This window comes from Setaria italica, chromosome VII, assembly GCF_000263155.2.
Source record: "Setaria italica strain Yugu1 chromosome VII, Setaria_italica_v2.0, whole genome shotgun sequence".
NCBI lineage: Eukaryota > Viridiplantae > Streptophyta > Magnoliopsida > Poales > Poaceae > Setaria > Setaria italica.
Window position 1 is genome coordinate 29,651,423 of NC_028456.1, and position 117,243 is coordinate 29,768,665.

At 46.5% G+C, this 117,243-nt stretch overlaps 18 protein-coding genes and 1 pseudogene across 21 annotated transcripts; 11 read left to right on the forward strand and 8 right to left on the reverse strand.

The window, feature by feature from the left end:
- The first annotated feature begins 3,488 nt into the window (after positions 1 to 3,488).
- LOC101769960 (protein ECERIFERUM 26-like) lies at positions 3,489 to 6,714 on the forward strand. Its single transcript, XM_004976715.3, has 2 exons — positions 3,489 to 4,061; positions 5,633 to 6,714. The coding sequence occupies exons 1-2, from the start codon at positions 3,609 to 3,611 to the stop codon at positions 6,461 to 6,463; spliced, it is 1,284 nt and encodes a 427-aa protein (XP_004976772.1). The 5' UTR covers positions 3,489 to 3,608; the 3' UTR covers positions 6,464 to 6,714.
- Positions 6,715 to 8,229: 1,515 nt separating this feature from the next.
- On the forward strand, positions 8,230 to 9,653 carry LOC101770368. The gene is made up of 2 exons (XM_004976716.3): positions 8,230 to 8,505; positions 9,312 to 9,653. Exons 1-2 carry the CDS (start codon positions 8,301 to 8,303, stop codon positions 9,461 to 9,463), a joined length of 357 nt encoding a protein of 118 aa, XP_004976773.1. The 5' UTR covers positions 8,230 to 8,300; the 3' UTR covers positions 9,464 to 9,653.
- A 1,075-nt stretch (positions 9,654 to 10,728) lies between these two features.
- On the forward strand, positions 10,729 to 14,272 carry LOC101771164 (vacuolar-sorting receptor 7). Its single transcript, XM_004976718.3, has 12 exons — positions 10,729 to 11,879; positions 11,954 to 12,042; positions 12,173 to 12,242; positions 12,334 to 12,417; positions 12,510 to 12,586; positions 12,673 to 12,754; positions 12,857 to 12,939; positions 13,050 to 13,113; positions 13,194 to 13,322; positions 13,434 to 13,537; positions 13,665 to 13,776; positions 13,932 to 14,272. Exons 1-11 carry the CDS (start codon positions 10,766 to 10,768, stop codon positions 13,770 to 13,772), a joined length of 2,004 nt encoding a protein of 667 aa, XP_004976775.2. The 5' UTR covers positions 10,729 to 10,765; the 3' UTR covers positions 13,773 to 13,776; positions 13,932 to 14,272.
- Positions 14,273 to 14,384: 112 nt separating this feature from the next.
- Positions 14,385 to 19,987, reverse strand: LOC101770780 (multiple RNA-binding domain-containing protein 1). Its single transcript, XM_004976717.4, has 14 exons — positions 19,668 to 19,987; positions 19,180 to 19,294; positions 18,187 to 19,028; positions 17,935 to 18,066; positions 17,412 to 17,498; positions 17,200 to 17,323; positions 16,507 to 16,830; positions 16,259 to 16,323; positions 15,833 to 16,004; positions 15,524 to 15,628; positions 15,344 to 15,445; positions 15,071 to 15,244; positions 14,755 to 14,886; positions 14,385 to 14,667 (listed from the first exon to the last, which is right to left on the reverse strand). Exons 1-14 carry the CDS (start codon positions 19,778 to 19,780, stop codon positions 14,503 to 14,505), a joined length of 2,652 nt encoding a protein of 883 aa, XP_004976774.1. The 5' UTR covers positions 19,781 to 19,987; the 3' UTR covers positions 14,385 to 14,502.
- A 3,841-nt stretch (positions 19,988 to 23,828) lies between these two features.
- LOC101771563 (acyclic sesquiterpene synthase) lies at positions 23,829 to 28,176 on the forward strand. Of its 3 annotated transcripts, none has more exons than XM_004976719.4 (12): positions 23,829 to 24,112; positions 24,516 to 24,869; positions 25,125 to 25,184; positions 25,282 to 25,435; positions 25,531 to 25,628; positions 25,982 to 26,196; positions 26,278 to 26,390; positions 26,492 to 26,587; positions 26,686 to 26,901; positions 27,001 to 27,142; positions 27,235 to 27,480; positions 27,562 to 28,176. In XM_004976719.4, the coding sequence occupies exons 1-12, from the start codon at positions 23,956 to 23,958 to the stop codon at positions 27,895 to 27,897; spliced, it is 2,187 nt and encodes a 728-aa protein (XP_004976776.1). In that variant the 5' UTR covers positions 23,829 to 23,955; the 3' UTR covers positions 27,898 to 28,176. The 3 variants fall into 3 exon arrangements, with proteins under 3 accessions (XP_004976776.1, XP_004976777.1, XP_022684393.1); XM_022828658.1 differs by having other exon boundaries at positions 23,974 to 24,112; positions 24,509 to 24,869; XM_004976720.4 differs by lacking the exon at positions 24,516 to 24,869 and having other exon boundaries at positions 23,830 to 24,112.
- Positions 28,177 to 30,212: 2,036 nt separating this feature from the next.
- Positions 30,213 to 35,249, forward strand: LOC101772220 (ent-kaur-16-ene synthase, chloroplastic). 2 transcript variants are annotated; one of them, XM_004976721.3, is made up of 15 exons: positions 30,213 to 30,476; positions 30,570 to 30,766; positions 31,060 to 31,109; positions 31,187 to 31,472; positions 31,566 to 31,746; positions 32,077 to 32,294; positions 32,380 to 32,500; positions 32,572 to 32,669; positions 32,763 to 32,977; positions 33,054 to 33,166; positions 33,255 to 33,350; positions 33,429 to 33,644; positions 33,749 to 33,890; positions 33,965 to 34,210; positions 34,527 to 35,249. In XM_004976721.3, the coding sequence occupies exons 2-15, from the start codon at positions 30,676 to 30,678 to the stop codon at positions 34,857 to 34,859; spliced, it is 2,406 nt and encodes an 801-aa protein (XP_004976778.1). In that variant the 5' UTR covers positions 30,213 to 30,476; positions 30,570 to 30,675; the 3' UTR covers positions 34,860 to 35,249. The 2 variants fall into 2 exon arrangements, with proteins under 2 accessions (XP_004976778.1, XP_004976779.1); XM_004976722.3 differs by having other exon boundaries at positions 30,213 to 30,450.
- A 200-nt stretch (positions 35,250 to 35,449) lies between these two features.
- Positions 35,450 to 38,297, reverse strand: LOC101772905 (basic proline-rich protein). The gene is made up of 3 exons (XM_004976723.3): positions 37,728 to 38,297; positions 36,651 to 37,577; positions 35,450 to 35,698 (listed from the first exon to the last, which is right to left on the reverse strand). The coding sequence occupies exons 1-3, from the start codon at positions 37,813 to 37,815 to the stop codon at positions 35,667 to 35,669; spliced, it is 1,047 nt and encodes a 348-aa protein (XP_004976780.1). The 5' UTR covers positions 37,816 to 38,297; the 3' UTR covers positions 35,450 to 35,666.
- Positions 38,298 to 49,821: 11,524 nt separating this feature from the next.
- LOC101773321 (36.4 kDa proline-rich protein) lies at positions 49,822 to 50,648 on the forward strand. Its single transcript, XM_004976724.4, has one exon. It carries the CDS (start codon positions 49,889 to 49,891, stop codon positions 50,318 to 50,320), a length of 432 nt encoding a protein of 143 aa, XP_004976781.1. The 5' UTR covers positions 49,822 to 49,888; the 3' UTR covers positions 50,321 to 50,648.
- A 1,190-nt stretch (positions 50,649 to 51,838) lies between these two features.
- On the reverse strand, positions 51,839 to 56,429 carry LOC101773733 (coatomer subunit epsilon-1). Its single transcript, XM_004976725.4, has 7 exons — positions 56,126 to 56,429; positions 55,947 to 56,030; positions 54,697 to 54,848; positions 53,682 to 53,817; positions 53,425 to 53,580; positions 53,206 to 53,285; positions 51,839 to 52,218 (listed from the first exon to the last, which is right to left on the reverse strand). Exons 1-7 carry the CDS (start codon positions 56,285 to 56,287, stop codon positions 52,125 to 52,127), a joined length of 864 nt encoding a protein of 287 aa, XP_004976782.1. The 5' UTR covers positions 56,288 to 56,429; the 3' UTR covers positions 51,839 to 52,124.
- Positions 56,430 to 56,655: 226 nt separating this feature from the next.
- LOC101774546 (cinnamyl alcohol dehydrogenase 7) lies at positions 56,656 to 60,327 on the forward strand. Its single transcript, XM_004976726.2, has 5 exons — positions 56,656 to 56,892; positions 58,518 to 58,631; positions 58,852 to 59,365; positions 59,497 to 59,650; positions 59,816 to 60,327. The coding sequence occupies exons 1-5, from the start codon at positions 56,795 to 56,797 to the stop codon at positions 60,016 to 60,018; spliced, it is 1,083 nt and encodes a 360-aa protein (XP_004976783.2). The 5' UTR covers positions 56,656 to 56,794; the 3' UTR covers positions 60,019 to 60,327.
- Positions 60,328 to 60,347: 20 nt separating this feature from the next.
- Positions 60,348 to 63,386, reverse strand: LOC101774140 (pentatricopeptide repeat-containing protein At1g79490, mitochondrial). The gene is made up of 2 exons (XM_012847917.2): positions 63,365 to 63,386; positions 60,348 to 62,913 (listed from the first exon to the last, which is right to left on the reverse strand). Exons 1-2 carry the CDS (start codon positions 63,384 to 63,386, stop codon positions 60,425 to 60,427), a joined length of 2,511 nt encoding a protein of 836 aa, XP_012703371.2. The 3' UTR covers positions 60,348 to 60,424.
- Positions 63,031 to 64,318, forward strand: LOC101774936. The gene is made up of 3 exons (XM_004976727.3): positions 63,031 to 63,274; positions 63,500 to 63,616; positions 63,726 to 64,318. The coding sequence occupies exons 2-3, from the start codon at positions 63,520 to 63,522 to the stop codon at positions 63,950 to 63,952; spliced, it is 324 nt and encodes a 107-aa protein (XP_004976784.1). The 5' UTR covers positions 63,031 to 63,274; positions 63,500 to 63,519; the 3' UTR covers positions 63,953 to 64,318.
- A 505-nt stretch (positions 64,319 to 64,823) lies between these two features.
- On the reverse strand, positions 64,824 to 67,337 carry LOC101775340 (zinc transporter 3). Its single transcript, XM_004976728.3, has 3 exons — positions 66,374 to 67,337; positions 65,775 to 65,924; positions 64,824 to 65,261 (listed from the first exon to the last, which is right to left on the reverse strand). The coding sequence occupies exons 1-3, from the start codon at positions 67,019 to 67,021 to the stop codon at positions 64,956 to 64,958; spliced, it is 1,104 nt and encodes a 367-aa protein (XP_004976785.1). The 5' UTR covers positions 67,022 to 67,337; the 3' UTR covers positions 64,824 to 64,955.
- A 10,442-nt stretch (positions 67,338 to 77,779) lies between these two features.
- On the forward strand, positions 77,780 to 81,069 carry LOC101775748 (polygalacturonase QRT3). Its single transcript, XM_004976729.3, has 3 exons — positions 77,780 to 78,028; positions 78,101 to 78,557; positions 79,585 to 81,069. The coding sequence occupies exons 2-3, from the start codon at positions 78,327 to 78,329 to the stop codon at positions 80,809 to 80,811; spliced, it is 1,458 nt and encodes a 485-aa protein (XP_004976786.1). The 5' UTR covers positions 77,780 to 78,028; positions 78,101 to 78,326; the 3' UTR covers positions 80,812 to 81,069.
- A 9,763-nt stretch (positions 81,070 to 90,832) lies between these two features.
- On the reverse strand, positions 90,833 to 92,599 carry LOC101776147. Its single transcript, XM_004976730.4, has 2 exons — positions 92,090 to 92,599; positions 90,833 to 91,590 (listed from the first exon to the last, which is right to left on the reverse strand). The coding sequence occupies exons 1-2, from the start codon at positions 92,440 to 92,442 to the stop codon at positions 91,092 to 91,094; spliced, it is 852 nt and encodes a 283-aa protein (XP_004976787.1). The 5' UTR covers positions 92,443 to 92,599; the 3' UTR covers positions 90,833 to 91,091.
- Positions 92,600 to 93,595: 996 nt separating this feature from the next.
- On the reverse strand, positions 93,596 to 98,867 carry LOC101776971 (CCR4-NOT transcription complex subunit 9). Its single transcript, XM_004976732.3, has 10 exons — positions 98,573 to 98,867; positions 98,262 to 98,475; positions 96,732 to 96,803; positions 96,455 to 96,544; positions 96,280 to 96,322; positions 96,013 to 96,119; positions 95,502 to 95,597; positions 94,570 to 94,760; positions 94,415 to 94,484; positions 93,596 to 94,298 (listed from the first exon to the last, which is right to left on the reverse strand). Exons 2-10 carry the CDS (start codon positions 98,463 to 98,465, stop codon positions 94,188 to 94,190), a joined length of 984 nt encoding a protein of 327 aa, XP_004976789.1. The 5' UTR covers positions 98,466 to 98,475; positions 98,573 to 98,867; the 3' UTR covers positions 93,596 to 94,187.
- A 251-nt stretch (positions 98,868 to 99,118) lies between these two features.
- LOC101776552 (40S ribosomal protein S11) lies at positions 99,119 to 101,597 on the forward strand. Its single transcript, XM_004976731.4, has 6 exons — positions 99,119 to 99,273; positions 100,085 to 100,125; positions 100,210 to 100,310; positions 100,830 to 100,974; positions 101,069 to 101,158; positions 101,314 to 101,597. The coding sequence occupies exons 1-6, from the start codon at positions 99,262 to 99,264 to the stop codon at positions 101,408 to 101,410; spliced, it is 486 nt and encodes a 161-aa protein (XP_004976788.1). The 5' UTR covers positions 99,119 to 99,261; the 3' UTR covers positions 101,411 to 101,597.
- A 2,359-nt stretch (positions 101,598 to 103,956) lies between these two features.
- Positions 103,957 to 107,011, forward strand: LOC111257965 (annotated as a pseudogene).
- A 6,729-nt stretch (positions 107,012 to 113,740) lies between these two features.
- Positions 113,741 to 116,274, reverse strand: LOC101777380 (UDP-N-acetylglucosamine diphosphorylase 1). The gene is made up of 11 exons (XM_004976733.2): positions 116,120 to 116,274; positions 115,922 to 116,034; positions 115,723 to 115,797; positions 115,489 to 115,528; positions 115,318 to 115,400; positions 115,164 to 115,241; positions 114,928 to 115,071; positions 114,768 to 114,835; positions 114,371 to 114,485; positions 114,124 to 114,280; positions 113,741 to 114,014 (listed from the first exon to the last, which is right to left on the reverse strand). Exons 1-11 carry the CDS (start codon positions 116,247 to 116,249, stop codon positions 113,917 to 113,919), a joined length of 1,101 nt encoding a protein of 366 aa, XP_004976790.1. The 5' UTR covers positions 116,250 to 116,274; the 3' UTR covers positions 113,741 to 113,916.
- Between the last annotated feature and the right edge of the window lie 969 nt (positions 116,275 to 117,243).

Sequence of the window (117,243 nt, forward strand, 5' to 3'; positions counted from 1 at the left end):
TCCGATCAACGAACCCGTCGTCACCGAGCTTCGGATTGAAGCTGTCACGACGCCGGCCTGTGAACGATCGGGGAGCACATTTTGTTTTGGTATGAAGACACGCGGTTTGATCACCTGATCAGCAGTGGTACGTCAGCCTCCCCAACTCCCAACCGTGCCACCCCCCGCTAGCTGCTGCGCGTTCTGTCCGTCCTGCCCTCTTGCGCCGCTGTGCGTGGTTCGTGCGCCTCCGGTACGGTGGTGTCCGGATGGATGGTCGCACCAGCCTTCCACCCGCTCGTCGTACGAATTAGGTCATGTTTGTTACATGGACTACAGTTTAATTCATGGACTAAACTTTAATCCATCAATGTTTGATTCCATGAACTAAAGTGGACTAAAGTCGGTTGAACAAAGACTCTTTTACCCTTCTTCCCAACCGCTGGTACCCTGCACCTACTCCTCCTAACGCCAAGCACCCCTCCTGGCGGCAAAATTTCTGGCTGCTCCTCCATGGTGGCCTCGTCGGAGTCCCCAACCGTGTGGGGCTCCAAGATGCAGTTGCCGAAGATGTGCTTCCTCCATCTCCTTCCTCCAACCCCGCGCCTCTCGCCACCACCGTCGTGATGCAGTCACCGAAGATGTGCAGTCCTTCCTCCATCTCCTTCTCCTCCGTCTCCAGGCCCAACCCGAATCCCACCAACCCCGCGCCCCTCACCACCACTGTCGTCACCGTCCTCCGTGTCCGCCGCCTCGGCCCGTACCAAATCTGCCGCGTCGAGGCCCTCCCCGACGCCGTCGCTGCCTCCGAGGCGGAGGTCGCCTCGTCCGTGCAGGAGCGCGCAGAGGACATCCTCGTGCAGGAGAGCTGCCTGGATCCGCGGCAGCGGGAGTGGGCCAGCCGGAGACACCGCAACGGAGGTCTTCCGGCTTGCCGGCGCCGTCAGGTTCGGGGGTAGGGGCCGGGCGGTGGCAGGTGGGAGGGCGGCGGGCGGCAACAACGGCGGGTGGGAGGGAGGGCAGTAAATAAGGGGAAGGGGTGTCCCTAACACCCTTTAGTTCACTTAGTCCAATTTTGTGGATTAGAGGATTAAAACTTTAGTCCAAATTTTAAGTCCACCTGTTTGGATGTTTAGGTACTAAAAGTAATACTTTAATCCATGGTGGGAAACCAAACACCCCCTAATCTGTTGCTGATGAACAACTGATGATGCTGATGCGAATTGAATTGTTTCTTCGCGGCCTCTTGCCAAGTGTCTAGCTCACTTCACTAGCTGGCTGAATTGAAGCGAGTGAGCGAGACATCAGTTGATGTGCTACTACTGTACTAGTAGGTCTGGTAGCTTGCAGCCTCAATCATATACAGAATCCAAGTCATATTGTCCTCTTGGGGAGAACAAAAAATAATATACGTAGGGGTGTTTGTTCCCTTTACTTATTTTTAGCACCTGTCACATCGAATGTTTAGATAGTATTAAATGTAGACCATTTATAAATCCTATTACACAGATGGAGGCTAAACGGCGAGATGAATCTATTAAACCTAATTAGTCCATAATTTGACAATGTGCTGCTACATCTGTGCAATTAGTTTTATAATTAACTCATGTTTAGTTCTCCTAATTAGCCTCCGAATATTCGATGTGACATGGACTAAACTTTAGCTCAAGAAACCCCCTAGTGTGACGATGGAAACGGAGGCTAGATTCAGAGATCCAGCCAGCTACTTCGTGGAATTAATACTTGCCTTCGTCGTGTTGTCGAGAACATGTTGCTGTTCAGTTCTTGACTTCTTGGTAGCGGCAAGACCATTCTGTCTTTCCTAACCTCTTATTCTTCTTCTTCAGATCGACGACCAGCGGCCTGTTCGCTTCAGCTTATTCAGCTGGCTTATCAGCCACCAAACAGTATTTTCCTCTCACAACAAATCAGCCGTTTCAACTTTTCAGCCGGCTTATAAGCTAAAGCGAACAGGCCCCAGGGTCGCCGTCGTCATCTTCAGGCAACAGCCGCTGACGACTGCCGGCAAATCCAGCAGTGAGAAACTATTGCGCGCCGCTAGCTAATCATGGCTGCATCGATAGATCGATACATATAGCAATTTCCTGCAGGGCGGTGAACCACCATATCTGGCGCTTAACGTCACCTGATCTTACTCGCGGCGCGCGGCCTACTCCTAATAACTTTACAGCGATCTCGCAAGGACCAGCCGGCGGCGGCCAGGACGCCGGACGTGACGTTGCCGCAGGAGATCCAGTGCACGTAGCTGGCTGCTGCTCGCTCGCGGCTGTCAGCAGAATGAATGGCAACTTGGAAGGGCCTGCAGATCGATCGGCCGACGCTGACTCGCTGGGGACTGGATGCGATCGATCCACGGGCGGGAGCACCCCATTGAAGAGCCTGCATGCTCCGGGTGGCACGCGCACCAGTTTTTTCTGGCCTAGTTATGGCGCGCAAGGCCCTCCTCTCGCCGGACCACCGGCTAGCTGCCCCCGGGCGCTGCCGCTGCCGGACCCTGCTGCTAGCTAGATCCGATCGAGCCATGCGTGTTAACGGATTGTCGCGGCGGCCGGGTCCGGTCGGAGCGCGGTAGGTCTACCTGAGAAGCATGCCAACGGCGGCGACGTGGGCCGCGCCACCAGCCCGGCCAACAGGCAAAACGAAACCAGAGTACCACTAGGAGTTAAGAGTTACACTGCTCCATTAAAATGTAGACCCACTGATGATGGACAATCTGAATATCTCATCAGTTGCAATGTGCGTTTGGAGCTTGCACATTCGAGAACGTTTAATTTAACCCCGATGTGTCCGGTGTGGCGTGTGGGGACAGTAATGGTTGGCTCGCAGCAGATCTCAGCCACCGAAAATGTACCGTCCACTCACTGTTAATCAACTTTTGCGGTGCAGAGGCGTGCATTAGAGTGGAACCACGGTAGCTGTTCTCAAGGCTCGAAACGTACCAGGTAAACTTACAGAATCACCCCCAGTTCCTGACCAATGAGCGAACCAACGGGCCTCTCGGTGGGCCGGGCTACAAAATGGCCAGTACTGAAGCGGCGTACGTTGTCACATTAGTAGTAAGAGGATAAACATCACTGTTTCTGACAAAGCACACGCACTGTTCGCGCATCGAGAAAAGCATGCCCCGCCACCACTCCGGCCAACCGTGAACGGTGAACCCGTCGACCGTCGTACAATCCCGGGGCCGCGATGGCGCGCGGGGGCAGTTCCGGCGCGCGGGGGCCATGCCGATCGGCCCAAAATCTCAAGGGAACCGCAAGGTTTTGCGTGCGTCTCCTCGCCGTCTCCAACCGAAAGGGTCAAGTCCGCCGGAGCCGTCGTCATCTACTCGTCTCGCGTCGCGTCCGCCCGCCTCTCCCCGTCAGCCATCCGCGCTGTTGGGTGCTCAGCTCCCAACCAACTCGCTCCCGAAATTAAAACCGCCACCCGTGCCCGTGCCCCACCGCCACCCCAACCGCGGCCCGGCACCTCCAACACCCCTCGTCGCGCTATATATCATCCACGGCCGTGCACCGCCGCTAGCCAGTAGCAAGCCCAGCTCGCTCCCAGACCACCCCCAACTCACCCGGCAAGGCAACCCGCTTCATCCCCGCCACCCAAGTAACGACATGGTGTTCGAGCAGGAGGAGGAGGTGGCGCCGGGCGCGGTGCACGGGCACCGGCTGTCGACGGTGGTGCCGAGCTCGGTGACGGGGGAGGTGGACTACGCGCTGGCGGACGCCGACCTCGCCTTCAAGCTGCACTACCTGCGCGGGGTGTACTACTACCCGGCCGGGGACGTGGCGCGCGGCATCACCACCAAGGTGCTCAAGGACCCCATGTTCCCCTGGCTCGACGACTACTTCCCCGTCGCCGGCCGCGTCCGCCGCGCCGACGACGACGCCGCGGGTCGCCGCCCCTACATCAAGTGCAATGACTGCGGCGTCCGCATCGTGGAGGCCAAGTGTGACCGCGACATGGCCGACTGGCTCCGCGACGACGCGCCCGACCGCCTCAGGCAGCTCTGCTACGACAAGGTCCTCGGCCCGGAGCTCTTCTTCTCGCCGCTGCTCTACGTCCAGGTACTTAATACCTCCTCTCTTCTCTCGTGCCATCCTTCGATCCTTCTCTCTCGTTACCATGGTCCGTAGTTGCTTCTTGCTAGTAAATCATGAAATCAGCGACCCAACTACCGGAGTAGTTCGTAGGGAGCGTGAAAAATGTTCTAAATTTGAGCAATCAGTGAGGCAACTGTCGGAACCGGAGATTTGGTCGGATTTTGGGTATGACTGGTCCCTGGCAACGCCTGTTCATGCATGTAGCTTTCAGCATGGTCGCTTGCAGTTGAGCAAGCTTTTAATTGTGTGCGGCCGTACCTGTTAACCATCAAACATTTATACTCCTAGTGGCCACGTCTAGCTGGTGACTGCGACCCCACATCATGCTATTGTATCGAACGACGAACGGTTTGTTGGCCCGGCTGTCACCACTAAATTCAGGCGAGACTGTTTCTCTGAATCTGTTCAATTACTAGCAAAGAATCAAATAAGAAATGGAACAGGACAGAAAAGAAACCCTGACTTAATGCTGCTTCGTGTCAATTGGCCAAACATGGGAACCCTTTCCGTCCCATCGATCGGCAGGTGCGCGGTGGCGCCCGTGAGATTGCCGGAGCCGCACGAGTAATTGCTGCGCGGGGGCGGTGGACGTACGGACCGCCGGTGCCATTCATCTGCCGCTGGTGTGGTTGAAACGGCCGCTTGGCCAGGGCGTTCTTGGGTTCCGGTAGACGGCGGCTCACGCCAAGCAGGTGGCGGCGGTTTTAAGGGCGCCTATTCATCACGAGTTTTGGAAGGAAGATTGGAAGAAAGACTTCTGTTCTTGAAGAACAGGCTAGTTAAGCGCCGAACTGTCAATCTGTCATACGCCAAACTTGTTCTTGCAAATACTACTCCATAAATTCGATCAGGAGATGGCAATAGATCAGTACTATTAACTGCACCTTGTCTAACTCTGCTGAAGCAAAGAACAGTAACTTGTCAGGCTCAGCATTTCCTCCTGTAGCAGCCCTGCTGAGTAGTCAGTTCTCATAACACCATAGATCCCAGCCCTGCCATCAATCCGCCGTAGATTCACTGTACAACATCTGAAATAAAATAAACTTGAAGCCCATCGACTGAAATATCGAGAGTTCAATCAGGTTGATCGTGCATGTACTTCATCAGTGAAAGTCCTTCACCACTCGACAGCAAACCTAAGCGTGCATGGATGCACCAGCACTAAACAGCCTGCATAATGATCATTAAAGAGTTTTGATTTTATGCAATCAAAATGGATCCCCGTCCAGGCCGGTGGCGCATTATGAACCGCCAAATGATTAGGACCACTGCTTTGCATGATCGTCTCGCTTGCTTAGCCAGATACACCTAATAACATATGTATGAACTCACAAGTGCAAACTATTTTCAAATTAATAGTACTATTTTACTGCCCTCATTCTCTGTTTCGAAATCTTTTTTCTGTAAATTTTAGAAACTTGCTGATGACTTGGCCCTGTTTTACAAGTTGCTCTGTTGTTGCGCAAACGTTAATCTTTGTCGGCTCCCAAATAGTAGGTGGTAAAATGGAGTAACAATGGTTGCTTGGCTCGCAGATCACAAACTTCAAATGCGGCGGGCTGGCGCTCGGCTTCAGCTGGGCGCACCTCATCGGCGACGTGCAATCGGCCGCGACCTGCTTCAACAAGTGGGCGCAGATCCTGAGCGGCAAGAAGCCGGAAGCCACCGTCCTCACCCCGGAGAACAAGCCGCTGCAGGGCCAGTCCCCCGCCGGCGCCGCCGCGCCGCGCTCCGTCAAGCAGGTCGGGCCCATCGAGGACCATTGGCTGGTCCCCGCGGGGCGCGACATGGCGTGCTACTCCTTCCACGTCACGGAGGCAACGCTCAAGAAGCTCGAGCAGCAGCAGGGGCGCCACGCCGCGGCGGCGGGCACCTTCGAGCTCGTCTCGGCGCTGCTGTGGCAGGCGGTGGCGAGGATCAGGGGCGGCACGCAGACCGTGACCGTGGTCAAGACCGACGCGGCCGCCCGGAGCGGCAGAGCCCTGGCGAACGAGATGAAGGTCGGGTACGTGGAGGCGTCCGGGTCGTCGCCGGCGAAGACGGACGTGGCCGAGCTGGCGGCGCTGCTGGCCAAGGGCGTGGTCGACGAGACCGCCGCGGTGGCGGCGTTCCCGGGGGACGTCCTCGTGTACGGCGGCGCCCACCTGACGCTCGTGGACATGGAGCGGGTGGACGTGTACGGGCTGGAGATCAAGGGGCAGCGGCCGGTCCACGTGGAGTACGGCATGGACGGCGTCGGCGAGGAGGGCGCGGTGCTGGTGCAGCCCGACGCCGACGGCCGCGGCCGCCTCGTCACCGCGGTGCTGCCCAAGGACGAGATCGAGAGCCTCCGCGCCGCGATCGGGAGCGCGCTGCAGGTCGCCTGAAAGCTCTAGTGTGGTGATGGCTACGTACTCGTACGGTTTGGTGAGCTTAGTAGCCTAATTTGGCGCATGTTTCTTTATTGGTGATCAGGTGATGTGGTGTATGATGATGCGCCATACTGTGATCAGTTTGAGAAGTTTTCTGTATTGGATGATGCTCACGTAATAAGTTGTTCCGATTAGCTTATGCAAGAATGTACCAAGATTTACACAGGATACTTTGAAAAATAATAGTTTGAGAGTTGAGACAGCATGATCTTGAGTGTTCCCCATCTCTCGGTGTCGCAAACTTGTTTGTGTGGGTCAGCCAGTACAGGTTTTCAGAAGCATTTTGTGTTACTTTTGGCAACTCGTCCGTTTTCACTGAAAAGATTGTTAGGGGGTGTTTGGCAACTCCTCCGTCCACATGTTTAGCAATAAGCCGGATCTAGTGATCTACTAGTTCTGAAAACAGGAGGCCTTGTTGTGAAAGTCTGTTATGCCCTTACAAATTGGGCCCGCATGTCAGTGTCACTTTATTTCTCCTCATCTCTCTCCGTTGCCGGCATGGGAAGGAACAGCTGGAGCAGGCGCACGGCAGGGAAGGAGGAGCGGCCAGCGGAGGTGCATCCTGGGCCCTGGGGACTGGCAGCAGGGGCGGCGCGTGGCCGTCGATCCCGCGGCCAGCTGCAGCGGCGTGGCGGCGCGCGGCCCCGTGGCCGTCGATCCCGCGGCCAGCGGCGCGGCGCCCCTGTGGCCGGCGACCCCGCAGCCAGCTGCGCCGTTGCAGGAGCGGGGGCGGCGCTCCCCGGCACCGCAGGGGGCAGGGCGGCGCCGTCGCAGGGGGCAGGGGCGGCGCAAACTCGGCGGGCTGTGTCGATTTTGGGGGTGGCGGCCCGACGGAGGTCCTCCGGCGCCGTCCATGGCCGACGGCGGCGCCCTCCCTGTAGCTGGTTGGAGTGCGGCGCGACGAGGAAGAGGAGGTCGGAGCGGGGTTCGGGAGAATAGAAGCGAACTTGTGTAATCGGCGGTAATGGTACGTGAAGGTTTACGTGGAGGTTTCCGGTGTTTTCGGAACATCTCCTGAGATATTTCGGAAAAATATGGATGGAAAAATATGCATGGAAAAATACGGATACGATTCCAGCTTCACGTTTTTTAGCGGGAGGTTGTGGAGATGAACGTGTTTGGTAGTAAATTTTATGAAGTTAGTGTAGTAAAGCTATTTCTTTTTTAGAGTGGACTGCTGCGAAATATCCCTTACTCATCCGATTCAATTAGTTTGTTGCTTCGGGACTTCAGAATCATTTCTTCAATTGCTTACCCGTGGTTTTACTTCCAGCATATAACTCATCGACTGCAAATTCTTATATATCCGGTTTTCACAATTTCACCTGCTGAATCAAGGAGTATCTCTGCAGTGCATTATGTCACTTGCTGTCCTGGCAGACTGCAATCTGAGATTGAAATGACGAACACATGCTTGACCGGATGCTGTGGCCATCTGCAAACTGATTACTGTTACTGGTCACTGGCAGCTGGTGCACTCCTACAGGCCAAATTCAATGCCTTTTCCAGGCACTCAATGTATAAATTGTAGGCCATAATCTAAACCGAAAATTTGTGCTGGGTCTAACTTGACATGATCAACTCCCATTAAGCCCAACCCATTCTCTCTCTCAAAAAAAAAAACATAAGACCAGCCCATGCGTTCAAATCTAAAAGCCCGGCCCATGTTCAGAGGACAACCCCTTCGGCCCTTGCCATACAAAACCCAAGCAAGGCCAGCTTCCTCCCCCTCTTCCTTCGCTTCGCCGACTCCCACAAACCCTAGCCTCGCTCTGTTGCGGCGGCGGGAGAGATGGCGAAGTCGCTGCGATCCAAGCGGGAGAAGCGGCTGCGGACGCTGCGGCGGGAGATTGCCGAGCCCTTCTACGACAAGAAGGAGGCCGCCAAGCTCGCCGCGCAGGCCGCTGCCCTTGAAGCTCCCCCGCTCCCAGTCCGCGGCCCCCCGCCGTCCCAGGATGCCGGCAGCTCCCGCGCCGACAACTCGGCCTCGGCCATGGGTGAGCCCTTTATAACTTCTCTGGTTTATCAGGCGTGAATTGCTTCGTGTTATTTCTGGGGCAAAGTGGAATTTCTATACGCCTTTGTCTGCTACTAGAATACTGTATCTTTATACTGCTCGGATGTAGATGCCCACTGGGGTTTGCAGAAATTATCAATAAGGTGTGTTCTGCAGATTTTGTTGTCCAGTGCTGCTTTTATACTAGTTTCTATTTTCTGAGTGTAGGAACCGTTGATTTGATCCCAAGTTATAGTGAGTTAAGCTACCCGGATTAGCATGGAGTAACAATGAGAAGTCATTTAGGTGGGAGAGAAATGAGTTGATAATTGCTTCCTAGAATCAAAATTTATTATACATTTGTGAATTGCGTGCCCGCATGCACAAATTCTGTCCTTACTGTACATATGTTTGAAATTATATTACACCACTTACCAGTATCCTCACTGTATATCCATTTGATTAGCATCATCTGGGTTTGGAAACTTTGGATTGGGTGGAGTTGGTCTAAATGTGAAGAACTGTGGCTAAGCTGTCATAAGTTTATGTATATCATGAGGTTGGTGATAAAAAAACACCAATCGTTATAAAATGGGTGAAGCAGCTTCTTAAAAGTCTGTTACCGAGTATGAGTGCTTGCCAATGTATCTTTGGTCAACTTAGGCGCACCTAATCTAACAGACATTTAGTAGATGTACCCCCTTGTACATCCTGTTATTTCTTCCTGTACAATTTCTAATTTCACTTGCTCCTAATTTTGTACTTCTTTAGCTGACGCTCGTTTTGTTTCTCTTCTCTTAAATAAAGATGTGGAGATGTCTGATGGAGGAAACAGCAGGTCGAAATCCTTGTTGAAGCCGCTTGGCAGCATTAGCAAGAAGAAGGTACAGCTTCATTTGAAGATCAAGAAAGACAAGAGAAAAGCTAGGAAGAAGGGCAAGTTTTCTTTTAAGAAGTAGGGCCGTAAAAGCCTTTTATCTTGTGAACCATGCAGTTTTGTTGTCAGTTCGAACAACGCTTGTAGTGGTAGTGACGAGCACCTAAAGTGCTAACCATCCATCCTTGGGTGGCTACTTATATGTTGAAATGAGTATACCTTGTGGCTATGAATTCCAAGTAATCAAATTGCGCAGGTTGTGTTTGATTTCACATGGCTTTGTGCTAAGGCTCATTGCCAAAAGCTGGTAGAATTGATCATGGTTGAACAAGTGAACATCTAGACTGATAACGTTTTTGAAGAGAAGATGGTCCTGTGATTCTAATGTCTACTGTTGTCTTTCATCTTTTAGTACAGTTTCACCTGCTTGCCTTGCACCTCATGTTTACTGTCAGTAACTTCGCACAAGCTATTGAGCCCATTTTCCAAGTCTATTGCCCAAGAACCTACTAAAATGTTAAAGAATCAGGTTTGATCGCCCATTTTATGATATTTCGAACAAAATGTTCAGCGGTTGGGATACACATGAACTGTCTTGTGCAATCATTCATATGACTTAGTTTGCATAAGGAACGGATCAAAATAATCTATCCACTGGCGCTCACGTACTCATGTGGGCATCTTGTTCGTGAAACAAAATAGTAGTAGTTGACTTCCCCTTCGCTAACATCATGGAACGGTGGACGAATTTTGGACAGAATTTTGTGTAGCATGTTTCAAGAATTGATGTTCACTGTTCTCTGCATATATTCCCTTATGTTCTTGGAGCTGTGGTCTGGCATATGAGTAAGCTTTTTGCGCCGGTCTTCATTTGAAACTGTCTCTGCGCATCTAGTTTAGCCTACACGCCCAGTTGCCATCATTATCCCCACCCGCTGACTGACCCCAACCAGGAGGTTTTTCTGGTTTGTTTAGTTGCAACTCTCCGATGTCAGTGTGACCACGAATGGAGCACCAAAGAACTGTCCAAACAAACCGGAAAATGGATCAGCAAGGCATGATTATCGTAGCATGCTGTGCAATGCAAGCGATGCCATTCCTTACGCCCTTTTTCTTGTGTTATTGCGAGAGGAAACCCTTTTTTTGTGTGCGAGAAAAAAAATTCGGAAGACTTGACAAGCCTTTAGAGGTCAACGCAAGGCAATGTACAGCGACAGCATAGAATGTTTCAACCTTTTACGAGTCCAGGTTTTAGATTACGACTTTATGCGCAAATTGCCAAATAATTTGTTATTTCATGAAGAAAAAAATATATATCTCAAATATTCCAATAGGAACCAGAATTTTCAGTTGGTCTCCTCCCTCTCTTCCTCCTCTACCTTCCATGTCGTCTCCACCAAGTCTCCGCCTTCAACGAACTGCTACAAAACCTGCCAAACCAACACGTAATACGGTGAGGGCCCAAAGAGACGCGGCAATGGCGCTCCAGGTCCACGGCCACGAGAGGACGAGGCTCGCCGCCGCGGCGTGGGCATGGCTGGCAGTGTCCATGGCGAGCCTGGCGTCGGCGCGGTTCATCGTCGAGAAGAACAGCGTCACGGTGCTGTCCCCTCGCTCGCTGCGCGGGCACCACGAGGCCGCGATCGCCAACTACGGCGTCCCGGAGTACGGCGGCACGCTGACCGGCGTGGTGATGTACCCGGAGGACCCGAAGCTCGCCACGGGCTGCGGCCCGTTCGGCGACAAGAAGTTCCGGTCCCCGTCGGGCCGCCCCGTGGTCCTCCTCGTGGACCGCGGCGGCTGCTACTTCGCGCTCAAGACGTGGAACGCGCAGCTGGCCGGCGCGGCGGCGGTCCTGGTGGCGGACGCCGCCGATGAGCCGCTGCTGACCATGGACTCCCCCGAGGACGAGACCCCCGACATGGCGTTCCTCGCCAACATCACCGTGCCCTCCGCGCTCGTCACCAAGCGCTTTGGCGTCGCCCTCCGCCGCGCCGCCGCCGCCGCCAAGTCCGAGGAGGTGGTGGTGCGGCTGGACTGGCGCGAGTCGATGCCGCACCCCGACGAGCGCGTGGAGTACGAGTTCTGGACCAACAGCAACGACGAGTGCGGGCCCCGGTGCGACGAGCAGGCGGCGTTCGTGCGCGCGTTCCGGGGCCACGCGCAGCTGCTGGAGAAGGGCGGCTACGCGGCCTTCACCCCGCACTACATCACCTGGTTCTGCCCGGAGGCTTTCTTGGACACGCCGCAATGCAAGGCGCAGTGCGTGAACCGGGGCCGGTACTGCGCGCCGGACCCGGAGGGGGACCTCGGCGCCGGCTACGACGGGAAGGACGTGGTGGTGGAGAACCTGAGGCAGCTCTGCGTGCACCGCGCCGCCAACGCCACCGGCCGGCCGTGGGTGTGGTGGGACTACGTCGCCGACTACCACCTCCGGTGCTCCATGAAGGAGAACAAGTACTCCAAGACCTGCGCCGAGGGCGTCGTCCGGTCGCTCGGTGCGCGCCCGGCTTTTGGTTTCTGCAATGGTGTGCTCTGCTCCCCTCGTGCTAACTTTGGTTTGGGTTTGCAGGGTTGCCGGTGGACATGATCGACAAGTGCATGGGGGATCCTGAGGCCGACGCCGAGAACGAAGTGCTCAAGACGGAGCAGATTGTTCAGGTTGTCTGTCTGACATGCTGATTCTGATTTCTGACAGACAAGAGTCCATTTCGGGAATGGCGTGTTCTTGGTTGCAATTTACTCAATTATTTTGCAAGAACCCAGTTTGCTTAGATTCCGATTCTTGTAGGTCGGGCATGGAACTCGAGGGGACGTGACCATCTTGCCGACGCTGGTGATCAACAATGTGCAGTATCGAGGTATCGACTATCGGCAAGTCTTCCAATGCCAGCAAAACTTGGAATTTCAAAGAGATGTAGTTGCTTTTCTCTGAACAATTTGGCATTCCAGGCAAATTGGAGAGCACTGCGGTTCTCAAAGCGATCTGTGCTGGGTTCAAGGAGTCCACCGAGCCTCACGTCTGCCTGACACCAGGTTCGCAGCCTCCACGGATGAAATCATTCATGCCTGATCAATCGCTTCAGTTCAATGCTAATCGGGGAATTCACCTCTGCAATTTCCTTCAGACATGGAGACCGACGAGTGCCTCGACAACAATGGCGGCTGCTGGCGCGACGAGAAGACCAACATCACGGCCTGCAAGGTACCCATCCATCTCCAACAAGTTCTTTCAAGTGCACAACGCTTCAGGTGCCAACTGCCTACTGACCGATCGGGTGCCGGAAGCAGGACACCTACAGAGGGAGGATTTGCGAGTGCCCTGTAGTGGATGGAATTCAGTACCAAGGAGACGGGTACACCGACTGCAAAGGTACCATCAGTGGCAATGGTTCCCCTTCTCTCGTCGTGCAAGCGTTTCGCTCTGGCACTGAATTTGAATGGATTTCTGACCTGACATCCACTGCATCACCAGCCGTCGGGCCGGCCCGGTGCGCCATGGACAACGGCGGGTGCTGGACGGAGACGAGAGATGGCAAGACCTTCTCTGCTTGCTCGGTAATCCGATGACGAAATAGCACACTGCTTTCATATATACTGCTTCGGATGTGATGTGATCTTCAGGCCTGAAGCATTGGTCACTGAAGTTTCTGGCGTTGCGTCTGCAGGGTTCAGATTTGAGCGGATGCAGGTGCCCGCCAGGGTTCAAGGGCGACGGCTTCCATTGCCAAGGTATTTACTTCACCTTGCTCTGTTTCCTCCATTGCTGGGCCTGAGCCTTCCTTGCTGACTCATTTCTGATGCCGTTCCAGACGTCGACGAGTGCAGCGAGAAGCTGGCGTGCTCCTGCCCGCACTGCTCGTGCAAGAACAACTGGGGAGGATTCGACTGCAAGTGCAACGGCGGCCAGATGTACATCAAGAGTGAAGACACCTGCATTGGTGAGTCCCCAAGTACCTTTCAAAGTTTCAATTCTTGCCATAGCTTCTCCTCTGCTCCTCCTCGTGGTGTTGTTGCTTAAGATTCAGCCCCTTTGCCGTCGAAACGTGCAGCCAAGAACATGTCTTCGTTCGGGTGGCTCGTCACCGCCCTGGTCGTGTCGTGCCTCGCCGGCGCCGGCGTCGCCGGATACGTGTTCTACAAGTACAGGCTCAGGGTATGAATTCAGCAATCTCTTTAGGCAATCAAATCAGGCAGAACACAGAGGTTCTTTGTTTCTGGTGGACGCACTGAAACAACCTTTGGTTCCTGACCGTGGATGCCCTTTGTGTCTCGTGCTGCAGCGGTACATGGACTCGGAGATCATGGCGATCATGGCGCAGTACATGCCCCTGGACAGCCAGCACAACGAGAACCAGCCGCTGAGGACGCAGGAGACCCAGCAAGCGTAGCCAGGTACCATGTCATAACATCTTCAGCTTCACACTTCTATCCAGCAGAAGAAGGAAAAATATGCAGCATAGCGAGCTCTGGCCACTAAGTACTTGGCAGGTTTCATCAATTCATCCACCTCCGACACTTGGTTTTTGATCTTCTCTCAACACTCGCAGTTGCACAAGCCGGATCTCAGAAATGCCCCAAAAAGCAAAGGTTTTGAGATTTGAAGATGTTACCAGACGAGGAGATAAAGATGCTACTATGTACATGACAGCGGTTTACACAGATATTGGACATTCTGCTATGGTTTCAGAGAGTGATACACGTGTACTGATAGAAACCTAGACGAGATACCATGTGCTGGATCTGTTCAGTGATGTCTAAGATTTGAGATTGTACCTGCCAGCAAAATTTACTGGAGACCGACAGGCTGTACAAATGTGCTGGTGATCCATATGATAAGCTAGCATATCTATATCAGGTAGTTTCAAAATTGATTTTGACTTCCCTTGTATTTCTGGTTTACAGGCATCTTTTAACGGTAAGTTGCATTCATCGTGTTTCTCTTATAGTGTAATTTTGATCATTTTCAGGCTGTAGGATCTTTAACTAGTGATTCCCCCCTCGAATATTCAACAGTGCACTAACTTTGAGCAACCTAAGCAAGAGAACATGAGATTTTCCGTAACTAATTGATAACATCGCACAAAGCAGTCAAAATTTTCAGCATATTTCCTCAAAACGTTACTCCAATATCCTTGAAATTTTAACAGAGCCTTCATCCACAAGGCTGCTCTGTTTCCTCTTTTTGGACATCCTCTGGAAACCACTGTGTTCGTCCACGAACTGCGCCGCAGTCCTTGCTCGCAGTTCTTCAAGAGTCTCTCCTTCCTTTGCCCGTTCAATCACCTGAAATGAGCACGGAAAGTTCGAATTAAAAGTTTTTACATAATTAAATTATGTTGCAAGACTTAAGGAGACATGTTGATCAATTACCAGGTGTCGACCATAGAGATGAGTGCTTGCGAGGGCTTGCAGAGCATTCTGTGCCTCTTGCTTTGTGACGTATTCAACAAAAGCGAAACCTCTGTGACTTCCAAACTTCATCGGCAACCTGAGGCTTTTGATCTGTAAATTTAATGAATTTAAATCAGGTGGTTTCAGAAAAGAAAATTAAAGCCAATCACTTATTGACTTGCAACTACCAATTATTTTCTGTTCATATAACAGAAACTAATCTCACTCCCACGAAACTATCGTTGGTATTAACTATGAAGCATTTCAGCTAAATTCAAACAAGAGAGAAGCTCACCTGGCCAAACGGACTAAATAACTGCCTCAAGTCCTTTTCAGTTGCTTCAAATGCTACATTACGCACAAGAAGTTTTGTTGAACTTTGATCTTTGCCATTCTTCTTTGCGGCTTGACCATCTTTCTTCCCATGACACAGTTGCAAGATCAAAGCATGTCCATCCAGAACCGTTCCCTATGAACACATGGAACATTTAGCATGCTGCAAATCTATATGAGCATATATTTGAGTGAAACAAGGGGTAAAAAAAAGAGAGGGAGGGATGGGCGCTACCTGTAGATCCTTGCACACACTGGTTGCAGTTTCAACCGAGTCAAATTCAACGAATCCAAATCCCATCGAAACTATCTTGCCATTCTTAACATGCTTCTTCACCTAAAGACAGACAAAAAAAAAAGCTTAAAACAGTAAGCTGCAAGATTGCATATGTTGTCTATAAGCACACATCCATACCTTTACACTTTTAAGACTGCCACTCTTTATCTTTGTACTGAAATGCTGGCTCAACGACTCATCTGTTGTCTTGAAATTTAAATTCTTGACAAACACAGACCGTGACTGCAAAAAATGGTAGTATCTTTTAAGCATGTCCAACCATAAGAAAATAAATAGTTTTAAGTAGCCATGGAATGCAGCAACTCATATGCAAAAACAGGCGCAGGCTTAGGTTGCTATAGAAAACTCCAGCACTGCATGGTTAAGGGTTAAGAGGCCCAGGCATAAAATTATCCTCATGAAAAGAAGTTAGAGAAAGGTTCAAACCTCCACCCTGTCAGGATCAATCTCTTCAGCGCTTACTCCTTCCACACTTTGCTCTATAATAGCTTTAGTAACAATACGCTCACCAATCACATTTTTTTCATCATCATCTACTGGTGCTGAGCTAGGAGATAAAATGTTCTCAGGTGCCCACTCCAAATACAGAGGAGTATCCCTTCATCACAAAAGGCGACATAAACATAAGAAAGAATCATAAACATAAACATAAGAAAGAATCATTAATAACAATGATTTATCATAAGATTAATTAAGTAGTCAACAAAGTAAATGCTACATTCACTCTAGATAAACCAAATGCTAAAATAATTAGAGCTAGTGCATCTTCATAGAGGAAAAAAGGAATCAAGCTTACAGTTTGTAAGCTGGAACACATCCACTGAAATCAATGAACTAAACCGAGAAACTTACTTGTATCTTGTATATAGTAACTTCTTGAATGCATGTCGGGCCTCTGTTGCTTCCACAAAGATTACCTGACGCACCGAAGATTTAAATCAAGATAAATAAATGAACTCAACAGGCCATATTGTGTGCACATAGCCACTCATGGTGGCATTTGAAAAGTGACAAAAGTTAACAAATGCATGTATGGTAAAAACATAATATGTTGTGATAGATTACAACCAGCTGGATAGCGTAAGAATGTATTGACATACCAAGGCCAATACTCTGGTAGGAGGTAGAATGATTTTATCCAAACTACCATGTTTCTGGAACATTGCTGCAAGTTCTTCCTCAGAAGTACTAAATGGCAAGTTCTTAACTAGTATCACATGGTTGCTTCTTTTAGACTTCTCGTTTTTGTTGGAAGCAAATTCTTCCAATGCAGCAACATTAACTCCAGACCTAGATAGATATTTCTTCGTCTCTCCAATGACATATGCCTCACCAAGAGCAAGACGAGTGGCAAGATCATCCGCTTCTCTATCAAGTAATTGACTCTTACTGATACCATTCTTCCTTGCAATGTTTTCAGCAACCTAAGCAAGTAAGAAATGAGCTCAATCAGTTAGACATACTTCGACAACAACATCATGTGATTCAATATCTATCAACTACATGTCTACATCCAATCTAAAATATGAATCCATTTTGACCTAAGTAACATTTTTTTAGCTTTGACAATCACTAGCCAAAAACTCGTCGAGATTGACAACACAAGGTTGACATCATAAAAAATATTTCATAATATATATTTTTTCTATTTGTTATACATATTATTAGTCACAGTCTCCTATGAGAGACCTAGTCAATGTTATATTTGGGATCAGAGGAAGCACGCAATCTTTAGCACGAATTGAGACAAAAAAAAACAGTAAAGCAATACAAAAGCTGGGATAGAACCATACAGTATCTTGACGCATATAAAAGATGTTCCAAGCTCTCGTATCTCCACTGATTTCAGAAGCTTTCTTTTGTTCTAACTTTTGCTGCTTGAGATTCATTTTCACCTCAACAGTTGCATGAGTAGACCTTGACAATTCAATAGCAAATGAGTAAAAACTATGGGCGCAACTAATCTGACAAAAGAAACAGCACAATTGGAAACTTCTTTTCTTACTCCAACTTCTTATTATTTAGTGGTTTAGCAGCCTTAACACGTAACAGTCGGCCCTGAAAACTTGAGTTATCTAGTTCATCAAGTGCCCTGCCAAAAATAAAACTTAATTATTAGACAGGTATAGCATACAACAGTCAGCGTAGGAAAAAAGACATGTCTCAGTATTAAAACAATGTCTTACAGTTAAACTATGCACTGATCCTCACAAAAGTGTATTAGTCTGATTGTCAGTGTCTCTCACCTTCCGACTACAACAATCACCATCAAATTTGATATATGCAACTAGTGAGCGAGAAATGTGAGACATCATTCAGTTTTTGCCGTCTAATCAAATGTCTTCCTTAGAATTATTTAGAAGCAAGTATTAATTACGTGTAGGATAATAAAATTACAAAAAATAGGACAAGTAATGTAAATCACAATGAATATCCCAAAGCAGATGATACAATAATTGCCTGTAAGCTAAACTGTCACAAAGTCAGAAAAAGTTGATTATTTTACACTGGAGATATTAAATTTGTACCTCACTGCTGAATCTGGAAGGTTAAAAAGCACATAACCTCTGCCGGTTGAGAACCTAGTGGTTTTATCGACAACAATATGGGCCTGTTCAACATCACCATACTGGCTGCACAGCTCCACCAAATCATCTTCACTGAAACAAGCAATAATATTGTTTCTTTTAAAAATAAAACATGCAATTTTATCATGTATATAAGCATATAATGCACAAAACGCCAATCCAAGGTAACATGACCAAGCAACAAGTACATACGTGGTTGCATATGGAAGATTGCAGATATATAGACGGCCAGTCTCCAGGGCCAACTTCTTTTCATCAGTAATTAAAGAAGCATCTTCATCTTCATTGTATTTATCTTCACGAATTTTAGTTTCCTTTTGTCTGCCGTCAAGATCCTCACTCTCTTTGTTGTCAGGGTCTTCCATCTCTTGTAAGTCAGTATGCTGCACAGGGGTGTCCTTATCCACATTGATTTTCTTGTTCAGATTGCCCTTCAGATCCACAAGCTGCTTATCTGCATCTTGTGATTCATCAGATGAGTTTTCATCATCAGTGCTGCTGTTTGAGTGGTCACCAGAATCTTCATCATCTGATTCAGAATCTGACCAATTTTTCTTGATTTTACTCTTAAAGAAATCAGCATCTGTCATATCATTGTCTTGTTTACTCCCTGTTTGTTGCTCTTCCAAAGCATCTTCAGAAGACGGATCATTTGTCATTTCCTCATCAGACGAATCTTCAGAAGATGCATCATTCTCAGAAGCCGGAACATCCTTTTGAGGTCTCTTAGAATCTTTAGTAGCTACCACACTATCTGTTGCCGCAGCATCAAGAGTACCAGTTGTATCATTTGCCCACATCTTTGCTTTAGAACGGGGCTGCATAATTTCAAGGAACTCTTGTAACTTGGGATCATTGCCTACACTGCCTTTAGAACCTCTAACATCAGTGGATGTTCCTTGGACCTTGGAACTTTTCGGCAGTGCATCTATAGCCCCTGCAGCAGTGTTGTCTTTACTACCGTATTCAGGCTTCTTTAAAGAATGGCGGCTCCAAGGGCGAGGAGCATCAGGGTCACCGATCTTGCGGGCAACCTGCCAAATAACATTATAGCTGTAAGGTATGTCTCTGAAGTCTGAACTCACTACTGCCGCCATTCAATCTCATATGTACAATTCACCAAACAGATACCACCACACCAAGGAGTAAAAAAGTTGGAAAAAACAATGAAAAAGTTTAAAGCACCTCGCAGGTGATCTTGCAAGTGTCGATGTATGTATTGTTGAAATACTTAAGGGCCTCCTCTGCATCTTCATTGGTTCTGAAACCAATAAATGCAAACTGCCTACTCTTACCATCCCTGTCCAAAAGAAAAGAGCTTCAGTTTAATGCAAATTCTTTGGATTAGGAACATAATAACTCCAAGCAGCATCACATGGCTATGGTGCGAATCAGGTTTAGCTTCTTAACAGTGCAGACCTAACAAAAACTAAGAACCTACGCGGCTACGCTAGAAGTAACAAACTGGAACTATCGTTTGGTAATGTTATAAAAGCCAGATCAGTGCTGGGCATTTCAAGAAGCGTGTAAGCAGCTGTTAAAATTGGCATCCTTTTGTGCAAAAACGATACCATTTGATTCACTTTTTCGTAGGAAAAGTGGCAGAGCCAATCTTAGCAGGTAAGGCGGAGGGAATAAGGTTGCGAAACAAAATCGGTGCTCGGGTTGCTTACTTTGTTCGGATGACCTTGGCGTCGGTGACCTCGCCCTTCCGCGAGAACACCTCCCGCAGGCGCCTCTCGTCGGCGCCCTTGGGCAGGTTCTTCACGCACAGCCGCGACGACATGCGCGCTAGGGTTACTCCAAACGACGAGGTAGACGGGCCTCCGCTCCACGAGTCTCAGCTTCGGCCCAAGCAGGAAAGCTGGATGGCTGGTTGGCTGGCTTGCCGTGCCCCGTCGCCGGCAACAGGTCGCCGAAGCTGAGGCGCAAACCAGTTGTGGCGGCGCCGCGGCGGTGGACAGGGGGATAGCGATGGAGAGCGTGGCGCCGAGTTCTCTCTGGTCACTGATCCGCGGGCCCGCAGCAGCGTGCTTCTGTGATGGGCTGGGCAGCGCTAGCCGTGGTTGTTGGCGCGCGGGTGCGTTCATTTGGGCTTGGGCTGTGTGAACCGAGGAAAAAAGTGGGGGATTCTGGGCTCTCATTGTATTGGGCCTAGGAGGTTTTAGCTCGAGCGAGCCCTCGTAGCGAGGAATCTGGGCACCCAAAACGGATTGGATAACGTTGGCCGCTGATGATATACTGTCATGGAGCCCCCCGACACAGGTCACACTCAAGCACGAGGTCATTCTGAATGGAAGTTTCGTTCACCCAAAATAGGGTGTCATGTCAGGATCTTTGATGATGTGACAAAAAATTAATAGAGAAAAAGATAAATAAATTTTATGGTGATGAAATCATAAGTACACTGCTTCTAACAGAGTTTGTATCTTGTATGTAGCCTAGAAAACAATAATTAATGAAATAATGTACTACAAATTAAATGTTCTCATACTTATATAACATTTTGGAAACATAAATACAAATTAAATGTTCTCATACTACTAACATTTTGGAAACATAAATATGAAATCGCTCGTTGAGAATGGCACGAGGAACACGTGGTGAAGATTTCGTACACCAGTCTATCGGAGCGCAAGGAACAGGAGCGCTTTCTCCATACAGCAATACAAACACAGTACAATGCTGCGCACATGCTCGGAGAGGGAACACACGGACAGCAGCAGGCCACGTGCATTAGGGGACACGAGACAAAAAGGGAACACGATAAAGACATACGCTTACAAGAGGAACAGGAGGCAGACTGACAAATGCAAAATTAACACACGGGCAGCAGCATAACCAGACGCCACTAGCATTAAGGACACAACAGCAACAGAAAGTGTTACAATTTACAACTCATGTTGAAACCAGAGACGATTAAATATTTCAGTGTTTTGTTGGTGCAAGGAATGGTAAAAGGAAAAATCCCTGTAACAAATCTAATTAAAGTTTAGAATCAGAGAGAATATGGAAATACAAAGGGCAATGAAATTAGAGAGGAAGAACTAACCATGAGTACAATAAAGAAATTTAAGACTAAAACAAATATGGACTAAAGTCCCTTTATTTCAGCTCATAAACCATCAGTTGAGAGAACAAAGCAACCTAGCACACCAAGCAACTTATCTCATCAAAACACAACTCACATAATACTTTCTCCTATCCCAATCGTGTTACATCATGAAAATAAATTTGTATATCATACAAAATGACTGATTTTCTATGACGGAAAGAACATTATAGCAGTTTGAGTGATGATGACATGGGAAAACAAGGAAATTAAGAGAGGTAGAAGGAATCAGGGCGGTAGCGTTGCTTAAGTGGTGGCAGAGGGAGCTAGAGTGGCGTAGGGAAAGTTGATGGCTGTGGGGGTTTTCGACGCTGTTGGAGTTTCACCACCTTCGCTTTGAGCTAGGTAGGGTGAGGCAAAAACTCTTAAATGGTAGACCTTCGCCTTGAGTTTTGTAACTGGCTAGTAGGTTCTGCCACAAGAATAAACCAAATGGCCAGCTGAGAGTTTTGTGTTGTTCATCCAGATTACTTGGCCAAAATCTACAAAAGACCACCCACGGAATAGAAAATAGCGAAATATCTTGGACACGGTAATTCGTTAATCTTGTGGGTGTTTTAAATATTTTTCAACTAATTGAATATTTACATCTAGAAACGTTGATGCCATTAAAAATATATAATCGATACTATATCTTCGTGTGCACATGTTTAAATATTGGGAGGAGGCGGTGTGCACATGTTTAGTATCGAGAGGGGTGTGATGTCCATCACGCCATGCCGCCACTTGTGTGGCCAATCACACATAGCGTGGGCGCATCAAGGAGGGTCGCCTCACAACGACCGCTTTGAAAAGTATGCATTCATGTGAGTGGATCGGATCGCTTTGAAAATGCATGCGAGCACACACATGCGTTATCACGAGGCTACGGATCCCGTCCGATGAGGTACACGCAGCACGCGTACACCTCGCCGGCGTCCCGACGATCAGAGCGCTGTCACGATCGCGCGTATGTTCCTCTTATCCAAGAACTTCTACTTCGTGACATGTGGCGCCCAACCAGATGCAACTCGTGTGTGCAGTCCCACGTTATTTTTGTTGTAAAACAACTGCACTTTAGAATCCTAGACGGAAAGGAAGACTAGAAGTTCTAGTTATGTCCGGTTGCTTGTGAGCTCTTACCAAAACTCTAGGCATAGTTCAGAGTACATATACTAGGGAGATCTTCATCGTAAATCATCAATATTCAAAGAATAAAGAATAGTCCCTCATACTTGTGTCTTGTCTATTTTCTACCGTTCTTGTGCTGTTACAAGAGACGCGAGAGGGAGAAGATCCAACCGTTGATGATGTTACTGCTGGGAAAGCGCCTTCGGTACCGGTTCCTAACCCCCCTTTAGTACCGGCTGTGCAATAGGTATTGCTACTTCGGTACTAAGGGGACCTTTAGTATCGGGTTAAATAACCGGTACTAAAGGGGTATTAACAATAAAAAAATGAAATCCGGCTGGGCGCCCGGGTCCACATCCTACCGGTCGTGCCCGGTTGCCCCACCCCACCGCCGTCGTCGCCCCGCTGGCCGCCGACATCCGCGGCCCCGCCGAAGAGGGAGAGGGAGGGAGGGGGAGAGGGAGAGGGAGAGGGAGAGGGAGGGAAAGATAATACCTGTGCCCCGCGCGCCACCGCGTCCGGCCCGCCACCGCACCCCTGCGCCCCGTCGCCTCCAGCTGGCCGCCGCTCCCCTGCGCGCCCAAGCACTGCCCTGCACCTTGCCCCGCTGCCGCTCCTCACTGCCAGTGAGATGCGAGCAGAGGGGGAAGGGGAGGGGCAGTAGAGGGGAGGGGGTGGGAGGGGGAGGGGGAGGGGGCGGTGGGCAGATAAGGTTGAGAGAGAAATGTGAGTAAAGAGAAGAGATAAGGTTGAGAGAGAAAAGATAAGGGGGACGGGAGCGGGTTGAGAGCAGGTCACTCATTAGTATCGGGTAGAGCCTCCACCCGGTATTAATGTGCCTAAGGGCCTTTAGTACCGGGTGGAGGATCTACTCTGTACTAATGGGTGAATTTTATACCGATTGAAGCCCCCAACCAGTACTAAAGGGGGTCACAGAGGGCTCCTGGGGAACTAGCCGTTAGATCCGGTATTAATGCTCACATTAGTACCGAGTCAAAAATCAACGGTACTTAAAGGCTAGTCAATGCTCAGTTTTCCAATAGAGCGTGTTTCATATACCATCGCGTGGTGGCGCAATCGGAACGAGTAGCCGTGACCCTGCGGCTGTTGGCAGGTCGACGTCGAGCAGACATGGCGCGCGCGCGCGATTGCGAGTGCACGCTCGCCGCCGGGGTCACCTCCCGGCGAGGAACGCCGCGTGGCGTCGACCGCGTGCATCTCAATGACGCCACGTGTAACATGTGATCTTCGGGCATTACTGGATCTCGACCCGGATCGACCGGTTGGCCGGTCGTGTGCGGTGCCCGTCGTCGTCGTCGGCCTTGACGGCGACGGCGAGCGAGTGCACGCGCCGGGACGCTCGCCCGGCCGGCGGTCACCCTCACGGCGCCGCGCCGGCGATCGCCGCCAATCGCGTCGCCGTCGCGCGCTCCAAATCGAGCGCTGAAACGGGACGCGATGGAACCTCGTGATGTGACGACGCGCGCGCGAGATACCCTCGTATTCCATATACCCAGCTCCAGTCCACGTAGCAACAACACACACATACCCTGCCACTTGCTTGCCAGCGCCCGGGCCACACCGTCGCACTACAAATAAGGCCCGTGGGCACGGCAACACTTGCAACACGGGACCTCTCTCCCACCACTGTTTGATTCTCCCGTCGTCCCCGGCCGGCCTCCGTCGCCTCCGGTTCCATCATCCCTAGCCAATAATAAGGTAGCTGGGAACGTAACGATATGGCCAAGCCCGTGAAGCTGACTGCTGCTGGTTCCCTCCCGCTGATGAAGGCCTGCCTCAGCTCCGGCGGGCGGCACTTGGGCTCGTTACCCTGCGGGATGGCGACGATGATGCTCACGCAACGGGGCATAGCTTCACGCCCTTGGGTGAACAGAGGTACACTGCTTCTTTTGTTTTTTTTTAAATACAAAGTACAGGTACAGACGCTCTTACAGACAACAGTAGTATATAAGTAGGGCCACGTGCTCCGACGACACAATAACCAAATATCGAGAATTAAGATGCTAAACCTCCTCCTGATGCAATAACGCGAATGGATCCCACTTGCATTGAACTCCAAAAAAAAGGAAATAAAATGCAACCAAACGTAATTGGCCCGTGGAGTACTTCACATGTATACAAAGGGCAAATCACATGTGCATGCATGCACATATCTATCACGTGTCGTTGCGCTACCATTCCTCGCAAAAGGTCCCATTAACAGATTTGGAGTTCCTTTGTGAGAGAAGGTTGCGAGATTCGGAGGCTTCAATTGATTCCCTCTGTCTGTAGCACACAGATCGACAGCAACACCCCTCGATATCATCGTCCTCAGTCTACTACTCACCGCCGGCCACCGCCCTCGGTTCGTCGTCGTCCTCGTCTCTAGCTCCGGCCCTGCTTCTCGCTGTGGCCGTTCGACGGCGGCGCGCGCCCTCTAGTCTTCTTTCCGGCAGGCAGCCTAAATTCCCAAGACTAATGGCCAACACCAACGCCGCCGCTAATAAGCTCTGTGGTGGTCGTTCCATGCCACCGGCGGCTTGCTGCCGCCACTCGGGCGGCCAACGCTTCCTCAGCTCGTTGCCTTGCTGGATGATGCCGTCGACGCAACTGGCCGGAGATTTGCGCCGCCGCCCTGCTAAGGTCACGAGAGGTAGGCATTCGATCACATTGCCATGCATGCTCTCTTGGTCGTCGCGCGCCCCATTTGTAGCTCACCTGTTTATCCACAAACTTGCTCGTAGTCCACCCAAACTGCAAGTCACGAACTCACGATCGATGTGCTATAGACTGCTAGTGCAAACCTCTACCTCTTCTTTCTTTATTTATTCGCGTTTTCAGAAAAACGAAAGAAAGAAAGAAAGGCTGACACGCTTACACGCATCTCTCGTTCTCTCTCTTCTTCAAGTGGCACAAGTTCACAAGACGTTGGAGGTGGAAGAACCTGCAAACAGTTCCGCCAAAAACTGTAAGAGACCAAACTTAACCTCTTTTTGCGTCGAATTAAACTTGATCTGATTGTTCAAAATTTCAAACTCATATATGCAACGACGTTCTTGCTTCAGTTAGCGGTGGCATAATAAGCACGCAGCATAACAAGGGCACGTCGTCAGAGAGTACGATAAGGAAGCAGCTTCAGCAAGTCGATGTGCTTCAGAATATGGGGATTTCAAGGCATTTCGCTGCTGAGATCAAGTGTATCCTGGACATGACATACAGGTATGAAACTTGACTAGTATAAATATTAGCCGTCGCTTATTATTCTCTCTAACAACTCATGTACTTAATTAATTGACTGCAAAACAAATTTACAGCTGCTGGTTACAGAGAGATGAGGAGATTACGCTAGACGTGGAGACTTGTGCTATGGCATTTCGGATTCTTCGGATGAACGGATACAATGTTTCTGCTGGTAAGTCTTATTGTTGGAAATTTCTACCTTGGTCACACAAATATTTGACGATTTTTTTTATCAAGGTTTGCTCAAACTTTTTGAAAATTTGATCATCTTCAAAACATTTAGTCTGGAAACACAAAAATCATATGTGTAGATTTATAGGTCTTGAATACTTTCATAATCTCACATAATTATTAGATGCTAATTGTCATAATAATATTACAGTAAAAAACTACTGGGCAAAGTTGCACCATGAAGACTAAAAAAATTCAACAACGTAAACTATTTTCTTAGTGGAGTTTTTTTTTTAATTTTTCTTAGCTGTTTTCAGGTTTCAACACACTAAACCACATGAAAATGTTATGCAGATGAGCTGTATGATGTTGCTCAAGCGTCCTGGTTCCATCCTTCACTTGAAGGATATTTGAGTGATACAAGATCCCTATTGGAGTTACACAAGGCTTCGAAAGTCAGTATCTCAGAAGATGAGTCTATCCTGGACACCATAGGCTCATGGTCAGGCTGGTTGCTGAAGGAACAGCTGAGATCTGGTGCGCTGCAGAGCACTCCACTCTTCAGAGAGGTAACAACTTAGTGAACGTCTATTGCTACCACGGATGGGATTTGGCAATTCAGAAAGCTTTAATGAGATGTGTATTTTCAGGTGGAACATGCACTGGAATGCCCTTTCTACACCACATTGGATCGTCTTGACCACAGGAGGAACATCGAAAATTTTGATGCCACAGGACACCAAATGCTAAAAACATCATACTTGTAAGTTCCTAATTTCTTATTGTTCCACAAAGCACACGGTTCCTTCAAACCATTGCTATGTATATACTCAACGCCAACTGTGTATATATTTGTTGAAACAGGTCTTGTTATAACAACAATGATATTCTAGCATTGGGCGTCAGAGATTTCAGTGCCTCTCAGTTTACTTACCAGGAAGAACTTCGTCATATCGACAGGTAACAAATCTGAATGTCAGGCCTAGCGTCCTATGCAAAACAACCTTCAGCAGCTCAGCTTACTTAATTTGTGGTGCAAAATTTGTTGTCGCATGCAGCTGGGTGAAAGAGAGCAGGCTGGACCAGTTACCATTCGCACGGCAGAAGTTGGCGTACTTCTACCTCTCTGCTGCTGGCACCATATTCACTCCTGAACTGTCGGATGCTCGCATTCTATGGGCCAAAAATGGCGTGCTCACAACCGTTGTCGATGACTTTTTTGATGTTGGAGGATCAACAGAAGAACTGGAAAACCTAGTCACATTGGTCGAGATGTATGGTCCTCATCCTCCTTTACCCCCCATGAGTTAAGCACACGTGATGGTTTCTTGTTCTAATTCTTTTTATTTTTTATTTTTCAATGATTTTTGCAGGTGGGACGAGCATCACAAAATTGAGTTCTACTCTGAACATGTCGAGATTGTCTTTTCTGCAATTTACACTTCAGTAAACGAGCTTGGAGAAAAGGCTTCTTTGCTGCAGGACCGTGATGTCACAAAACACCTAGTAGAAATAGTAAGTCTCGTGTACAGTTTCATCTGCCAATCTTTTTATATTTATATTTTTTTTCTGATTTCGAAATTGACAAGTTTCAATGACCTATGTAGTGGCTGGATTTGCTGAGGTCCATGATGACCGAGGTAGAGTGGCGGACGAGCAGCTATGTTCCAACAGCAGAAGAATACATTACAAATGCGGCTTTGACATTTGCACTAGGCCCCATTGTGCTTCCAGCATTGTATTTTGTTGGGCCAAAGATCCCAGAACCTGTTGTCGAAGACCCAGAGTACAACGAGTTGTTCAGGCTAATGAGCACATGTGGCCGTCTTTTGAACGATGCTCAGACTTACGAGGTATGCTGCACTTCAAATTTGAAACTTATGTAAAACAAACAAAGGATTTAACAATTGACACGCACTGATGTTGTAATGCAGAGGGAGTACAAGGAGGGCAAGGTGAACATCGTTTCTATCCTCGTTCATCAGAGTGGCGGCTCCATGTCCATAGCGGATGCCAGAAGGGAGATTCAGAAGCCCATCGACACCTGCAGGAGAGACCTGCTAAGGCTGGTTCTTAGCAAGGAAGGTGCCATCCCTAGGCCCTGCAAGGAGCTGTTCTGGAAGATGTGCAAGGTGTGCTACTTCTTCTACTCCCAGGGTGACGCGTTCAGCTCGCCGGAGGCGAAGGCCAGAGAAGTGGACGCGGTGGTCAACCTGCCCCTACAGCTCAAAGGAAGCAATGCAAATAAACTGCCTGTTTTGTGGGAGTGATCATCAAACCTTGATCTGATCCCTGCTTGTTTGGTTAACCGATCCGGTAGCAGGTTTCTGTTCAAGGCAGTTCAGTAGCCTGTAGCTGATGATATTAGGTGGTGTAAGTTGATGTCATGTAGGAAGTATAGGAGGGAAGTAGGGAATGTTAGGTACTCGCAAGGACGAAATGATAGAAAGCTCAGTGTTTACAGCAGAGCTCGTGTTGTTCGACCCAAAAATACGTCCTGCTACCTCGAACTCGAAGTCCTGATGAGATTCTGGACCTATGGGACCTCACTCTGTGTTCATTCTGTTGCAGTTGCACAGCAGGCTCACCAAATTGCAGAACTCTGACGCTTCATTACAGCCGCCGCCGCCGGCGGTGGCCGGAATGGAGCCGTTGTATCACGCGGACGAGTTGACCACCAACAGCCGGCCGGCTGATCCTACGTTTTGGACTGTGCTAGGCCCGCCGCCGCCGGTCGTCTCGCTCGCCCCGTTTGGCACGGCAAGCAGGAAAAAATTCAGCTGAAACGCCAGGCTACTATTCGCCGGCGGAGGAGACGACTGACTCTGACAGAGCGCGCGTGTTGGATCTTGACCCTTGGCTGAGCGCAGAGCGCGTGCATGGGAACAGTTTCGGTCCGTGCCGGCGGCGTGCAGCTGACCCGTCTGTCTGTTCCCGTCGACTGTCCCATACAGGACAAGTGTCAACTGGGACGGATCTTGCTCCCAAAGGTCTAAAGAGTGGTGTCGTATATTCCATATCTTTGACCACGTGAATTAGAGGTAGCCGTCCGTGCTCTCCTTATTCTAGCGTTTCCCTTTTACTTCGGATGAACTGATTGGTGGAGCAATTCGGGGGTGCTTGATACACCTCCTAAAATTTAGTACCCATCATATCGGATGTTTGGATACTAATTAGGAGTATTAAATATAGACTATTTACAAAACCCATTGCATAGATGGAGTTTAATTTGCGAGAAGAATCTATTAAGCCTAATTAGTCCATGATTTGACAATGTGCTGCTATAGTAAATATGTGCTAATCATGGATTAATTAGGTTCAATAGATTCGTCTCGTGAATTAGTATAGGGGTTCTGCAATTAGTTTTATAATTAACTCATGTTTAGTCCTTCTAATTAGCATCCGAACATCCGATGTGACACTTCTAAAGTTTAGCACCTCGTATTCAAACACTCCCGAAGAGTCTTTTAGCAGCAACACTCAGCCCGATCATTACAATGGGGGAGTGACAGTGTGAGTGCATGCATTCTGGGGTAAGAAAAAAGAGTAAAATGCAGGACCTGTTCTTAAACTTGTCCGGCTGCGTCACTTAGGTTACCATTCTCTCAGAATACATATTTACCTTCCTAAATTTGGGCTCGGGTGTTATTTAGGTTCCTATACTCTTAAATTGCAGATCTCCCCCCGTAAACTTGGTTTCGGGTGTCCCTAAACTCCTGAAATGTTATGTCATCCTACTAATAAAACATGATAAGATCAAATTTCATGCTTTCAAGCAAGCCATTATTTTTATTGGCATATTTCTAACTTGTTTTATTGCCCCTTTAGCTTCTTCCAATATTCATCCAATAATTATCTTATAATTCCCTAATTTTAGTTTTGTAAGTGCAACTTCAAAGAATATTATGAGCACCTAGCAAGTTAAGATATTGCCTCCAAAGTAAAAGATCATCAACCCTTGAATCCTTGGATTCAACACATTAATATTCTCCACTCACATTGAGCTGGAATTCAATTTATTTGACTATAATTAAATTACATCTCTGTAAAAAAGTTTATATTAATTTAATGAAGATGACAATACTTTTAGAGAGAACATGGAACTAAATAGCAGTATTTTGAAAGTACGGAACCTTAAGTGATATAGTTGGACGAGTTTGATAGATGACCGAGTTTGATAACTGACCATGCACTTTCCTTAAAAAAAAAATTTGACCACCTGCACTCAGACTTCTTCGTACTACCAGGAACTGGGAGAGCGAGAGCCTTGGCCTCGTTGAGCACCCTTTTCCTAACTTTATCACTACGTAAAAAGAAGATTTCTCATCATATCAAATTTGTAGTACATGCATGAAGTACTAAATGTAGACGAAATTAAAAACTAATTGCACAGTTTTGTTGTACTTTGCGAGACGAATCTTTTGAGCCTAATTAGTCAATGTTTGGACAATAATTCACAAATACAAACGAAATGCTACAGTTACGTATTTATGACAAAATGCAAACTTTGCACTCCCAATTTAGAAACTAAACAATGCCTCTTTGTGGTGGCCGATCCTCTGACTAGGACTTAACAGCGCAAAGTTAAAAAGGCAGACGTATGTCTTTCCTCCCCAACCCGATTCGCTTCCGCCAACGCCTCCGCTCGCCTTCACCCTGCTTCTTGTGCTTGTTCTTCGATTTCTCCCCCAAAGATTCCTTCCGCGTGCGGCTGATTGCTTGCTGCGCTTCCTCGTCATTGGTGTCGGCGATCTCACCGCCGGCCGCCGGAGACAGCGAGCCGGACCCTCATCCCACCGAGGCCGCATCTCCCCGTGCGTGAGGTGATTGGATTCTTCCTCTCCTGGCAGTGAGTGAACTCTCTTTCGGTTGTTTCAAATTCAAATCCTCGGATTTTGTTTGCTGCGTGCGCCGTGCTAATGCAAATCCATTCCTCTTTCAGGTTGCTCCTCTTCAGCGTGCAAATTCAGTCCCGGTTGACGCCACAGGAATTGGCACCCGAGATTCTTTTTTCTTCCTTTGCCTTTGTGAGGTTTCACTGAATCCCGATGCCCAACATTACGGCCGCCGCCCCAGCCAGCTGCTCGCCATGCGGGGCGATTCTGGCGAGCAGAGCTCCTCGCCGCGGGGTCGTTAAAGGTACATCCACGTCTTCTTCTCTGCTCCATTCGTTGTCAGTGAATAAACATAACTCGAAGAGCGGCGACGTTGCATATCATTAGTACGGACAAAAGGGGAGTAATTTGTTGTAATTTCTGTCCCACGTCATGCACGGCTGCATTTGATTCAAGGCAGAAAGGAGGATTCTTTTTTTTTCTTGTATGCTCTATAGCACGCACTTGCAAAGTCAAGTTTTTTACTTGACTTTTTATTCGTATGCCTGGAAGTAATGTACAACGACAGATGTCTGATTGATTCCTTTCTTCGAGCAGCATATCCTGAGAAGAGGTTGGTAGCAGAAAATGTGAGGGTGCAAAACATGGTATGAGTCTCATTGCCGATTATATTTGTGCAACTTGTCATGTTGTTTTCAACTAAACAACATACTACAAAATGCAGCATAGGAAGGAACTAGAGACTAGAATAAGGAATCAGCTGCAGAGACCTGAATTGCCACCTTCTTCATACGACACTGCATGGGTTTCGATGGTGCCCTTGCGGGGTTCTCATCAGTCTCCATGCTTCCCACAATGTGTTGAGTGGATATTGCAGAACCAAGAGGATGATGGATCTTGGGGTGTCAATCAATTTGACTCATCAGTCAACAAGGATGTTCTTTTATCCACGTTGGCATGTGTTATTGCATTAAAGAGATGGAATGTTGGCAGGGAGAACATCAGGAGAGGTATAAATTAAGGTTCCTCAAGATTTGAAGGTCTTATTGGTTCAGAGAAAATGATGCTGACAGGTCACCTTTTTCCTGTTTTGTTCTGAACAGGACTGCATTTCATTGGGAGAAATTTCTCAGTCGCTATGGATGAGCAGACCACTGCTCCTATAGGTTTCAACATCACTTTTGCCGGTATGCTTAGACTCGCCATTGATATGGGTTTGGAATTTCCTATAAGACAAACCGATGTCCATGGTATTCTTCACCTCCGGGAGATGGAATTGAAAAGGTTTGACAATGAATTATGCTGGCATAAAAATTGGTGTTGTACTTTCTGTGTGTTTGCAAATCATGGACAGCTTGTTTCGTTAAGTTAGTATTGATGGATTTATCATATGAATGGAAATTTAGTCTCAGCTTAGTTTTCTTTTCCTTGTTTTTGAAGAACAAAAGTCAGTTTTATATTTTAAGCATGTTGGATAACCATAATTTTGCTGTAAAGGGGGCACATGATTCTGTTCATATTCTCTTTTGATTAGATCGGAATTTGGCTGGTACCCATGGATAAAGTACTGAAAGCCCTGATAGTTGATTTAAGAGTACTCTTGATTTAATTTAGACAGGCTGTGGACAGTTCTTATGGAAGAAAAGCATATATGGCTTATATCGCGGAGGGGTTAGGAAACATGCTGGATTGGGATGAAATTATGAAGTTTCAGAGGAAGAATGGATCATTGTTCAGTTGCCCTTCCACAACAGCTGCTGCATTAATCCACAAATACAATGATCAAGCCCTTCAATACCTAAATTTGCTTGTCAGTGAATTTGGCAGTGCAGGTGTGTTGCCGTAATTTTCCCCTCATCAAAATCTTGCTAGTATTTAGACTGTTGATCAATACCTAATGTCATTAGGCTTTTGCAGTACCAGCAGTGTATCCTTCTAAAATACATTGGCAGCTTCTAATGGTGGATGCGCTTGAAAAAATGGGAATCTCTCAGCGCTTTGTCAGCGAAATAAAAAGCATCCTGGACATGACATTCAGGTAATGGTCTTGTTTGAAAATTTTATATCTTCTTTTAGTAACTTATGTACTTGACTATATCCAGCTTGCAGTCGCTGGTTACAGAAAGATGAAGAAATCATGATGGACATAGCGACATGTGCAATGGCATTTCGCCTTTTAAGGATGAATGGTTACGATGTTTCCTCAGGTTCTTCACAACTCACAAATCTGGAATTCCCTACTGCATTAGTTTTATCTTTGTTTTTGACCTAACTAATGCACTAATTTACATCTGGAGCAGATGAGCTGTCTCATGTTGCTGAAGCTTCCACTTTCTGTGATTCACTTCAAGGATATTTAAATGATACAAAATCCCTACTGGAATTGTACAAGGCTTCAAAAGTCAGCTTATCAGAAAATGATTTGATCTTAGATAGCATAGGATCCTGGTCAGGCAACTTATTGAATGATAAGCTGTACTCTAATAGGGCACAAAAAACCCCGATTTTTGGAGAGGTGCTGTATAAAATTTGAGATTCTCATTTTCACCTAGGAGGTTCAATTTATGTTTATTTTTATGTTTTGATTTCAGATGGAGTATGTTGTTAAGTTTCCCTTCTATGCCACACTAGAGCGTTTAGAACACAAGAGAAACATCGAACATTTTGATGCTTGGGGTTCTCTGATGGTATCGACAAAATGCTCGTAAGATTCTAATTTTGCAGAAGAGCATCCCATCAAATATGATCAGTGTAGATGCTGGGTATCAATATTATGCATGTTGCTGTATCAGGTCTTTTCGTGTCAATCAAGAATTTCTAGCTTTGGCTGTTGAAGATTTCAGTTTCTCTCAATCTGTTTACCAGGATGAACTTCAGCATCTTGATAGGTAATCTTAAAGTTATGTTCCCTTGTCTTTTTTTTTAATTTTTTCACTTAGGTAAATTGCTTAAATTTGTTGCAACAGTTGGGTGAAGGAGAACAAGCTGGACCAACTACAATTTGCTCGGCAGAAATTGACATATTGCTATCTGTCTGCTGCTGCTACCATATTCCCTTCTGAATTGTCTGATGCTCGCATTTCATGGGCCAAAAATGGTGTTCTCACAACTGTGGTTGATGACTTCTTTGATGTTGGGGGATCAAAAGAAGAATTAGAAAACCTGATAGCATTAGTTGAGAAGTACTATCCTTCAACTTGATGTCTTTGTTTACTCTTTATTAAGTAATGCTGATCTTTTATTCATGACTAATTGATCTCCCATGTTTGGCTAATGGTTTCCATAGATGGCATGAGCACCATGCAGATAAGTTCTACTCAGAGCAAGTAAAGATAGTGTTTTCTGCTATTTATGCAACAACAAACCAGCTTGGAGCAAAGGCTTCAGCAGCACAAGGCCGCGACGTTACAAAACACCTAGCAAAAATTGTAAGTCTGATGTGTGTCCCAATGATCTTGCATTCCGTTCTGTTCAGTACTGACAACTTGAAACTCATATGCAGTGGCTAGATCTGTTGAGGTCTATGATGACGGAAGCAGAATGGCAGAGAAGCCAGCATGTAACAACAGTTGAAGAATATATGACAAATGCTGTTGTCTCGTTTGCACTGGGCCCCATTGTACTCCCAGCATTGTATTTTGTTGGGGAAGAGCTCTCAGAGCACGCTGTCAAAGATCAAGAGTACAATAAATTATTTAGGCTAATGAGCACTTGTGGCCGGCTCCTTAATGACATCCAAGGTTTTGAGGTATTTGGACCCCTTTTGCACATAAAGAATCATTCCTTGCAAGTTGCACACATATCTGCCTACTAGATTACCATATCTGCTTGACGACATCCAAAAATAATAATCTCTCTTTTTTAATGTCTACCATTTGTGAGAATAGAAGCACTGCTGAAGTCCTGAAATGCTAAATTTTTTCACAAAAATCAAGGTTTATAACCATGCTATTTTTCTGTTTATAGCTATTATTTTTTGACAAGAGTCCTTCTCAACCACGATTTATATTCATGATAAACTTGTAACTGGATGGTTTTTACAAACCATTGGTCCATGGGTGCAGAGGGAAGGCAGCGAAGGGAAGCTGAATAGCGTTTCACTACTTGTTCACAGTGGCAGTTCTGTGTCCATAGAAGCGGCTAAGAAGGTGATACAGAAGTCCATAGACACGTCTAGGAGAGACTTGCTAAGATTAGTTCTCAGGAAAGAAAGCATTGTTCCTAGGCCATGCAAGGAGCTCTTCTGGAAGATGTGCAAGATTCTTCACCTGTTCTACTTTCAAACCGATGGATTTAGCTCTCCGAAGGAAATGGTCAGTGCAGTTAACGCAGTCATCAATGAGCCACTCAAAATCCAACTGGATGATTCATCCTTGAACATTTTATCAGAAAAATGAGGACCTCCTGCATTCTATATATCAAGTTCATATGAATCAGAGGCAGCAGCAGGCCAACAGCTAGTATCATACATTATAATTTGGTTGGTGTAGCGATGTGCAACATAGGTTTTTCCGGCTGCTACCTTGTTGTACATGTATCTTGTGCATAGATCATGGTCTTATGAAGACCTTTTGATTCTTTGATAGTGAGAGTTCGTTGTTCTCTTTCGCAAAATTTTGTCAAAAACTTAGGGTATTCTGGGAGTTTCTGACCAAAATCCCAAACCTATTCGCAGCTCCTTTCCCCTTAACATCAGTAGTAAGATGTGTTATTGGGCTGTTATCCCATTACGATAAGGACCATGTTGTGTCACAGTCTCACAGATGAGGTTTCCTTTGCAATCCCAATCCTTGCTAGTCGCACTTTCAGCTACAGATGCTTTGATCTCTTTCTCGACTTGTTCAGTGACATTCAGACAACAGATATCCTACTTTGCGACAGCTTAACCACAAGAGGGTAGAGATGCTCCGAGTTAGCGTGAGCACGAAGTTAGCATATTTGATTTAAACAATTGGCAAAGAAAGTTGAAAGTGAAGAGGGCAATGAGTAGCATTTCTAAGAGCTTGTGTACCAAATATGTCAAGGAATCACCTTTCAGCTTTGCACAGTATTACTCTTACAAAATTCAAAACAATACTAGTGAAGAGGAGCTAGTTACAAAATCTGCAAGTGGTGTGGCCTAGAAGCAAAAGGAATAATAACCCCCAATGAACTTGGGGAAAATTTGCACATCTGCAGTCTGTTCTCCTGCTATTTGAGTGCCCTTATAGAAGGTCAAACTTGCACTTCTCATAGCCTGCAGATCATGAAATGGATAATATGATTAGAATCCATCTAAAAAGAATAGGGAGGAAAATGCAGCACGTTTCAGTTCTGTAGTGCTGAAGTCACACCTACACAAAAAGAATCCGAAGAAATCTCAAAGAAAATAGCTTGATCCCCCTGAAAAAAAAATCCTCCTACGTTCTAGATACCCCCCCCCCCCCATCTTCTTTATGTAAGGTGTTTTAGGATTTGGAAATATCTAGTAAACGCTGACCATTAATTTCTCTAAGAATGCACTATCACTTGTTACTGAGGCGTTTGGGCACGAGGTGCTAAATTTTAGTAGGATCACATCGGATATTCGGATGCTAATTAGGAGGACTAAACATGAGCTAATTATAAAACTAATTGCACAAATGGAGTCTAATTCGCGAGATGAATCTATTAAGGCTAATTAATCCATCATTAGCAAATGGTTACTGTAGCAACACATTGTCAAATCATGGACTAATTAGGCTTAATAGATTCGTCTCACAAATTAGACTCCATCTGTGCAATTAGTTTTATAATTAGACTATGTTTAATACTCCTAATTAGTATTCAAACATCTGATGCGGCCCCTAAGTAGGGAATAAACCAGTCGGTTGGTAAGAGTGTAGGAGAAGTTCGGTCAGAGTCAGAGGCTCAGAGCACTGCACTAGTCTTAGACACATACTAATAGCACACTCTAGTTTATCCAAAGCTAGAGGCATATTTCTTGTTTACTACTGTACAGAATACATCATCCCATGATAACACCATTGAGCAAAATTGACAGTGATCAGTAAAAGGCTAAACAACAACCTAGAGCAACATTTGGCATGGGTAATCAAAACTGGGCAAAGTTACCATGACATGCACACATTGGAGCTAGGTGAGTTGTTGGTGCCTTTTTGAGGTGTTCTGCTTTAAGGTTAAGGGTAAAATAAGTTGCCGATGCTTACTTGGGTCTCTGGTGACAATGGTGGCGGTGCCGCCGAAGTCGCAGGTGCCGCCGGCCGCCTTGCTCTGCTGCCAGTAGCTGTTGAAGGCGAAGGAGGCGTGCGCGAGCACGGTGTTGGGGTGGTAGCACGCGCCGGTGGGTTGGATGGAGTCGCACTCGGCGCCGGAGCCGCACGCGTAGTCCATGGCCTCCTGGATGATGGGGTCCGGCACCGTCGGCTTCGCCACGCACCACAGCGTCTGCCCGGCCCCCGGCGGCAGCGGCGGCGCCAGCGGAGGCGGGTAAATGATCGGCGGCTGGAACGGGCCGCCGCCGCCACCACCACCACCGCCGGAGCCGGGGACGCCGCCGCCGCCGGGGCCGAATTCGGGCGGGCTTGGCACCACGACGATGGGGCTCGGCGGCGCCGACCCGAATGGCGCGCCCGGGCCGGTCTGCGGCGGCGTGCTCGGCGTCGTGGATGCCGGTGGGCCTTCCTGGCCTTGACCTCCTCCCTGGCCGCCCTGGCCTTGACCTCCACCCTGGCCTTGACCTCCTCCCTGGCCGCCCTGGCCTTGACCTCCACCTTGGCCTTGACCGCCCTGGCCCCCGCCACCCGGGGCGCCGCTGTCCGGCGGGCTGGGCTCGAAGGACGGCGGCACGGGGGTGATCGGCGGCAGCGGCGGGGCCTGGTCCGGGACGGACGGGGTGAAGGGCGTGGAGGTGAACGGCGGCGCCATCGTGGACGCCGGCGGCGCGTCCGGCGGGTTGACGCAGAACGGCGCGTTGGTGTCGCCGGCGGCGAGGCTCTCGGCGTCCGCGCCGGCGGCCGGAGGTGGCAGTAGGGGGCGCGCCGGCTCCACCGTCCGGATGAAGTTGAGCTTGTACAGCGCGTTCAGCAGCGGGTTGCTGCTCCGGCTCTGCAGCCGCCTGCTAATGGCTCTTGCTTCTGCTCCATTATTCATGCACCAAACAAACACAACCCTTGCCGCTTAATCATACGAGCACAGCATTATGAATTTATGATGTGCATAGTCACATTGATCATTGGCCTAATGATAATCATGCGTTTGAGTGAGAGAGATTGAAGTGCGCTTACCACAGTGAGTGGCGCAGAGCAGGAGGAGGAGCAGAAGCGACGGCACCAACAACCGGCTACTGATCATCACTCTGTCCTTGCGTGCCATTGCTCTGCCGCCGTGCCCTCTTCTTTGATAATGGCGCCAGCGCCCGTTGCCGCGGCTGGATGCTTATATCCGCGAGGCTAATAAAGGAGTGGCAGCAGCAGCGGCGGCAGTGTGGATCGGCCATGGATGATGGCGGATCTCCAAAGCGGCGGGGAAGGTAACCAATGCAAAAGCCGGCCGGCGCAGCGGGAAAGAGGAAAAAGGGGACGGATCGGCCGCGGTGGCGGTGGTGGATGAGATGATCCTGCACTATGCTCTCTCCGTCTCCGCTTTTCGCTTTACCAAGAAAACTGAACAAGTCCTGGCTCCGGTCCGGCGTTGCAAACGGTAGTTGCAGTGGCTGGCCATGGCTACGGACTGTGGAGTGGGCAATGGTGGCTGCCGCCTTTCTTGTAGTTTAGTTTTGGTATCTATGCTTGCTTGCCAATAGGGAAAGGAAAATGCTAGTACGTCGCTCAAGGGCGCTGAACGTGCGACGTGTCTGCGTTATTTCCGGCCGATTGCTTTGTGCTCAAGGTAGGGGACGATGCTCCTCGTACTCGCACCCTTATTGCCGTGGTGTGTGACTGGTTACTACTAGTGGCTGCCTTGTGGTCCTGTTGAGAAGCTGCAGTGGACGCAGGCAGCAATCATCAGCAACCGAAAGCCCTGTGAAAGATGGGCGACGGCAACGTGCCATGGTGATGTAACCTATTGGCTTGCCGGATCAGATTCGCGCGGTGCTTTTCTGTCTTCGTCGGCCGATGATGAGCTGAGGTTGACCGGAATCGGGGAGAGGGGTTGAATGGTTGATGCGTTTCTTGTCTTTCCTGGACTGTACGTACGGGAGAGATCTCTTCTCTCTGAAGAACAAAAATACTTTCAGATTTCGGGCCGGGACACAGACCAGAGCCCACAGGAGGAACAGGAAGAAATGCAAAGAGCTCGGCATCCAGGACTGACCGTCGGCATCGATCGATTCGGGGCCGGCCCTGCCTCCTCCGTGCGTGGGCCGTGCGGCAGCGTGGGCTAGTGGGAAAAATAGTGCCGCGAGCCCGACCAGATGGGGGGGGGGAAACGAGCGGAACGGCTGGGGAGCGCGTGTCGGTGTCCTCCTTCCCTGCTCCTCGCCTCCTCGGACGACGGTGCTCGTCTATTCTGCCGGTTGGGTGGACTGCAGCCGCGGTCGCCGTCGCGTGTCGGCCGACGCGTGGCTACTGTACATGCCCCTGGTCCGTGGGCACAGCTACCCTCATCGTTACGGACAACCTAGCCAGATGACCCGCCGCCAATAGCGCGGCTATCGCTCCATACTAATGTATTGTTTAAGAATTGTAGATTTTAAATTACCTTCACAAATAGATATTTGAGTAGTAATGCGATAGTTACTCTAAAATTTAAATTGAATTATTACCGGGAGTTATCATTGTTCTTTATTTTTCTTTTTAAGCAGGTCAGGTCAGTACTACGCGCGCGGCCAGCCGTGGCGGCCGCACCCACCACCGTCGCCGACGCCCTCGTCGAGTCGGCACGACGACGCGCCGCGGAATGCTCAACAATTGGCACGGCTAGGTGCAAGGACCGTTGTTGCGTGGACGACAGATAACACATGGTACGGCGGATTACTTGGGGTGTGTTTGGTTGGTTGTATCATTTGATTCATGTATGAAATGATTCAAAATAATAATGATCCTTTTGTTTGGTTGGGTGAATTGTACCAGCTCATCCAGGATGAGACCATCCCACTTAATACATTATTCTACTAATTAGAGTGAACCATATGGTACAAGCAAATTGGTCGAACCACTTCATCCAGATCATCCATGCATGCATCATGTGGTGCACGTAACCAAACACACCCTTTGATGCGTGCGAGTGAGGGAGCGTGACGCTGCGCGTGTTCTGTGCGCGGGTCGTACCAGTGTTCCCTCGTCCACAGGGCAGGCATGTAGGCCGCAATCTCTAACACTGCAGTGGAGATTGTGAAAGTCCGCCTGTGAACAACCTGCGACTACCAAGAGTGGAGCTGGAGAAGAATAAAGGAGGTGCCTCCATAGTATCCATAGACATTCAAGCCCCTGTTTGGCAGGGAGGGGCTAAATTTTAGCCCCTGTCACATCGGATGTTTGGACACTAATTAGGAGTATTAAACATAGTCTAATTACAAAACTAATTGCACACCCCTAGGCTAAATCGCGAGACGAATCTATTAAGCCTAATTAGTCCATGATTTGACAATGTGGTGCTACAGTAACCATTCGCTAATGATGGATTAATTAGGCTTAATAGATTCGTCTCGCGATTTAGCCTATGGGTTCTGCTATTAGTTTTTTAATTAGCTCATATTTAGTCCTCCTAATTAGCATCTGAACGTGTGATGTGACAGGGCTAAAGTTTAGCCCCTGACATCCAAACGCCCCCTTAATATGGTGAAAATTTAGATGTGATAAGGGACTAAATTTTTGCTGGTTGCGGCCGCATCCAGCACCTATAGCTCCGCCCCCGGCGACTGCCATTTGTACGTGCCACTGGTTAGGAAATGATGTAGCTTTGACGTGGAGAAAACGTCGGTGGATCAAATTTCAAAAAAAAAACAAAAGAAAAGAAAACCTGGATGGATAAAAGCTAGGGAAATTTGTCCGTGGGACATTGTCAGAGTGCGGTTTCGGATAGAACACATCGTGAAAGTTAATTTTGTATCCAGCATACCGCAAAAATAAGGTTTGGTCTACATCACGCCAAATCATATAAAATAATCATTACCATCTGAGAGGACCGGTAAAAAGACCATTTACCCTCGACCGGAGCCCCCCTGCCATCTCCTCCCTTCCTTCTCTTCATTCTCTCTTCCCCTCCGGTGGTATTTCTTCCTGCTGCTCTGCTCCCGTCCATCTCCCCGTCGCCGACCGTCGCGTGCTGCGCCGCTCGAGCTTCCCCCGCCGCTGTCCGCACATGCCACGCCGTGAGCCGCGCCGCGCCGACGCCACTTGCACGAGCCCCGTCGTAGCTGCCGCGGGAGATTTGTCGTGCGCTGCCTGCCATAGCTCGCGGGCGAGCTCACCGTTGCTGCCCGCACGGACTCAATGCTAGCTGCAGCTGCGGTTACTCCGGCGGCGCAACAGGCGGACGGAGCTGGGAACGTGGACGGGGAGCATGACATCGGTCGCCCAGCCCAGATCGCGTCCAGAGTTGAAATCTTTCTTCCCCTTCGCTTGACATCGCTCCACCGGCCACGCTTCGAAGAGCAAAGGTACAGGATTGGACTGTGCTGGACTCGATTTTGCAGTGAGGGAGATGTGGGTTGGTAGGTGGTTGTGCTTTTGAGATTTGGGCAAAAGAAACGAGATGAACGGGCACATGGGCATGGGCGCATGGCTACTCGACGTTGACATCCCACACGCGCAAAGGAAGAGCACCAAGGACACAAGCGTCCATTTACTACCATCTCTCGCCAGTAAAGATTAAAATAGTGGGTGCGGTGTGCTGTGAACAAATCTATATTTTCGCAGTGTCCATGCGACTAAATCATCGAATGCGGTGTGATCGGCACAAAACCATGTCTATAGGATATCTTGGGACAAAATTCCTATATTGGTGTGGTCTAATATGCAGTCTCATGCATTGACACGTAAGCTTAAGATGACTTAACAAAAAATCTGTACAATAGATTATCTTTTTAAGTTCTCTCATAGTAATTCTATTTTCTTAATTTGTGCATAGAAAAAAGAAATAAATGAGTGGCATGGCAATCACAACTCGTACAATTATGGAGTAGTCGTTCCATAGTCCTAAACTCTAGTCTATCATGCGGTTGTTTCACGAAACAACGACCTCTTTCTTTCTCCTCGCCCTCTCTCCTTCACATTAGCAAGAATCCTACGTGGCATTGCATGAGACGACCTATAAAATTGCTGAGGTGTAACAATGTACTTGCTCTAAGAACTGCAGCAGTGATCGATCGAAGAACCTGCAATTTTATCCTTGCCTAAACCCGCATTTCAAGCTAGCTATTTCTTTTTTTAAACAAACTATGCAGCAGTGTGTCTCATAGCAAGAAGAAATACAAAACTTTAATCATATATAGGAGGCCATAATAAGATAAAAAAGGTACTTATTAAGAACTTGACCGATTGGACATTCACTCCACATGTTGTGCGGCCGGGATAGAACCAAGCATTGAGCTAACCGCACCTATGTGTGACCGATCATCGTCATACATAGGGATAATGAAGTCACAAACGCACTATCTACCGCTAACATCTAGGCAGCACACATCGCACAACACATGGCCTCTAGCCCGTCGCCTCGGCTTAGGCCTGAGGGCGTGGAGGGAGTCCACAGAAAGGAGAAGGATCTACTCTCATCACTCTAAAAAAGACTCACGGCCATCATGACCACCAAGAGCAACGCTGCAGCCGAACACATACAACCAAAAGGCAAGAAAAACGGGCAGAAACAAGACCTCCAACAAGAGCGTTGCATCAAGGAGGATGCGACACTCTAAGCTTCGTTGCCACCCGTTCAATGAACCCGGACATGGTTTTTAATTTACTCGAAGAGTCCCAACGCCATTAAGGAGAATTACGGCATCCACAAGCGTTGTCAAGCCAGCCCACCCCCACCACCCACACACAGAGCTATACTTTCAAGCTTATTCAACTAGGGACGTGGAATGAAACCCAGCTAATACCATAGCTTCGGATGGTTTCATAGGTAAGTGGTAAGGCAGGTAAAGGGTGGGACGCGTGACTGCAAGAGCGGTCGGGTGGTTATAACCCGATCCGAAGCTAGTTCTAGTCACGCTCAAGGATGGATCCAACATGGGGAAGGGGGCTCGTGCCCCCCTACATACCGGCATTGGGATTATGGGGTTCCTCCTGTTAGAATTAGTTTAGATCTTCTTGTAATAGAGTCATACTTGTGTAGATCACAATGTGCAGGTTGTTGCGCATTGGATAGAGATAGAGATAGAATAGATTGCTTGCTTAAAGATCAAGTTGTAATCAAAACAAATTCTCATGGAAGTCTCTTAGGCACTTGCCTCTATATACCATGAAGTTGTGGATGTGCTGAGATAAGCAATCCATGTTCCACCAAATTCTCACATGGTAATCAGAGTTACTTCTTTCTAAACACATCTACTACCTTCCTTCCATGGCGTCCTGCTACTTCCCTTCATCGATCCAACTTGGGTCTGGTGTTTCGAAGAAACTCACGAGAGAGAACTACCGCCTATGGAAAGCCCAGTTTCTGCTCATGGAGATCCTAGAGGGATCTTACCCTGAGCCATCAAAGATCATTGAGGATGACAAGAAGCAGAAGGTTCCTAACCCCGAGTACCACTCGTGGATGGTCAAAGACCATACTCTACTTAGCTACCTAATGAACTCCATCACCAAAGATGTGCTAGGGTAGGTGGCGACGGAGACCTCCTTGGCTGAAACATGGAAGGCGCTGGAACGCATGTTCTCAACGCGATCGAGTGCATGCATGATAAATCTACGCATGCAACTCACCCATCTGAAGAAGGGTGGCATGTCCACCACGGCGACTTCGACAAGGTGCAGGCCATCACCGATGAGCTCGCTGCTGCCAGCAAGACCGTCAATGATGAAGAGGTTGTGGCTAATTTACTTAATGGTCTTGGTTATGACTACAACCCCTTTGTATCAGCTATCCTCAGCAGGACAGATCCAATCTCCTTGGGAGATCTCTACTCTTAGATGATGTCTTATGACTTTCACCTGGAGGCGTACCAGGATGGTGGCAATCACTACCAGAAGTCTGCAAACTCTGTTGGTCGTGGACGCGGTGCACCTCGTGGTCGTGGTAATAACCGCGGCAAAGGAGGAGGTGGTCGTGGGAGTGGAGGACGTACAAGCAATGTTGGTGCAGGCGCCCCCAAGCAAAGTGGATAGTCCTCTAGACATCTGCAAGAAGATAGGTCATGAAGCTCCCAACTGTTGGTACCGCTATGATGAGGATGATGAAGAGGAGAACACCAAGGTTGCAGGCGCCACAACAACTGGGTATGGCTATAACACCAACTAGTATGCAGACAGCGGTGCCACAGACCATATCACCTGTGAACTTGAGAAGATGACTATTCGTGACAAGTACACCGGATGGGATCAAGTGCATACGGCTAGCGGATTAGGCATGAACATTAGTAATATTGGTCATACAACCTTACACACCCCTAGTAAAGATTTGCATCTAAATAATATTCTTCATGTCCATAGTACCAACAAAAATCTTGTTTTTGTCACAAACTAGCTCGAGATAATGATGCCTTTCTTGAATTCCATCCTAATTTTTTTCCTTGTTAAAGATCAGGCAATGAAGGCAATTCTCCATCGAGGTAGATGTCGTGGTGGCCTTTATCCTTTAGGGTCGCCATCCTCAAGTGGAAGTCCAAGGAAGCAAGTTTATGGTGTCAATAAACCATCTACCTCTAGATGGCATAGTCGTTTGGGTCATCTAGTTTTTCCCATTGTTAATCGAGTCCTTAGCAATAATAAGCTTCTTTATATTAGTGATCAAAATCTTGAGTCAATTTGTGATGCTTGTCAAATGGCCAAGAGCCATCAATTACCCTATTTGCAATCAGATAAAATTTCTAATACTCTACTTGATCTTATCACCTCTGATGTTTGGGGACCAGCGCCTACTTCTATTGAGCATCACTCATATTATGTGAGTTTTATCGATGATTTCAGTAGATACACTTGGATCTATCTTCTTAAGAAAAAATCTGACTCTTTTCAAGTCTTTAGGGACTTCCAAAGCTTAGTTGAGCATAAATTCAACAAAAAGATTGTATCTATGCAAACGGATTTGGGGGGGGGGGTGAATGTGAGAAGCTTAATTCCTTCTTCCAACACATAGGCATTGCTCATCGGATGTCATACCCTCATGCTCATCAACAAAATGGTCTAGCAAAAAGAAAGCATCACCATATTGTTGAGGTTGGGTTAGCTCTTCTAGCCAACGCTAGTATGCCCCTTAAATTTTGGGATCAAGCCTTTCTAACAGCCACATATCTCATCAACCTTCTTCCTAGTAAAGTTCTTGATTATGCAACTCCAGTTGAGCGTCTTTTCAAGGAAACACCAGACTATACCTCGCTGTGTACCTTTGGTTGTGTGTGTTGGTTCAATTTGCGACCATACAACACACGCAAACTTGCTTTTCGTTCCTCCACTATGCTTTCCTTGGGTACAACTCCATACGTAAGGGGTTCAAATGTCTGGATGTCTCCTCTGGCAGGATATACATATCACGGGATGTGGTGTTTGATGAAACATATTTTCCTTTTGCTCACTTACATCCAAATGCCGGTGCTCTCGTTAGGAAGGAAATACTTATTTTACCAGATTATCTTTTAAATTCAAAGGGTGTAGGATGTAATGATCCCAAATTCCCAATATTACTAATGCTAACCCTGCTGCAGAACAACATATGTGTTTTCAGGAGCAACCTAATGAAAGTTCTACATCAAATGATGATGCCACGGTGCAAAACGGAGATCCACCAGTGCCCACAGATGATCCAGGCACCCGATCCCACACAGATTCGGTCCAGCCAGGTAGATCGGTTACCAGATGTGAGGCAGATGCGCCTCGGGATGCCGATCCCAGCTCCGGTTCTGCGCGCAGGGGTGGGGGGCAGAGGCCTGTCGGGCGCAACGACGCCCTCTCCTGGCGCGCCGCGTGCCCCTCTGTTGCCCGCACCGCGGCAACAAGCTACACAGGCGCCGTCGGCATCCCCATCTCCACCACCTGCATCGACAGACTCTGGATCCTCTACGCCCAGTCCTGGATCCAGTGTGGAGGCAGCAGCTGTACCTGATCAGATTCCAGCGCCATCTCCTCCAAGGCGCACCAGATTGCAAAGTGGTATTGTAAAACCTAAAAAATTCTTTGATGGGATCATAAGGTATGGAAATTTCTGTGCCACAGATGAACTTGAGTCTGTACAGGAGGCGCTTGATGATCCCAAGTGGAGAAGAGCAATGGAGGATGAATACAATGCACTCCTGAAGAATCAGAGTTGGCATCTAGTTAAGGAAAAACAAGGCATAAATGTGATTGTCTGTAAATGGGTATACAAAGTGAAAAAGAAATCTGATGGCATAATAGACAGATACAAAGCTATGTTAGTAGCCAAAGGGTTCGAGTAATGGTATGGTATTGATTACGAGGATACCTTTAGTCCAGTTGTGAAAATTACCACTGTTAGGCTTGTTCTGTCAATTGCAGTTTCCAGAGGATGGTGCTTAAGGCAACTAGATGTGCAGAACGCGTTTCTACATGGTGTTCTGAAAGAAGAGGTATATATGAAACAAACACCTGGTTTTGAAAGTGCTGAAGGACCACATATGGTATGTAGACTTGACAAAGCTATTTATAGTATAAAACAAGCACCTAGGGCGTGGTATGCTAGGTTGAGTTCTAAGTTACTTGATCTTGGATTTAATACTTTGAAATCAGGCACCTCTCTATTTATCTATCATAAGGCTGGAATAATGGAATAACAATTTATATGCTCATATATGTGGATGATATAATTGTTACAAGTTCTTCTAGTGAAGCCGTATAAGCTTTGATGATTGATCTAAAGAAAGATTTTTCCTTGAAATACTTGGGAGATTTGCATTATTTCTTGGGCATCGAAGTACAAAGAGATAAGGAAAGCATGCTTCTGTCACAAGAAAAATATGCAATGGAAATACTAGAGAGAGTAGGGATGACTAAATGTAAGCCTTCACCGACTCCTCTGTCAACATCAGAAAAGCTCTCAAGATATGAAGGCAAACCACCGAATGCAGAAGATAGTACTCGTTACAGGAGTATAGTTGGGGCTCTTCAATATCTTACTCTCACTAGACCTGACATAGCATTCTCGGTAAATAAGGTATGTCAATTTTTACATGCACCCACCACTGATCATTGGACAGCTGTTAAAAGAATTCTCAAATATATCAAACTTACTGCTACTATCGGGTTGAACATTCAAAGGTCCAACTCATTGTTGCCAAGTGTGTTCTCAGATGCTGATTCGGCATGAAGTATTGATGTAGAAAATCTACAGGTGGGTTTGCAATATTTTTGGGACCTAACCTTATTTCTTGGAGTGTCAGGAAACAAGCTATTGTCTCATTCAAGTACAGAAGCGGAATACAAGTCTATGGCTAATGCAACTGCAAAAGCAATATGGATGGAGTCATTACTCTAGGAGCTTGGTGTTAAACTTCATAGACCACCGTGTCTCTGGTGTGATAACTTGGGAGCAACATACTTGTTAGCAAATCCAGTCTTTCATACTAGAGCCAAACACATTGAAATTGATGATTTCCATTTTGTCAAAGAACGTGTAGCTAACAAGAAACTGCAGGTTCAGCTTATTTCTACCAAGGAACAGATCGCTGATGGCTTCACAAAGGCTTTACCAGTTGGGAAGCTCGAAGATTTCAGAAACAATCTAAATCTCAAGGCTAAGAAGAGTTTAGATTGAGGGAGGATGTTAAAATTAATTTAGATCTTCTTGTAACCGAATCATACTCGTGTAGATTACAATGTGCAGGTTATTGCGCGTTGGATAGAGATAGAGATAGAATAGATTGCTTGCTTGAAGATCAAGTTATAATCAAAACAAACTCTCATGTAAATCTCTTAAGCAGTTGCTTCTATATAACACGAAGGCGTGGATGTGCTGAGATAAGCAATTCATGTCCCACAAAAAGAAACCATGGATGCACTTGAGTGAAGAGTTAGAAGTTGAAGAATGTGAGCTCAGCCCCTCCCCGCGCCCGGTACTCATGTTTAATTAATTAGGTACGAATAATGTCACACGATATTTCAGGCAAAATGATGCCAAATGGCTAGCTATGTGCTGGCTGGTGAGGGATCACATCCATCCCTAGCTGGGGCCCTGGAGATGGAGATATTTCGCATGCATGCAAGCCAAGCCAACAAGCCCCTACTGCAGATATACAGTGGAGACGTGACACAAACTGCTGTAATGTGCGTTCCGCCAACGAAAGATCGAGGTGAAGGCCTCCATGCATGTATGCATTCTCCAGATAGGTGTACAACTGGAGCAAATTATCTTCCATTCCACAGATGTGTTCTGGGCAATACTACACGTACGTGTTTAGATTTTTTTTTGTGCGTGGTGGAACCTGTTTATTCAAAACACTATCGGCACCACTATTGGTTTCTACTCTTCTCAACAATTATGGAAAGTTTTTCAAAATAGATGTATCTCTAAGTGACCAACGATCTAACAAAAAGTCAAATTCAACTTCAGGTCTGGAGTATCTGTGGCGAGAATTGTCGCATCCGACAAAGTCTGTGGCAAAAACTTCACCATATCCTTTGGTTTCAAAACACACTCAGTATCACTTGATTGGTTTCTACTCTTCTCAACAACATACTATTCAAGTTTTTCAAAATAGATGTAGCTCTGAGTCAGTTAGGTAGCGTACCATTCAGGAGAGCTAAGCTTCTACTAGCAGTTTGGAACTAACCAAGATCACGCTCTGATGGATGGCATCATCGCCAACAACTACAGCCGCAACTACAACTACAGCATCAGTTAGAGAGAGAATGCATGCATGGCTGGATGAAAGGTACGTGGAGGTCGGCACGGGAAGGCGCCAAAGCCGTGCTGCCCACGCCCTTCCAACGGGCAGCCAATGCTTGATGTCGCCACGTCCTCTTGGTCTCTTGGATCATTGGACGGGGGACGCCGTCGCCTCCCTATCAATCCGTCTCGGGCCCGGCCCCTGCTGTAATCCCTGCGCTGTGTTCTTACGCGGAATTGTTTGCGTAGGGAGTAGCGTAGTACGTGAGCCCTGCTCGTACGGATGGTAGGAGCGAGGTATCCGTCCACGGATCATCCACTTGCAGGTCGTTGCAGCTGAACAAAGTCCAAGAAATGTGGCCCGATGGATGTGATCCACCGGTCGAGATCTTGTGCACCCCTTGGCACACGGTATCTAAATTCTAAAGATGATGGTAGACCTAGCTGATCTCTCTCTCGTTTATTCGTTCTTAAGAGTTTGAGTTTAATACTCCCTCCGTCCGAAATTGTAGATCGTTTTGACACTTCTAAATTCATCATTGACACTTCTAGATTATGAATTTAGAAGTGTCAAAACGACCTACAATTTCAGACAAGAGGGAGTATACAATAACCGTGGTTGAAACAAATGGAATCGATCTACTCCTCTCTGAAAAAAAATCTGATGATAATGCCAAACTGCCAATGGAGTAGGGCCCATTTCTGCCATGCAAGCAGATTGCAAGCATACACATGGTGCCTGTGTGTTGGAAAGAACAAACAACACACGCACACACACAGAGTACCCACCCGCTACTCCACACAAGTCGTTCTTGCACTGTTGCACAGTTCTAAATTAAATTTGCGGATCTTTTTTTAAAAAAAAAACTTGAGAGCTCGAGACTGTATAACAGTTCTCTCTCCGTGTAGATTTGTAAGATGTGTACTAGGCATGCATATGTAGCCAACTAGTAGCTGCAATAGGTGAGGTAGTAAGGTTTCTTTCAATTCACCCATCCGTGTGTGCATGCACCAACAACAGGGGTCGATTTTTTGGAGCTTGTGTTGACGTGCTTACGGCGAAGTTCACGCATCAAGGAAAACGCAGGCACTCCAAAACTACAAGTCCACAACGAAACAACCGCGTGAGTGTACGGGACGAGCCACAGTCAAAAACCGGCTGTATTATGGCCAGTAGGCTGCTGTCGATTCAACCGCGACCTCACAACTCGATCACATGCGCGCGCGTTCCAAGAACGAGAGGACAATGCAAATCGCCAAGTCGCCATGACTTCGAGCGTCGAAGCGACGACGATCCAGTAGCTCGCTCCATCTCCACGCCAGCCACAAACATTGGCTGCCGGGAGCCCGAGACGACAGTGAGACATGGCACCAGCTCGGCCATTGCCGTTGCCACTTCGTCCACAGCCTCACGTACGCCTATATAAGCGGCGCCCCCAGCTCGCCCTGCTTCACTCGCACCACCACTCGAGCTGAGCTCAGAGCTAGCTACTAGCCTTCGCGCGCCATGGCGAAGAACCACCGCATTGTGGCCCTCCTGCTCGTCGCGGCGACGCTGGTCGCGCAGGCCGCGGCCTGCCCGTCCTGCCCGACGCCGAAGCCGCCACCGCCGCCGCCGACGCCCGTGCCGTGCCCGCCGCCGCCGTCGTCGACGCCGCCGACGCCGTCGACGCCGACGGGCAAGTGCCCCCTGAACACGCTGAAGCTGCTGGCGTGCGTGGACGCGCTCAACGGGCTCGTGCACGCCGTGGTCGGCGCCAAGGCCAGCGAGAAGTGCTGCCCGCTGCTGTCCGGCGTGGCCGACCTCGACGCCGCGCTCTGCCTCTGCACCACCATCAAGGCCAAGGTGCTCAACGTCAACCTCGTGCTCCCCATCGCCATCGAGGTGCTCGTCAACGAGTGCCACAAGAACGTGCCCGCCAGCTTCCAGTGCCCGTGATCAAGCTCACTGTTAATCACTACTGCCGCGTATATATGTGTCATCAATTATAATATACATCAGCATGCATGCATCCATGCATGGGTTAATTAAGGTTATATAACTATAGTGTTCCATATCAGAGATACATATAGCTTAAGCATAGCTTTATACATGAGCTCTTTGGCTTGTGATAAGTATGGAGCTGCGTATATGCATTTATTTTGTAATTTTGTACCAATACAATATCATGAACCAGATATATGTATGAATAAAGTGTGCGTCATATATATGAAGTTGACAAAAATCTGTCCCATTTTCGTGCTAAACTAAAGATGCCATTTGTTTCCATGAAATGTAATGTAAGGTGCTTCCTTTTGTTAAATGTTCATTAATCCGCTGATGAAAGTTTTGTGGATTGGTTCTGGGGGAACATTGGGCATTTTCAGTCTTGATTGGAGTCTCTGTTCATTTTTCGTCTTGTTCCTGGGAGGTTTTTTGCCCATGAAAAGCGTTTCTGGAACGATCAAGATTTTATTCTATACAGTAAAAGACAATAATTTTGGCTCGGCAGGGAGAAAAAAAAAAGTCACCCGGTTACTGTCACTAGCCCAACGTTGGAACCGGTTGAAATTTTTTAATGTTGGAAAACTACTGCTACACACATCATAACATAGGGAGTTTCAGCCTTTCAGGTTAAACCTATAATGCAACTTTTTCGATTGCCGTTTTCCTATTAAAAAATTCAAGCAACTGTTACGGCACTGTTCAGTTGTTTTTAAAGAAAAGACACAACACCTATCCTTTTGTAAAGAAATGCACTGGACTCACTGCAAGAACAATTCACGGCAGGATCTGTACGGAATTGGAACTCAATGTAAGCAGCAGCGCCGCCAAATCATCGGCATGTTTGCATAAATCAAAACACATTAACAGGCAGAAGGCAAGTATTTGCCCAAATTCTCGCTCCCATTCTCGATCTCCGCTTAGTCGGTTTCTCCAGCAACAAAGGGTACGTCGGTTTCTCTAGCAACAAGGGTACGGCAGGTTAAAGCGGACTAAAACTAAAGTTTAGCACTGACTGACGTCTTAACTTTAGTTGACTAAAATTAGTCCCGTCTTGTTTGGAGCTAGTGCTAATTTTTAACCTAATTATTGGTAAAAGTCTATTCTATCCTAAACTTATTTATTGATAAAAGTCTATTCTATCCTTAGGGGGTAGAGGAGGATGGAGGAGAAAACATGGTAAGATTTTACAGGAGGGTAGTTTTAATCTTTTGCCATTCGTATCTAAAATTAACCCGTTAGCTGGGTTTGAAGGACTAATGAAAAAGTTTAGCTAAGAAGTTAGTTAACTTTTAGACCACTTTTAACCCCACTGTTACTTTTAACCCCACTGTTTAGATTATCAGAGGCTTAGATCATCAGGGACGTTTAGCCCAGATCCAGGGCGACAAGTATAAGCACACGGCACACCACCGCCACGAAAAACGTCAGAATTCAAGCATAACAGCACGGGAGATCAGCGAGAGGTCCAGAAAGACGCACAAGCAAGTTGTTCATATCGCCGCCTACAAGGGTTGACAGTTTTGCTAATCTGGAAGAACATAACAAAATGCTGATGTTGACGACAAAATGTAACATATCGATATTCTACATATCCGTTTATACGGCGTTGTTCCGGTACAGGTACAAGATTGGCCAAGTAGCTTTACCATTACTATCGAGGAAATTAGACAAACAGAACCACCACACTCCACTGTTCAAATGGAAAACGGGATCGATGTGCTGCTGCTTTCAGTAATCTGGATGGGGTTTGTCATGCTCAAGCAACTGCTTGGAGGGCCCTCTCGAAGTTTGCTTCTGACGATGCCGCGTTTTTAACTAGCACATGATCAGGATGTGATAGCTTCAGCTGGCTACAAAGAGTAATAAGAAAGTTAGAACTTAGAAGAAAACTACACTTGTTTCGGCTATCAAAAGTCCGTGTTTATCAATGAGCAGGTTTCTGAACACCAAAACGAAGCAAGGAAAATTCTATTTATAACATCCATGGTGCACCAGGAAATGGTGAAAATGAATCTATCCATAATGCCTATGGTCTAGATTTTTCCCTCAGCCTTTCAACATATCAATCTTCTGTGTCTTGAATATTTTATAAATCACTAAGTGAATTAAATTTGATGAAGAGTGTCCATAAGTGATCTATAACACCCCTCTAAGGCAATAGAGGATCCTAGCATGATACCCAACCACTTATTTTTGTACTATATAGGTGGCATGTAAAGCAAGTGGAATAGTCTTCTTGAATGCGCGTAGACCAAAAATTGGACTGGTAAACACAGCCAACATAGGTCAGTTTCAAGTTGCTGTGGGGACCTTGTCAGGATACATGAGATCAGGAACAAGTGGCTGTAAGATGTTAATCCCAGATATGCAAAATCAGGATCAGAGGCCAAAAGCCACAGCTGTGCTGCATGAGACTAGAACAGATGAATTCATCAAATGGAAAAATATCTCACGACAACGTCCCTGTGGTCCTACTCCCAGCACGTTGCAACACCCTGAAGCCCAAACCCCAGGTCACAGCTTTTTGTGTAACAGAATATAATATTGCACTAGAATGCTAGCCTCTAAATACAATGCTTAATACAAAATTGACAGAACCATTAATCCTACAATCTTGTTTTTCTTGCAGCTTTGCTAGTCATTTATATTAAAGAGAAACATTGTTTGCTAATAATGGCTCAAGATATGATATGCACGATCCGCGTACAATCATCAGATCGTATATTTCAAAGACTATTAGATCTGTTTAATGTGAATTTACTGGATTAGTTCAAATTCACAAGAGAAGGCATACACAATCACGTAATGAGTCAATGAAAAAGCATACACAATCATACCTGAGGAATCGTGATGATGGTTTGCCAAGGTGGAGATTACATACAATGAGATTGGCAAGAGTTTCAGGGTCTTTTGCATCCTACAATAACAGAAAAGAGGGTTAAACAATATTGATGATCATTAAACTACACCCATACACATTTCCAAATAAAATAAAAAATTAAGTGCCGCATGTTTTGGAGTTTCCATTGGTGGAAAGGTGGGCAATCATTGCAAACCTTGTTCAATGCTTCAAGCAATAGAGTCTCGGCCTCCTCAAAGCTTCCCATGTGCATACAGCAAACTGCTTTCCCATTCAGAACCATCCCCGTCATTGGGTACTTTTCAGCGAAGTCTTGGAATATGAGATAAGCTTCACGGATCTTAGAGCCACCCTGCACCATTGATTAAAATGATGTTAAGCACATTGTCCCCGGTAAAAGATGCAGAGATGAAACTTCAGTATTTAATAACACTGGACTGTGAAATTACTTACAACAGCAATGTCCAACCATGCGTTTGCTAGTTGTGTCAGTGTATGGTCTTCATCAATTTGTTGCATGATCTTCAGTTGCTTCTCAGCATAGTCTGAACGATGCATCTTAATGAAGATCTGGACATTCAATGCATGCCTGTAACCAAACGAGTGTCCCATCAACTATCAGCATTAAGTTTGATGGATGCCAGACGCAAATGAGGTTCAAAGCTTCACAGTAAATTTTACCAAAAAAATAACAATGTCAAAATAAAAATCAGTAAGGCCCCGTTTGGATCCCTTCATTTTGAAGGAATTGGAATCTACTTAATGAAGTAGCCTAATTTATCTTGGAATGTGGCATTCCACAACTTTCCAAAGTTCATATATAAGCCTATCTTAAATTCATGGGGGTGGGAGATGGAAATTGATTCTATAGATTATGATTATTAGAATGGAATTCAATTTTTATAGCACGCTCTTCGACTTGCTTCCCTATAGCAGAAGTGCAGCACATAAGTATCTCTCCCATATGACCAACAATAATATACAAATATATTCCACATACAATTATATTAGCTTAATTAATTTGTGTCTAAATTATGATTACTAGAATGGAATTCAATTCTAAGGATCCAAACGGGGCCTAAGTGATATCCTATATAACTTCCAATCATAGCACACCAAAAAAAGAATAGAATCTATCAATGATCCTACAAAAAATGAACATCTAAATGGCCCAATGCTAAACCATCGCATTTTCAACAAGACAACCATAAAGAACATCTAGTCATGGAAGGCTAGAAGCAGTCAAGCAGGAGCAACTAAGCACAGGAAAAACTTCCAACCACAGGAATGAGGTAACAAACACTGTGAAAGAAACAGTAGTATTTTAAGTTACCTTTTCAAAGTAAGATTTTCAGTTTTATACCACACACAAAATAAACCTTTGCATCGCCTATGGCAATCAAAAGTCGGAGAAGTTCAATACTGAAAGACTAAACCATCAAAGGATGGAGGAAATAGGTAAACATACAAATCCAAGGTTCCTCCAGAGTGCGTGTGCTTGAGAGCCTCATTGTAGTCCTGCTCATGCATAAATATAATTCCAGCAATCAATCGCAGAACAGGATTGCTCCCAATTGCTGAATCACTCAACCATTCTTTGAGGCTGGAGATTGCACCTTCCTTCAGAATTGGACAGGAAAAAAAATAAAAGGCATTTAGACCATCTGGATGGAAAGGAAAAATACAAGACTTAAACATTAGCGCCATTAAACTGCGAAACACATACACGTACATGCACAGAAATTACACATGCCACCTGAATTACTATCTCATTACTATAAGTAACATTAAGAAAGCCAAATAATTGCACAAAGTACTGATGCAAGCAAACAGGCCATCATCAGTTGTCAATCGACCATGTGCAATGCTTTTTGTGTGGTGAAAATAATTATTCTATGGTAATAACTGCCTCAAGAAATATCACATGATCTAATCTATAATTTACATTATATGGTAACATTATAGGTTTTGCAAAGAAGTAATGCTTCCAGATTTTTCTTTGGTAGCATTGCATCATCTTTTGAAACTTTATTGTCAAGATCACGAGCTAAATGTGTCTTAATTTCCCAAAAATTATACAAAAAAGAGGTCTGCAATTTGTAACTAAATGTTCCATTTATATTTCCCCCCTAAGAATACGATTAGGTGGACTACAAACAGTCGAAGCCATATGCAACGCATATCATCGGAGGAGAGCTCATATGCAGGCACAGGTTGCACGAACAATTTGAAATGCCCAGTGCATGTCCCACACTAACAAACCTGAAAGGCTGATAGTGTTGAGGAAGTTTTAACTGAATCTTATTTTCAATGCTATATTGTAACCAGTAACAACATGATCAACCCTACCCCATAGCGGGAAGGGGAGGTAGGAGAGGGCAGTCTGTACCAGTAGTGTACAAATGATATAAACTACTGAAATGAAAACCACTTTCAGAACGCAAACCGAACAGAGGGCCAAAATACCCATTGCGCAAACCTGTTCATGCTTTCAATAGAAATGGCGCTAGCAATCAATCAACGAACTCATCAGTCATTAGCCCCTAGCAGTGCACATGATGCATAAGATCTAACCCCAGATCATACTACTCACTGTAGCAGCGACGGATCTAACCCAACTATATACAACGATCCCCAAATCGACGACCCAGATCCAGACCAGCAGAGCACAATCAGGAACAGATCAGAGGCGATATAGGTCAGATCCAGCGCGCTAACCTTGTCCCCGGTAAGGTACAGCGCGAGCAGCTTCACGGCCTGCAGCGACGTCGCGGCGGACGAGTCGATCTCGCTGATCACCAGCTGCACGAAACACAGGAGAGGCACGCGCGATCAGAGCCAGAGCAAACCGCGGCGAGCTAGGGGTTGGACCAGACACCCAATCAATTCGCTCGCACCTGGTAGGAGCCGAGGGCGATGTAGGAGCGGAAGACGATGGCGTCGCGCTCGGCGGCGGCGTCGGCGTCGAGGCCCGGGACGTCGCTGTTGTTGATGGCCGCCTGGTAGGCGCCCAGGTAGAAGAGGTTCCGCAGGTTGAAGAGCAGGTCCGGGGTGGCCATCGTTGCGGCGGTCGGCGGCGGCGACGCGGCGCGGCGGAGGCGGTTCTGCGGCGAGTGGGAAGAGATCCGGGGAGGTGAGGGTGCTCGTCGACTCCGCCTGTTTGATCTCTCCGGTTTGGTGATTCGAGTTGCTGAGGGAGAAGAGGAGAATGAGTTATATTTATAAATGGGCTCTGGCTGGGCCTCCAATGGAAGAAATTGGGCCTGAGGTGGCTGGGTCTCTCCTCTGTGGGCTCGGACTGTTTACCGGACCATGAGTTCTAGACGGGCCCAAAGCCTGACACTGGCGTCGTGCTCCCGCCGTCGTGGCGCGAACGCCAACGCGACCAGGACGGAGTTGCTGGCGCTATAAAGAAGAGAGCGGCAACTCTAGTCAGAGGAACCACCCGATTCCGCCGCCACTCGCAGCACTGCAGCTGAGCTACCGCTCCAGCTCCCTCTGTTTCTCCGGTCCAGGCAGCCCACCACCACCTCCTCCGGGAACCGTCAAGTCACCGGGGCGGAGCAATGGCACCGACGGAGGCGGAGCAGCACCCGCGGAGGGCGCTGGCGCTCGCGGCGCACGACGCCTCCGGCCGCGTCACCCCCATCCGCATCTCGCGAAGGTACGCTTGCGTTGCGCGCTCTCGTGGGTGGTGAACTGCTGGTGGCCGTAGCTGGGCGCTTCCTGCCTTCCTGGTCGATCCCTCTGATTCACTAGTGCTAGTGCCAGTGCCTCCTCCAATTTGCGGTTGCTGGATCCTTTTCCGATCTCCGGTTGATAGAGCCCAGCAGGCATGGAACCGGGTGTAATTAATCTCGCCGTTGGTGGATGTTGCCGTGCATTCCCTTGCGGTTAAATCTAGCTTGGCTTGCAGCTGAGGTGCAACGGCAGCAACGCAGGATTAACATAGCGATGGGGCGAGTAGAGCCTCGCGGAGTTATTACACGTACCTGAGGTTTTGGATTGTTGTTAGCTTAGTGTCGATCTGCACCGTACCTGAATTTCAAGTTCTGGGGCCTGTTCTAGTAGTGGTTGGGCCCCCTGTTCATGGGTAGGGTAGATTTTGAAGCTAAAATATCAAAATTCTTATTTTGATTTTCACTTTTTTTCAAGTTAAATGTGGGTGAGCATCGGAATACAGTTTTATGCTGAAATGCATGCCAACATGACCTTGTATGTGCTCATGTGCAAAAAATCACAATCAATAGCAGCAGCTGTTTGTTCCCAAGGATTATGCGCGCTTACAGTTCCAGATACGTGTTTCAGTTCAGCTTGAACCCTTCTTTCGCAGATAAACCACGCACAGTAAAATCCTTCAGTCCAGAATGCATGATTCCAGTAAAACAACACAATCACCCCTGATTTGTAGTCGAACGTGTTGTGGTCAGTGGTAAACTGGTGATGGCTCGGAAGATCGAGCTGACGAGTTGCATGCTCTACCTCCATCATCCACAACTGCATGCCACTTAAAGCGGTCACCAGATCTGGTCAGATCTCCACGGCCTGTACCCTCTCATAAAATCCTTGGCTGGCGCATCAATACAATACATGGTGACAACGCCACTCCTGCTCCGATCCTGCAGGAATTTATGGAGCCTGCTGCTTGCAGCTACCCTCCCCCTCTCTTCATTGTGCAGCCCTTTCTGGTTTCTGGTTGCTACCATCGCAGTCACCACGTCCTCTCAGCTCCGAGCTTGCCTTCTGGAGACCTCCTCCTATAGTAAGTAAATAAATAAATGTTCATCACAAGCGCTGGTCCGTGCATGGAAGGATATGCTGGATCATGTCATTCAACCCGTAGGGCCTGATGCACATGGAGAGTTTTATGTGGGCCGTATGTTGATATTCATATAGAATGATGCCTTCTTTTCTTTTCTTTTTTACACTATGAAATGGCTGCCTGCCTCCTTTATGCCAGCTGGGCTCCTGCTAGGCTGCTATTACTGTAACGATGCATTTGCATTTTCTGTTTGGGTTTATTTGGAGTTGAGTTTTTTGCTTCATTGTTGCCCACTTTTCAGTCTAGAAACATAGCCATGGAAGATTTTCAGTTGAACATGGTTAAATAGTCTCCCTTTCTGTGAGGAAATTTCAACTCTGAAGGCTGAAGTATACCATAATAATGTTCCATGCAGCACGTGATAAACATGTGTTTTCTGACTTAAGCCTTCGAATAGATCAGGCAGATAAGCAGAGTGGGCTTTATTTGTTACATGAGAAGATGTTTAACACCTTTCCATTTTGCAGGGAAACTGGAGATGACGATGTCGCTATACAGATACTGTTCTGCGGGATATGCCACTCTGACCTGCACACTGTCAAGAATGAGTGGAGGACCGCCATCTTCCCAGTTGTCCCTGGGTAACTGTGTTGTCACGTCTTAACAAAAAAAAAACTTATTCAATCATTTCATCACAGCACTGCATCCTTGCATGATATCCACTCTGAATCTCTGAACCTGATAATGGCAATTGGTACCAACCTGGCATGAGTCCATCTAAAATTGACTGCTCTCATTTTCAACAGGCGATTCCGATTAGTTGCTCCGAGCACGACAAGTAATGCGTGTTCATGGATGCAGGCATGAGATCGCCGGACTGGTCACCGAGGTCGGCAAGAACGTGCAGAGGTTCAACGTCGGCGACAAGGTCGGCGTCGGGTGCATGGCCAACACCTGCCAGTCCTGCGAGAGCTGCGAGGAAGGGCTCGAGAACTTCTGCTCCAAGATCGTCTTCACCTACAACTGCCAAGACAGGGACGGCACCGTCACCTACGGCGGCTACTCCGACATGGTCGTCGTGAACCAGCGCTTCGTCATCCGGTTCCCCGACGGCATGCCCCTCGACAAGGGCGCGCCCCTGCTCTGCGCGGGGATTACCGTGTACACCCCCATGAAGTACCACGGGCTGAACGAGCCGGGCAAGCACATCGGCGTGATCGGCCTTGGTGGGCTTGGGCATGTGGCGGTGAAGTTCGCGAAGGCGTTTGGGATGAGGGTGACCGTGGTCAGCACGTCGCCGGAGAAGAGGGAGGAGGCTCTGGAGAAGCTTGGTGCGGATGCCTTTGTTGTCAGCAGCGATGCTAGTCAGATGAAGGTAAGGAAAGTTTGGTTGGGTTCATGGAGCCTCAATGCAATGTAGATGATCGAAGACAAGCTGTTTTCATACTTCATGCTATCTTCTTTAACAGAGTATTTACGCCTCCATTTCGATCTGTGTTTTTGCAGGCTGCGAAGGGCACAATGCATGGCATTATAAACACGGCCTCGGCAAGCATGTCCATGTACCCTTACTTCGCTCTGCTCAAGCCCCAGGGCAAGATGATCTTGCTTGGCCTGCCTGAGAAACCTTTGCAGATCTCTGCCTTCTCTCTGGTTGCTGGTAAGTCAGTCTCTGAGTTCTGGTACAGTTTATGCAGAGATCAGCACAACAGAATTGAGCACGGCACATTTCGATCAGTTCAACAACATTTTGAGCAATGTTACTATCTGAGGATCTTCCATGGTGGTGAATGCTGAGAATTGCTGCAATATTCTGAGCACACAGGCGGCAAGACTCTGGCCGGGAGCTGCATGGGGAGCATCAAGGACACTCAGGAGATGATGGACTTCGCCGCTAAGCACGAGTTGACGGCGGACATCGAGGTGGTCGGTGCTGAGGACGTGAACGATGCGCTGGAGCGCCTCGACAAGGGCGACGTCAGGTACCGCTTCGTCATCGACGTCGGCAACACCCTCGTCGCGGCGTGACTAGCGAGCTCACCGGTTTCAGCCCTATAGCTAGCGACGACTTACGGCTCTGATTCGCAAATGTGCCAAGGGTGGAAACTATCTAAGCATACTGTTATGCGTTGATATATTGTGTTAGTGTGATAATAAGGGAAAAGAAGCTGTGGTTTGAACATGCAACTGTACTGTTTGCCCTGTGCAACAGAGCCTTCACTCGAAGGAAGGAACCATTTGCATTTTCTCTAGGTCTCCTGTTCACAAATCCATCTAAGCCATCCAATTCCAACCGTGTAAGAGCTATGGATTAATGTACTTGTGCACAAAGAGAAATGGATGGACATTCCCACGGCTTGACGAAAGATTTAGTATACAAATACATTTCATCTTACAGATTGTGTTCAGTTCAAGCAACAAAGTCTGGCATCCATCACCTAGACATGCCAAGGGATCTTGGGATGGACAGGGACCGGACCTCCGGCGCCGAGCTCGGGAACATGACATTGAGCCTGTGCATGAGGACGTCGGCCTTGGAGGGTATCTCGTTGAGCAGGAACTGCTGGACGATCGGCTTCTTGAACCACTCCAGCACCGAGTCGCCAGGAGCACGCAGGACGACCTTGCTCACCTCGAACGGGGACTCCAGCGACGCCAGCACCTGCGCCACCACCATCTTCAGCGTTGGCCCCGTCACCAGCTTGATGCGCCGCGGCACGACCCCGTAGTAGAGCATCCGCTTCCTGAACCTGTGCAGTGTGTGCACCGTCGCCACGAGCGCCGCGCCCACGGACAGGCTCCGGACATCCAGGGACCAGGCGATGTGCTGGTCGAAGACGATTGCCTTGGCGAACAACTTGTTCTCATAGGAGACCTTCCACACACAGCGGGCACGGTTCATTTGGCCCATGAGCACTAGGTAGTTGAGGAGGACGTTCACGAAGTACCTGGCCGCGCTCTCCTCGTTGTCGTAGTCGATGCCCTGGAAGAACTCGCGCACAAACGAGAGCACTGGCTGCTTACGCTGCTCTGGACCGGTGAACAGGCCACACATGAAGTCATGAGCCTTGTGCTTGCTGGCGCTCAGGATGTCCATGATTGCCCGCTCACTGCTCTCGTCCTGGCACCGCACCAGGTGGGCGAGGATGGATGTGTAGAGAATCAAGTCCACCTTGGCAGCCCCAGCAACATATGTCTCAAGCAATGGCCGTGCTGAGTCATACAGCCCAGTCTTCATGCAAGACTCGAACAGCTGCCTTATGATGAAGTTGTTGGTCCTTATACCAGCCGAGCCCATGAACCGTAGCCACCGGAGTGCCATGTCAGTCGATCCATCCTTGATATAGATCATCAGCAGGTCACTTGCGGTCACCTCTATCGGGAAACCTGATGCCTTCATCTCCAGCAGCACCTTTGCAGCCAAATCTAGCAGCCCCTTATTCGCCAGCATTGCCAGCAACGCTGTAAACGTGCTAAGCCCTGGCCTTGTCCCTGCATTTGCCATGGAGTGATACAACCGCATTGCTGCATCCACCTGCCCTGCTGAAGCATGCATTTCCACCAGACATGCATATGTAGCCGGCGTGGGGAAGAAACCAGCCTTCTCCATGTCCCCAAACAACTTGGCAGCGATGTCCAGCCTTCCAGACCGAGCATTGGCCTCGACCACCATGGTGTACAAACCAAAGCTTGGTCGGAGCCCTCCCCGTCTCATCTCCTCCCAAAGCTCCATCCCAGCATCCAGCTTCCCGGACCTCACCAGCCCTTCCACCATGGCGGTGCTCACTGCTGTGCTTACCCAGTGCCCCACTGCCACCATCTCTCTGTACATCCCCATGGCCGCATCAAGCCTCCCTGCCTTGGCGAGCACGTCCACCATCACAGAATACACGCCAGCCGGCGCCCGCCCAATTCCCTCCCTCAGCTTCATTTCATCGAACATCTTGCGGGCAGCGTCAATCCTCCCGGCGCGTGCCAGCGCAGGTACAGCGAGCTCGTACGTGCCCTCGTCCAGGGCGCAGCCCGAGGTCGCCATTTCGTCGAGCACCTCGAAGGCCTTGAAGGCGAGGCCCCTGGTGAGCAGCAGCGAGAGGAGGGCGTTGTAGGCAGGCGTCTCGAGGCCCTTGAAACCGACGTCGCGGAGGCGCTTGAAGCAGTAGAATGCCGGCTCGAGGAGGCCGTGGGTGGCGAGCGCGGAGACGACGGCGTTGAACGTCTTGGGGAAGGCGGCGGGGTCAGGGAGCGCGAGGGTGTCGTCGAAGAGCGCGAGGAGCTCGGATGAGTGGGTGGCCGGCGGGAGACGCGCGGCGAGGAGGGAGGAGAGGTCGTCGGAGGGGACGAACCAGGGCTGGAGGCGCGCCCATGCGACAAGGGAGATGAGCGGGACGGGGTCGGAGGCCGGGAGCGAGGCGGCCGCGAGGTGGAGCAGCGCGGTGTCGGGCGCGGAGGGCAGCGCGGAGAGCGCGGCGGAGAGGGGCGCGCCGGAGCGGTGGCGGAGCGCGAGCGAGGCGAGGCGGGCCGCCGCGGCGGGGCGCGGGAGCGGGTGCGCGGAGGCGCCGGAGAGTGATGGTGGGGGTCGGCGCCCGGCACGGCCGGCCGCGCCCCGGGCGCCGAGGAGAGCAGCGCGCCCGACTCGTCTAGGTACTCCACCGTGTCCGTCCACTCGGGATCGGGCGGCGGCGGCGGCGTCTCGAACGAGAGGCGCCGAGCGAGGGGTAGGGAGAGGGAGACGGCGCCGCCGCGGAGGCGGGTGCTGCGCGCGAGGCCGACGCGGAGCAGCATCTCTTCTTCTCTTCGGCTCGGTGGTTTGGTTGGGGTTGGGGCGGTTGGCCGCCGCGGCGCCGCCGGTGAACAAAGCGGCCTGCGGCCGGAGCCAGACCAGCAAGTCGGCGCGGCAACTGATCCGACGGCCCAACGGACTGGCTGCTTCCCCACAAGAATGGGCTAGCCCCAAAGGAATTTTGGGCCCATCCGAAGTCGGCCTTCTGAGCTCTGGCCCAGTTACCTTCCCCGTCGTTGTGCGTGGCAGGCACCACGCACCTGGAAGCTTCCGATCCAATCGACGGCTCCCCTCCTCTGTCGGCTCGTCTTCTCGCGTCCGTCTCCGGCGTCGAACACTCGAACCCCCTCCGGCCACCGTGCAGAGTCTACTCCTTTGCAAGTGAGAAGCGCCGCCTGGAAGGGATTCTTCCAGGATTGGAGGAGCCGCCGCTGTCCTCACCCCTGCTGGGCCGGCGTCGAGCGGAGATCCAGTCGGAAACTAAACTGACCTCGTCTTTTGCCGGTAAGAAATCCTCTAGCTTGTTCCGCGGGATCCTTTCTTTGCTGCGAGTGATCTAGTCCAAATCTTCCTTGCTGAGATGTATATGTATACTCCAGTCCTGCAATCCATCCATACACTTAATTGCTGTTTTGCTTGCTATGTGTGTGCGCGCGGGCGCTAAAAGCAGTGTATTTTTCTTACTTTTGGGGCTCCAGCTGAACTGCGATATTTGTATGTTGATTCCAGCGTTCCCATCAGGAGAAGCAATGTCAGGAGTGATCACAAAGTTCGCGGTTGCATCCATGGTGATGTGGATGGCCCCGGTTGCGATCGTGTATGGGTTCTACTACCAGGTGTTTCCAGGTTAGGCTGCTGTTCCTGTTCTCATTACTGCATGGTGTGTTCCATCTATTATGTTCAAATGAAGTACATGAGTTCGTTTTGGTAATGATAGGTATGTTTCCTTGTTCAGGTGTGAGTCAGATGTCATCCTCGGCGCAGACACTCGCCAGCGGGTTCCTTGCCGTCATATCAGTCAATCTGGTGATCGGCTTTTACATATGCATGGCAATGAAGGAGACTCCGCACCAGGAGCCGCAGCCAGATCCCACCTTCTTGGCGAATGCTAAAGCGAGTATCAACCAGCCAACATCTTCTCAAGTGAGTGATGATTCCAAGGGGAAGGGGAAGGTTGAGTAAGCTGTAGCATGTTGGCTTGGGTCTTGTGTATGTTAAGAGCATGTTATTCAGGAGGAATAGTTGTGCTATGCCACCACACAATACCATGGCCTTTAAAATTTCACGATTTCGCTGTAAATCTTGACGGTTATGGTTATGGAACCATTTGAAGATGAACCTCTTGTATCTGTTTACAATGGAAACTGTGTCCAATGTGTTATTTTGGTTAGGATTCTCATCAAAACTACTGGTGGTTATGTATTAGTTCCTTTTTGGTGATTTGGTTAGATCCTATTTAGTGTATGCCTTGAACATACATATGCTGCAATGTGGTTCCATTCTGGCTTGTGTTGAGATACAATCCAACAACATAGTTAATAGGTGATATTTGAATAGTTTGCTTCAGTGTACAATGGATATTTTTTCTGTGCACGCTTGTAATCTGTACTAACTCTGGTCAAACTTGTTATGTCTGTTAAATGACGATTTAGCGCTATAATATTATTATGCCAGAAGAAGAAAAATTGGTTACTTAGAAAGCTGGAGCTGCCAAGCTGGTATGGTTCTTAATTGCTGTTTTTCCATTTTCTTTTGGCATGACAGCAACTTTGATGCAAGGATAGATGGGATTTTATGTGGGGCATCCAAACTCTTATACCCTAAACTTTTGTTAAATTGGTGTTCTTCCTAAAGGATGATGGTCAGCCTGCGTAGAGCTGTGGGCCTTTGTACCTGTCTGTTGGTCATAATGTTTGACTATAAAGTTTCTCTGTTTCTTCTGGTTATTGCGGTAAGCTAAGGATGCAGATGTAGCTAACTAATCACGTAATCTCATGAAGTACAAAAATACCATCTGAGACTATATTGTATTGGAAAATGGAAAACTTGTGGATTAATACGATAATTCCTTCACCATGAGCCATCTTATTATGAGAAAATGGAGAACTCTTGAACAAATACAATCTAGCCTTGAACTCAAACAGAGAATACTGGTGGAAACACCATTTTCTGATGGTCTGTAGATCTATGCCCATATGGCAAGCATAGACATCATTCCTGCACCTAAGAAAAGTGCAAGATATGTCATCAGCTGAAGCTTTGTATTTGTCTGTAGTTTCGGGTTGTTGAAATCTGTGGCCAGAAGATCAACTAATGACATGTAAATCAAAATTCCTGCTGAGGCTGAGTTGAAAACTCCTTCAACAACGAAGGCAGTAGCGCTATGGCCATTGTAGCTAGATGATATGCCAATCCCTAATGCAATACCTATGGGTGCAGTTAGGGAGAAAAAAATTGCCATCATGACGGTTGCCCTTAACTTGAAATTTGCCTGCAACAAGGTGGAAACCAGAGGGTGTTAGTTTTCTTATTGATGTGAAGCACAATATGAAACTAATGATTTCTCCTTTGTGTTCATTTATTTTTCCTTCTTAATTTTATTTCTTGCTTTAACTTATGAAGTAACAATTATTACCAGGGTTCATTTACATGAAGTTTGAGATTTATTTGATTTAGCTTCTGCAACATGTCTGTTCACGGGTTGATCATTAATCCATGCTGGGATATGGTTATTTTTGTAATTACTGAAAAAATGGTTAGTAATGGTTCGTGCTTATAATGTGGTATGTTGCTGTCCAAGATTCGTTCTGTTTCAACTTGATATATCTCCCTGTGTACTTCCTCTTGTTTTAACACACTCCTGGAGTTTTACTGGTATAAATTTCCTGATAGCTGAGTTTTGGAATTGCCCTGTAGCTTATCATTATTTTAGTCAAAAGGTGGAGAATGGTTAGATTTTCAGTGAGATATATGCAGGTATTGTAGGTTATGGGGAAACATATACCTGCACAATGCAACCACCCAAGCCTATGCCTTCAAAGAGTTGATGAAAGCTAAGGGCACCAACAAGAGGCCTGATGGTGGATGACCTCACAGATGTACCTAAGGACACTCCAATGATCACAGAATGCACCAAAATTCCGAGCTCAAGGACCTGTATGATGAGATATTTATTTTGTTATCTCAAAAGGAAAAAAGTGCACTAGAGTCAATTCTTGGGCTGGAGAGGAACATTATAATCTGAAGCACAAATTAACACGCACTTAATAGGTATGAATCTCCTCGTCCCAATCTCCATTTCTTCATCTTGTGTTATTTGAAAGAGCAAAACTAGATGCACTATACTGATTTTGGGAGAAGTATTAATATATCATTATGCCTTTGTGTGCAAATTACATATATCTACCGTGCAGTGTAAATATCTGATTGATCATAATGAGATATTTGGAGCTAATTCACTAAATTGCTGCATTCTTCATTGATTCTATTTAAAGTTATGCCTTTCATGCTTCTTTATGATTTTATCGTGCATTAACAAACAATATGACTCTTTTCATTACTATTTGCGAGGGAGGCTAATGGGCATCAAGTAATTGCTCTTACCTGGGATACCACCCTGTGCCGGATTGTGTCAGCTATTGCAGCCTCCTCAGGTGAACCAATGATATCCACCTCTCCATGCGAATGCCCTTGTGTTTGATGGGTGTGAACATGCACATGTTGTGCATGCCCAGTCCTCTCCTCGTCTCCAGGTTGCTCATGTATCTCTAGGTTGTCAATTGGTCGTGCCTTCTTGAAGTGAGACCGGCGGTAGTACCCAGCAGCCAGTGAGTCTATCACCATCGTGGCCATTGCAGCTGACATTGCAATGAGGCCCGCGAAGGGGAAAACATTCCGATCTCTGCCAACTTTGTAGAGGCATGGGGATGTCAGCCCATCAAATGCTGCTGGCAGAATGTGGACCATGCCAGTGGCAAGTATGACCCCAGCCGCAAATGCCTTGACCGCAAAAAAGATGTCACCATCAGGGTTTAGCGCAGCCATGGAGCGCCCAAGCACCGGCACCAGCACGCCTGCTGCTCCAGCTGTGAGGATGGATGCAATTGCGATCAGCTTCAGCTTCATTGCACCCAGTTTGTCAGTCTCCGTCCCATCTGTGGCATTTGTGCAGTTGGAGGTGCTGGCAAAAGCCAGTTGTGCAAAGAGCAGGAGCCATGAAAGCACTTTGAAGGTATGCTTCACAGCAGCCATGGCACTGGCTATTTTATGCCTTGTGATATGCTGTATTTTCCAGTGTGAGTTGTGAGGAGATAGAGGCAACGATAGTGCTTTATATAGGACGAATGTGCTGATTGGGAGGGTTGCCAAATTGCCATCCTGTGGACAGGTGGGGTCTGCTACTCTCAGTTTCCAAATCCTGTGGCCAAGTGTAAAAAGCTGCCATGTTGTTGATCATGCTGGAGCTTATACCAGTCATCAGTGTGAAGGACTGAACTCCACAACATAGTGCTTAATTACTGTTGAATTGTCGAACATGGAAAAAACGGAGATCCAGCCCAGATCTCAGTCTGAATCTCAGTTATCTGAATCTGATCAAGAGTCAGCTGCCGTGTCTCCTGGAACTGTTCATAACTGCTGCATGATGGATGGACAAAAGCATAGGGCAACAGATGCGATTCACCCTATGCAAGCAAGAAAAATATTGGAACCCAGGGTGTGGAATGTACTGGTGGCTGAGGACATGAATGGATGAATGATGCTTTCTTGTGGTCAGAGCATCGTGTAATGTTGACACCATGTTGTCACCAGTTAGTTAATTAGATTAAACTCTTTTGAGGCTTGCACTTTGAAGGTGAGTTCTTTTTGGTGTTGGGCTGAAAAGGCTGTTTTGCACATGCCTAATCATCAGTGATGAGACTGCTATCTGTTCATGGAGTTACCAGTGGAGTCATCACTGATTAAAAATTGACCCTTTTGAAGGGATATTCTTCCTGTTTGTTTGCTGTTGCTAGTTCACTTATCTTTTATTTCATCTGGAAGACATTACCTCAACGTGCTGCTTTATGAGAGCGCTCCTGGACCAAGCTGATTGGTCGAAGTCCATGGCTTTGGCAGGCATCGCACTGTTTCCTGGAAGCTGCAGCTCTACTTTTACAAAGGGACGAAAGCCTTTCTCCACCGAGAAATTCGTGGTATATGTTGATTGGGACTATCTATTCAATCCTGACATGTGGGGAAGATAAAGAGGTTACAAATAGCAATCCTGCAAAAGTGGCTTACCTGATCAATTGGACTGAAAAAAGAAGATCACACGATACTGAGGTGATGAATGATTGGGCATCAACTGCTTGCTACTGAATAAGTTCATCTGTCTATTACTTGTACTCTTGTTTAACTGGCATTTGGGTCCAGCCTCACAAGTGGCATACAGTAGATTCTCATGATCTTGGAGAATGTCCATTTGGGGCCTGCCTATAGACTCCACTGTGAGCGACTTCCCTGTGAGACAGGTATCTGTACGACCGGTCCAACTTTACTTACGTGACGTAGGGCAATTTTGGCTCTTTAACTGCCCATTGGCTTGGGTCGCATGATTGCACCTTTGGATAGTTCGTAGTTCCACTAACCTTGGCGCTGCAGAGGTCTCCTGTCCAGTGTCGAAGAATATTTGTGCATACATCAAACAGTAGCCATCAAATTAGGAGGGACCCTCTGGTAGGACAGCTGATGGTGAAAGCTCACACTTTTTGATTGGGAAAAGAACGCTCCAAATTGATGGAAAAGAGAGCTGGAATGATATTGCAGGATTCTGGCCCCAATATGGATAAGATCTCTTCATAGGCTTGCAATAGGTTTGGCATGCTTCGCCAGTGTTGCTGCAATGGATTTACGGGTTTGCACAGAGAACTTGGATGGAAAGGTGCCGCCATTGTTGATGAGTCCTCTCTGTTCACGTTCGGTGGGTTGAATGTAGGAAGCGACAGCCATCTGCACTTTTTATCAGAATGGGTACCCCAATTGCTCGCTTCATTCACCTTTCCTTGGCACTAACTTGCCGCGTCATTGGAGGCATATCAATTGATGTATGCATTCAATGAAGAAGGCTCGGAAAGTTGCTCGGCCATGTGGGGCTGTGGTGTGTGGACATTCCAAGCGCTCATCCAGGCTCATGGCTTCGACTGTTGAGAAGGATCTATACCAGATTCGTCCTGCTCCATATCATCCTAGGATTGAACCATTCCAGTCCTCAGAGAAAATGACATTTGGGAAGTGGGTCGCTCAAAAATATCAGCGCATGTCACTCCTACTTGTGAACATTGCAGTGGCAGTTGGCCTAAAGACGGGCATTCGACGCTGTTTCATAAATATCTCAGCGGTCATCAGTCATCAGGTCATGAAAGTTCACATGACACATGGTCTACTGCGCAGTGCCCAAATGGTCTACCGAGGAGCGTCCAACTTATCATACTAGGATCAACACGTTCTAATGACCAGAGAATGACAATTCGTTGAAGTGGATGCCAACTGATCAGCCAATATCTCCTTACTTGTGAGCATTGCAAAGGAAGCTGGCCTAAAGATGTGTTACCTGAATGTACAAGCTTGACAGCTGATAAACGAGCACATTTTGTATAAACATGTTTTTGAACGAAAACGGCATGAGAGTGTGCCTATTTCATTGATAAAGAGATAGATACATCCGGCTAACCGGAAAGAAACAAAGAAAGACGGAACAGGGATTTCGCTCCCGCTATAATCCAAAGGTTGGCCAAAGACCTGATTTTGGCCGTCAACGATACGATGGCACCGATGAACATGGACATCAGTGATGTCCATGGTAATGCCCGTCACTCTATGGTCCTGTAAGCTCAGTTCACATCGCATTGTCCACTGAGCAGTCATGGCTGGTGCACTAGCCGGAAAAGGAGGCTGGAGAAGGCGATGCGACCGCGCGGCGGGAGGAAGACAACATGTTGGAAGGGACGACGTGACTCCTGTACAAACAGCAGGGGCGCCACCGAGCGGGGAAGCCGGTGTTCGTGGGGGAGCCAATAATGCCGGCGAGATGCGTGGTACGCGATGATGGCGCGCCTGACTTGACGCCGTGCCGGAGCCGGTGCTCCGTGGCCATTCTGAAGGCTGCAGGTTCAGAAGCTGAAGGCACCTGATTCTTCAGACGGAGGCGCTAGATGTAGGTCTGCCAATCTCGGGGACCTGCTATTGTGCAGCTGCCTGTACTGTACAGTTGTTGAAGTGCCGAACAGTAGGTAATGGTGCCATACTGCCATGGCAGTCGATAATAGTGCCATAGTGCCATGCTTGCGTGCAGCGTCAGTGGTTTGGGTTCGTGCTCTGCATTTGTACGTTTGTGCCCGCTGAGAAGTGGAAAGATCGTAAACATGCGATGCATTTTGGGCGGCCACCGGTTAAGTCAACTTCTGACGCTGCGTGTTCTGCGCAGATGGGGAAACATGTGGCCCAATGGCAACACCCGGCCCACTCGTATCTGGTACGTTGAGCCCATGATGTCTTTTTTTGTTTTACGAACCAAGTAGAAGAGCTGCTGATCATATTGATAAAGAAGAAAACTCAGATTGAGCGAACAACAACCCTCGAAAAGGGATCGACAATGGGGAAAAAACAACTGCAAACCTACAACTACTAACGACGACTAAGAATGACAACTCCGCTAATAGATGAGTTCACTCACAACATGAGCTGCATTAGCACAACATCGTCCTCAAACCAGCAGGTCCAAGAAGGGATGACTTTTCAAACCTTTTAGTGGCTTGAGGTGGTCCGGTAGCAACAAATCCTTGAGACGGTCTGCATAGTCTTGAATTGCATCCTCGTTGAGATTCCCATCATTCCCAAGAATGCCCAAATCTTTTAACACACTACGTTGGGCAAGGTGGTCACTTCGACGAAGCGAGGATCTGTTGTAAGACTTGAGCTGGCATCTTGTTGTCATGGACAATGGTGAGGGGGGTGTATAGGAGGACATCAAAGATACTCTCCATTTATAGATGTGGTGTCAGGAGATGACACTACCTCTAATGATGGATCCTCAGTCAGTCGAGCTTCTTCTACCTTGACCTCTAGAATAGGTAGGGTCATCTTTGATGGTGATGAGAAATATGGGATCCTCGATTGTCATACCCATACCCGAGACAATTTCCTCATCGTCGTAAGCGTCTTCCACCACGACAATATCCTCAAAAGAGGTGTCCACTTGCTGGGTCATTCGCTCGGTGATCATGTCCTCACAACCTATAGTGGTCATGGCCAAAGGCGTTGCCACCACAACTGCCTCCTTGAAGATGAGAAGCACATGATCCTTGGTGATCGACTGTCGAGCAGTATCTACAACAGCACCATCTTCAGAAGAGGCGACAACTTGGAGCAGTGTGTGCTCCATGGAGAGCTCCTCGTACTCCTTTGCTTTAGAGGGCTGTGAGGGCATTGCATCCAACTTGTTGGTGAGATCTTCAACGGCTACGGTTTCAGAGATGGAATCAAGGGTCCGCACCTCCTCCTCCTTTGTGGTTGTGGGCATCACATCCATCAAGTTGGCCTTAGAAAGCTTTCGGCTGCCAAGGTTTGCAATCTCATAGGCCTACGTCTAAATTCCCGTAAGAAAAAAATTAACCATTCACCGTAAATTCATTATCAGAGGTAATAATCACATGAGGTGCTGGTAGTGGACATCCCTTTTGACAAATGTTCATTTTGCAACTCCGTTTTCTTTAACCGAAAGAAAAAAGTTTATGCACTTTTAGGCAAAGTGACGAGCAAGGTGTGCCATTAATTAATTATTAAACTGCATGAACCAGCCTGCCTAGCTACTCTCCCTTTGCAAGGTTCTTGGTCAAATGATCCCCTAGCTAGCTAGTGTGTACCAGACACACGTGTATGTACGTACATGTACAAAAGCCTCTGGAACAAACCATGTTTTGATGATCCAATAATTCACCTAACTAATCCCGGTATGTGCATGCGATCATTGGCTGCACATTAACCTCCGAAAGAGAAAGAATCCATCCTGTCGTAGCGTCATGCACGCGCGGGTCGCCAGAGCAGTCAAGCATCAGCTAGTGCGTGTCGCTGCTACTTCTGAACGTTGCCGTCTTCAAGTTTGGCGTAAAGATAGACGAGAGCCGAAAAAAATATCTATCCTCGCAGCCCGGCAGCACGCTCACTTGGCCATCAGCGCCGCCGCGTGCAAATTGACTTGGTCACATGCATGGTCTAGTGTAAAGCGCGCGGCACAAGAGAGGGAGAGAGAAGGAAAAGAAGCCGGAGAAAGCGATCGATTTGGCGCGCACAGAATCGATGCATACGCATGGTAAGAAAAGCGTGCAGGCCTAGCTCCTGGAAAGGGGCGGCCCAATGGGATTGTTCTCACAGTAGTATTGTACAAATGAGCCCATGAGAGGAAGGCCCAAGTTCCTATCGAGTCCGGGGATCCTGTCAGATTTGGCGGTGGCCTATTTCGTTTCGTCTAAAAGATGCGCTCGCGATTTTTCAAGAACGGACGCAGCCATCAGGTTTGTTCGTCAGGTATGAAACATATCTCTGTGCAATGGCATGAGGCCAATAAAAATATGCTTCGTCGTTTCATTGAAGGGCAGAAATCGTACTTTTGCCATCACTTAACAGCCCTCCAACGCTCATGTAACGGAAGAGGCATGCAGCGGATAAATTTTTTGAAGAAATGGCATGTAAAAGAAACTGATTTTTTGGATGGCATGCCATTGCCAGGAAAGAGCAAGAATTTCCAACGCGATCGAGGGAATTACACAGGCATACGGAATATGCATAGCATATGGGTGAGAACTGAGCAGTAGTTCACCCTTCAGAGTTCTCTTGATGGATAGCAGCCGCAGTTGGTGGTGTAGATATCTGCTTGTCGCGAAGCTTGTCGAAGATGGGATCCCTCAGTATCTCTTTCACAGAAGGGCGCTTTTCTGGATCAGCGTGCATCATTGACTGTAAACAAGCAGAACGAGAGTGTTAAGTAGGATCGCGTGTTATAAGAGAGCAAAATGCTTCTGACAGACTGAGACTAGCAGCGGTCACGCTAGCTAATACGCATGCTGAACGACAGGACTAGAAATGTAATTAAGGTAACAAATAAAATAGCTACCAAATTGTATCACGAGAGAAGCATTTCCCAAGAAAGAACCTGACTGGAAGGGTTCTGTAGTAGAAAAGGAGCCATATCAAACTAAACAGATCGAAGTGTAAGTCACAAGTGGTGTTATACCTTAATTAAACGCCCAAGATCGTCTGGGCATTTTGGAGGTAAATCTAAGTTACCCACACGAAGTCCGTTGAACTCATCTCCTTCTCTAGGAAGTTCCTGGCCTCTTACAAGCTCATAGGTAGATGCCCCAAGAGAAAAGATATCTACCTGTCAAGATGCTCACACCTACCACCATTCAGTATCTCAGCAGGCATATAACGGCGATCTCCTCCTTCAACTCCCTCTTTAATAATACTTGTAAATTCAGCACAGCCAAAGTCTCCAAGTTTATAAACACCATTATTGCTGCGATACATGTTATCTGGCTTCACATCAAGGTGTGCTATGCCACCTCCATGAATGAAATCCAAGCCCTTGGAGACCTTTAATTTCACAAGATTTATGTTAATATTAGTATGTGATTTACACATGAAACATATGAGATCCATTCACTGCTGATCTGAACTAGAAATGCTTGCAGGTATTAGTACTTTATGAACTTCCAGAGTTTACAATAAATTCTTACAAGAAATGCCGATCTGGGTTTTAATACCAAGTTTTTTAGTTTGTAAGAAGGCAAAAAAGGGGGAAAAAACGTGTGCTGGAAAATCTAGTTTGTAAACCTTACACTGCACAATTAGAATGGCTTCTATATATTGTGATGTAGAGGCCGAGATATTTATTATTCCTTTATCTAAAAAAATTAGAACCTTCTTCGTTAGGTACGTGAGATACAAGGTGTATGGGGACAGTTAATTAGTTAAACGGCAGCTGCAGCAAATGCGAGCGATTCGCGAGGCTCCCATTTTTCCTCTCCCTCTGCGTACGCACGCATCTGTATTTCTCAAACAGACTCCGATCCGACCGATGGAGTAGCTAGCTGTGATGGAGAAAGTGGTCAGGGTTAAATAGCTCATCATCCCCCCTGGATTTAGTCCATCCATGGATGATTTTCTTTTAAAAAATATACATCATAACTCTTTTATATGGTACCGGATGTAGTCTCTATCTGAGCATTATAGAACTCAATGTAGATTTACAGCTTTGTAATCGACAACCTTTTGATTTAAAGCTATTTTAATGTATAAAACGTGACTAGAAAGATTTGAAGGCACAAATACACATCAATACATAGAGGTGAAAGAACCTCCTGGAATAAAAACAAAACGTAAACATCTGCGACACTTCACCCAAGCTTTGGTAGTACAACTTCAAGTAGGTTCTTGACAGCAAACTTGTGCCGTATCCCCACCCTCGCCCGCATCACCATCGTAATATTAGCCCGCCACCAGCACCATGATCGCCCAAGCTCTGGTAGATGACTTGATCATAGCATATGGTACGGTGGACGACAGACGAATTATGCAGTTAGCTGCCGCTAAGTTGCGCGCCTTTGGTCGATCGTTGCGTTAGGCACATGATCGATATGGATGCATGATCTTTGTGTGGGGGCTTGTTAGCAACTGAGAGCAGCTCGCGACCTCCGGCTAGGTACGTGCGTTCCTTGTCCCTCTGAATGAATTTGGGAGACCACCCGGCCTTTTGCAATGCGTATGTGCGCACCAGCTACATGGTGGACTACGGCAACCCGGCGCCTCTTACCTTCTGCGACGGAAGATGCATGCTTCGGCAGTTTTCTGGCCGCAGACATGTAGTTGGAACGGTAAGACGCGCGTGTACGTCCTGCGCCGCCGCCGGATGTCTCGGCCGAGCGCTGCTGCATGCCGTGCCGTGCAGAGGCGGCGGCGACACAGAGAGATGGGCGCGCCGGGCGCAGCGAGGGGCGCCCGGACGTGGTTGGTCGGCGTTCCCATCGCGTGGCGGCGTCCCGGCCGTCTGGTCCGACAAACCACATGCGCCGGGGTCTCGTTTCTCCGAAGCCGCGCGCGCGGCGTCGTCCGCGGAGGTCGCCGCCGTGGCCGGAGGGGGACGACGCCGGGCGGCGCGCGCGGGCACAAGGGGCCGTCGGTGTTTCAAATACCGACTGCCCGGAGCAATGCGGCCCAATTAATGGGGGAACTACGCCCGGTTATATCGTGCATTAGAGGGAAGGCCCAAGTTTGTTTGAAGCCCGGGATCCTGTCAGATTTGTGGCCTATTTTTGTGATCCAATGACTAATTTATAATATAATAACTATACTAGTTCGTCTAGAAATGTTGGATGTCCCAAAGTTAAAATTGATTTTTGACGCGATCAGGTCAATCTCTATCAACCAAAGCGTCTGTCTACAAGTAAGCAAATTGTAGGCAAAGCGAGGAAGCAGATTTTGACCAATAATTTACTCAACATAATCTCAACCTGCCTAACTCTCCACGGTCTTTGCAAAGGTCCTCCTTGCTTGGTCCAACGAAACCCGGCTGGTCCAGAAGAAAGAGCGGCTCGCACTACCAAGCGAGCAAGAGTTTCCAATGGAACGACATGGTTTTCCAAGAACGTACGCAATCCATCAGGTCTGATCGGAATAATTTGTTCATGGGATCGGGCGATCGATGGAGTCAGTCGCGCGTGATTATCGTTGCGCTGTGCGTAGCGATGAGCGTCGTGCACTCTCGTCGCCGTGTCCAAGTCGGATTACCATACGGTTAGGTCCGTCCGGTTTCCCTTGCGCGTGTGCGTCCTTTTCTTCGTTAGGTACGTGACCGATGATCTAGGCATGGGGCAGTTAAACGGCAGCAGCAGCAAGTGCAATCCATTCGCGAGGCTCTCATTTTCCTCCCGCTACGTACGCACACGCGCGCGCGCCTTTCTCAAACATACCCTGATCCAAGCCGATGCGATGCGATCATGGCTCCCCTGAATTAGGCATTGGGCGCACGATCGGCACCCTCTTGCGTGCGCGTACGTACCAGAGCCGCATGGTGCGTCCCTGACCTGCTGCGGCTATTAGACTGACACAGAAGGTACCTCCTCCTGTCGTTCACTAGTTACACTGTTTGCCTGTTCAGGGCTGTGAACCTGCTCGATCGATGGCCAGCATTCCTGCAGCGTGCGGAGAGGAGGTTTGTGATGTTCACATGTGTGGCCTCGTGGCCTCTGGCCTGTGACGTTGGCAGCAGCTGGAGAGACGTACGGTTCTGCAGCTTGCCATCGTGTGTGTTAGTTAGTTAGTTAGTTCCACTGTTGGAAACGGCGTTGTCTAGCTCCAGCGACTCACCAAACCTTCTGACCCTGGGTGGGATTGGGATCGGAGGATGCAGATGAGATGAGATGAGATCAGACGACGCCCGGCCGAACACGAAACCGCCTACCTAGCCCATGACCACCGCGGCAAACCAATCATCGGCCACCGTGCGCGTACGCGTGCGTGCACCGCAGAACCAACCAGCCCCCGGCCGGGAGCAAGCATGGCCCCCCACCCGTCGACGACGCTCGTCGGCATCGCATCTGCGGGCGCGTCTGGACGGGGGCGCCGAGGGTTGCTTTGCTTCCGGAGCGCGGCGATCGACCGATCAAGGAGCCCGGTGGTGATGATAGGGACGCCGGCCAGGGGCGCATCCGTTACGTTATTTCCATCCCCCGCCCGGACAAATCAAACAGCTTGCTAGCGGATGCATGCCAGCTTGGGGATACGCTTGCCAGAGTCCCTGCAGTGGAAACTTCCTGCAGAGGCACCGCCTGCCTGCCCTTTCTCGTTGCCATTCCTTTCACAAGCGTATTTACCCTCGTAACAAAGTTTTGCGTGGTCTGATCCGATCCGATCCGGTGGCCGTAAAGCGAATCGATCGAACCGCAGCAGCAACCCTTCATAAAAGTGTATTTTGTGATTGCGATGCGTTGCGAGCTCAGAGGTGTGCAACTGCAAACTCAATCAGGCGTTATTCTATTAAGGCTGCTCGTCGACCCATCTGCAGCGATCGTGTGTGTTCGCGCAAACCAAGAGCTCTATACAGATCTTCAATACAATTTTTAAGAATTTGTAAAACTAAAGTTAGTTAGTGGTGCTGCGTACGGACGCTTCTTTTTGTTCTGCGATTTTAGGTCCAGCAGAAATATGATGCTTTGTTTGGGGACAGGATCGTGCCGTCCTAAGTGTAAAGCGCAAGCATTTCAGGTTTGTTGGAAAAGAAGATCGTAAGAAAGCAGCCACACACTCACTCCACGCTCCTCTGTGACCTCCACTCACTCCATCACTACCTTTTCCATAAGAAGTCCCAATCAGATCAAGCTAGCCTCCAACGTTAGGGAGCTTTCTTTCTCTGTTGCAGCGCTCATTGGCTCAATGCCGGTGCAGCAAATGCAGGCAGCTTTTATTCATCTCTGAACTTGCTATTCAGTAACAATCTCCACATGCATGCAGCATATTCCACCGTGTTAAAAAAGAAAAGATTACATCAGATGAGATGATGGTGTGCCCCTGCAAGAAATTCTGAGCATCTCATCAAGCAATGAGGTGAGGGAATAAGGGAAGAAAGGAAGGGAGAGCACGCTGATGCAGAGCACCCAAGGAAAGGAAAGGAAAGGTCGAAAGGAAGGGGGAAGGATCAAAGGAGACGGGGGGAAAGATTGTGAAAGCAAGGGCCGCCGGCACGGCAGGCAACCAAAGCCAAGCAGACGCACTGACGCACCAAAGCAACTTTCCTCGGGCTCTTTCCTCCGATCCGATTAAACAAACAGGGCACCCAACACAACACACCAAGAAGCAGGTGCACTGCACAACCATCCTCCACTGTGCTTCTAGAACCCAGATCCGCGCGGCTCCGGTGATTCTTCGTACACGCGTCCGGTGCAGGGCCCGCCGGGGTTAATCTAGTCTGCTAATCACCTTGACGCCAAGAGTTACCGTTGGCAAAAAGTTAATTCCGGCCTGCTCCAACCACCGTCCATCCGTCCGTGATTACAATTCGATGTCGTCCCGTCCGCGCTGGAGAGGGAGTTGGCAGGAACGAGGGCGGGATTGAATCGACTCGTCAAGCAATTATCGAAGCCTCCGTGCCTTTTCCCCCCCGCTTCGCTTTCGGTCGGGCTCCGCCGTTGAAGCACAATGACGAGTGTGACCCCTTCAACCAGCCTTGTAACCATCGCAACGCAAGCTTAACCTGTATATATAACTCTCTATCCTCTCTTAATCTCTTCCTCTGTGCAGCCCAGGTGCCTGTAATGACCCCACACGCACACCTCTCAAAGGCAAAGCATTGGCATTCCAGCAGCAAGGGGGCAGAGGCGTGGTGCCAGTGCCACAGATAAAGAGGGAGGGGGAAAAGAGAGATAGGTGAGGAGGCCTGGACGCCATTGATGTCGTAGCAGAGAGGTCAGGTCAAGTCAGTCTCCTGTATAGCCACAAGAAACCAGGAGAGGCCGAGGAAGCAACTATGGAGCCTGCGAGGCGGGGAGGAAGAGGAGCCATGCTGCCGCTCCTCGGCGCTCTGCTTCTTGCATTGGCCGCCGGTGTGAGCGCGTGGCCTCACGACGGCGCCGTCGGCCATGGCGCCGTTGGCTTTGCCTCCGGGGCCGGCGGGGAGCGGCGGTACAGGGATCTCGCGCAGCGGAGGATGGAGAGCGTCAGATCTTCCTTCGGGGCGACGAGGAGAGATTTGGCAACGGTAAGCACGCGCTCAAAGCCGTACCAGCATGATTATCTTTCATTCTCATCACTTCAACAGTAGCGCAGTTCATGTGTTCATCGCTCCTACCGTCCGATTTTTTTTAAAAAAAAACAGAAAAAGAAAGAAGAAGTTGCTGCTACGGTCCAAAGTCCTTTCCCCTTGCGGCAATGAGTTTTTTAATGGGCAGTTGGTAGTTCTCGTACACTTCCGTCCATTTGCTCTGATCGTCGTCTTGAAGGCGCAGTTGTTAGGCTCCAGTTGTACGGCCACTAGTAATTAGAGAGAGTCAGAGAGAGATGTCGGCTTGCTTTGCAGTTAAGCTTTTCACATTGCTCTTCTCATCTTCTGCAGTACTACGCTTAAAAAGCAACGATTTTTTACCACCAAATGGAGCTTTGTCACCCAGCTTTCCCACCGTCTCCTTTTCTGCCGGAGGTCGCTGTCGACGATCCTCCCAAGCCTTCCTGGAGAGATTGCCTCTCGCCAACTGCTAGAATATACTCAAACGTCAAGCTCATCAGCCAACTACTCGAGCGAAGTACGCATAGAAAACTCTCTGCTGCACACGCTGTAGGACTGTAAGAGCACGATGAGTCCCCGGAGCCGTTGGACTGGATTCACCCCTCTGCATTCTGCAATACTTCAACTGCAATTGTGCGTCAGGTTCTTGACTGCAAAAAGCCCATGACGCCATCTGGAATTCTGAATCTACCGACATTTGGCACCAACCCTGAATTTCTCATGCGATTTTCGTCAGAAACGTTTGGTATGCTTGCATTTACCCGGCACCAGCAGCAACACCAACTTTTTCCAGCTCCCTTTCCATCTCCGGCACAGCACTGCTCGCGCCGCGCCAACCACTAACTGCCCCACACCTACGACGCGACACGGGCGCCCACCAGAACGCCAGATGCTCTGCAGCTACTCGTGCTCGCCGTGATCGCGACGCACGATTGGCGCTCCGGCGCGGCGCACTGGTCAGTGTAACGTTCTGACGTGTCACCACGCTGCGTGTTGGGTGCAGGCCTCGGCGGGCGCGCGGGTGTACCACGTGACGGACTACGGGGCGGACCCCACGGGCGCCGCCGACGCGACGGACGCGATCAACAAGGCCATCGCCGACGCGTTCCGGGCGCCGTCCAACGCCACCATGACCGGCGGCATCCCGGACCTCGGCGGCGCGGAGGTGCACCTCGACGGCGGCACGTACCTCGTCAAGGCGCCCCTCACGCTGCCGGCCTCCGGCGGCGGCAACTTCCGGATCCACGGCGGGTCGCTGCGGGCCTCCGACGACTTCCCGACGGACCGCTACCTGATCGAGCTCTCCGCCAAGGGCAGCTCCCGGAGCTACGACTACGAGTACGCCACGCTGCGCGACCTGATGCTGGACTGCAACTACCGCGGTGGTGGCGTGTCGTTGGTGAACTCGCTCCGCGTCGGCATCGACAACCTCTACGTCGTCCACTTCAACTCCGACGGCGTCGCGGTGAGCGGCGGCCACGAGACGATGATCCGGAACAGCTTCCTGGGCCAGCACATGACGGCCGGGAGCGACCCCGGGGAGCGGCGGTTCACGGGCACGGGCATCCGGCTCGACGGCAACGACAACTCCGTCACCGACGTCGTCATCTTCTCCGCGGCGACGGGGATCATGGTGACCCGGCCAGCCAACTCCATCTCTGGCGTGCACTGCTACAACAAGGCCACCGGGTTCGGCGGCATGGGGATCTACTTCAAGAGCCCCGGGCTGACGCAGGCGTGGATCAGCAACTGCTACATGGACTACACCAGCATCGTGGCCGAGGACCCCGTGCTGCTCCACGTGTCGGGCTCCTTCTTCCTCGGCGACGCCAACGTCGTGCTCAAGGCCGTCAACGGCGTCGCCAGGGGCGTCCAGGTTGTCGGCAACATCTTCAGCGGCCGGGACAAGGGCGTCGACATCGTCCAGCTGGACGGCAAGTTCGCCACGGTGGATCAAGTGTACGTGCAGCAGAACTCGGCGACGGGGATGGCGGTGAAATCCACGGCGGCGCGCGGGTCGGCGGAGGGGAACGGGAGCTCGTGGACGGTGGACTTCGCGGACGTGCTGCTGTTCCCGGACCGTATCGGCCACGTGCAGTACTCGCTCGTCGCCGGCAACGAGTTCCCGGGGCACACGCTCCGGAACGTCTCCGGCAACCAGGTCGTCGTCGCCACGGACAAGGCCGTCTCGGCCACCGTCCACGTGCTCGTCGACCAGAACACCAACTGAGAGATAGTGTGCGTGCGTGCGTGCCTGCTGCTGCCTGCTCGCGAGACTGCTGCGAGCAAGGCGTGATTCATTCGTTTCCTCCTCCTTCTTCTTATCCTTACAAGATTCAGCCATTCATGTTATGTCGTCACTCGTCAGGGATCCAAGTCGTTCGATCGAGAAAAATGCTCCAGAATGGATCATTTTTTGCTGTCTGAAATGAAATGTCTCAAAAGCTTTGAGCGTAATGCATGGCTTGACCAGCCACTTAAACTTGCACGACAATTCTGAAATGATCTGTGGGGGAAATAAGGTACTTTCTGAAATATAGGTGACATGATCCATACATGGTCCCGGACTCCTGGTGTGTTTTCTGGTCACCTGTCGTTCTCAAATGTACCAGAAAATGGCTCTCGAATCATGCATGCTACGGATCGAGTAATCATTTTCTCCATTCTGATTCAGAGAAGTGGCCCGGGAACAAAGCGCTGAAAGTAAGATGCCATTCAAAGTTTCCAAAGCGCAACGAGTAGCTCACCTGCTTTCCCGTCTAATTTTCAATCCGTTCACACCGGTCGGTTCTTGATGCTAAATTTTTCAAGGCTACGGTGGCTTACTTTTCTGCAGTTCAACTGCCAATATTTCGGCCCGTTTATTTCGCCTACATTTCCAATTCCACAAGATATGGCTTCGAGTTGTTTACCAGCTTTCTCCATGTCCCTTGATCTTCTCATTCAGAGAATCAGAAAATTATGTTGATGGATAGTCGCAAATCATGCAATCATTGCTAATGAAAGACAAGTTCTCAATTCCAATCCCCAAGTCACCGACACGCCATAAGAATCTAAAGGACCTTGAGCTGAGTTTTGCCAACTGCTAGTCAGTCAGTAATTGCAGTTTTTCTTTTACAGTTTCTATCCTTTTCTCAACTCCACAAAAGTCTGAGCAAACCCATGGTCCAATCTTCTGTCACCATGTGATGTGGCTTCTGGAAAATCTGAACCACATCAGCATGATTCCTGGTCCCTAATCCAACACCATTATTTTGTTGAGACCACAGATAAATCACTGTAACTATGCAAAATACTTGTCAGATTGCTCAGTGAAGAATAGATAAACTATAATTTAACATCTGATTAAAGGTCTAACAAGAAGTTAAGGCTTGACTACGAGATCAAGTTCAGAATATTTGACCGCCGAGTCACCTAAGTCTAACAAGAAGATTTCTTCCATAAGAGATCTAGAAAATAGGACAAGGAGCAACTAATTATATCCTAGTAGTCCATTAACCCGTGCGGGTAACCCGTGCTCCCGCACGGGTTAATGTTTTTAAGAAGCTATTGTATTTGAAAATTATTTAGAAATTAAACTTGTAGCTAATAATCAAAATTGATTACCTACTACTCTCTTATTTTTTCAATACGTCAACATAATACTTATATAGATATGTACCTATCTTTATCCAGTTGTAATTGATTTTTAATTAATAATTACTCTATGCATTTTTTCATTCATATTCATACTTTTTCCATTTTGTATCGCACCTCTAATCCTCCATACATTATGTTTAGCATACAAATCAATATTTTTCATCGATTCCTCACATACATATATAAATGGTCTAAATGGTGACGCTGATCATGTATATATACTTTAACTTAGTATTTTTATATTAACAATGACATAAATAGGTAATTTAGAATCATATATTAGTTTACTTTTTGATATTTATGTATGATGCACATGAAGATAATTAGATTAAGATTTAGGTGTTTAATTTAGGTTATTTTTAATAACAACATACTTGGGTAATATAGATAAAATTTTAGAATGATATTTTAAGTTATTCTTTATAATAATATGTATTAGTAAATTGGATGAAGATTATGGGGTTCTTTAGATTATTTTTTATAATAGCTGAGCTCAGTAATTTAGATATAGGTTTAAAGTTCATTTTTGAATATTTTCACAATGATAATGGTGGGTAACTTTTTAGAAAGTATAATAGATCAATGGCTATGATTATCTGAGTTTACAGGATTGGTGTTTGATATTTTGATTTTTATGAGAATTTATCTCTTTTTTCTAGGTTGTCTCATGGGAACTAATGCGGAGTCTCCAATGTAAAAAAGGAACTACATTGCTAAAAAATATTACCACAAGCTACCTCTCGTTTATTAGATATTTGAACACAATACTTATATAGATATATACTTATTATCTTCATCCAATTGTAATATATTTTAGTTAGTAATTACTCTATAATATTTTCATACACATTTATAATCTTTAACTTTTCACTTTGCATCGCAGGTATGCGCTTAAATTTGTTTAATGAACCATAAGTTTGTGATACAATTTTAACATAGAAATCTATATTCTCGTCACTTGCTCTATATCTTTATAAATGGTGACACACATTATACGCTTAATTATCATATCATATACCAATAGTGCAAGATATAGACGATTTAGAATAATATATTGCTGTATATTTTTAATTAAGGTTATTTGATTCAAACGTAGGGTTATCATGTTATTTAATAATGGCACGTGTGAGTAATATAGATGCAAATTTAATGGGTTACTTTAAGTAAAAGTGGTGGGCAATTCGGTTGCAAATTAGGAGGTTATTTTAAATATTGTTTATAATGGCATAAGTGGGTAATTTTTAAGATTAGGGGGTTACTTTAGTAAGATTTTATATAATGGCAGAGGTGGGTAATTTGTATATAGATTTAGGGGGTTACTTTAGGCTATTTTCATAATGGCATAGGTGGGTAATTTTTTAGAAAACATAATAGATCCAATGGCTATGATGATTTGAATCTGTCGATTGATGGTCGGATGTTTTTCTTTTTTTATGAGAATTTCTAGGATTTTCTCTTTAAGTGTCCACCTAGGAATCCTAGGTGGCTTCATCTGGAGGTTTCAAAAGGAACCTCCAATTAGTAATAGTAAGATATCCCACACCTTTCTACTAACATTCGTCTGCCATTCCATTACGGACATAAGGACTAGTTTGCCCTGGTAGTTGAGCCTCTGAGCATTGAAAAATTAAAGACGAAACCTGATTGGAGTTTGAGATCACACCAAACGTCACAAGTCAACTAAGCTCATAAGGGGAAGCACCCACAAAATGACTGGAGGTCAAACGTTTTGGAGAAAAAAATGATTTTAGTAGAAGAATTGAAGTGAAAAGTATTTGATGAATATTTGTTAAGGTGGCTAGCACTCCAACAGAAAAAGTTCCCAAATTACTAAACCTTGTAGTTTGCAAACCGTGTTATTTTTGCGGCAGAACATTTATGCTGAACATTCCGATCATCTAGCCTGATAGGTGTTCACTTTCAGAAGCAATTTCAGCTGTTCGCATTTTTCAGGAGCGATTGGGCGGGGAGTGTTGAAAAAGTAGCGTTACTTGTTAGAAAGTTCTAGAAGAATATAGAAATGGTGAGAGACTAGCATTGCGATGCTTCATGATGAAGTATAGAATTCTCCATGCATGATAGGAAAATGGATTAACATGAGAAAACTTTAGAGTTGGAAATTTGTACAAGAAAAGTGTGGAATGTGCCATATGGCAACATTTCCTTGGTCATGTACTCCTATAAATAGGGTGCTCTCCACCTCTAAGTAGCCATAACAAGTACGAGCCATTTTAAGGTGGCATATGAAGAGTGACATGCCATTTTATGGCATGACCGTATGAGTATAGAGTGGTAGGGGTAGTCACATAAAGCGTGAGTCTTGTATCAAGTTGTTACAAATAATAAATGTTTGAGTTTCTTCATAGTGAGTTGGTCTCTTAGTATTGGTTTTCGACATCATATAGAACTAGCTAAATATTGTGTGTATAACATAACAAAATGGTAAATATTAACTTTTGGCGAGACTAAACAAGTACCAGAAACTTCAGACATTGAAGTATGGTACCCATGAATATACTAGTGGGCACAAAGAAGAAATCTTATATATCAATGCTCGAGTCTTAAGAAATTATATTATATTGGTCAAAAAGAAAAATCAAATAATATAGACATTCGGAAAATGATCAGAATGCCTTACATGAAACATACAACTCAAATACCTCATATTTCTTGAACCATCGGACGGATCCAACGCCTTCGCGACTGCGCTTTGCCTCGACACAAGCTTCGCGATGGTGCCACACATCCTCCGACTTGACGCCGTCTGGCCACACCGGACTTGCCCCCCTCCCCCGTTTTGAGGCCAAACCGGTCAAGCCCATTCGCAGTGTGACTCAATCCGGTTTTGAGGTCAAACTGGTCAAACCTTCTTGCATGCCTTGCAAGGCGTGACTCACCGATGTCGACGCGTGTACGGCCTCCGCCAAGCCTTCGATGCCTCTAACTCTTTCGCTCCCGCTCCCAGGCCACCTACTCGACTCACCTCCGTTTCGCTTGACTCAACCGACGCCGTCTCCATCCCGTGTACTCTTGCTCTTCCGTACATCATGGCAATCGCCTATGACTCCACCCAGACTCCTCGGGTCCCTCAGTCCAAGCCTGCTCCTATCCACCGTTCACAGCTCTAGTACATAAGCATGAACCTTTCGCTTAACTTTCACCTCATGCTGTCGACCACCATGTCGCATCCTACACCTGTACATCACAAAGCCAAGAGGTACAATACACAAGATCTATTTTACACAAACACCACAACACAACGCACACAACATAACACCTCTGGTTAGCTGTTAGCATAATCATGCACATATGAAATATGGACTCAACCGGTAAAAGTCTCAAATCACTTGATAAATTACTCATCACAAATAGACCAAGGCATATCTTAACTTGATCTCTCAGGATCCCACTGAGTGTCGTAAGTCAACAAGGGTGATAAGTGAATCACCCACCCAATGACCGGAGGTCAAACGTTTTGGAAAAAAATGATTTTAGCAGAAGAATTGAAGTGAAAAGTATCGTATCAATATTTGCTAAGGAGGCAACACTCAAACTGAAAAAACTCGCAAACTACAAAACTCTGTGCTTTTGCAAACCCTCTTTTCTTATTTTTGCGGTGGAACATTTATGCTCCCATCATTTTAGCATGATAGGCTTCACTTTCAGAAGCTATTTCAGTGGTGCACATTTTTCAAGGGCACTAATCAATTCAAAGAACAATACCAAGCTTGAACCTCAAACCAAACGACGAAATGAGTCAGTTTAATTATTGACCTTCAGGAAATTTATCAGTTGCTTCAGGAAATTTAGCAACTATCAGTTGCTGATGAGTTTATTATCCAGATTTTTCTTCTGTTACATTTACCTTCTCCGATCCACATGCTATGTGTACGATTCAGTGGTTGGTTACGGATCACATAGGGAGCGTTTGCTTTCCTTACTCGGTCCTGTATTGCCTTGCTGAGCGAGGCTACCGAGCAGGCGCTCCCGCTTGGTTCCCTTGCCTGAGTGTCTTGGGATTTGTGCGAGCAAGATTTAGCTTGCTCCTGTGGGAGAGCTAAATCGGCTCGCCCGCCCGGCAAGCTCCTCGTTGCTCGCGCCGCCAAGGCGAGGCAAAGCAAGGTGAGCAGGCAACGGAAGCAAACACGCCCAGATTCCCTAAAAAGAAGAACATGACCCAATCGAGATATGCTCACGTCCGGTTCACACGAAAGGGCCCATGGGCTTGGACGCTTCAATCTCTGAATGGGCTGGCCCGAGGGTCCAAAATGGCCTACCTGCACCTCCTTCCACTTCCACAGTTCCCTCCCTCAGCCGCCGGCCGCCGCCAATCTCTCCTCCCTGTTACAAACGATTGGTAATATAAACGACGAAGAATAGTAGATCCAACACAGTAGATATGAGATTTTAACGTGAAAAACCCTTCCAGGGAGGAAGAGGAAAAACCACGAACGCCAGCCAACAAATCTTCACTATATCGGGTGAGGTTACAAACGTCCAGGATTTACAACTTTTCGACTCATCCCAAACCAACTTTTCGACTCATCCCAAACCAACGGCTTACAGGAGGTATATAAAAAGGTGAAACCCTAATAGGTGACGATGTTCATACGAGTGTTGGACAGCATGCAACGAGCCTTCGAGATGATGGTTCTATTCATGCGCTCAGCCACACCATTCTGTTGGGGAGTGTATGGGATGGTGTGGTGCCTGACAATGCCTTCCTTCCTGCAGTAATCATTAAAAGCATCCAAATAGAATTCACTGCCATTGTCAGTACGAAGCAATTTTACTTTCTTTTCAGTTTGCCTTTCTATCATAACTTTCCACTCTTTAAAAGTAGCAAAAGTATCATCTTTATTTTTCAGATAGTAAGGCTACACTTTTCTAGAGTAATCATCAATAATGGTAAGCATATAACGAGCACCACCATAAGAGGGCTTACGAGATGGCCCCCACAAATCAGCATGTAAGTGTACCTTTGGTGGTGTGAACGGAGGCATTGAATTTTACCCTCTTGTGCTTACCAAAAACACAATGCTCACAGAACTTCATCTTCCCCAGAGTGCAGCCATCCAACATCCAACAGGTCTCTCTTGATCAATTCTGCCATACCATGTTCACTCATGTGCCCAAGACGCATATGCCACAGATTAGTCTTACTTGGTTCATCGTTAGAAACAGTAGCAGCGGTAACAGAACCATGTAAAGTACTCTCTCTAAAAACATATAACCTTGCAGAATTCATATCACCTATCATATGCATGAGAGAACCTTTTGGTACCTTACCCACTCCACCTGAATCGGAGTATTTGTACCCCTCGGCATCAAATGTGCTAAGGGAGATGAGATTTCTAGCCATCCTCGGTACGTGTCTCACATCTTTGAGCATGCGTATCATGCCATCATGCATCTTGATCTGAACAGAGCCAATGCCCACGATCTCATGTGGGTTGTCATCTCCCATACGCACGACATCTCCATTACGCACAGACTCGTAAGAACTGAACCAATCTCTGTTAGAGCATATATGAAATGAGCATGCAAAATCAAGTATCCATTCATCATGACCAGCAACACAACCAGCAAAAACAATGAGACAGTCTGTTGAATCAAATTATCAGCGCCGGAGATAACAGAGGACTTACCATCACCATCGGATTTATTTTTCGGTTGATACATACCGTTCCTTTTCTCCTTATACTGCAGCTTCCAACAGTCGTCGATGACATGAGTTTTTTTTTCTTACAATACCCGCAGAATATCCCTCTGGATTTCAAACGGCCTCTACCGTTCTTGCTCTTGTCTCGATTATTGTTGTTATTGTTGTAGGTTTTCTGCTCGGGCCTACCTCTAACCTGCAACGCTTCACCCTTGGATGACGACACGTCAGACTGAACAATACCTTTCATCTTCTCCCTCATCTGGAGGGCGTCATATACTTCCGCAAGAGTTAGTTCATCATGGCTTAATAGTACGGTGTCTCGAAAATTTGTAAACGAACTAGGCAGTGAGCATAACAGTAGAAGACCTAAATCTTCATCATCATATTTTACCTCCATCGACACTAGGTCGGCAACGATCTCCTTAAAGATTGATAAGTGGTTCATCACCGAACCACCTTCTTGCAGCTTGTGCGAAACAACTTCATCTTCATGTGCATCTTAATGGTTAGATCCTTAGACATGCAGATCGATTCTAGCTTGAGCCAAAGTTCTACGACAGTTTTCTCCTGCAGCACTTCTTGCAAAATATCATTAGATAGATGAAATTGAATCATAGACAGAGCCTTACGGTCCTTCCACTTCTCATTAGCGGTCCATGACTTCTGCGGTTTGCTTCCGAAACCATCCAACTCCTCATCAAGATCCGAAGATTGCGCCAGAACTGCACGCATGTTGACTTTCCATAGTGAAAATCTCATCTTGTAGTCCAGTAGCGGTAGATCAAACTTCATCGATGCTATTGCGGAACCCTAATCTGAAACCAGGCTCTGTTACCATTTGTTACAAACGATAGGCAATATAAATGATGAAGAACAGCAGATCCAACACAGGAGACACGAGATTTTAATGTGGAAAACCCTTCCAAGGAGGAAGAGAAAAACCACGGGCGCCAGCCAACAAATTTTCACTATATCGGATGAGGTTACAAACGTTGGGGATTTACAACTTTTCGACTCATCCCAAACCGGCAGCTTACAGGAGGTATATAAAGAGGTGAAACCCTAGGTGACGATGTTCGCTTCGGCCCAAGCCTACCGGCAACGAGTCTCGCTTCGCTCCATCCGAAGTCAGCCTTTATCGGTATATAACTGAATTTGGATCATAACTCAACACTCCCTCCGGCCGACGTCCAGCTCTCCGGTGATTGCCAATCTCCAACCCCTGTCTCCCAATGTACTGCTTTAGTCTGCTAGTTTGATCCTGTTAATCTCGCAGACTCTCATATCCGACTCTGGTAAAATTCCCTGAGCTCGATGGTCGTTACGAGTTCATATTCATACTGCACAATCGGAAATGCCAAAGCTACCGCGCATGGAGTCACATGGATACAAACCTGAGAGGACAGGCGGAGGTCACAGCCACTGCCTGATGAAGGAACATGCCCATTGCCCTCGATTGATCCATGCTTAGGGCCCGTTTCGGCGTTTCATCCATTCTGACAGAAAAGGGATGGCCCGGGACTGAAAATCTGAAATTAACATTCAGAAAAGTAGCTCGCCCGCTTTTTCTGGCTGTTTTCCAACCCGTTTGCAATCGTACCGGTCATTTCTTGATTCTAAATTTTCAATGCTATTGTGTGCTATCTCTTCATCTCCTTATAAATCCTTTTCAGGTACTCTGGAAGCCTGGATGTAGGTTTTGACACGGTAGTTTGTTAGCTTTGGCAGCTTTCAGCATATGTGCCCTATCTCTTGATCTCCTCGTCCAGAGATAATCAAATGGACGGTTTGCTTTGATTCTGAATTTTTCCATTTGCTGGTCAGTCAGTAATTGCAGCTATTCTCAAGTCTACAAAAGTCTAAGCAATTCCATGAGCCATTTTTCCGTCCTTTTTAGTGCACTGACTAATGAGCAATGTGGAACCCGTCCTGTTCAGAACTTCAGATCATGGAATTGTTATTTTGTACAAGTCAAGGCCTGATGGTATAGTTCAGTTCATATTATCTGGCTGGTGAGTCACCAGTCTGACGATTGACTATACTCCTCCCATATATGAGATGTAGAAACTGGGGTCTTGTGGCAACTGATATGAATCCTGGAGCAGATCAAACAGTTATCTACCGAGATCTGCACGCTGCGATAGCGTGTCATCAGGAGTTCAGGACTAGTCTGCTTGAACAGTTTGGGAAGGGAGTTGTAGTGGACAAACCTTGTTGGGAGATTTTCATCGATCGTACTGATTGTTGTTGGTCAACCAATTTGTGACAATATAAGGCGCCCACCAATGATTTGCAGCCAAGCATTATCGAAAAGGAAATGAATTGAGACGGAGAATTTATGGGAAAAGTACCTAAGCAAATAAAGGCAAGTAATGTGTCGTACAGTACTTCAATCCGACATGTCGGCCGATCATTTACGCTAATCATAGCTTCAATCTAACTCGAAAGAGACAGGATTAAAGAATGATGTTCCAATGAAAGGTGGGAACCTGTTAGGTTTTCACTTTCAGAAGCGATTTCAGTGGATGCATTTTTGCAGGCGCACCAATTGAGAATCCTTTGATAGATTCTTCGCCGTTTGGAAGCAAACTTAGTGCATGCAATCTTTCTGATGGAGACATTCAGAATCAGTCGACATAAGTTACAGTAGAATTTCTGTTATGGCCTGTGATAGTCCAGCGAAACTATTTCTTAGCAGAAATCTACAGCAAGTAGCAACATGCCGGTGCAGCGACCAGTAAGCCTAAAAATATGAGTTCCCAGAAATCCTACCTACCCTACAAATATGATCACATAAACCAAACTTCACTATTTCACTCCGAGTCACAGGATGTGATAAAATCATTTCTGAACTATCAGCTACACCTAATATGAATCCTCACACCTGTTAATAGTCCAGTCTGTCTGATCAGACTGATTCCCTGATAATTGAGCAACCAGTAAAGAATACTGCAAACATAGCAAGTTTTAAGAAGCGTGTATCGCCCAAAATCCATGGATCTCACAAGACATAATCTGTGAAAGCACTATCCCAGAATGTGAGAAGGGTGTTCGAATATAGCCATCTAGTATGTGTTTTATCTAAATTTGCTGTTCTAGAGCTACAGTATACAGAGAGATATTAGTAGTATTGTCATTCATGTACCAACATTCTATACATTTCCCCTAGGAACTACCAAGCAACTAGTCCTGGAGCTCATTCCATCCTATGAACAAGTGATTAGACCTCCAATGCCAATGCCACTGGAACTCTGGCCTTCCCATTCCACAGCTTCCACCACAGATTCGTAAAGCTTTGTCCATGAGCAACCATCACCTGTCCCAACAACATCCCAAAATGTCAAATTTGGGCTCGGCGGGCATGTGGCAACTACCATGTCAGCAATGCTGCCAACGTTTGCGACTGATCGTGGGAAGTCCAATGCCAAGTTATCGACTTTGTGTTCATAGATTTTCCCGTTCCTGTCAACCTTGTACCTCGACGTGCCACTGAAGCAGCCATATGATTCCCAGGGGACACGCGGGGTGCCCCACAGCTCCCACCGGACGACTATGGAGTTCTCTGTCAGTTGCCAAATGCGCGATACGTCAAGCCCAATTTCTCTGAATAGTAGGCGCCCATGGAATCTAAGTGCCCAGAAGATAGTCTTGTAATTGTCAATCCCTTGGAAAGTGTTCAGTGGGTCGGTAAATGTGATGTCTTCACTGCGATACATGTAAAAGAAATTTCAATCTCCATTTGTACATGAATAAGCATGCCTACAAAGAATTAAGTTTGCAAGAGAAGCAATTTATGCAAGCCTAGCGTTCTTCTCAGACATAAGTAATATAAACCGGTTGTTCATCTATTGATTCAATCATCATAATTGCACATGATAAATTATAAGTTCTGAAAGGCTAATACATGACTGTAATCCTTCACTTCTACAATCGTGATGGCATCACTTAAAAATCGCTATCATTTTTTCATGATTGGCCATTATGTAAGCACAGAGTGACCAATACCCGCACAATTTCTACGTTTGACCTTAATTAGCTTGAAATACCGAGCTATAGCTAGCAGCAAATGAATTTCTCCATGATCAATAATCACCAAACTAGCAAATCCACTTCATACTACATGCATATTGATCGATTGTCAAAGGCCTAATCCAAAATTAACTGAAATAGCAACACGAAAGAAAGCATGCCTCTTTTTACTCACCGATAGATATCGTAGTTGGGTTCCCGGAAGAAGACGTCGGGCAGGTCCTCTCGCAGCGTTCGCACCGCCGTCCCAAGATTGAGGTAAAAATCTGACCTTTGCGGGTCCCCGCCGCCCTTGCCCCGGTTCTTGGTCGCCGTGGACTTGGCCGACGGGACGGCTGCTTGCTGTGAGGCGCTGAGCAGGAGCAGGAGACTGAGGTGGCCCGGGGTCGCGGCCTGCGCCGCGCCGGAGCCTGAGCCGTGGATCTTGCCGCCGCCGCCGTGGCCTGGCAAGGCCAGCTGGGGCTTGAGGAGGGGACTCGGGGGCAGCTTGCAGGACGGCGTGGTGAGCTTGGGAAGGAGGAACGCCATGGCTTCCTGCTCCTCGCTCTTTCGATTTTTCTGGTCGCCTCTGCTTCGTCTACGAGCCTCGGTGTCCCATGGAGAAGCTTCCAAATCCAACGGGGGCTGCGTTCTTGGGAGCTTGCGTTCGTTTGTGCTGAGAAGGGGAGGGGGATTTGAGTGGCTCTGAAAGCTGCAGCAAGCCTGTGGGAGGAAAGATTGCAATTGTTGTGAGTCACTGGTCCCACGTGGTGTAGTAGTCCGGTTTTTCGTCTTTTCTTTTTCTTTCCTGTTTCAATTCATCTTTTTTTTAAGCCCGCATTTCCATCAGACACTCTCACGACACATTAAAAATCACCTAATGCAACATCAACGGTCACTGTTTATAATATGAAAAATAATGTGTAAAAATAACTACGTCGTTCGACCCTAGGATAGAAAATTTCCATTGCAACATGAACATTAGATTTCATGCAACATTCATTATGAAATAAAATAATAGTTGCAACATCAATACTTAACTATTGCAACATATGTCGGTACGTAGCATTACCTTTTTTAGCAAATATAAATATCGTATGATACTTTTTTTCCTAAATTAATAGTACCAATGCAAAATGCTAATATGCGAGTGTGGGTGAAGTACCGTCCAAGCACTTAGACACGTCACAACCGTTTAATAGTCCAGGGATTATTCTTCTTGTTTGTGCACTGTTTAGGCCATTCACAGTTAGTCCAATAATATGTGAACGCTATCAAAAAATCTTTAAAAGAATATAGTAAAATATTAAATTTTAGTAGTGTAACTTATGCATATAAAACTAAATGGAGCGAGTAGTATGTGTCTATTATCAATGTGCACATAACCATCCTAATCTCCCATTCAATGCCCAATGGCATTTAATGGGACACCACCATTAGAGAAGAACACAAGAAAACATGTTTGCCACTTAACTCTTTTCATAAAAAAACATGCCCATTTTAACATGCTAATTAAACTTCACCTCTCCGGTTAAATAAAATTAATCTCATCAAGTATATAAGTTTCAAACTAAAAGGTTTAAATCCAGATGAGAAGATTACTAGGATCTCTTTGGATGCAAGATGAATCGAAGTGCCATGATATTTGTAGAATTTCACTGAACATGATATTTGGCATAGGTCCCAAACATACTCGTCAAAATGGCATATTGGAATTTTGAATATATTACTGGAGCGATTAAATTGCTCGGTACCCCTATGGAAACAAAAAATGGTGCTATGTTCTCTGCACAAATTAGGATCCGTCTACCTTAACACACGACTACTTAAAAAAAAACAGAAATCAACCATACCATATGTTGGTCTACTAAACAGGAAAAATAAAGCACATTCATACAATCATACTTCTCGCTGGTATGCTTTTTCTTAAGGCATCATCTGAAAGCAATTCAAGTTCTCAACCCATCAGCAGAGAGAGAAAGCTTCACGTAATGGGGTTCTTCCTCTTTGTTCTCAGGTTCTGAACTGTCAAAGCAAAAGCGTTCCGGTGCAAGCACAGAAGAGGAGCAGCCAGCTGTGCTTATTTCCCACAGCGTTACATGATAAGAGCACACCAGCTTAACCGCTTATGGTAGTACCACGCAACAATCCTTCTTTTTTGTTTAACCCCGGCAGAAAGTTAGACTACACCATACTAAGTTTCTTCTGGACAGCGGACAGATCTTCTCTAGTTGCAATTCACTGTGAGGTGGTGTATTATTGTTGTGAATTGCAACGACTAGACTGCTTCATCTTTATATGCCCATCATGTGATCCAGGCCTGGCTGAGGAGCTCCTCCCATGCCTCCTCCGCCTGTCACATTATGAAGAAGCTGTTGTAGCCAACGCCTTGTAGCTGGGTCATCCTGTGTTCACAGTACGCCAATAGTTAGTATTTCTTGAGACATTTACTTTGCAAACCATCCACTAGGGTAGAGCGCTTTAATGAATTGGTGATAGCTGACGTAAGAGTCCGACTCACCCTAAGACAGTTATTGAATGTCCCATCTTTGAGCATGTCAGGAAGGCAGCTTTGCAATGCAGCACAGGCCCTGCATTAAGAGGGGAAGTTCAAAAACCCACAGCGTTTGGAGAAATGTGTAAAATAACTTCGCATAATACAATGATAGCACGAACCTGGGATTATCTGACAGCCTAAGGTAGCAACGAATGATGTGCTTCAGCAACCTTGTGGAGGGTTGATCAGCAAGTGAAACAACCATGTTAGCTAAGACACTGCCTACAGCAAAGAAACGCTCAGCAGTGGCGCAGATGTAGCGCAGTCCAACATCATCTAGGAGAATCTTTTGAACGATGAAGGTTGCCACCTGCAAATGCATACAGTAAAGCCTTTCAATCTCAAGCAAGTTGGGGTAGGCTAGAGATCGAACACATCAAGGGCCACCACCAACAAGGATATAAAAGTAAAACTTAGTGATCTATGTTTTAATACATGTAAAATTTTATAACTCACATATCATCAAATAAGAATAAACTACAAAAACTTAAATATTGATCTAAACCATTCAAACACAATAGAAAAAGAGAAATACATAGCCCACACCAAGGACCTGTTGCTAGACACTCGTCTAAGTTAGTGACAGAGTGATGGCAATAAACGTAGTTGAATATGAGTTTGCATGGTCCACGGGACATACTTCAGCCTTAAAATTTAGCATTAAATTCCACCACCAAAAGATGCTTAGGCTATGCTCAAATTCAAATATCCTTTGCAGGGGACTGTAACAGAACAGTAGGTTCAAGTGATAAAAGTTGGCCACTGAAAATTTAGCAGCATAGGTCATAGGACAGACTGAATGGCCAAACAGATTTTCAAGTTCCTTGTACAATTCACCTTTTAGGCTTATGAATTTTAATTCGGTTAGGCTTATCAGAGAGAACACTGGCACAGGACAAGAAGATTCTAGAGATAACTGATGGTAGTGAAGTAGTAGTGCTCCAGAAAAACTTCAGACACATACTTAAAAACCTATTACACCTTTGCCAGTGCTAAGCAGAAGAAACAAACGCTGATATTTGAACGAGAATTGAGTTGGCTTGCTACATACAGTTTTTGATAACTCACTGCCCATCTCCATGGTTCGCAAGCAGAGAGGAATTATTTCAGTTTGCAGCAAAAAGCTGATGACTTCAGTATCATCAACCTGCATTACCACAAAAAAAGAAGAAGAAAATTCTCATTAACAGAATTAGTATTTTTTAGAGCAAGTAAGGACTATGTATTTGGACAAAATGAAGAGAACACCACAAAAGGTAGTAATATGTTGTTGCTATATGATAAATTGACAATACAAAACACCTCAATGCAACAAATAACAAAGCTGCCATTTGTCTTGTACTTGTGATTTGTCTCAGGTTAGTACTGAAGTTAAACTGAGTGCATTGTATTGTGCTAATTACATAGCAGCTTAAGAGAACTACATGAATCTTCACTGATGATCATATTGCAGAATTAGTAAAACAGATCTGTTTATCATATAGCATGCACCTATCTAGTGCTGGAGGCAGAGGCATTATAATGGATTCACTAGTTCAGGTAAACTTCCAAGCACAAATTACCTTGACAAGAGCACCAATGACACCCAAGCTAGTGAGCCTTAAGTACTCAAAAGGCCTTGTTTTGCTGGTAGTATTCAGAAACGGGTACAGGTACAGTGGAATATGAGCTGAAATGAACAAATTTGTTGTCAATAATAGTTACAACATACATATCAAAATATACGTATGTGTGAGTGAGACAATGAGGAAAGGAGACAGTGGCTAGGACTAATAATGCACCATCATCAGTTCATTCAAACTATGTTATGCAAGGGCATGACTTGTTACCATTTAAGAAAAGGATCCTCGTCTCAGGGTGCGATGCGACACACTGCAATGGTCAGACAAAGTCGAAAGAAGTAAAACAACAAAGGTATGCCATAATTCTATGTGCTCCCTCTACAGTAGCAGCAACCAGCAGCCAAAAAATTGAACTATAATCCCCTTAGCTGAAGAAGCTTACCTGCAGAAGTGCAAGAGCGTTGCAAACTCGGTTTGATGCACCGGGTGAAAGTGTTGGAGGTGAAAGTGAAGGGTAGATAGACACGATCTCCTATATATTTTTCCAGGTTACAAAGCATAACATGTTAGAAAGATTGGCTTAAACAGAATAAGTTGCACAATAACAGATTCATCACAGGGACACAACAAAAGGTGTAAAGTATCCTCAAACATAGCTTCCAGTCCTTTGTGATTACAAGCATCCAAATCCTATCAGGGCCAGCCGGCCAGGAACATACCTGGAGTAGCGCAGCAATTGTGCCAAACGAGTGCCACAGCAGCGGGGCAAGATCTTGAAATATCTCTCTTTTCTGGAAAAAGGGTACATTTAGATATTTAGTTTTGCCTTGCAAATGTCATTTCATGTTAGCCACTGAATGTACAAATCTACGATCATTCAATTTCAGATCATTTAAGAACCCATTCACTAGACAAGAAATGGACCCTAGCTCAACTAGTTAACACCGATAACATAAAGGTACTACATATCTGAAGCCACTTATTGGGGCATCCATTCATAGCTAGCAACCAAGCTATTAATTTTGCAATAGCAACACAAGTAAGAAAGTATGTACAAGCTAATAATAGCGAACCGATTCTACAACTAAATAAATGTGCCTCATAACAGAAATCTTGAACCATTGCTGGCCATGATACTGCTTATAAGCTGAGGCCTAGATCAAAATTCAAGACATCTAGCTAAAGCTGAAGCCTTTATATCAAGAAAAGCAATCAGAAAATAATCAAAACCAAAATAAAGTAGGCTATTCAATACGACAAAACTGCATAATGTAACTAGGGTGACAAAACTGCATAACGTCACAAGGGCCAAATAATGTCCTAAAAAATATCCCGGAGTCAGACAGCTGTACATGTGTTGGATAACAAGTGGAATCTGGCATGTCCAAAAATGTTTTGCCAAGTGGGACACCTGAACCTGAGCATGACTCCAGCCCTCACCAGTAACGGATTAACACTAAGTACAGCAGTTACTCAGACACCCGTGTCCTCAAAAACTTGGCTGATTAGGACAGCCGTACGAGTGTCAGATACTTAATGGTATTTGGCAATGTCAAAAAATGTTTTGCCAAGTCGGACACCTGCAGCTGAGTATGACTACACCTCACACCTGTAACAGAGTAACACTAAGGCCAGCAGTTACTTAGACAACCTTGGCTGATCTGGACAGCCATACGCGTGCCGGATACTGACTGGTATTTGGCAATGCCCAAAAATGTTTTGCCAAGTTGGACACCAATACCTGAATATGACTCTAGACCTCACTCATAATGGAGTAATACTAAGTGCGGCAGTTATTTGGACACTCATATCCTGAAACCTTGGCTGATTCGGACAGCCGAATACGTGTCAGATACTGAGTGATATTTGGCAATGTCCAAAAATGTTTTGCCAAGTCGGACACCTGCGTACAACTCCATCCTGCACCCGCGATGGAGTAACACTAACGGCGACAGTTACTCGAATACCCATGCCCTCGAAACTCTGCTGATTCAGACAGCCACATGCGTGTCAGATTCCAAGTGATATTTGGCAATGTCCAAAAAGATTTTGCCAAGTTGGATACCTACTATGCCTGAGCATGACTCTACCCTGCACAAGCATAATTCACAAGCACAAACCGAATTCCACAAAATTCCATAAAAAATCAACCAAAGATAACTCCCACACAAATCCAACTGATAACTTAGAGATCACTATGCACAAATCACTCCCCACTAGGGGAGCACTACAAGAGCTGCGGAGGGAACCTTGGAGAGCTCAAGCAGCGCGTTCTCGCGCAGTTCAGGGTCGCAGAGTTCCAGCACCAGCTGCTCCGCTGACGCCATCTTCTTATCCTTAGCCGCCTGGCCCAGGGCGGGGCCGCCGCTGCTCCCGGCCACCGGGGAGGGAGACGGCGGTGAGGCCCCGGCGAACGAGGGGGGAATGGTGAGGGTAGCCTGCAGGTTCGCCATCTCACTTCAACTGCGAAGCAAACATCGATCACCACGAATTACTCACAAATCTCCAGCACAAAACGAATCAGGGGAAGCGAATCAATCGAATCGAACGCATGACTCACCAATCCGAGGAACCAATCGAATTTCAGATGGATCTTCACTCCGCCAGGCTCACCTCCCAGCCTCGGCGGCTCACCGGCGCGGAGGCTGAGGCTGCTTCAACCCGAAATGGACCCCCCAACCAGTCCCACCACGAGCGACGTGCGGCGCCACTCCAGAAACCCTCCGGTCAGGTCTCTACGGGCGCATCGAGCAGGCGAAGGAGGAGGAGGTCAGGAGGATGAGGCGACGAACGACGGCGAGCCGGCGATATGTAGGAGACGGACGGGAGGGGAACGGAGGGAGACGCCGAGCAGGCCGAGCAGATCTCCTGTGGCCTTTGGCTGCGCAACGGACGGCTGAGATTAGACGGTTGGTGGGATCGGACAGTGCAGCGAGCGCGCAGGGTCTGAACAGGTACCAGTGGTGGCGTCACTGCGAACGGACGGTATAGTAACTGAAAATTAGCGGGCCAGGCCGGAAGACATGGGCCGTGGAAATATCAGGCCGTCTGGGCCGTGCAAAATTTTGAGCTAAGGGCACGTAGCGCAAGAATGCAGGGGTGTTTCTGCAAATTCCGAGCGAACCCCGCTGCGCTATAAGACAGCTCCCTAGGGTTTCCGCCGCGCCGCCACTTCCTTCCGAGTCTCAGCTCCGCACCCCCTTGCGCGCCGCCGCCGCCGCATCGCAGCTCGACGCCCACCGCGCAGCCATGGCGGAACAGGTAACGCGCTCCTTCCCGCGCTTCTTCGCGTGTACCTCTGCTCTTCGTCGCTCGCCGTCACTCGCTCGGGCCAGTTCGATATGCGATGCGCATTCGCGTTGATAGGTTGAGTTGCTCTGATCTGGTCTTGTCCCGTGCGCTGGTGCCTGCGGCTGCTCGTGTGTTTGGTTTGTCGCGATCTATCGATTCGATCTTATTGATCGACCGCAAGCCTGCATTTTTGTGTGTGTGATTGCGCATCGGTGAAGTCTTTCACTAGTATTCTAGTGATGCAATCCTTAATCAGGTCTTGCTGTTCGCTGCGGATTTGTAGTTTAAAGCCCCACGAACTTGATGAGGCTTCGGGATTTGGGTTGGACTAGATGCGGTAGGTTTTGTACTGGCACTTGCAAATCTCACTTATCATTTTGTAATGTTGGGGCGCTGCTGGTTACTAGTAGTTAGAGAGACATGGTCATTCTGTTACTAGTAAACTGTAACCAAATTGAACTTGATAAGATGTTGTAACAAATTTTGATTACTGCAGTATCTTTGTATGCAGTTTTTTGAACTCCCAGTCCTACCTGTGCCATATGGATGGTCTAGTGTCAGTTTTACTCTTATTTCTTTGTGCACTACTTATAGTTTCTTTGTGCGCTACGATGTGATGCATTTATAACAGTGTTATCATGCACGCTTATTTTAGATCATAACAATTACTCTATTAGTTAGGGATTTTGCGATTTTTCATTTATTCCTTTGTATATGCAGTTTCAATAGTTTGCCGCTAGTTGTGTCATAGTTCTAATGTTTGCATCTACCCATTTTCCAGACTGAGAAGGCATTCCTCAAGCAGCCTAAGGTTTTCCTCAGGTGAGCGCCTATTGTCCCTTCCATGCTTTCTATTTTCCATGAGCTATATGCATTTCTTAACAGAAATTTTCTGCTTATTTGCAGCACAAAGAAATCTGGCAAGGGTAAGAAGCCTGGCAAGGGAGGTAACCGCTTCTGGAAGAGCATTGGCCTTGGTTTCAAGACCCCCAGGGAAGCAATTGAAGGTATACTTGATTCTTTCTTTTGTACGTCTATCTTCAGAGTCTTACTATTTTGAAGGTGGTCATTGTTGTTCTTTTGTTCCTCTATCTTCAGAGTCTTAGTATTTTGAAGGTGGTCATTGTTGTTTTAGATAGTGAAGGACAGGAGGTGGTCTCTGTTCTGTTAAATATATTGTCTATTGCTACAGGAAGAATTGCAGATCTAATAAATTCTTAATGTAGCTCCATATTTCATTTGCTAATCTGGAAAACAACACTGGGTCATGATCCCAAGTACTATGCACCTGAATCATTGATATTCGAGATAGTTCTGCATAAGTGGTGGCCTTCACAACAATCTTCTGTTTTAAATGATTTTTCTATTGCTACTGATAGGATAACTAGCTCCAAATTTCATTTGCTAATTCAGAAAACAATGGAGCAGTAATATTGAGTTCTATGAGGCACATGAAAGTAATGCATTGATGGATGTCCGATACACTTGCAAGTGTTAACAGATGTTTAATTTCTGTTCTCATATAGGGACCTACATTGACAAGAAGTGCCCATTCACCGGAACTGTTTCTATCAGAGGAAGAATTATTGCTGGAACATGCCACAGCGCTAAGATGAACAGAACCATCATTGTTCGCAGGAATTACCTCCACTTTGTTAAGAAATACCAGAGGTAAGCCAACTGTTTGTGGAACCTAGATTCTTGTCTTCTCTTCCAAGTGGAATTCTATTTCTCTAATACATTAGGTGACTGTATGGCCTTGCAGGTACGAGAAGAGGCACTCCAACATCCCAGCTCACATCTCCCCGTGCTTCCGTGTCAAGGAGGGTGACCATGTCATCATTGGCCAGTGCAGGTAAATACTTGAGCTCTCACCACTTGGTAGATCACTTGTGATGCCCACCTTGCTTGGTTTGCTGAGCTCAATAATGTGAGTTCTACATTAGGATTCCAACATTCACCGATGTAATATTGTTCATTGCTGAAGTGTTAGTTCTGCACTGTGAACAGGCCTCTGTCCAAAACTGTGAGGTTCAACGTCGTCAAGGTCATCCCAGCTGGAACCACTGGCGGTGCCGGCGGGAAGAAGGCCTTCACCGCGGCCTGAGCTTTAGACTATGTTCCATGAGTAGTCTATAGAATGATGTCTTTTTGCTTGAAATTCCTGCTAGGCTGGTGTTTTCGACTATGGTTTGGAGATTGTTCCCCGTCCGAATGGAGTCCTATCATCTGAACATGTTACTCTTTATGGAATCCTGTCGTGCAAAGTTTTGTTATGATCTGTTCGTTTCCCCTCTGATGCTGTGGCATTGCTGCAATGCTTTTCTCTGCGTCTGGAGATATCCTTGTCATTGTGCAAGAACAACACTCTTTCGCACCGGGCCGTCATTGTTTATGCAGACTACCAATCTATCTGGTGATGCATCCCTGCTGCAGCAAGTAAAGCTTGTTTGCCACGTAGAAAACAGGCATATCATAACTGTGATAGAAGCATGAGTCGCAGAGTTGAGCAAGGTGCCACTTCTCTCCACGTCCTGGACGGGTCAGGATCCAGAATGATAGACTACAGTGCAGCAGGTCCTACGCTGCCACTTTGGCTCATTGTTCTTGCTGACTGGTCGGTTTCAGTAATTTTTGGGGGTGAATAAAGCTTATTCTTTGGCTCAACTTTGGTTAGGCGACGCAGGAATTGATGCTGCGTTTCGCGCAGGGTAGGGTATAAACGTGCACTGCGCGGCAGTGATCCCTAGGTGTGTTTGGTAGAGATCTAGATTTACAAAGAAATATTTCGGATCCAGATTCTAGGAGAAACAGAATCACTTCCTGAATTGTTTGGCTAGCTGGCTAGATTCAGATTCTGAAAAGAGGACAATGTGGTGGAATAGACCCATATACCCTTGGACATGTAATACTTTGTTCTTGGGTAATAACAAGGTTAAATAAGAGTACGAAAAAAACTAATACTTTGTTCTTGGGTAATAACAAGGTTAAATGAGAGTATGAAAAAAACTAATGGTAATTATAAATCTATTAACCCACTGTTGGACCACTAAAAAATATTGATATATGCTTGTGCAACGATATTCCAAAAGGGCACATGATCAAACAGATCCATATTGTCAGATCGAAGAGGATAATGTGCGATAGCTGATAGATGAGGCAATGCCAATTGCGTAATTTTTAGCAAAGTAGATGGAAAGGTACACAATCAGGGAATTAGAATCACCGCGAAACCACGTTCTAGCCGATTCGAGCACTCATGCAGAAAACGAGAAACGTTTCGAGGCAAGAACATTTCTCTCCTACCCCGTTTGTCACCATTCCTACTGATTCTCATGAAAAACGAAACTGATTTTTTTTTTGCCAAACGGGCCCTTAGCTTTTAGCATAGCATATTCCTTGCCGACCGAGCCCGCGCACGAAGGATTGTCTCAATTCCCTTTTTTTTGAACCGGCCAGATTGCCTCAATTCCTTGCCGTCCTGCACGAGACCCCTTTCGTATCAATTTCTTTTGGCTTTGGTACATGAAATTAGGAGCTTGAAACGAACGATCTGCTTTTTAGATGTAGCATCTATAAACCAATAGTTGTATTTCTATTACAAGGTATAAGAAGCAGGCCTGGAGAGACATCTGCCAGTTTTTATGGTACACTAAGAGGTATTACATTTATATCCGTTGAGTATTTCATTTATTCAAAAGCCATTCTGCAAAGCTTTCTTAGCTTTTGAAAAGCAACCTTTCGGAACTGCTTTGGGAGGGCTCCTGGACGTGAAACGGCTCCAGCTTCAGACGCGCTGTAGCACAACGACTCCCAGAAGTCCTTTTCGACATGAATTAGAGGACTCCTATCAAAACTGTTTCACCAATGAAATCAAAGCAGGTGAAACAAAAAAAGCTGACTTCACCTCAGCTTTCTAGTTCATTTTTACCTCGATTTGCAAAATAACTTCACATTACAGTACCTTGAATTACATAAAACAGGTGAAGTCGAAGCCAGTATAACCCCTTCCAAACGAGGCCTAGGAGTAGAAAAATCAGCTTCACCGGCTCCCGACAGCCGTTTCCGAGTGTGGACGTGTGAGCATCTTACAACCGGAATCATCCCACGCAAACCACCTTTTCAAAAGCTATGGTCCAAACAAGTAGGTTCTTAGCGTTCAAACGTGCAGTTACCCTCTTGTTCCTTATCTGACGGAGAAAATTCCTTCTGTACCATCAAAAAGTTATACTCATCCCTTCTATGCCATAAAAAAATATAGTGATTTACCATTGCTTCAATTCGTTTGATCCCCTGCACGCCATTGAAGGAAATTCCATCCGTTAAGTCACGGCTGGAGGTTTGGAGCTGAGGATGACATGTGGGCCCAGGACAGGAGGGGCCTAGAGATGGACGCGCCGTTGCTGGAACTGGTTCAGCATGGCGGCCTTGCATTGCGTCTGCCATCTCCACGGAGAACAGGTTCAACGTATGATGGCAAGAGCGCCTTGCCCCCTTGCCGCCGTGGTCTGCCAAGGCGAGCAGCTCGTGCACCACTGTCACAAAATTCACAATTAAGTTAGCTTGAAAGCTTCTCGTGGGATGATTTTTTGTTGTCCAGTGGCTTGGATTAACAACAAGCGAACTTGATTTGGACGACAACGAGCTCATGCAATGAAAATTCGGTTTGGATCCGTTGGCGATCTCTCCGCGAGTGTTCCGGCCACCGCACCGCGCAGGAACGTTCAGGCTGTGGGCAAGCTGCTGCTCTGTTCGTCCACATGCTGTTCTGCTCCTGCTCCTCAAGCCCGGAGGCGGAGGGCTGCGCGCGACGCCAGCCAATCTGATCAAGAGGTCCATGGATGCATTCCCAAGCTCGTCTCTGGGGCTTCCAGCACCGCCCGTCATGTCGGTAAACGCCTCCCTTGCTCATCTCTCCCACCTATCCGTGATGATGGAGATCATTCTGGTATGCTGAGCCCAGGTAGTGCCTTCTTCCACGAGGCACCACAGGGCAGGCATGAAACAGAAACACCAAAGTTGGGGTTTAGTAGGGTGGATGTCTCTAACAGAATGAGGCGTATTGTAGAGCAACTGCGGCCCATGCGCAAAGAGACTTCTGAGATTCTTACCACATTAGGTTCTACCTGGAAAACTGCCCCAGACATTGGCCAGAGTCGTCCCATCACTACTTCTGAAAGTATAGAGCCCAGACTATATGGTAGAGATGGTATCATGAAAAACATCATACATGATATCACCCAGGGTAAATACTATGGCGAGAATTTGACAGTTCTTCCGATTGTTGGTCTAGGGGGCATAGGCAAAACGACTCTCGCACAGCACATATATCACAACCAAGAAGTGCAAAAACATTTTGAAGTCATGATTTGGAAATGTGTTTCTCTCAATTTTAATGTAAATAAGCTAATGGAAGATGTTGAAAACCATGTCCCTAAAGTTCAAGATGAAAAGAACGGTACTGCAGAAGAGTTGATTGGACAAAGAATTAAATCTAAAAGATTTTTGCTTGTATTGGATGATATGTGGGAATTTAGTGACGAGGATGAATGGAAAAGGCTATTGCTGCCTTTCAAAAAATCACAAGTAAAAGGTAACATAATTATAGTCACAACTCGGTCTCCAAAACTAGGAGAAATGGTTAAAACAACTCATCATCCAATAGAATTGGAAGGCATAGACCGTGAAGAGTTCAAGAGGTTATTCCTAGCGTTTGTCTTTGGTGACGAGCAACCTACACTGGATCACACTGTGCTGCTTGAAACAGGGTATAAGATAATGGACAAGCTAAAGGGCTCACCTCTTGCAGCAAAAACTGTCGGTAGATTATTGAGGAATGACCTTGATTTGGATCATTGGACTAGAGTTCTAGAAAGTAAAGAATGGGAGTCACAAAGAGGCAGCAACGACATTATGCCTGCGCTGAAGCTTAGCTATGATTATCTACCTTTTGATCTGCAACAATGTTTTTCTTATTGTGCTTTGTTTCCTCAAGACTACAAGTTTGATAGCAAAGAGCTCATTCTATTTTGGATAGGACAAGATGTTTTACATTCCGGTGATCAAAACAATTTAACTGTAGAAGATATAGGGCTCACAAACATCAGGGATTTGGTTTCACATGGATTTTTCAAAAAAGATGAAACGGAGGGGCGTGCTGGTTATACTATCCATGACCTATTGCATGACTTAGCATCGAAGGTTACATCACATGAATGTCTTAATGTACATCTCTCTAGCAAGACCTTAGGAAATATACGACCATCCATTCGTCACTTATCTATCACCCTTGATATTTGACATAATGACACATGAAATTCTTAAGAGTGAATTGAGGAAATTAAGCAAAAGGCTGAAAGTTGGGGACTTGCAATCTTTGATGATATTTGGATTCATAGGTGAAAGCTTTGCCAGCACTTTTGCTGATTTGTTTGGCGAAGCTAAGGCATTGCGTTTACTTTGTTTGACCGAAATGATATCTCCTTTGGAATCTGTGTTACATAGCTTTTTAATACCTGTCCATCTGCGGTACCTAAGGTTAGGGGCCTTTGGCCTCGGAGAACACAGCGTAGGAAATTTATCGAGTATAATATGTCGCTGTTATCACTTGAAGATTCTTGACCTAGAACAATGGTATGATCGTGACGATCTGCCTGGGGTCATGAGTAACCTCTTAAATTTTTGCCATGTTCTCTACCATACCCGGCAGAATGAACTTTCCTCTAATATTTCAAACGTGGGGAAATTACAATTTTTGCAAGAGTTAAAGACATCTGTAGTCAAGAAAGAAAGAAATGGGTTTGAACTAAAGCAACTTGGGAATTTGAATGAGCTAAGAGTGCTTGGCATTTGTAACCTCGAGAAAATACACACAAAAGAAGAAGCAATAGAAGCAAAACTGATAGACAAAAAGTACTTGCGCAAGCTAACCTTAGTCTGGGACAAGCAGCGACCTAATATTGAACCTGTTGAGGAAGCATTGGTTCTCGAAGGCCTTCAGTCACATAGGAAACTTCATGAGCTGTGCATCAGTGGGCATGGAGGTCCTTCTTGTCCAACATGGCTAGGTGGTCATATCTCTGCAGCTCTGCAATCTCTTCATCTGGATGGTATTGTTTGGGAAGTTTTTCCACCCTTGGAACGCATGAGGTTGCTTCAGGAACTCACATCGAAGAACGTGCCCACAATAGACGAATATAATCTTAGCCAAGTACAATGGTTTCCTAATCTGAAAGTGCTTAAAATAGATAATTGTCCAAAAGTCATGTGGTTGCCTCCTATACCTTGGGCTCAAACTTTGTGCTCTGTGGAGATAAGAGATGTGGGATCAATGCTACCATACAATTTGGAATACTCAAAGTCATGTTCGGACGTACATCTGCGGATTACTGGAAAGAATGATTTATATAGCCTAGACGAGCAGATCTTAGACTTCAACAATTTGATGGATCTGAAGCAGTTATCGATGATCAAATGCCCACCTCTAGAGTCCAAGCACTTTCAAATGCTAACCTCGTTGGTTTCCTTATGGTTGTCTTATGGTTCCTGTTCAATTGTGCCATCAGGAGGCGAGGGAGAAGCGAAATGGCAGCTTCCAGTTGAGTACCTGTGCATCGAGAGCTGTGATGCCAATGGGAAGGAACTATCAGAGCTCATTTCTCATTTTCCAAAGCTCAGTCCTTTTACATACTTGATTGTAAGAAGATAACACGGGTGGGCGTGATGCTGGAGGAGCAAGAAGAGGCATCGAACAGATGGTCACCATCATGTTCAGCTGTTACAATGGATGGTGTGCAAGCAGTATGCCACGAGTGGCAAATAGCAGTGGAGGAGGATCATGGTTCGGTTCCACCGACTTATTTTTAGCACCCGTCACATCGAATATTTAGATACTAATTAGGAGTATTAAACGTAGACTATTTACAAAACCCATTACATAAGCGGAGGCTAAACGGCGAGACCAATCTATACAGCCTAATTAGTTCATGATTTGACAATGTGTTGCTACAGTAAACATTTGCTAATGATGGATTAATTAGGCTTAATAGATTCATCTCGCCGTTTAGCCTCTACTTATGTAATGGATTTTGTAAATAGTCTACGTTTAATACTTCTAATTAGTATCTAAACATTCGATGTGACACGTGCTAAAAATAAGCAAAGGGAACCAAACACCTCCTAAGAAAAGTTGGACGATGGGTTGCTTATTTTCCCAGCCCATGTCTGCGATTCCCTCCGGGATATGTTAATTAACTGCTGTCCAGAGATGCGCCTGGTGCCCTTTCCCATCCTCAACTACAAGGCAGGAGGCGTCTGCGGAGTAGTAGGCGGCCGAGGAGGGCTGCAAGCTCTGCACCACCTCGAGTCTTTACGTATAGATGGTTGCCCCAAGTTTCTCTCTGCATACGAGGCCTCATTTTCCTCTTCCTTTCCCATCCTCCCTGAAATACCTCAACCTTCTTGGTGTGGAGGGCACGGGAACCCTGGAGCCCCTCTCAAACCTCGCCTCTCTCACCCAGTTAGTCATCATAAACTGTGGGGATGATTTAAGATCGAATGGATTATGGACCCTTGTTACCCAGGGTCAGCTTAGCTATTTAGAAGTGAAGGCCACCCCCAAACTCTTTGTTGGCTCGGATCCCATGCGGGAGCTGAAGTATATGAATGCCAAGACAGCAGCTTCACGGTTCCTCCAGACTCGAGTATCTATCTATCTAAAAACAGATGACGACGCAATCCTTGCTGCACCCATCTGCAGCATCCTCTCTTACTCCCTCGTCAAGCTACATATAGCGTATAACAAAGAGGTGGGGCGGTTCACAGAGGAGCAAGAAGAGGCCCTTCAGCTTCTCACCTCCCTCCAAGAACTCGAATGTTGGGGTTGTGACAAGCTGCAGTGCCTCCCTGCAGGACTGCATGTATAGACTACCCAACCTCAGGACGTTAAACATTATCTTCTGTCCAGCCATCAGCTCCCTGCCCGAGGATGGCCTCCCGAGTTCGCTGGAGCACATGGGAACCAATTTCTGTAACGAGGAGCTAAAACAGCAGTGCAGAGAATTTGTAACATGGGAACCAAATCATGTATTACGGCGACTAAGGTAAAAATTCCTGCATGCTTTTTCATGCCATCCCCAATTCTGTTACCTTACTTTTCCCTAACCCTACAAATGTTGCATCATGTTCTTGATTTTTGATATACCTCGTTGCTGCATAATATATCTGAACATTGTTTGTTCAGATTTACCGTGCAGGGTTCAGTTCCGTCATAGCCGTTAATTTAGCTTTCCTCGTGGAGCTATCTGCATTCACCCACAGCTCACGTACCAGGGCCTTGCATGGTATCTTGCTATGGTAAGTTGGATCTAAACTTCAGTTCGCTCAAATCCAAAAAAGTCCTCGCTATATTTGCATCATAAATTACATCCCTACTCTTGTTTCAAGCAGTGCACTTGGACTTTCTACTGATTAGTTTGCGGCTGCCCATATCACCAGAGAAATGCTTTTTGTTCTGTTAAAATTAAAATTTTTGACGTGCCTTCTTAAATGATGAACGGCTTGGTCCATTTCTAAGTAATCTTTGTTTTGCATCACAGCGCACATGTCCTGTTGTTTTTTCTAATCTCAAACCAAGCATCGGCTATAACTTATCACCAGTTGCGACTTCTGAAAATTCCATCATACAATATACGCAATGTTTTAAAACTGGTAATTTATCTACTAGTTATAAATTTTAAATAGTCATTATAATTATAATTTTCTTTATTCTACTTCAGTATAAACTAGTTGTGAGTTTCGAGATCTGTAATTACCCTCCATTTTTTTTCCATTTGTATCTTCCTGCCCAGGCGTATTCAACATAGTGGAGGTCTAAGGCTCCGTTTGGATACCTCCTGCTAAAGTTTAGCACCTGTCACATCGGATGTTTAGATGCTAATTAGGAGTATTAAATATAGGCTAATTAAAAAACTAATTGCACAGATGGAGTCTAATTCGCGAGACGAATCTATTAAGCCTAATTAGTCCATGATTTGACAATGTGATGCTACAGTAACCATTTACTAATGATGGATTAATTAGGCTTAATAGATTCATCTCGCAAATTAGCATAGGGGTTCTGCAATTAGTTTTATAATTAGCTCATATTTAGTTCTTCTAATTAGTATCCGAACATCTGATGTGACACTACTAAATTTTAGTACCTAGTATTAAACACCCTAAGTAGAGATATATTGTAGCCTTCCTCCTATCTTTTTTGCTTTGCTAACTTCCTCGTTTTGTGCGGCTAAAGGGAAAAAAACTATGTTTTTCTCTATCTAGGCTTGTGGCCATGCCAAAAAATAGGCCGGGGCCAGTCATGCAGCTGGGTTTCGTTTCCTGGGCCAAAACTCATGGGCTTAAAGTTGGGCCCAACTTGAGATATAACCGTAGCCTCTACCTTTTGCCTTGCTAACTCCTTTCAAAAAACTCATCCCTTTTACTCTATCTTGCAGGTAGAAATACTTTCTAAAGGATAGAAACTAAAAAGTGAGCCGTAAAAAGAGGAAAAGCTACCATTCTCCGACGAGTCGACAAATTCGCTTGGCGAAGACAGTTGCAATTTTGCGGATCTCTTATGGGAAGAATTGTTGTAGAGATTCGGCAATGGCGGTGGATGTGGCAAGACAAGATTGACAAATATGGTGATTTTGAAAGAGGAATTGGTGATTTGTAGCTTAGCGAAGATTACCTAAGCGGTGATGGCGACATCGGATACGCATGATGATTTGACACGGAAATCTAAGGCAGATGCCATCGCTAGGCTACTTCAGCAACGAGCGGGGTTTAGAGATGGGGAACTAGAGGCTGGGATAGCATTATATATGGACAAAGCTAGTGGACTGAGTGGACATACCGTGCAGTATCTTAGGTGGGCTGACATCACTAAACAAGTGTATCGACCGCACAGGTGTACATTGTTGGTTGATATAGTTTGGACTACAAATGCAATGACTACCATGTACTTTTATAATTAAACTATTAGAATATACCATAAATTATATAGATAATATTAAAAAAATGAATTACAAAATCAACTCTTCCTCGTAGTTTTTTCTAGGTGGTGATGACACAAGACCCACACATAGACTGATGAACCGCCATTAATTTTGGGGCAAGATTTAGGATAGAAGGAGAAAGAAGTGATTGTCATGCTCAGTTCGCGAGAGAGATTTGGGATAGGAGGAGAAAGGAGTGTTTTTCCATGCTCAGTTCGCTAGAGAGTTCGAGATCATTTGTACATGCCATCATATCATACGTGTTCTGCAAATTGCTCATCAGCTTGTGAAACGTATATGGTCATGGCAATCGATTGCGGGGATGTAGAGATTCCGCAATTTGCAGCGGATGTGGCAAGACAAGATTGACAAATATGGTGATTTCTAAGAAGCCGAGAAGAGGGATCGGTGATTTGTAGCTTAGCGAAGATTACCTAGGCGGTGATGGCGACATCGGAGACACATGATGATTTGATATGGAAATCCAGTGCGGATGCCATCGCTAGGCTACTTCAGCAACGAGTGGACTTTAGAGATGGGGAACTAGAGACTGGGATACTGTTATATATATATGGACAAAGTTAGTGGGCTAAGTGGACATACCGCGTAGTGTTTTAGGTGGGCTGACATCACTAAACAAATGTACTGACCGCACAGGTGTATATTGTTGGTTGATATAGATTGTTGGGTTTGGACTACAAATGCAATGACTACCCTGGACTTTTATAATTAAACTATTAATATACCATAAATTATATAGATAATATTAAAAATAAAAATGAATTACAAAATAGACCCACACATAGACATCAACTCTTCCTTGTAGTTTTTTCTAGGTGGTGAAGACATCAAGATCCACACATAGACCTATAAACCGCCATTAATTTTGGGGCAAGATTTAGGATAGAAGGAGAAAGAAGTGATTGTTATGCTCAGTTCGCGAGAGAGAATTGGGATAGGAGGAGAAAGGAGTGGTTTTTTATGCTCAGTTCGCGAGAGAGTTCGAGACCATTTGTACCTGCCATCATATCATATATGTAGTGCAAATTGCTCATCAGCTCGTGAAACGTATATGGTCATGGCAATCGATTGCGGTGATGTAGAGATTCCGCAATGGCGGCGGATGTGGCAAGATAAGATTGACAAATATGGTGATTTTGAAGAAGCCAAGAAGAGGAATCGGTGATTTGTAGCTTAGCGAAGATTACCTAGGCGGCGATGGCGACATCAGAGACCCATGATGATTTGACGGGGAAATCCAGGGCAGATGCCATCGCTAGGCTACTTCAACAATGAACGGACTTTAGAGATGGGGAACTAGAGGCTGGGATAGTGTTATATATAGACAAAGTCAATGGACTGAGTGGACATACCGCGCAGTATCTTAGGTGGGCTGACATCAAGTGTACCATCCGCACAGGTGAGGTGTACATTGTTGGTTGATATAGGTTGTTGGGTTTGGACTACAAATGCAATGACTACCCTGGACTTTTATAATTAAACTATTAGTATACCATAAATTATATAGATAATATTAAAAATAAAAATGAATTACAAAATAGACCCACACATAGACATCAACTCTTCCTTGTAGTTTTTTCTAGGTGGTGAAGACATCAAGATCCACACATAGACCTATGAACCGCCATTAATTTTGGGGCAAGATTTAGGATAGAAGGAGAAAGAAGTGATTGTTATGCTCAGTTCGCGAGAGAGAATTGGGATAGGAGGAGAAAGGAGTGGTTTTTTATGCTCAGTTCGCGAGAGAGTTCGAGACCATTTGTACCTACCATCATATCATATATGTAGTGCAAATTGCTCATCAGCTCGTGAAACGTATATGGTCATGGCAATCGATTGCGGTGATGTAGAGATTCCGCAATGGCGGCGGATGTGGCAAGATAAGATTGACAAATATGGTGATTTTGAAGAAGGCAAGAAGAGGAATCGGTGATTTGTAGCTTAGCGAAGATTACCTAGGTGGCGATGGCGACATCAGAGACCCATGATGATTTGACGGGGAAATCCAGGGCAGATGCCATCGCTAGGCTACTTCAACAATGAACGGACTTTAGAGATGGGGAACTAGAGGCTGGGATAGTGTTATATATAGACAAAGTCAATGGACTGAGTGGACATACCGCGCAGTATCTTAGGTGGGCTGACATCAAGTGTACCATCCGCACAGGTGAGGTGTACATTGTTGGTTGATATAGGTTGTTGGGTTTGGACTACAAATGCAATGACTACCCTGGACTTTTATAATTAAACTATTAGTATACCATAAATTATATAGATAATATTAAAAATAAAAATGAATTACAAAATAGACCCACACATAGACATCAACTCTTCCTTGTAGTTTTTTCTAGGTGGTGAAGACATCAAGACCCACACATAGACCTAGGAACCGCCATTAATTTTGGGGCAAGATTTAGGATAGAAGGAGAAAGAAGTGATTGTCATGCTCAGTTCGCGAGAGAGAATTGGGATAGGAGGAGAAAGGAGTGGTTTTTTATGCTCAGTTCGCGAGAGAGTTCGAGACCATTTGTACCTGCCATCATATCATATATGTTGTGCAAATTGCTCATCAGCTTGTGAAACGTATATGGTGATAGCAATCGATTGCGGTGATGTAGAGATTCCGCAATGGCGGCGGATGTGGCAAGATAAGATTGACAAATATGGTGATTTTGAAGAAGCCAAGAAGAGGAATCAGTGATTTGTAGCTTAGCAAAGATTACCTAGGCGGCGATGGCGACATCAGAGACCCATGATGATTTGACAGGGAAATCCAGGGCAGATGCCATCGCTAGGCTACTTCAACAATGAACGGACTTTAGAGATGGGGAACTAGAGGCTGGGATAGTGTTATATATAGACAAAGTCAATGGACTGAGTGGACATACCGCGCAGTGTCTTAGGTGGGCTGACATCAAGTGTACCAACCGCACAGGTGAGGTGTACATTGTTGGTTGATATAGGTTGTTGGGTTTGAACTACAAATGCAATGACTACCCTGAAATTTTATAATTAAACTATTAAAATAGACCATAAATTATATAGATAATATTAAAAATAAAAATGAATTACAAAATCAACTTTCCTCGTAGTTTTTTGTACCCACACATAGACCTATGAACCACCTTTAATTTTGGGGCAAGATTTAGGATAGGAGAAAGAAGTGATTGTCATGCTCAGTTCACGAGAGAGATTTGGGATAGGAGGAGAAAGGAGTGGTTTTTCATGCTCAGTTCGCGAGAGAGTTCGAGACCATTTGTACATACCACCCTATCATATGCGTTGATCAGCCTGTGAAACATATACGGTCATCCTGTTTCGAACAGGGACCTGAAAATGCTCAGCAGATCCCTGGCCATGAACCGGCACTGCAAGGAGGATGGGGAGAAAACTCACGATGAATTCGGAATTCGGGGGCTACATTACATGACATACAAGTATACAACAACCTGTCCATCCACACCCATCTCTTGCCTAGAAAGGGAACATGCACATCCTGCAATCCTTTAAATTCGCTTTGCAGTTACACAGCTCTTGCTGTCATGAACAGCCCTACCTAAAACGATATCTCACTTGGCGCATGGAATGTTCGCCCACGGCAGATTGCTTCCAGGTTCTCTCCAGCGTAGGAGGAAAGCGGAGAAACTTCGACGCCTATGAGCAAAAGCGATCAATGTGAGAGATAATCAGTGAACTAAGTTATGTTTGGCTGTTTGCAAGCCCCGGCTAAGTTTCTGAATATAGGCACCAGGAGAAAAATTACCTGTCATATACAAGGGCACAGAATGTGTCAAGAAGCCGCCAGCAGCGACGACCCATCTACTATGGAGACGGAGCAGCATGAGTTTCGCACTATCAGGGGTGTCATATGTTGCGCCGTTGGCATTCTTTACTGGTGCAAATTCCTCTTCCCGCATGACCTGAAAAATTCAGAAATATATAAGTGTTTGCAGCTCTTATGAGAATATCATTAGACAACATGTAATACATGATTAGTCGAAAATCAAAACCTCAAAAAGTGCTGTGGATGGGGAGTAAGTGAAAGCATCGAATATAAACTGTTCAAGCTTCAGGCCTGTTGTATACCCATGGATGGAAGGAATCTTCTTCTCAGCTAGATGATATCTGGCGATAAAATGTTGCAAATGTCAGGTTCTACAGGAAAATATAATGTACGTCGGACTTGGCCATTGCCAGGTAAAATTACTTCCCATGACATGTCTTACAGATTACTAAAAATCACAAAGTAAAAATCTATAAAAATGCCGTGAGCTTCATGTCTGCCACTCTCTCATGAAAGAGTTAAAAAGCCATCATTCGCAACTAGATAACTAGTGTGGTTTTCTACTCTGTTGTTGATGGAAGCCTTGCAAATTTTGTCAAGGAGGCAAGCTAGAGAATACTCACACACTGTCCTTTTCAAGGCTGTTTGCCACTTGGTTCAAAAAGTCCAAAGTGAACATATGCAGGCAGATCTACAAAAGGAAGAATGAGAAAATAAGTAGCTGTTACACTTTAGAGGGAGGAAGGAGGGAAGGGGAGCAAGAAGCAGAGGATATAATCATACATTGCTCCAACAATAGCGAAGGCGCCCTGTTGATTGATTAATTTCAGTAGTCATAGCTGCATCCATTTCACTGTACTCAACCACAGAGAGAGGTCCACCACGACCTCGTTGAACAAATACCCCTACGTTCTCTTGTGGATAAGCCTGTTGAGTTTTCAATTGACTATCAATGAGGTGCCTTGCTATGATAATGGTAGCCCACCTGTCGATGAAGCATGAGAAGTATTGGACTGTACCTTCCTAACCACTTTAGCAGCAGAGGATACACCTTTGTCAATGAAGTACCCTAAGAATGTTGGATCTGCAACACGAACCTATAAACATGGCACTAGTCAGAAAAAGAAAAGGAAGGTAAAACAGAATGATTTCTCTCAAAATGCACATGCTCACCAGTGCATTGTCTACTCCGTAGCAATCTACATATTTCACACCACGTGCAGCCATATCTTCCATCAACTTTTTGGACTTCAGTGCTGTGGGATGTTATGTTAGTCAAACTAAGGAAATTAAAGGATTATTCAGAAAATGATACGATTGATGTTGCATTTTTACAGGGATTACCAGCATAAACTCCACCATTGCCATCAGGAGCCTTTGCTACCTGGTTTTCAGCACAAGCATGGCCAATAAGGATGTCACAACTTAGCGTTGGAAAATACTCAGTATCAAAACAACTTTGGAAAACAAAATTTTGAATTCAGCAATCACACTCATAAATCTAATTGCAAACACCAAATTTGTGACTCCTGACTGTACAAGTTCAAAATAAAGTTTAGAAGTAGAAGAAGATTGTACCTTATATGGTGTCTCCATAATAAATCTACCATCAGCAGAAATGCATGGAAGTGTGCCTTGTTGGAAAAATGTCACCTGCCAAGAAAAGGTTTAAGCCTAATCATGAAACAAGGCTCGCACTAACGAATTGGAGGTCTTGTGCATTTTGTTGAAAGCAATGGAATATTTAGCACAACAAAGAAATTTTTGTAGCTCTTACTTGGTCAGCGTCTAAGCCAAAATATCTACGGGTTTCAAAGAATTTGCGAGTGGCAGCATCCGTAAAGGGGCTTGTCATTATATACCAGTGGATTGGCACAGTGTTACTCGGACCTGCAAGTTATTATCCATTTGAGGGTGACAATCAAAGCAAACAACATACAAATAACTTGAAAGTGTACTCATTAAAAGTTATTACTTTCACTAGATTGAGCAGCCAGCTTTTGAACACACAAAATCCGTTCAGCTTGGAGTTGGAAAAGTGACTTTCCAGATGGAAGTCCAATATCTGAGGACAAAACACAAGTTATGGTATCCATAAAACACATGGGAGTCAAAATTTAGGAAAGGCTAATTGCACCATAAAATGGATGACAAGATGATGAAGTAAATTCAATTTTGCTTGTTCTGCCAAGGTTCCGTGGTATAAAGTAGGGGCCAGGGGAAAATCCAGGGGTCGTTTTGGCCAAAAAGCATTTCAAGGGAGCAAAAAATAATTCTCGGCAGCCATTTTCCTCATCTTGAAGCTTGGCTCTGCGACTTGGAGGTGGCCCGCTTATGCACGCTTGCTGTGTCCAACGCGCAACCGGTGTAGCGTCTGCGGCCTGGTCAACCTCTTCTGGCACGTTCTCATCCAGCCCGATTGACGAGTCAAACTCCCACTCAAGGTTGGTAGGCGGCTCGTTGGGCTCGTCGGTCGGGCAGACCTTGGGCCCCTGCTGCTCGGCCCCTCCAGGAAGCGGCACTGGGCAAAAGAATGCAAATTCGTCATCCTAATTAATCCACCAGCATAGTCAACAACAACAAAGCAGCACAATAAGCACACCACATCAATGCCATTGAAGATCATACCGAGTTGGTCTGCGGCCTCTTCAGAGAATACGCCTTGGGGAAGCTCCTATTTTTTATAACAACCCCGAAGAACTCGGACACCCAGTTGACAATTTCTTCCTTGGGCACCTTCCGCTAGACTTCCCATGTTGGGTCCTGCGGCCCTGTGTAGTCGTACGCTGGATGAACTTTGTTCTTGATTGGCTGCATCAGTCTCCGGCAGAAGTTGATGCTGACAGCCCCAACTGTGAGTCCTTGTGCTTTCAAGTCAGCAATCTTCACCAACAACTGCTTGAACTGCATCTATTCTTCAAAGGTCGACTGGTTCGACCACTCGGGCATGATCACTGGCCCGTATCCAGTGCGCGGCAGGAGCTCAGGCTACTGATTGGCAATGGTGAACCACTCTTTGTGCTAGCACTTGTTGGAATCTTTCAGCTGGAGGTCAAAATACTCCTGGACTTTCTTTGGCCTGGAGAGAAAAGCTCCAAC

Coding starts and splice junctions, on each gene's coding strand:
- LOC101769960 (XM_004976715.3), top strand. CDS start 3,609: ATGGTGTTCGAGCAGGAGGAGGAGGTGGCGCCGGGCGCGGTGCACGGG. Junction 4,062..5,632: donor CGCCGCTGCTCTACGTCCAG/GTACTTAATACC, acceptor CTTGGCTCGCAG/ATCACAAACTTCAAATGCGG.
- LOC101770368 (XM_004976716.3), top strand. CDS start 8,301: ATGGCGAAGTCGCTGCGATCCAAGCGGGAGAAGCGGCTGCGGACGCTG. Junction 8,506..9,311: donor CAACTCGGCCTCGGCCATGG/GTGAGCCCTTTA, acceptor TCTTAAATAAAG/ATGTGGAGATGTCTGATGGA.
- LOC101771164 (XM_004976718.3), top strand. CDS start 10,766: ATGTCGTCTCCACCAAGTCTCCGCCTTCAACGAACTGCTACAAAACCT. Junction 12,043..12,172: donor AGACGGAGCAGATTGTTCAG/GTTGTCTGTCTG, acceptor CGATTCTTGTAG/GTCGGGCATGGAACTCGAGG. Junction 13,323..13,433: donor GAGTGAAGACACCTGCATTG/GTGAGTCCCCAA, acceptor CGAAACGTGCAG/CCAAGAACATGTCTTCGTTC.
- LOC101770780 (XM_004976717.4), bottom strand. CDS start 19,780: ATGTCGTCGCGGCTGTGCGTGAAGAACCTGCCCAAGGGCGCCGACGAG. Junction 19,295..19,667: donor GCCAAGGTCATCCGAACAAA/GTAAGCAACCCG, acceptor TCTTTTGGACAG/GGATGGTAAGAGTAGGCAGT. Junction 17,499..17,934: donor CTTCCAGATTCAGCAGTGAG/GTACAAATTTAA, acceptor TATTTTTGGCAG/GGCACTTGATGAACTAGATA.
- LOC101771563 (XM_004976719.4), top strand. CDS start 23,956: ATGGCCAAGCCCGTGAAGCTGACTGCTGCTGGTTCCCTCCCGCTGATG. Junction 25,436..25,530: donor ATCCTGGACATGACATACAG/GTATGAAACTTG, acceptor ACAAATTTACAG/CTGCTGGTTACAGAGAGATG. Junction 26,391..26,491: donor ATGCTAAAAACATCATACTT/GTAAGTTCCTAA, acceptor TTGTTGAAACAG/GTCTTGTTATAACAACAATG.
- LOC101772220 (XM_004976721.3), top strand. CDS start 30,676: ATGCCCAACATTACGGCCGCCGCCCCAGCCAGCTGCTCGCCATGCGGG. Junction 32,670..32,762: donor TGGTTACGATGTTTCCTCAG/GTTCTTCACAAC, acceptor CATCTGGAGCAG/ATGAGCTGTCTCATGTTGCT. Junction 33,891..33,964: donor CAAAACACCTAGCAAAAATT/GTAAGTCTGATG, acceptor ACTCATATGCAG/TGGCTAGATCTGTTGAGGTC.
- LOC101772905 (XM_004976723.3), bottom strand. CDS start 37,815: ATGGCACGCAAGGACAGAGTGATGATCAGTAGCCGGTTGTTGGTGCCG. Junction 37,578..37,727: donor GCTCTGCGCCACTCACTGTG/GTAAGCGCACTT, acceptor ATAATGGAGCAG/AAGCAAGAGCCATTAGCAGG. Junction 35,699..36,650: donor CATTGTCACCAGAGACCCAA/GTAAGCATCGGC, acceptor CATGATCTGCAG/GCTATGAGAAGTGCAAGTTT.
- LOC101773321 (XM_004976724.4), top strand. CDS start 49,889: ATGGCGAAGAACCACCGCATTGTGGCCCTCCTGCTCGTCGCGGCGACG.
- LOC101773733 (XM_004976725.4), bottom strand. CDS start 56,287: ATGGCCACCCCGGACCTGCTCTTCAACCTGCGGAACCTCTTCTACCTG. Junction 53,581..53,681: donor CATGGTTGGACATTGCTGTT/GTAAGTAATTTC, acceptor TCAATGGTGCAG/GGTGGCTCTAAGATCCGTGA. Junction 53,286..53,424: donor TGCTTGAAGCATTGAACAAG/GTTTGCAATGAT, acceptor CTGTTATTGTAG/GATGCAAAAGACCCTGAAAC.
- LOC101774546 (XM_004976726.2), top strand. CDS start 56,795: ATGGCACCGACGGAGGCGGAGCAGCACCCGCGGAGGGCGCTGGCGCTC. Junction 56,893..58,517: donor CCCATCCGCATCTCGCGAAG/GTACGCTTGCGT, acceptor TCCATTTTGCAG/GGAAACTGGAGATGACGATG. Junction 59,651..59,815: donor TGCCTTCTCTCTGGTTGCTG/GTAAGTCAGTCT, acceptor CTGAGCACACAG/GCGGCAAGACTCTGGCCGGG.
- LOC101774140 (XM_012847917.2), bottom strand. CDS start 63,386: ATGGATGGATTGCAGGACTGGA. Junction 62,914..63,364: donor GGATGGATTGCAGGACTGGA/GTATACATATAC, acceptor GTGGGGAAGCAG/CCAGTCCGTTGGGCCGTCGG.
- LOC101774936 (XM_004976727.3), top strand. CDS start 63,520: ATGTCAGGAGTGATCACAAAGTTCGCGGTTGCATCCATGGTGATGTGG. Junction 63,617..63,725: donor CTACTACCAGGTGTTTCCAG/GTTAGGCTGCTG, acceptor TTCCTTGTTCAG/GTGTGAGTCAGATGTCATCC.
- LOC101775340 (XM_004976728.3), bottom strand. CDS start 67,021: ATGGCTGCTGTGAAGCATACCTTCAAAGTGCTTTCATGGCTCCTGCTC. Junction 65,925..66,373: donor GGCACAGGGTGGTATCCCAG/GTAAGAGCAATT, acceptor CTCATCATACAG/GTCCTTGAGCTCGGAATTTT. Junction 65,262..65,774: donor TGGGTGGTTGCATTGTGCAG/GTATATGTTTCC, acceptor ACCTTGTTGCAG/GCAAATTTCAAGTTAAGGGC.
- LOC101775748 (XM_004976729.3), top strand. CDS start 78,327: ATGGAGCCTGCGAGGCGGGGAGGAAGAGGAGCCATGCTGCCGCTCCTC. Junction 78,558..79,584: donor CGAGGAGAGATTTGGCAACG/GTAAGCACGCGC, acceptor TGTTGGGTGCAG/GCCTCGGCGGGCGCGCGGGT.
- LOC101776147 (XM_004976730.4), bottom strand. CDS start 92,442: ATGGCGTTCCTCCTTCCCAAGCTCACCACGCCGTCCTGCAAGCTGCCC. Junction 91,591..92,089: donor CCCAACTACGATATCTATCG/GTGAGTAAAAAG, acceptor CATGTATCGCAG/TGAAGACATCACATTTACCG.
- LOC101776971 (XM_004976732.3), bottom strand. CDS start 98,465: ATGGCGAACCTGCAGGCTACCCTCACCATTCCCCCCTCGTTCGCCGGG. Junction 96,545..96,731: donor CAATTGCTGCGCTACTCCAG/GTATGTTCCTGG, acceptor AAAAATATATAG/GAGATCGTGTCTATCTACCC. Junction 94,299..94,414: donor CATTCAATAACTGTCTTAGG/GTGAGTCGGACT, acceptor CTGTGAACACAG/GATGACCCAGCTACAAGGCG.
- LOC101776552 (XM_004976731.4), top strand. Junction 100,311..100,829: donor CCCCAGGGAAGCAATTGAAG/GTATACTTGATT, acceptor GTTCTCATATAG/GGACCTACATTGACAAGAAG. Junction 100,975..101,068: donor TTTGTTAAGAAATACCAGAG/GTAAGCCAACTG, acceptor ATGGCCTTGCAG/GTACGAGAAGAGGCACTCCA.
- LOC101777380 (XM_004976733.2), bottom strand. CDS start 116,249: ATGTGTTTTATGGATACCATAACTTGTGTTTTGTCCTCAGATATTGGA. Junction 116,035..116,119: donor GGCTGCTCAATCTAGTGAAA/GTAATAACTTTT, acceptor AATAACTTGCAG/GTCCGAGTAACACTGTGCCA. Junction 115,798..115,921: donor TTGGCTTAGACGCTGACCAA/GTAAGAGCTACA, acceptor TTTTCTTGGCAG/GTGACATTTTTCCAACAAGG.